Source organism: Calonectris borealis, chromosome 8, assembly GCF_964195595.1.
Source record: "Calonectris borealis chromosome 8, bCalBor7.hap1.2, whole genome shotgun sequence".
Lineage (NCBI taxonomy): Eukaryota > Metazoa > Chordata > Aves > Procellariiformes > Procellariidae > Calonectris > Calonectris borealis.
In genome coordinates, this window is record NC_134319.1 from 7,117,996 (window position 1) to 7,244,079 (window position 126,084).

The following is a 126,084-nucleotide window of genomic DNA, read 5'->3' on the forward strand; positions in this document are numbered from 1 at the left end:
GAGGGTACCAACAGCTGGAGATGTAGGGATGGAGCAAGCCACTGAAGACAAAGCAGACAGGTCTGCAGGTACCCACAACATCTGTGACTCACTGGCGACACCTTCACAGCTAATTCTTGGCTGCCTCTCACTCACTGAAAACTATTGGAACAGACTATGCAGTTAATGGAACAACTCTTTTCCTTCTCCTATTTGTGATACGATGAAAACTTACTTGTACTCCCACAAAGACTTTTGGTGGTAGGGCATGCTGTCCTTCCTTCCAGACTAGCATGGAGTATTCAGTCCAGCACAAGAACAAGCAAATACTGTTGCTGAAGTGTTTTCAATTAAGTCATTATAAAAACCTAGACTTCTCATGCTACTGGGAATTACAGATGTGCTGAGGGTAGGTCACAGTTCTGCTTTTCAGGTTCCATCACAGGAGTTTTTCTTCTGTAAGGTACAGTTCTGCATCTGTTTCTTTAAAAGCAGTCATCTTTCATCACAAAGAGGTATCTGCATTTCATTTAGGAATTAAACGTATGTTTGTATGTGTCTGCACACAACGCTAGCTGAAAGCCAGGATTTGACCCACCACATGAACTTACTGTAGTTAATTGTTGCTTTTGAACTTTCCTAATAAGGTTATAGTATCTCTAGCTCCCCCCCGTTCCTCTCCCCCCGCACCAAAGGGTATTTTAATAAGATGGAAAAAGCAGGGGAAGCAAAACAAAAAGTGTTTTATGTTCACAGATATCTCACATTACATCCGCTACAAATACTGTACGGGCTAGATGGCAAAACCAAAAGAAAAACAAGACTGACCTTGAGATGTTTCATTATGATTTCATTGCTTCTAGTGGTTTTATTGGGTTTTACCACTAGGCTATTAAAAACACGTGGAAATTATACAGAACTAAGTCAAACTGAGTATTTTCAACCCTAATCTTCCATCTTCTTTTCCATTTAAATACTTTAAATAGTTCTTTTATATTTCATGAGTTTTCTTGAAAACAAACTCAAAGTACAGAGATTTGGGTAGTCTATATTTTATTGATGGTTTAATCAGTAAATATATGTTCTTTATTTTAGAATGAATCATCCAATCGATGGGTTTTTTAAATAGAAGAAAGCATTTCTTACATGAAACCCTTCCTTACCAAATATCTGGGGAGGGAGGAATCAGAATGGACAGAAGGGTATCAGTCCAGCACTGTGGTTGGAGCTAGCTCTAGCAGAAAGTTCGGAAAGGAAGTCTCAAAGCTTCCTTTGAGAGAAGGAAGAGAATTTCCACTGTGACTGCTCATTCTCAGTTGTTTTCTCACTGGTGCTGTGCACAGGACTAATGTACAGCTCCATACTGTACTTTTTGCGCAAGTAATCTGCAGCTCTCCAGAGTAAATTCCACAAAAGGTATTACAGATTATCTGCATCCCAGACGTTTTGCTTGTCCCGTCTCTCTAAAGTGGGTGAGAACAACATGGAAGACTCACTTCGGCTGTTCCTGCTTGATTTGGCATCGGAAGATTCACTTTGATTCTTCCTACCTGCTTTACAGAGAGTAGGAACAACCAAAGTGAGTCTTCCAGTGTCAAATCTTTTAAGCTGGGGATGATGAGGATGCAGCAACTCTACTGACTCTAGCACATCAGTAAAGTGCTTTGGTTTTTATCCCACTGCTGCATTTGAATTAAACCTGACCTGAAACAGAGGTCCACCACAAAGAAGGGGAGAGATCTTGAGTGCTATATAAGTAATCAAAGTTAATTTTAATCCTGTATAAAAGATATATCCTAAGTGAAGATTTTTTAAAGCTAATTTCTTTGATGAAAGATGATGCGTGTCAACAAACACGCAATTATATCCCAAGTAATAAAAGCATGACACTCATTTATTTCTCGTCTGCAACTGGAGCTGAGAATACTGCAAATCAATCTGAATTTTTATGGGAAGCAACGTTCTCGATAGTAACATAATCATATGCTAAAAACAGATTCTGGAACTACCATGGGGAAAACTTGAGATAGCCTGTACAACTGTGCATTAAAACAGCCTTTGCCTGATTCAAAACCATTTAAAGAAGGACTTTATTGATGGGCTGTTTAACGTCCTTGGATACTACCGAAGAATTTTTATGGAAACACTTTGTATACTGGATTATTAGAACACATTTATCATCCATTGCCTCCACATATATCGCACAGCTGGCTGACTTTACAATAGCAGTATGAATCAGAGCTACAGGGCATACCAATATTTTCCTCACTAAAGGAAATGGGGTTCTTTAGGGAATTTACTCACTGTTCTTATATTAGCAACATAATAAAGCAATTACAATGATCTCCATAAATTAATCCCATTAGAGAAGGAAATATCTTGAAAAAACAAGGTTAAATTCATATTCTATAAAACTATATAGATGTTTAAGTTTTTAGGACAACTATTCCCAAATCCAGGGAGAAAGACTCACCAATATTACAGTATAGAGTGAAATCAATTAATAGGATATTGGACTAGATCATAGAAGCTTTCCAAGAGACTGCTTCCCATCAAAAATATTATTTGTAAAATATGTCTTTATTCTTATTACTTTTTTGTAAGCAAAATTTGTAAAAATGTTAGTGAGCCCTGCCAACATGGTGACAAACAGCATCATAAACTAAACTCTTAATGACCATCAGGAACCAGTGTCAAAAGAGAACAATTGTGACCTTTCGATCAGACGCCTCCTGCCTCCCCTCTCTGCATGGACCAACGAGGAGCAGAAGAAATGGCAGTTGGGTCCCAGGGAGGAGGACACTTCCCATTCTCATCCACTTGGTTAATGCAGGTCTGTAGCCTCACTCCTGCACCTACCCAACTTGTGCTACTCCAGATCCTCAGCCTTTTCAGGAAAAAGTCCCCCCTATCCCTCTTGCAAAGCAGCAGAAGAGGAGGAGGGGGTTTGTACCACAGATGCCTTAGGAGCAAGCCTGCCAGCCCAGCTCTTCCACACCTGCAGAAGTTGGAGGATCCTTTCCCCAACAGCCCTTTTAATGGACAATCCTGTAGTATTTATGAGAGGGAGCTAATGAAAATAATCTCCAACTCCCCAAAGCTCAGAAGATACAGCAGATCTTCACCCCGGCATGGCTGTCTGACCCAGAGCCGGCTGCGAGGAGGGTGGCAACTCTCAGAGGAAGCAGCCCCACAGAGATGCTGTGCCGCTGCCAGAGGTCTGCAGTTGGCGGTTCATTAGGAGCTGCCGCCGCTCCCCCAAGGGAGTCGTTTGCAGCCTTCCTCCTGCCCCACCACATCCCCGTTCAAATTTGGTCAAAAGTTTTCTTTTGGAGGGTTTTTTTTTCTTTCTTAACTCATTTTTCCTTAGAAGAGTATCTATTTACTGTGTAAAGCACTTCGTTCTCATTAAACATAACACCTAAGCCCCAAACACTACAGAACAGTATGGCGAGGCCCTTGAGGCAGAGCAGGAGCCCCTTCACCACACCACAAATGTGCTTTGCCCCCCAGCCCCCTCAGCCCCTCACCTTGCCTCCCTCCCTGGAGGCACGGCTGCTGGTGTCCCCCACAACTCACCCCTCCTGCCAGCCAAGGCTGCGGACATCCAGTCACCCACAAGGTCCTGTTGTTCCTCGCAGAGGGGCTCCCAGGGTGCCATCTTGGAGGAGGGAAGGCCTCGGCCTCGTGCCACCTCCCTTCCCACAGAGGAGCCGCCTCGGCTGGGGCCTTTCCTCTCCTCACAGCAGGCAGGATGGCACCAGCTCCTTTGTGGGGCCTTTTTGCCCGTTTGGGGCAGGAGAAGCCCTCCACTTCTGTGAACCTGGGGAGCAGAGGGAAACAGGCTCCCCGGATCCAGCCTGACCCCTGGCACCTCAGCGTGGGCCCTGCGGCCCCTCCCGGCACCCAGGGAGGGAAAAGGGGCCATAACCCCCTTGTGGGGAGACAAAACCTCTGGGGAATATACAACTATCCTTGGCCTTTTTTCCCCAGAAGCCCCCAAATAACAAGCCCCTGTTACCCGGAGGGGAGCGGTGCAGGGCAGGAGTGCGGGGAGGGCATGAGGAGGCGGGAGCGGGAAGGGAGCGGGCGCTGGGTGCCCCAGTCCTCGGGAGGGGACACACGTGGGGGTGAGGCGCCTGAAGGAACGGGAGCGAGGAGGAGAACAGCTGCAGAGCGGCCTGTCCACATTGCAGACGCAGCCGGGCTACGTGCCCACCGTCTGAAATAAAAGCTCATTATGCAGGGGCTATTTTCGGCACCCGTTGAGTTCTTGATAGCTCACGTGCTGCATTTGTACTCCTGTTGCTGTGAAAAATCATATGCAATCTCAGAAAAATACCATTCCCCCCCCACCGTTTTGTGCAGTCTCCTCTGTAATGAGGAAATACGGCCTTTAAAACAGCAAATAAACTCAGACCTCAGTTTGCCTACAGACTACCCATGCATACCAAGCATGTGCAAATACATACTTAGCAATAAAGTTGCCAACTGAACATTTTAGACTTCAAGTTTTCACTATCCATACGTCTATCTCAGCCTCAAAAACTTTCTATTCTTCTCTTTCCCAAATCCAAGCAATTCACAGAAAGAAAGTTACATGAAAACAACAGTTGCGTTGTCCCTTTCTGGTCCAACTTTGGGGCCTAAGGAGAGGCCAACTTCCCAATTCTCTTAATTTTCACCAAAGGAAATAATAAAGTTAGACTCTATTCCTGGGTCCTGCTCCACCCAAGGTCTGGGTTGGACCTTTGATTACAGGTACCACACACAGCCAAAAAAATGTGTGCGCTTAGCCCCGTGGACTTCTGACTCTTCCTCATCATCTCTCATGGAGCCTCTTATTCCTTTGAAAGAAACAAACAAACTACCATTTTGGTTTGACAGCTTTATGTCCAATGTCATAGGTGCTGATGATACCCGATAAGTGAGGAATCAAGCCTGTGATTCTGCCTCATCAATCTTTTACATGACAATCAAAAGACATTCCTCTTGGGGGGTTTTGAGGCTTTTATTGGGGGGAAGGGGTGTTGGTTTTTTTTTTTTTGCTGCTGGGAAACATTGGCCCCTTTAAAGGACAGATTCAGTGTGCAATTATTTTGAAATAAACTTGAGAAAGGGTTTCCTAACTCTACTTGGTCTATGGGATATGCTCCTTCAACTGCAGGTGGGTCTCCTTTGGCAAAGGCTAAGGCTTGATTAAGTCTATGTATCATCCTGAAATTTTGCGCCTGATTCTACAAGGAGCTAAAATGTACCTTCACCCCCGCATTCACCACATCAGACTCTCAAGGGATTCAAAGGGAATCTGGGGCACCTGACTTCTCACAGAATCACAGTATAAGGGACTGAAGTTTAAAGATAATCAAAACTTCTCCAAAAAACTGTATAGATCTGCATATTCTCAGCTTGTTCAGGAGTATAATAAATTGGTCTGTTTTACCAAAGACCAGCAAAACTTCCACTGGGGTTTGCTGGAGATAGCGAATTGTTTTTAACTATATTCTGTAGACATTTTACATAGAAATTTATCCCAAAAGTCAGTTGGAAGGCTATTTTATTGCTCAGCTGTGTAGCTGATATTCAAAAAAGTGTTTTTTCTGCAATTTTTAGGGCCAAGCTTTTATTTTTTTCAGGAAGCAATCTTTCCTTCTATGATTCATGATCGTGTTGAATTGTCTAAGGTAGGAAATATCAGCTTGAAATTACTGTCATGTGCTACAGGAACCCAAAGGGAGAGTGTGGAACTAGATCTTCTCCAGCAGGAAAAACAGATGGTAAAAAATTAAGCCAACTGTGTTTCCAAGTAAATCCTGGAATGCAGTATGCAAAACAACACGTGTTCAATCAGAAATCCTCAAAAGAAAAGACCATTTCCTCAAGCAGATTAGCTACCTCAGATGAAGGACATTATAATCAAATAAGCAGCTTGCCATCCAGGTACCTCTGTAAGTCTTCTTTTCCTTGGTTTCCTTATTTTCCGTGATTTCAACAGGAGCTGAGAATACTCAACACCATAAAACAGGCTTTAAGAGAGTATGACAACCGGCACTGTCCCCAGACTTGAACTAAACAAAGAAATTTCTCTTGATGCTTAACAGTTTTCTCTGAAGACACCCCACACTCACTTCTCTCTTTTGCTTCGTTAGTCTCACTTCTGACTCTTAATGTGAATGATACGCAATATGTGAAAAATTCTACCACAGATATTAAATTGTATACTGTTACTCAGTCTTCTGGACATACCTTCAGCGACATTCACACAACTGCCACATGGGCAAACAACAGCAAGACAGAAACTTTACCAAAGCTCTGGAAGGCAGACATACAGTTTTTTTATATATATTCACAAGAGCAATTGTTTTATCTTAAAACCTTTCTAAAACAGGCATATACTGCAGGCTTTGGCAGTAGAGATAAAATATTATGGGATCCAGCCTTACTTTGTTTTTCTCATCCAAATATACACATTGTTATAACGGAGGAATAGTTGCATCCAGAATTATTACTGCTGCTTGATGACCAAAATGCCTCATAATACTGCTCCACACATGAAACTACTGCAAATATCCATTTGATATTTGATCAACAACAGCTTCTTTGGGGTAGAGGAAAAGAAAAGAAGCATATACATGGTTCACTTATAATGCAGTGACAAAAACAGCATTTGAAGGCATGTGTTCAAAACAGTCCCATATTGTTATTACAGATGGAAACAGTGAAGGAAGAGAAACAGAAGAAACAAAAGCCAGCTTTTGTGAGTTCCAGAGCAATCCCTTATGATCCTGGGTCTTGTGTAAGATGATTTGGAAGCTTTGGAAAGGCATTCAGGGTCTCTCCCTGAATAAGGCACTGTAACACACTGTCTTCCATGAGCCTGGCCCAGTGCCATGACAGTTTCTGCGTAATTCATTGCACGTTTTGCTAAGTGTTCTCCGTATATCTATATAGATATATACACATAGACATATATGTAATTTTCCATATGTTTTCCTGCAAAACATTAGAAAAACAAAATCAATTACATAATGGAATACAGAATTCAGAATATGCTAAACTTAGTACCTGCTGACATGTCGCACGTGCCCCAAACTAAACCAGAGATGTGCTGATTCGGAAGTCATATGTACTCTAAGTCTGTAGCTATAAATTATTTCTTCTCCCACAAAATCTTCATATAGCCAGGAGGCCTAATGTTTGACGTTCCAAGTAGCTTCTGCCCTTTTCAAGCCCCATCATCTTTTCAGCATATTAGCACTATTCCTAGCACTTCCTTGTGTCTTTCTCCATGACAAAATGTTGATTTGGGACAAAACTAAACATTTTTTTTCAAGTCTTAGAGTTTAGATTTCCAAGAGTAGAGGGTAATGTCTTGAACCTCATCATCTTTCAACATAAAACGCTTAAGAGATGCATAAAGCAGATTCCTATTCTTCTTACGGAAAAATGCATATTCTTCAAACATCATTCTCCCTTCATCTTTTCTTCTGCAGTTGAAAAGAAAAGAGGTTCAACTGGAATACTGAGGTCTTAATTTCAAGATTACCAGTCTGGAATCAAAGTCAGCAGCAATCAAAACCTATAACTGGCCAGAGGCCTTTCAGCAGATCTGGGTGAAGTGAGCAATGAACACTCACCAAGACTTATCAGTAGCAAAAGCACAGGCTGTTGTGAGAACTGGCTATCCTGGACCAGGCATCAATCCAGTCCTGCATACCATCTCCAAAAGTGACCTGAAGTAGATATTCTTTCCATAAGAAATATGCCAAGTATAGTATTATCTTCCCACTCCGAGTGGTCACTGACTTAAGGACTGCTTGAGATAGAGGACATAATCTTAATGCCATGTTTAACAGAGACTGATGGGTCTATCTTCCTTTAATTTGTCTGATTTTTTAAATCCATTTTCAGGTCACATGGTCTTCTGCATCAGTAAGCTTCACAGTTTGTTCTTTGTTTTCCTTTTGAACTGGTTGCTTAAAAATATCATTAAATACCTTTTCTTTTTCTGTTATCAGAACTAGTAAATAATGGCCTTCATATTTACCTATTGTGTCTGCTGTGGTCATAAGCAGAAGCCACTATGAACAGTCCACTGCCTCTGATAAAACACAGATATATACTGACTCTTTCATTTTACAAAATAATGTATTTTTAACTCTTTTTGATTTTGCAATTCCCAGTGTTTCAGTGAAAGTCTTTGAGTCTAGGGCTCAGACACCCACTTGTTATGTTTCAACCATAAATTCCACGTAAATTGGAATTATTTACACAAGAGTCTGAGAACGGGGTCCTTGATTTAACTAAACTACAGTTGTTACCTCCCACATGATGTGCTTGTGTGAGTTCACATTTTATCTTAGTTCTTCTTCCTCTTCCTCATATTCCATTTCCTCTTCTGAGTCATCCTTATCCTTTGAACTGTTGCTGAATTCAAGGTTTCCTTCAATATCCAGTACTTGTAAGTGCTGTAGGTTTTGGAAGGTACTTTCTTTCAGTGCTCCAATGGCAATCTTATTAGACCTTTAAACAAACAAACAAAAAGGCCTTCCTATTAAAATAAGCCCATCTTTATATCCAACACAGAAATGAGGAGAGTAGGAGTAACTCAACCATTCTGTTGAGTTACTCTAACTTACCCTGGCCCAAGTTACTCTAACTTTAGACTGACCCACAACAGCACTCTAAGAGTACTGACTCCTCTGGATTGAAAAAAAGGAAGGGAAAACAGGTACTGATTAGCAAGCAGGCAAATGCAGTGACTGAACAAAGTTTGCTCACAGCACTCTGTATCATCACAAAGGATCTTGCAGGAAAATACTGGGAAATATTAAGTATCTCCCATTGGTTTCAAGTTCACTGACGAAGCTTTCAAAAAAACTCCTACTTTTCTCTGCCCCGGCCCCTCTTCTCCTTTCTATAATTGTATTCTGCAAGGAAAAAAATCATAATATTGGAATTCCTCCCCCACAAATTCTTTCTCTTGGTATTCTGCTTTCTCCTTCCCGGAGAGGAAAGGCGTCTGCTCCATAGCCCACATTTCAAATTGTAACTTGCTTTTTCATGAGATTCTGTGTCATCCCTTGATAGTTTAAGTCTTCTCCCACAAAACTCAAAATACTAGTATGAAGTATCTCTTTAGAAACAAAGCAACATGCAATAATTTTTCATCTATTATTTGGGTTTGTGAGAATATAAACAAACTAATCTGCAATTTAAGAACCTCTCACATATACTGCTTGGTCCGTTACTCATGAACATGCTTAAAATCGTATTCTGTCTAATATTCCAGATGTATATTATTGTTTCACAGCATTGCAGTGATTAATAGCCTCCCATTAAGAAATACAATTTAGCTTGGGTGGAGTTGCAAAACAGTTTTGCAAATTCCTTTTTTCTCTTTATATAGAAATATAGAATGTGGTATGTGGTTTCTGGTTTGCATCCAAGCATTCACTCAAATCTCATAAATGTGAGCAGCTGAATAGACAGACTGCTCTAATTTACACCAGACTTTGTAATTTTATTTGCTTGGTATGGAATAATTCATCCAAAAAGGTATGATTCAGAACTATTCAGAACTACAGAACAGTTTATTTGCATACAGACAAAATAAGGCCTTATTTAGTCTTGTGCAGCAGGCAGCCTAGGCTTTTTTGAACACATCCATGGGATCAGCTTAATCAAATATTCTGTAGGGTTTCATAAATTACTTCTAAGCAATATTTTCAATAATGTTCCATCAGATTAAAATTTAATATATTACTGGGCCAGATTCTTGCTTCACTTCTTGTGGTATAAATCTTTGCTTAAATCCGTTACAATACTGTGACTTTACATTATATGTAAAAAAGGTCAGTATCTGTCACCTACAAAAACAAGGTCCTCATCCAACTGACAGAGTAGAAAAAAAAACAGAAAAGCTTTCTCAAGTTAGCTACATAACTGTCACAGTTGTAACTTGTCATCTGTTTCTGCCAAAACTATCAAGGGAATACGCCCAACTTCAAGATTATTCATACAGGCCTTACTAGAGGGGGATTTTGTCAAAATCCAGGGCTAACAGACACAGGCGAAGCTGTAGTCCTACAAGTGGACTGTAAACTTTTAGTTCACAGCTGAATATTGGAATATGCCATTATGTTAAAAATTAATTTCCCAGAATTTCTAACATGCCTAATCCATTCTAATAAGCACAGAAAGGACAAACTGCAAACAGAAAGCGCATATTATGTGTATCCGTGTCTTTTCTGAGCAGGTGAACATAGTTTCATCATACATCACTACAAAACAAAGTTGCTTGTTTAGGAAGTTAGGAATTTAAATACTTTCTAAAAAGTAAGCAATTATAAAGTAGATGAAGAAGAAAAAATCCTGTGTATTCAAGCGGAAGCTTGACCTTACCTGAGGTAAATCCCCTTTATTTTGGGTGTGGATTCAAAAGCATTCTCTGAAACCGTTGTGATCTTGTTGTTCTGAAGATACAGATATTCTAGAGATTCTGGCAGGCCTGATGGGATAGAAGTCAGCTGGTTGCCAGCCATGTCTAGTGACTGCAAGGAAGAGACAACAAGGAGTCAGGTAAATAATTGAATTTAAATATTAGCAGTACTCAAAAAAAAGATTTAAGTTCAACAACAAATGACCTTCCAAAGGCTGGCTCTATACACACACCCCCCTCCTTTGGAAGTTTATCTATTGTTTTTTATATATATATACACATACACGTAAGTCTATAAAAAAATATAAATATATATATATGCGCACACTTATAAAAAACTTAGTATGGTAACAGTGCAGAAGTGAGATGTTTATGCAAAGCTTATCCAGGATTTGTTGTGTTTGAAAATCATCTGGGAACGGGCTTTATTTTTCAGATGGTACTTTGGGGAGTCTGCTTCAGAACCTCTCCCTTCTGTGAGATCAGGAAAATGACAAACACCATGTGTACAGTGGAAATTGTAAATTGTCCGTCATGCAGAAAGTTCAGTTTGAGTTCATGGTGGAAAACTGGAGTGATATTTTTTGTAGCATAAGCTAATTTAATCTACCTCTTATTTGCATCAAGGTTAAGCGTGGCCATGATAAATCTGCTGTCTTACACTACCATTTAGCATCATGATTTCACAGGAGACATCACGCTGTTTTGTTTAGGAGTCCCAACATTTCTTTATCTCTGTCCCCAGGCTTTAGCTCATGCCTGCTTAAAGTAAATTAAAAGCAGACTGAGTTTCAGACATGCATGAGAATTCCTTGGAAGCTGCTACTGCAAACACTTCACTAGCTAAGGTTACATTACTTAGAGTTACACATAAAAACACCTGGAAATATTCTAACGTAGCCCAATGTATGAAGACTTCAGGACTAAAGGGCATGATAATTTCTCAGATGAATTTTAAGCAAGCAAATGGATCAAAATAAATGTTTTGTTATCCTGTATTGTAGCACTTTCATAGCACCAAGCTGACATACTAGTTACATGTTATTCAAAGCTACACTTCTGCAAACGATTGTCATGATTTCAGTGTTTTTATTCTCCACATAATCCCAGTCTGGCAAACAATTATGTGAATGTCTAGCTTTGCAATTGCAGATAGTCTTCAGTGATTTCCATGGAAACAGTGTGGACTGCGGCATATGCTAAGTACATGCACGATCAGGATCTTGTGTGATGGTTATTTCTCAAATCCACTCCAGTGCACCAACTCATAAACCAATTGCACAGTTAAGCCCTTAATGATGAAAAAGATTCATATATGCTATCATGGAAATAACTAACAAGTAGTAAAGCTGTTCCAGAAAAAAGCAACAGCCAAAAATGCACCGTTAGTCTAACAGAATTTTAAGTTTCTGCTATTATCTTAACCTTGTTTAATATGAACAGGTTTTACTGTGGGGTAGGTACAACTGAAGGGCCAATGTTTGATTCAGCAACGCCTTACTCTGGCTTGACACTGACTACAAGGGAGTGACAGTAGAATAAAAGTATTGTGAAGTAGCTGTGAATCAGTAGCTATGAGAAGGAAAGCTTGTCATTCCAACCAACAACTAAAGCTGCCTAACGGGTCTCATGACCTGTTTTTGTTTGAAAAAAAACCAACTGAGGTGACAGTGCCTACATTTCATTAAGCTACTGCAGTGAAACAATTCCAGCAACTGTAATTCTCAACAGCATCTTCCTTCCAGACTACTTTTCATCTTAGATGTATTTGCACGCACATGCACGCACGCACACACATATATATCACTGAGGCACCAAACAAATGCAAAATGTAATAATAAAGCCATGGACCAAATTTGCAGCTGATGCAAACCAACAATTCTACAGATACTGTTGCTGCATTACTGATTTACATTAACTGAGAAACAAGCTATTCCCAGAAACACCAGAAAGAGAAATGTTTGCATAGATAAGCGTTTGGATTGTCTGAAAACACACTGGGGGCCAGTGTGACATATGCTCCATGACCCTTATCCCTGATCTGCTCCGAGATGTACAAACTTCGCCTGTACAGTGACCTAACCATATGCACCCTAGATGGTTGCCATATGACATAGGTAATACCTTTTACTGCAGGAAACAGGCTGTTGCCTAAAAGGAAATGCAGTCAAATCCTTCTGCCAGTGCAACAATTTTGAAAGGTCATTTTGCACAGCACAAATGTGATTGTTCCTGCCTGCCTTATGGTTTGTGTTTAATTTTCTCCAACAATTAAGCAAATGAGAAGACTGCTGATTGAATCCAGACCTCCTAGCTGCTATCCAGGTGCCTTAGCCAGCTGAGCTGCTAAATCCTACAGCTTGGCCTGTCTGACTATAAGCTGATGTGGCAGCTTTGAGAATTAAGAGTGGTTTTGTTTATGCATTCCTTCCTCCTGCTGTCTCTCTTCAGAGCTGATTTTAAATCTTTTGGGAGACAAGCTATTTGAAAGGCATAATTTCAGTTTTAATTACAACATTCACTAATGTTTATCTGAAAATATAGGACACCGTTAGGGTTCAGAAACAAAGATGTCTTTACACTTCCCAGAATTAGCAGTACATGGTGGACCACCACGCTGGTCAGCAGTGGGAAGTACCCTCCTCTGGCACAACAGCACATGATTTCTACTGTAGAAACAGAAGGTGTAGCACTTACAATGCAAGCCCAAAACATGAGGACCAAGTGCATCTAGTATTGGTGCTACACAAATTGGCTTAGGCAGACAGACAAGGACATCAGCATTACTAAAACAATTAGAGAAGGTGATGTTTCTACCTGGAGACTGCTGAGTTCTCTCCACGCTCTTGAATAAATGGAATTTACTTTCAGTTTATTGTTGCTCAAATATAGTTCCCGCAGCTTTGTCATCCCGGACAAAGTCCCTTTTGGGATGATGCTTATCTCATTCTCCTTCAGCTTCAGAATCTGCAAGTTCTTTGGAAAGCCAAAAGGCACTGTGTGGAGATTGTTTCCAGAAAGATCCAAGGACTTCAGTTGCCTCAGTTTACGGAAGGCCTCCCGATGGATCTGGGGACTTCTGAGCTTATTGTAGCTCAGGTTCAGCTCTTCAAGGAAGTAAGTGGTAGCAAAGTCATTCCTGTTAATCTCAGAGATCTGGTTATGAAGGATCATAAGTGTTTTCACTCGCCGGGGCAGGCCACTGGGAATCCTTTCCAGCATGTTGTTGTACAGGTGGACAGTGTGCAGCTTCTTTAAGCCCTGGAAGGCTAACGGGTGAATACCTCGGGCTTTTAATTTGTTATTGTGGAGCAGAAGGTATTCCAGGTTCTTAATTTGGGTCAAGACATCTCTGCCAATCACCTTAATTGCATTCTTCTCCAGGTGGAGGAGGACGATGTTTCGAGGTAAACCACTTGGGATTTGTGAGAGGTTATTGCTGGACAAATCCAGATATTCAAGACTAGACAATTTCCTTGGGAAAGCAGGAAAGAAAACACTCTCCATTTAGATTCTGCAAGGTGAAACGATAACCAACTTCCCTTATGATTTTACAGTCTTTGCTTTAGAGTCTTTCTCCCCGGCACAGCTCCTGTTACTGCCCTTTTTTGTCTCGTGATATGACTGATGTGGACAGCAAAACAGAGAGCTCCCATACTACCATTAGGTATTAGGACTAGGCGCTGCCATTGCTCCCCAGCCACTCTAGCAAGAGAACCCACCAGAGACCTCAGACATCCAAACTGCCACCAGGCTGAGACCTGAGATCAGTTTTACAGTCTACTGTTCTCTCATTTGACATTACAGACAGCAACATATGAGCAATTTCAGTGAACAAATACCACAAGAAAGATGGCATGGGAGCACCATGAGAACACAGAATTCAGCTCTCGGTTTTACAGAAACGTAGCCTAAGCATGAGTAATTTCTGTCTCTCTGAAAGCGTATATTGAAACTGAAAAGCAGGCCTGCTTTTTAGATGATGAAATATTACTCTTATGAAAAGCAGAAATGCTAATTCAGTGTCCTAGGCTAAGGTAGTGAACTCCTCCTGACCCTCCAGCATTATGGAAGTGAGTCAGGGCTAGAGCTGCTTTGTGTAAGCTACTGAATCTGGATTCCACGGACTCAGTTGAAGCTAAAATAAATCCTCAGACCAGCCACTTACACCAACTGGATGTGGATCAATGGTATTATATGCCAGGACTGAGGAGTCCTCTATTCCCTTGTATTTCCAGTCAGTTTCTCAGTTCAAATGAGACTGTAATCTGCATGGCACTACATAACCCACTGCAGATGACTAGAAAGTTTTCAGGAAATGCGAGAACTAATGCCTTACAGACATTACTTACTGGTTACTACGCTGCTATTCACAGCTATCCAAGCACGCTCTGAATGAGCAAATATACTCTCTGGGTAAAGCACTTCCTTGCAGCAAGTTGTAACACTTCCCCAGCTTGGGTACATCTCAATAGCTCTATGCTGTGCTGTACAGACAGTAACATGAGAGCAAGGAGCAATATCCACCCCCTCTGCTGACTTGACTGGTGCCATAGCTATAGCCACTGTACTCTGTTCATCAAAATCGTAACAGAAATGATATGTCCAACATGACCTGGAGGTGGACACAACACAGCTATGGTAAATTACTAAGGGAGCTTTCTAGGAGTGGGATGTGGAAAAGGAAAGCACAGTTTGATACATTTTCATGTCTGGAGATCAGAAAAGTTTACAGAATTAAGTTATGGACAGGACAGATTATGTGATCTGGATTTTCAGGTAGAACAAGGCCAGCACTCAGTGCCAGCAGAGACACAAACGTTAACTTTTTGAAGTGTTAAGCCACAGGCTAAATTTAGGACAGCGAAAGGCTATTTCTGTTGCACCAGTTTGTAGCAAAGCTTTTGCAGCCATCTGCCTATTGAGTAGCACCATTGCATCCCCTCCTACTCCAGCAATCCATCTGCACTGGGGTACAACTATGCCAGATGAATTCACAACGTGTATCTGTGGCTGCTTTCAAGTCACCTTCACAGAAACACAGAAGTGGTTTTAGTGAAGATGAAGGTCTGGCCTGAACTTCCAGTGAACTGTCCTTGAAACTGGGAAGTCCTAAGTAACCTCACTTTTGACTGGTTTGAAAGAACAGAGACCAGCTTTCAACATCGTTCTAGGTGGCCTTTTCCCGGAAGGCACTTAGTACCTGGTGTGATTGGGTCTGTGGCAATCAGGGAGTGATGCAGTCTGATGTTCAGTGTTGTGTCTTTAGTATGAAACTCTTCTGCAGTGTGAATTCAAACCACTCACCCAGACCTTTGCTTTTGAATGGCAGAATCTGAATCTAAGTCTTTTCACATAGACTTAGCAGAGAAATGCATAACGTCGTGCAGCTTTTAATAAATGTACTTTTTAAGATGTACTTTTTTCAGTAGATATACTACTGTACTAGAAGAGATAGACAGACACAAACAGAGGTGCAAACTACAGATCTCAGTCTCACCAGAAAGTTTCGTTGTCCATTCCTTCATTAGTCAAGTAGTTATTCTGCAAATACAGCTCACGCAGACCTGTAAGTTCACTGAAGGCTCCTTTGGGAATCTTCTCTAGCTTGTTATTCTAGAGTCACCAGAAGCACAAAGGACAATATTTGGCATGAAACAACATAGGACATTCAGGTTCTACTCAACTAACACTAGGCAACTAAACTTTGAAAGGGCTAGACATAAGATATTTCAGGGGGCACTATAATTCTGCTTAAGAAATAAATACAAATGCTAGACTGAAATTTTACAACCTATTTTTATTGATTCCCCAAGGAATCCTTGGGCTAAGGAGTCAGAATTTGCCCCCATGCTGGACGGTTTTATTTTGTATTCTTAGTCCTTCCACCTATGTGCAAATGTATAACGTAATTTAGGCAACTACCTCTGGAGTTTGCTCAAAATTTCTGCATTTTGTAAGACAGATTTCACCATAAAGAAGAATTAGGTTGGAAGCTGGGAACCAGCTATCCTTCCAGCATTAATGGCATTCCAAAAGGTACAGTTCCTGCAATGTAGATTCCAAAATAATTACTCCTGTTGCCTTAGTGTGGCTTTGGAGTAGCCAGCAGGCAGACACGAACAAAATATAAAACTGAATTCCACTTAGAAATTCCATACAGAAACTGTAGGAACTAGAAAAGGATATATAAAACACTAGGAATTATAAAAGGATATACAAAACACTGACACTGAATTTGTTAAACTTCCCACAATCCACATATACACAATAATGTGATGGACAGACTGGAATAGATTCATGTGCCAACTGATATAAAGTGGACACCACCACAGACAGATTTGGCTGAGTGTCACAATGAATAGTAAAAAAAAAAAAAAAAGATTTGTCATTATTAAAGTACACCGTTTGGACACTTTTGGTCCACTATTGGCTGCCTCTCATTTGTCATTGTCCTGTTTTTTTTCCCAGTCAAAATATCAAGGTAAATGTTACTACTGACAGGCAGTGCACTTGAAAACAAAATGCTAATTTCTCTCTTTAGCTCCTCTGCCCTTAATATAACTGGTGACAGCAGGGAAGGATACGAGTTCCAAGTGTAGTCCTCAAAGTCTGAGACCCCTTTGGGAGATAATGATTACCTACAAATGGCAATAAAATGCAGGGTACTAGTAACTTCACACTTCGCAGAGAAATCCCAGCAATTTAAAGGATCAGACTGTTTGCCTTTACTTTTCTTCAAGCTGGAGAAGCCTGTTTTCTAGAAGACTTTAATGGGAATTAGCGGTGAAATCTTCAAGGGAAAAGAAAGCTGGGAGGCAATACAGAATCCCTAAGTCCAGGGGCTGATAACAGACTCCAGTCTACACACGTCCAAGGAGCTGTCAACACTAGGAGCAAGCGGAACCAGGATTCCCCACCGCTGCAGCTCTCCCATTGTTAACAAGGCTGAGATCTCTAGCACAGACATGATGAAGTGTTTTTATCGAAATCAGATGACATGAAATTAAAAATGCTGGAGACTAGTTAATACCACAACTTCTGCTATTGCACTATTGCTGGAGAAGTTGTAGCCATCAAGATGATCCAAACTTTCTCTGTGTTGTCTGAATTGCCAGTTCAGTAGCAAACAAAAATCACTGATGCTAGGAAACAGTAGTCTATGTGAAATGAGTTAGTGAGCAAAGCCAGTACCTAGCGGGTAAGCAGCTGTCAGGAAAAACAGCATCATCAGTGGCAAACTTAACTGGGAAGCCAGTCACTGAATGGCCATGGAGAATGATCTACCTTCTTGTACTAATATGTATTAATATCATTAAATGCAAGGAAGAGAGCAACAATGCTACCACACAGGCATTTGCAATACATTCCCCTGAAAAGAGAGAAAAGCATTTTTGTCCCCTGTGAGCATTTTGGTGTTTTGCAAAAACACGCTGTTACTTATGAACAAAAAAGTAAGGACATGGGAGACTGCTACTGCTGAGGATATAGCAGACGAGACTTACAATGGGCCTGGGAATGTTTCCAAGTGCACTGAAATGGCTTGGCTGTGTAGCTTGAATCCCATACAAATACAGTACTTGGTCACAATCATAATGGAATACAAAAAACCTTGCTGTCGTTACCTTTAAGTGTAATTTATATAGAGCTGGAGGGAGATTCTTTGGAACATACTTCAAGAAATTGCTGGACATGATAAGTATCTCCACATTAGCAGAGCCATTGAACATATTATCAGGTAACCCAGCATCTGAAAGTTTGTTGTTATGAAGATACACAGACCTGTTGGAAGGAGAAAAAAGATGAAGTTAAACAGATAGCGAGATCTGCATTTTTTTGTTTACCAAGAGAAAGCTGTTTAAAAACTATATTTCAGTCTTTTCTTCTTTGCTTGACATAATTAGATTTGTTTTTAAAATGTGCCCTTTAATTTAGGAAGGGATATAGATGCAAAATGAAATGGTTGGTCCAAATACTCTCTCAAATTTAGGTCTATTCAAACCTGTGTTTGAATACAAATTTCACAAGTAACCTTATCTTCTTAACAAGAAACTGAGTGCAAGTCTGGGATTGTGCAGTGCTTTCAAACAAAGAATGTCGGTGTGGTGGTCTGACTTGACAGGGTTAGAACTCATATCTGATTAATAGATATGCCCCCAATTTTAACTTCTATTTGGAATCAAATCTGGGCTTCTTGGGCTTGCAAAATCAACCTGTAGATCTCTTAAGAAAGAGTCATCTCACCCCTCCATTCTTCCTGCTCCCATGAAGGCTGGAAATACCCCAGGAAACAGTTTCTCTCCTACTCCTAGAACTCAGAAAGGCATAGAGTACTGACAGAAAGACAGGGCAGATTTACTCAATCTGGAAGAATTTTGGTTTTTAATGAACCTTTGGGATTGAGAGAAAGAGGCTTTCTTACTTTCCCTTTGCCCTTCTTACTTCTAACCTTTAATATTCACAGAAGAGTTTTTCCAATCAGATTTTTAAGAATTGATTCATTCTTTCTTACACAGGTTTTAATTCTGTATAAAACAATTGACCCCTATGCAGTTATTCCTGCTTTTCACTGGCTTAACTCCTAAATGAATTCATTTGACTTCTTTTTAACAAAAGACATTATAGGCTTTTACTGACTTTGATTACCCCTTCCTTTCCTGTGTTTACCCCAAGATGCAGCAGGCAGCTAAAATTGTAGAGACAGGTTAAAACTGCAAAAGAGCACAGTGTCAAAGTGTGCTTTTTTAACTTGTTCTTGGATTCTCTACCAGTTGCAGAGAACTTGGCAACGTCTTTCTGGAAGGAAGGAAAGGCTCAGTATGGAAACACAATCATGTGATCACAGACTCCAGAGAGTTAAGAGCCAGACTGAAAATGATGTTCACCCTGCATGGTCAGCTGTACTTTTAACTCACAAATATTTGCCTTCTGAAAACCTTCCTTTCCAAATAATCAGTCTCAGACCATGAACTCTACTGGGGGCAAATAAACCAACTGAAACAACAGTGTTAGGATTTTATATCAGCAATCTTGGAAATCAATGAATTACTATTCTGATTAAAATTAGCGTTGGTATAGGAGAGTGTGAAAATCACTTCAGAAGAGTGCAAGAATTTTAATATGAAATCAAAACACAGCAGCTTCTGCGACTCAGATTAAGGAATAACACATGTATAAATCTAGCTTCTTTCATGATGAGATATTACCAGAAATCAGTGAGTGATTCAGCTTTTTCAGCTACCAAGAGCCTATGAGACTAAAGGCCTAGTAAGTACACAGTAGCTTCAGCTCTCAACGAATTCAGTGGGAACAGAGAGTTCTTCAGTTCATCACAAGACTGGGCTCTAGGAGCTCAACTGGGTCAGCTATTATTAACTGCTTCCAAACTTGGATGCGTAAATTGCTACCAACAGAGTCTGTGATGTCTTTGCAGGATTTAGATGCTGCAGTGTCCATATAGATTACTCAAAATGCCTTTGGAAAAGACCACATCTCACAGGAGGTGGTCTATGTGCATCTGAATTTGAGATGGGCCAATGTGCTCCACTGGATCCAGCTGAGAAAATCACAATCTGGAACTCGCAAAGAGACCTTTGAAACCTGATCTGAGGGTATGAATCACTTCTGAAGGTGCTAAAGTGCTTAGCTTTAATATAGTTAAGTTATACTCAACTGCATTGAGTACTGTACTTTCAACCTGATTCTATTTTTTTAAATGAATGGACTATAATAAAACTAGGGATTTCTACACAGTTAATCTCCATTTTGAGAAACCAAAGCTGTTCCTTTCAACTCATAACTGATACACAAGTAAAATGGAGACAATTTATTTTTTATCTACGCAGAAGAGTCTGGCAGCTAGTAAAAGCGCTTGGAATGTGTTTGTCTGAGAGATCATTTGATCTTTCATGCTGAGAATAACAAACAGTCAGTTTCTTTCCAAAAAACATAAGTAGGCAATAACATGGTTTAGCCAGATAGTTTCTTATCACTCACCAACTGCCTCCAAGCAGTGGCAGAACACTATTATTGTTTTACTTCTCAATCCCTTACCTCAAGTTTGGTTTCTGTCCAAATGTAAGCCCATATATCTTAGTGAGATAATTGGCTGCAAAATCTGCACTGATCAAGGTATTTGGCAGGAATCTTGGAGCCACAGTTAGCTGTAAAAGAAATATACAGGGGAATTCCAATTTAATGCAACGAATGTTTTAACCAAGTAATAGACCAGCAACGAAACACTTGCAACTTTATTTTCTCTAAACAGGCAAAAATAAATGAAACTGAACGCAGATTGCATGAATAAAAACAAATTGTCCTCACTCACTAATCTCTCCAGGAAGGAGACAGACTTTTGCTCCAAGATATCTGAATGTTTGTTTTGGTTGGAAGAGTCCTGCCTCTTTTTGGTGGAAGAAATCAAGAAATTGTTATTCAGAGAGCAAACACGTTGCTTATTATTGTTCCTAATTCCTCAGTCTGCTGTGCCAAAAAAATCTGACCTACCTCACAGTGGCCTACTACTTACTCCCATATGAAAGTGTATGGGGAGGAGGGGAAGCGTCACTTTGTATGCCTGTTCCAATTTGCATCCATTTACAACGATCTTTTCAACAGAGGATTCGGGTTCCCAAGAGACAGGGATTCTTCTGAACCAAATGATGGAATATCAAATGGGACTCCAAAGCAAAAACCTACTGTACAGTGATACTTTGTTCATTAAACAAGTGATGTATCAGAAACAAAATACAGAAAGGTCCTGTCTCCAAAACTTTATTGTTGACAACACATATAGGATGTGATGTGTTTGCTCTTGGCCTATTCCTATTTTTATCAGGGATTTGAAAAAATAATGCTAGGAACATCTGCATCTGAACAAAAATTGGTGAAATTTTTCTGAAATCCTTAGTGAAAACTAATGATTAAAAAACCTCAGTTTTACAGAGCATCCAGATATTACCATAGCTAGGTTTACTGAGTGGCTGCTAATAGCCAAGTCATTCATCCAGAAGTCAAGAATACAGGTTACAATACAGGCTGGAGGACAGTTTTCTGGAAAGCGTAAACCCAGAAGGTGTATGCATCAAGATTAAGCCCTTGGGAAACAAATTCTTAACACGGTGCTGTAATAGATATGACCCTTGAGTACATAAGCAGAAGACTACTGAATTGCAGCAGGCAGGTGCAATCACCGTGGTTACAGATGTTAACTATAGTACTAATGAGACCACTCTCACAATATTTTATGTACACTCTGAAAGGCTCTGGAGAGAACATCTTTTCTAGGGAGATACTGAAGTCTTTGCCATCTCAAGCTTTGAGATCAGGATGGGAAACTCTGGGCAATGGAAGAGATCTGCCTTCTAGCTTGAAATTCTTTGAATCTGTAAAGCTTCTTCCTCACAGCACTGTTGTGCAAAAGAGGACCTAGTCCTTACAGCCAGCTAGGCACAGCAAGACTCACATGATGAGAAAACACATTTTTCAAGTTTTTATTACAATAAAACTGCAATTGGCTATCAATAATAATGTAAAACCAAAAATACTTAAAAGATTAACGATGTGTGAGAGAAGAGACACTTTACTGGAGCACTGCCTAACCCAAGCCTTAAACTATGTATTTACCTAAAGGGTGCCTAGATCTCTCTCTACTAGTTTATCAAGTGTGCATTGATGGACTATATCCATGAACTTGCAATTTACTGGACTCACAATACAGTCCTATTTTTTAAAAAATGAAAGTACATTATTTACTGTTTTTCATTTTCACCTGGGCCAAAACCTCCACATTTAAGCTGTCTTAAATTTTTAATGGTCACAAACACAAGAAAGATCACGCTCCTATCGGTATTTGCAGATAGTACATAAGCAGTGGAAATGGGCATTTCACATATTACTACAGTTGCCACAGTACTGCTCTTGGCTTTGCCGGTAATCTCTCACCTCCTGACCTGGGAGATACGATTTCAGGCAAGTGGATAAAGGCACTCATCTCTCACTAGGAAGGTCTGACAGTGCCTCAGAAAGAAGTAAGTCTCTACCCCAACATAATATTGAGAATTCAGACACAGGAAATAGACTTAATCACTTTCATACACTATGGCACATTAAAGCTTTTCTCCTGAAACGTGGTCTGTTAGGTCATAACTTTTATACAAAACAAAGGGCATGGCTCAGATATGTGAAATGCAAGCTATCAGAACCACAAGAAAGAGGAAAGAGAAAGAGAAGTTTCATCCAAAAAGAGTTTTCTCTTGCTCAGAACTTTGCTGTGGCATTTCTGCAGTCATGAGCCTAATTGATCTCCACTGGTTGACTGCTTGAAGGATTAATGCTGGATTGTTGTAACGGTTAGCAAAAATAAAGTTGACTGAGTAGCTTTGTGTAGTATATTACCTAATAAGTAGCAATCTGCATTTCTCCAGCTGCAATTTTCTTGCAGCTTTACTGCTGGATCTTCCTTTCCATATGGCAGAAAGTGTTTCTCCACTGTTAACTAATGAACTCAGAAGGATTATACAAAAGTTCTTACCAGTTTTGGAACAAGTTTTCTTGTTTGTAACAAGCTTTGATATAAACAGAAGTACTGGATCCAGGTGAATCCCATATCACTTCGGGGATATGGGGAAATGTAAAACCTTCTGTCACCAAAATTACCAGCTTATAGTAAATAATAATGACAGCTGAGGACCTGGTCTACAGTTTGGTGGAAGATATTTCTGTTATTAACAAGGCTTACTGTGGATACTATGTGATAGATAAAAATTATGAGAGTGGGGTGAAAAATTAAAAAGGAAACTACAGCATCCGTTCTTTACTTGAAGTACTTGTTACTCATAAGCGACAGAAGACTTTTAGTCTATTATGATATTTCTTTTCTCCGAGCAACTATGCTAGTTTAACGAAAGATAATTTAGCTACATCTGATGGGATCACAACTGAAGATAAAGCAGCATTAAGATAATCCATAAAACAAGGAGCAAACTACCAGCAAATCCCTGCTCTCCTCCAGACACCACAGTTACTTGATCTGCAGTGTTTCCTGCTGCAGAGTGGATGCAGTTTGAAGCCAATCTGGTTTGTCCTGGCTTGTGATTCATAAAGAAATGCGTTATTTTTGTGGGTCCACAACTTCTCACCGTAACTAGTTCTGACATTCGCTGATGTTTGCATTTTCTTTTGGGATCTTTTTCTCTCTGCAGTAAAGCCAGAAAAACCAAACACTTTGTTTTGTCACACAGGGAAAATTGGAGTGCAAAGTTCTGGAATATTAGTCACAGTCTGGCTTGTTCCTTTTTATGGAGTTATTAACTGCCAAGATTGTTATATGGAAATGGTGCTTGAAAGAGAGAAAAGAACACAATGTTACTGTACTCAGGAATGGGTTCTATTCTCAATCACTCCATACAGAAATCTATGGAGTGATTCTGGATATGTCTTGGCCTGACTGAAACCTGAATGTGACCACATGGATATAAACAAAACATCAAAAGGTCAGAGATTTTAAGAGGATAATAAAATATATATATATAGACAGGCATATAAATATATATATAGAGAGAGAGAGAGGGAGGGAGGGAGAGAGGGATGGAAGGGCAGGGGTTTTGTAGAAAAAAGAAGCTCTGCCTGATGTTTTAACTTGTATTTTTCTGTGGCATCCCAGTTCCATCTGTAGCAACTATTTGTGGACAATCACTGGGGAAAAAGAAAACCATAATGGGAACCACCCAGATATAAGGGTATATGAGAAGTTATTTCATTTCCTAGTCTTGGCAGGAAAGATGTGCTTCTGTCATGACATCCAACTTGGGTCATTAATAGGAAAGCACCTAGGATCCTCTCCGTTAAAAAAGAAATTCAGCTCCTATCACTGCAGCTAAAAGAATAAATTCGTTACTTGCTCAGTCTCACTGTGTGTGGGTATCTCCCCACTCAAACCTAGTAAGAATGGGAGTCAGGGAAAACTGGATAGCTTTTTACAGATCTTGATGGCTCAAACACAGGTATTAGGATGTGTTTGTTCACAAATTTTTCAACCAGCCTCATGTGATGAGATTTCCAGCATTTCACATCAGCACCCCACAGCTTATTTGTGGGGTACAGGCACCTACCACCTCTGTGTGCAGCTGATCGAAAGCCTACTGAAGACAGTGGTAATCTATAAATGCAGGGGCTCTCTGTACCCCCCTACACACACAAGGGAAAACCTTTCACCAGTTGCAGAAATAAATAAGCGTTCAAAATAGACTGGCTTGTGTACTCTCTATTTTTTTAGCATACTAACTGATTGTCTTGACCTTAGATGAACCTGCATTAGAATATCACTTTAGCACAATTTTACTTATGTAGGATATATATTTTAAAAGAATTGAAGACTTGCTTGTTTAACTTTCAGAACCCGATTAGAAAAGAACTCTGAAAGCCTTGTGAGCCTCTTACCTTATTGTTTGCCAGGTACAGGTAATTCAGGTTCTCCAGATGCTCAAATGCTTCCTCTGGCAATCCTTAAAAACCAGAATAACTAATCAGTGACATTGGCACTCTGAGTAAAAAAAACCAGAGGATAGCTTTCTCTTTCACATAATATCTTTAATGTGAGATTTAAATATTTTTCACTGCCACTGAAACAATCTGACTCAGACCTATTGTTGTCTTTGGGTTTTTTTAAATTAAAAAAAAAAAACAAACAACACAGACCGGTAAGAGCAATGGAAGACCACTAAAAATCCTAAGCACAAAAGGCCTGTGGCCAACCCCACTGGCAAGGGTCAGGTACAGAGCTGTGTAGACTTGCTGTATGGCTGATTATCAGTGCTCGCAGCAACCATGCTATCTGAGAAGTTTCTTTTGTCATTTGCTCGTGAATCTGCAAATCATTTTTCTTGGAAGGACATAATCTGAGGTTGTTTAATGATCAGATCAATCTGATCTATGACCATGATGTTGCCAAAATAACACCAGTATCTGCATGTCATAACCCTTCCCTTGTTCTGCTCTCCCACAATCCAGATAGCCATGCAGTAACCAGCTGAGAGAGCAGCTCCAACTTGGAGCTTACCCTCCCCCAATAATTACTAATTTTCAGCTGAATCACTCCACATCCAGCTGATCACACAAGCACAATTGCTGTCACAATGGAAAGGCTGCAAATAACATTTTCACCTGGCACTTAGATAACCATAAGTCAAAGGTGAAGCTATTTCCCACGGCAAAACATATTAGAAACTCAGGGCTGCGCTGAAGCTTGTGAAAGAAACATCAAGCCCCAAATGTAATAATGTCAAAGTCTGAATCTATAAAGCACAGCCTTCCTTGTGCTATGTAAGAGTGCTATGTTTTGGGTCCTGTACATAATATGCCCACATTCTCAATAAAGGCTGTTTTCTATCATTGGAATAAGGATAGCAACAGCGTTAAGAGCAACTGGGTGACATACAAGTTAGTAACAATTATATCCTTTGTATTGCATATCTTCCTTTCCTACTATTTACTCCAATTCCTCTGTTTCTTTTGCTTTTCTTATTATCACCTTGTCAAGTTTTTCTAATAAGCCTATGACTTAGCAAGCAAAACCTGCCTATAAAAATCAAAATGGTTTAGAAGGGCAGAAGTTGCCTTATTTGTAATATATATTATTTATATTAAATTCAACAAGCAGTGAACTACTGCACTAACTGCACTAACCGACTGACTAGACTGAACTAAACAAGTGGATTAAGAAACAAGGTCAATCAGAAGGAAATCATTCAGCATGTAGACATTTCTGGTTCTCAAGCGCGTTGCATTGATGTGCCTGTGGGACTGGAGGGAGTTTCCTGGACGAGAAGATCTCACGCCACAGTACACAGTGCTGCTGCCAGGTCTCCTCCACTGGTTCAGTAAGCTGCATTTTTATACACTGAGTATTATGTTTCGGATGATAAAGTGCCTCCATGATCTGTGTGATGGCCAAAGGAGCGAGGCTTATAGCTAGCCACTCCAACCAAGTCAATCCATCACTCTGTGGCTTTCCTTATCAGCTGTCACTGGTCTCACTGCATAAGCTGGTGTTGGGGAGGCACAGGCTCTGTCCACGGCTCTGCCGGCTTACCTTTTGAAGTTAGCCTGTTGTTTTGCAGATTGAGAGTTTCCAGTCTGTAAAGACGAGCAAGTTCTTCTGGAAAGATTTCTTCTATCTGGTTATTCTAAGAAAATGGAGAGTATTAATCATCAGCAAAGTAATTCAAAAAGGAGCCAAATTAACCCAGACAGTGAACTCCAATAAAATTTGGAAATGAACCCACCATGTCAAATCATTGTCAACAGACTTCTCTCTGTAATGAGCCAAACTCAGATCTCAAAACCAAGACATCCAAACCCAGCAGCATTTGAAGGCCTGAACCAAGTGCTGTAGCTTGTGCTCATCTCCAGAAATATCTGGCTTATGCACTGGTAGCACACAAAGAGTGTGATTATGCCTGGCAAGGCCTATAATCCATCCGCCACAGCCAAACCTCGTAGCTGTAGCAAAGCATTTGCTACAAGGTTGGCACTGCAGATTTCCAAGTTTATTTCTTCTGTTATTTATGTGTTGTTTTAAAAACAACTCATCATGGGCAAGGAGAGTCAAACTGGGCTCACTTCCTCTGGTTTCACTGTCAGGGGTGACTGACATCAGACTCTCATTAACATGCTGACTAACATTTAGACCATTAATGATTCTAGTGTTTTAGCATGTAGGGGACCCGTCAAGGACCCACTGTGCTGGAAGCCAGGCCAATACACAGAAAGTGACAGCTGCTGCTCCAAAAAGCTTCTTTGCTTTTGGCAGTGGAGGCGGGAGCCATGGCTAGCACACGCCTGGGACAGATCTGCTGAGAAAGGTGCCAGCTTACATTACAATTTTTTCTAACTATGCTGCGCTTGGATGGAAAGCTCTGAACAAAATCTGCAATTTATCCATTGAATAGAATTGGCAAATGGGAGCAATAAGCAAAAAAGCAGTTGATTAAGGGCCAAAGAAGCATTATGGAGAAGCCTGGAACCACTGCCACCCCTCAGAGGAGGAACGGCCACGGGGCTGCCACGCTCCAGCCCTGCCCACGTCCTCATCCATCAGGGAAAGGATGCCTGCCCAAATGCTGGTCATAGGGATCAATTAACTAAGAGCAGAGCACAGAAACCTGCTGACAGTCCAAGATGGACTGCTGCTTCCACCTGAAGTTTGAATCTCGTATCGTTACACGCTCTTGTCCTGACAAGACATGACGTCTCTGCAGCGCAACCATTTGCTGCAGGCATGGCATTAGTTTCCCGGGTAAAATGACCCAAGAGTCTCGTGGCCGCAGGCAGCCCAGCAAGCGCAGCACCAGCTGTCTGGATGTCACAGGCAAGGCCACTCAGCGTGATGGATGGCTTCAGCCGTGTTACGGCTGCTCCTTGCTGAGCCCACGCGCTGCAGGGAGAGGGCTTGAGGGAGACAGGATTCTGGGGGACACCGGTTGGGCCTGTGTCTGGACTGCTACACCATGTTTACAACACTTCAGCTAACATGCATTGCTGCCAGAAAATGTCTCATTAATGAAGTAATTTAGCCCATGCTCTTCAAAGATACCTCAAAATGAAGAGCCTTCACCAGAAACTGTAATTATTACTTTGGACAAAAATTCTTCTCTTGGAGCTGGGGAGAGAATAAGGAGGAACATTTCCTAGCTTGTTTCCTCCCCGGATCTCTGGGGAAGAGGACTGCTGCCGATAACCGGGCACGTTTGTCGAGGGCGAGGGCCGGGCCAGCTGCACCTCCTGCTTCCGACGCCAAGCCGAGGAGCCGCTGAAGGAAGCGGGAAGGAGCCGGGTCCAGGCGAAGGCAGGGGCACGGGCCTGCGCGGCCCAGGGAGACCCCGGAGGTGGCCGGGGGCGCGTGTGGGAGCTGGGTGCTCCGCGCCGGCCCGGGCACCCGCGGCCGGGGCTCGGCTCCCTTACCTGCAGGGAGAGGTGGTTGGTCAGCTCCGGCAGCAGGAGCGGGAACTCCTTCAGGTCGATGCCGCCGCAGTCCACGACGCCCTCCTGGGTGCAGCCGCAGTCGCGGGGGCAGGCGGGGGCCGGGCCGGGCGGCCGCCGCCGCTCGGGGGCGCCCTCGGGGAAGTCGTTGTCGGCGGGCGCCGGCGGGCGGGCGGCGGCGCAGCCCAGGGCCAGGAGCCCCAGCGCCAGCAGCGCCCGGCCGCCGGCGGGCATCGCCCCTGCAAGCCGAGAGCAGGCCGCGGGGTCAGGCCCCGGCGGGAGGGGGCGGCAGCGCCAGGGCCCGGCCCGGCCGAGCCCCCCGCACCTCCCGCCCCGGGGCCGCGGGAGCCCGGGGCGCCAGCCCCGCTGCCGCCCTGCGCTCCCGCTTTTCCCTGGGTGCTTTCACGGGCTCTCAAGGCGGTTTGGGGTCCGGAATGAGACCGAGCAGCGCTGCCCGGCTCCGGGCTGCCGGCCTGGCGCGGCCCCGCCGGCCTGCCCCGCCAGCGGGTCCCAGCTGCAGCCGGCGGCCTGGCAGCATCCCCCGCACCGTCCCTGACTCCTCAAGTTATTTATTGCTTTTTTCATATTGAGAAACGCCAGATGATCCCGGAGATTTATAGAGGAGGTTATGCAACGTTACTTCTATGTAACTGTTGGTCGTACTGTTCCTCACAGTTTTGCAGGGGGAAGAAACTCTTCTCGTTAATGTAAACAAGGTATGCTGGAAAAGAGTGACTCACGCTGTCAGGATGCCTCTCGGAGGGGCTGCTTCACGTGCATCGAACGATAACAAAATCTCATGGCTACTGAAAACAAAATGGGCTTCCTATTGATTTTGGACAGTGCTGATCTGAACCTTAGAGACCTGGCTAATGTTCAGCTTTTATCTTTCTGGCAGCAGGTTAAAATAATTCAAACAGAAGTTGAATATCTACTGGACCAGCCAGCTGGCCCTAATCCAGCCCCCTCGGTCTCATTTGTTGCCCTTCTCAGGTTTCATACATAATGATTTGCCGTAAGGGCTGGTAATGGCTTGTTTTTTATCCTTTTGGCTATTCTTTGCAAATTTGACAGCAATGAGAAATTCTTATTTAGGCTGATCTTTTAAGGTAAAAAAGCACAATGGATTCATGACCTTAATATGAAATAAATACCCTGTTCACCTCTGCCAGCCCAGGTTCCTTCTTTGGATCGGAAACATGAACCTCCCAGAGCCAGACTGGCAGCTGTCAGAACTGGCACATCTCTGTTTACATCCACAGGGCTTTGCTGCTTTGCACCAGCTGGGGCTCTCATAGACTTTGGGTGCTTGGGAAGCATTGGAGAGATCCTACTCTCAGTGACAGTCATGAAAATCTTAAATAATTTCTTTAAACACTGACTTATACTTGAAGAAATGGGAGAAGGTGGGACTATAGGACAGAGCATCCTGAGACATGGATGGTTTTGCTTTGGTCCTGGTCTTTGCTGCCAACATGCTGGGTGATTTTAAGGATTTAACATTGTTTGCTTGATCCCTCTTCCCCTTGCTCCACTATTCCACAGCTTCCATATCTGTAAAAGCTGAATATAATGATATTAATCTCCCTTATAAAACATTCCAGAGATCAGATGGTGTTCCTTCTATGGCAGCTAGATATTAATAGGGAGATCAAAATTGGCCATATGAGTATGCCAACAGTGGATTAGTAAAATCCTTAGTATTTGGTGATCTAATTTCAAAAAATATTTCAGAAATCTTAGAGAAAATAATCTTAGAAAATAATCTCAGAAAGTATGATATATCAGATCTTTAACCAAGTATTATTCCTATATATCAGCTTCCCCTTATAGATACTTACAAAAGAAACTAAAGAAAAAAAAAACTTCTTATATGCAGGTCACAACCAGCCCTGCTGTAACAATACCAACACTGTTCCCATAGCACACAGTTACATCATGGTTGGTATTAAGCTCTATAGATTTGCAACATGGTGACTTTTCCACATATATAGCTGAAAAGATGTTAAAAAATTAACATGAAATATTGTATCTATCGCACACTAAAATTTCTCAGGCAATTTCACCCTGTTGTCATCAATATGCATGCTTCTGCTACAATGCCTTTGAAGTGAATGCTGCTGTGGTGCCACAGGGAGACACTTTGGATACAGAAAAATCTGCTTGCATCTGGAGTGCAGGCAGTAAAACCAGGCATGATTTTGATTTTCTTTTAGTTCAAAGAAGTCTGAAGTAACTCACTTCATTTAAACTCATTCCCAAGGGCCTGATCCAAAGCCTTACTAAGAAACCTTATTAAAGGAGTAGCTCAAAACCCACTAGAAAGAGTCCTCTTCCCTTGCTATCAGTGGGCTTTGGATCAGGTCCTTCCACCCAAAGACTGAAGTTACACTGAAACCAGTTCAGGGGTTTCTGTGGTTGCATCTTTCTGAGTCCGGACAGAACCACCGCTGATTTCTGCACTTTGCTGCCACACAGCACCAGAGGCAGAGTGCTACAAAAGGCACAGTCTCAAGAAGCAGCTGAAGTTTCAGGAGTTATTGTATGCTTCTCAGTGATTACAGTTACCTCAATAAACAACAGAATCATATTCAAAACATCTCATCTCTGTATCTATTATTCTCCACACACATTCTCCCAGGACATACACACAGAGATGGAAAAACATCCTGTCCTTCAGTATCAACAGGTTCACTGAGTTTGCTACTTACTTTTAATATCCTTCCTAAAAGCTGCAGCTGAAAGGCAGGCTGCTGGGTGTTGTCTGACAACCCAGCATTTAAAAAAAATAAAGTGCTGAAAAACTCACCTTTGCTGTCAGAAATCAGATGAATGGAGAAGAACATTTCTCTTGCCCCCACAGGCTCCCTCGGCTCATGCCATGTCAGTTACATGCCGTGAGCTCAGAGCAAGTCTCCCCTTTCCAAGCCAGATCCTTTCCAGATGTGAGCGGCAGAATTAGAGAGAGTAATAGGCAACCCTCTACCAACGAGAGTTTCCTGCACTTCCCAACAAAATCGGAGAGGAATTTTCCTAAGTCACCATATGGGAAAATGTGAGTAGGAAAGAGGAAGCAGCTATAGTCTGAATATAAAGACTTGGGCAAGAAACAATCTCCCATTGCTTTTTGTCAACACAGTTTGCAAGATCCATGAGAGATGCCAAAAGAAAGCGTGCTGGAATTGACAGAAGAGAAGCAGAGACGGTGTGTGCTTTAGCATTTCATTGCAGGATACCGGAGCTGCACTATCTGTTACTAGATCTTTAATTTTAGCTGCATTCAACACAAAATCTGAATTCCAGGTGGGAATGTCCTCCCATTCCCTGGGGGTCTGGTTCAAATTAGCCAGGAACAGACAGAGCAGCAGTTTTTCCTGCATTTCATCTCCCTCCCCTTTAACTCCCGCTGGTTTTCAACCCATCAACTGATCTTCAGGGACCCGGGGTAGATAGGCTGAAATGACAAATGTCTTAGAAGCAAAGTCCCCGAATTTGATACAACACCCCATCTACCCAATCTCTTTTTTATCTTCTAAGTCCCATATTACAGCACTAAACATCAAAACAACCCTCCACCACACACACACACACACTCCAGCCCTGGTCATCTTTAGTCCAGAAGCCTTCCATTTCTTGTATCTCCCCTCTCACTAAAAAAGAGAGGAACATGCTGTCTGTAACACAGAATGCTCCGGTGCAGCAATACTTCCAAGACAGCAACACAGCTTTTTGTGTGTTGACTGCAGTTACTATTTTAAATAAAAAGCCACCTGCTTTGTGAATGCCCAGCCGCGCTCCGTACAGTACCTCCACAAAATCTGCAGAAGATCTGTCCTCACCACGAACACGACCTTCTTGCTGAATTCCAAAAAAGGGACACTGATTCTTTCCTCTCGACTCCAGCTGAACTAAAGTCTAAAGCAATTAGGTTATTTCCTCCCTCTCTTCTTCCAGGCTCATATCAACTGGAACAGATCCCCCTCTGTGCCACGTGTAAGTTTCGAAAGTTGGTGTGGGAAGTGTGTTTTTACTAAAACAAAAATAAAAACAAACCAAAACTGGCTGCTTTCTCTTAGTGATTCAGAGATCCAGGATGCATTTGCCTGCTACCCTTTCTATATTACAGTGCCCTGAGTCCATAGAACAAAATTTACACAAGTGTTTTCAGGGAAGAGAAAAAAAGTGTGCTTATGTTGGGGGACCACCCCATCTTACCCCAGCAGACAGAGAGAAGGAGGAGTAGAGTGATTACCTGGCTCACTATTGATGCCAGAGCAGCCCACAAGGGAGAGGAGGAGAGCAGGATTCACCCTTCCCAAAAAGTGCATTTTTTTCTGTTTTTGTTGTATAAGCATAGTACTTAGCTGTCACATAGCATCTAGAGGTACTACAGGACATTATAAAAAGAGGGGCATTATGCCTCCTTTAGTGGGGAAACAGAGGCACACAAGTGTCATAACCATCCCAGTATTACCCAGCAGGACAGAGCCAGTACCAGAAACCAGATATCCCATGTGCCAAGGTAACACTTACAGCCTTACACTATGCTACAAATTACCTATATAGGCTGGTTTTTTCCAAGCTTTCACTTCCTCCACATCTTATCCTCTTACATCAACATATCCCAAACTTGCAATCTCCTATCCCCAGGCCCAGTGCTGCATTTCCATCATCAGAACCCACAAAACCCACAGGAAAACTAGAGCTGGAGTCAAACCTATCTAAAGGCATTCTGACCCACCACCAAGCCAAAGGCTATGCCCTAGCATGGTATATGGACTCAGGCAACCACTGAACTTCCACTGCGAGACTCAGAACCTAGAATTAGTTGCAGGAAACGCTTCCAGTCAAACTTGAGTCTTTGTACTCTTGCATGTTCCCTACTGATGGGTGACAGTGTGGTTGCAGCCTAAATGAAGAAACATTTTCAGGTTTAAAAACTGAAGCTGAAGACTTAGTTTAAACTTTGGTACAATCACTTCTTCAGATCACATAGATGGCAGAGAAACAGGTCCTTGGGCAAACAACTGCTAGGGTACTTCACTGAACAACTGGCAGCTATCACAGACCACATGTGCCACAGCATGCCATAGTGCTTTTGCAATGGGCCTGGCACACAGTGCACTGTGCAAGACCCAACCTTCTGCACTGGCTCCAGCAGAAAAAAAGCTCCAATACTGGTCAAGGACAGACTTTGCTAACTTGAGCTCTTATTTTTCAAAGATACTCTTGCAGACCTCAGCATAAAGACACATCCAGGGCCAAGCTGCAGTATGCAGTACACTATATTCCAATACTATAACTGAGAAAGCCGGACAACTTACCTAAGTTACACCAAGGCTGCACTTGCCTCGTGGAACCACAGAAGATCAGGACAGCACAGAGGTAGCTCAAAACCCATGAGACCTGCTCAGCTCTGACTTTGCAACTATTGCCACTGTCCTAAAGAGATTATAGGCTAAATTTAGATGTAATATGATAAACTCAAGTAACACACACCCCAGTCAAGCAACAACATGGCAGAGAACAAAAGGTATAAGGAAATCCACTGAAGCATGAGCTCCAAGAACAGTGGTTCTACAGGCAGCTATATATCAGCTCACTTGTGATCAGCATGGAGTGAGCCATAAGGCATTCAGGAGATTTAAGTTTTAATTGTATCTTAAAAGGTAATAAAACGTTCTTTAGTCTCACCTCTATTTATCTGATTTAAATAAGATTCTACAGAAATAGTGGCATTCCTGAAGTGTCCACTGCTATATGCTGATACTGTGCCTTTATTTGAAATGAGAGAAAAAAGCCCATTAAAATTCTTTTAAGTAACTTGCCGTCATTTGCTTTAAAAAATGAATAATCAAAACACAAAGAGTAAAAGGGGGGTTTGTCTCCAAAGCAGGAAGGGAAGTATTTTTCAAACCTAAGTATGCACAACAGAGCCTGGCCATGAGCCTATTGGCATCTGTGTGTTGATCCGAATGAACTTTAAGATGTCTGTTCTCCCAGAGGACATGTACTGTTTAAAAAAAAAGAAAAAAAATCCATGACTGCTTTTAATCTACCTGAAATATGGGATACAGACACAGCATATTTTGTACTTGTTTTATACTACCCATGTTCCTTTTAGCCTGCTGCAGCATTATTAGGATATTTCTGTTCCTGTATCACAGTATATAACTAACGTTTCCCAGAGAACCCACCCAGGGCCATATAAAGCCATCTGCTTCTAAGTTAGCAATGAATTCTTCTTACAGAACAGCTCACACTGTCACTCCAACAAATTACACTGCTGTTTATTTAAGTAATAAAGGAATTTGTTCCAAACAGTTGGTTTTTTCCCCAGCATTTGTTCTCCACATGTGGTTTGCTTCCTCAAGTGTTGATTTTTCATAGTTAAGAGACTTTTTCCTGCCTTTTATCCACCAGGCTAATTGCATTCTTATTCTTTTCTGTTTAACGAGAGCTGACATCCAGCTCCGTGCTCTGTAAAACAGGAAGTGATGTAGTTCCTGTTCCAAGGAGGTAACAGTTTAAACTGACCTCAGATGAAATGGACATATGGAAAATGGACAAATCCAGCCTTGTGACTACTTGAAATTTTTTCTATTGTGAGAGGGAAGATGTAGTCAAGTCCCTTTATCCCATCCTCCCGCATCCTGAAATGATCTATCCCCCAAAAGAATAGCTCCTTAACCCAGCTTCCACAAACCATGCTCAGCTGTTCACAACCTCCTCAGCGAACTAATCTCTTTCTCCTGCTTAGCAAAGGGATCCCAGATTACCTGGTACTAGGAGGACTTGTTTTACACAAAGAAAGCCACGATGAGCCACCTGCTAGATTCTCCCTTGTAATACCTGCAGTTATGAACACCTGCACTAGGCACTCTGTGTCACACACCCACATGAAGTTATTCAAGAGGTAAGGTCAGTCCCACACAACAACATACACCTGCAGTAACTGCCTTCCCCCTAGACTGCCTCATCTGACCATGGATATGCCCTCATTTATCCACAGAAAGCTGTCTTGCAAATATCCCAAATTCAGAATTTCACAATAAATTCCTATTTGTTATCCTGATCAACATAGGAATTGAGATTTCTTGAAGTAGCACATTTTCTTAAGGAAACGAGCCATGTTCTGACCATCAGCTTATCTTCTAATGACTCAAATTTATTATAAGAAAAGCAGCAATCACTTCTGAGAATGCATATGGTATAAAGTGTATAAGTGTAATGTACTGCATTTTACCTATTTCTGACTAAACAAAGCAGCAGGACTGAAATACAAAATTCAAGTAAAAGTTTAAAAAGAAAATCTGTGCTCCAAATCCAAAGCATTCACTCCAATTCCTGCAAGCCAGATCTGCTGAGTCAGGCATCGCTCTGCTCACTGGCTCAACTCTGACAAATCTATTTGCTTCTCTTATAGCAATGAAACATGTTTAACTTTTTTTCTTTATTATGAAAATTTGTACCTGAAAGAATTACATTAATTTTACAAAAGAAAGTAAAGATAAGATATACCTGCCAACCTGACAGCATCTCTGGCAGTCAGATGATTAACACGTTTATCACAGCTGGTAAAAAAAAAAAAAACAATAGCTGCAAAGGGTATTCACTGGAGTCCACAAAGGAAAAACAACCCTCCCGAGCATTTTAATGTCTAAAGCTGAAATTTCCCCTCATGTGAACTGGGAGTCTGGGAACACTGAACCCTCTGCCTAGAGGATTAGTATTTTTTTTTCTTTACGTGGTCTTTGAAACCAAAAATTTAAACTTTGCTATGTTCAGTGACTAGCCACCTCTTGGTATCTCTAGCTACCTTTCTGCCCTCAAGGAATCAAGTTAACATAACAGAATTGCAGTAATACATAAACTTCAAAGGAAAGGCTGATCTAAAGTTAGAGGATTTTAGCTGGAGAAGAGGTGCTTAATGCTGCTTGGTCAAGAGAGCATTATGGAGTGAGAAAGAAAACCTTGGTAAAGAGATTTCTAAAATGGTACAAACTTAGGTAATGCTTTGAGTTATGCCAAAAATAAGTAACAGAACTTAAAGATTATGTCAAAATCTACTCTGTATCACAAAGCTTTGCCTACTTCCTCATCATGATGAACAGGGCAAATGATTTCTGTCCACTGTGGAATTTATTTCTTCACAGTTATCAGATTCTAAGACTGCAGAATGTAAATGGGGGATCTGGGATTTTTAGACAAGATGCCCCACACATACCTCACTCTCAGAAAAAGGAAAATTAGAAAAAGTATTATATCATATTTTAAAAATCCTTGGCAAGTTAGGACACAAAGAAGGTGCTGAAAGTGAAGGAGTAACACAAGACAGATGTCTAAATAAGACATGTACTGATAGATGGGGTAAATATATGGCTTTGTCCTTTACTCCATCTTCTTAAATACTGCAAAAGGAAAAATACAAAATTGACTAGTTCTCTTACTTCCAAGCATCACTCCTTTCTGTGATAAATGTGTTGATCATTTGACAGCCAGAGATGCTGTTAGGTTGGCAGGTATATCTTTTCTTTACTTTCTTTTGTAAAGTAGGCTGTGCTAACCTCTGCATTACTCCCTCTAGCTACAATCGATGAGTGAACTAAATATCTACGTTTAATCTGGGATCTTTCTGTTATAATGACATCATACCTGCAAGTGCCCAAACCCAAAAGTCCTGGGCCTGTACAAATCTAGAGGTTTCTCTGAAGTCTCAGACTTGGATATTCTTTCTCTTGGTAGCAAACAAACTCCAAAGTTATTTTTGCACTGTTTTGGGAGTTTGTTTTTGTATATTCCTGTGCTTTTTTCACCACTTAAAAAGTGATCTCAATCTGCAGGTGAGCACATTTTAGCCAAACTTTTACTGGTATGGACTACTATGATCCATTTTAGCTTGTTTACACTTCAAAATTCATTTGCTTCTTTAATTAAACAGTGGCCAAAAATACATTCTGTCTGCTCAAAATTCTTGGAAAAGGCAGGTTCTTAGCTTGCAAACAGACATCTCTCCAAAGCTCTTCTGGTGGTATCAGTGATTCAACAGGAGGACAAAGCTTCCTAATGAACGGGTGTATATGCAACTGTGTAGCGGAACAAATTGTTTTCAGTACAGAATTACTGCTGCAATCCTGTAATTCTCCTTTATTTTAACCCACAAGCCAAATGGCAAGAATTTAGGAAAAAGCAGTGGATACATTAGCAAACGTTATTTTGTAGAGAGCTAACCCTGCTTTCATTTGAGACACATGGCTCCTATCTGCCACAATCCTTTGGGTAAGTCAATAAACAAGTACACAAGAGGAAACCTGATTCATGTGACCAGATCGTATTTTAAGAAGTCTTCAGTGGAGCAAGGCCGTACCTGTCCTATTCAAGACTAAACTAATGCCTTGGAAAAGAAGATGAACAGTGGGATGATAAAAGTTGATTCATCCAGATTTTAAAGACGAGAGCCGAGTACAAAAGCTGCAGGCAGGTCTGAACACTGAGTGCCTGGACAGTAAAACAGACAGTTGAAATTCAGTATAAATAAAGGAATGAATATGGAATAATAAAAAAAAAAAGTTTCAGCTTCACAGTGCAGAAATAAACACTGAGTTAATAGGAAAGAAATGAGACCCCAGTTTTAAGAGATCTAAGAAAACAGCTCAAAACTAGTAGTGGTCAGAAACTGGGGAAAGAAAAATAAAAGCAGCAAATGCTCTTGTAGCTTGAAAGCTTTTTAACAGGACAATCAGAATGCAGCATACAGGAAGGATACATGGATGGCCAAAAGGTTACAAGGGCCTCTCCATGTGACACAGTTAAATTGAATGTCCTCTTTTTTAAGCTGTGAAGCCTGAAGGTAATAGAGCAAGACTGTAAATACCAGGAGTGCTTCAAAGCTGTTCCCTGTTTCTTCCAGTTAAAAAAAAAAACAACAACCCAAACAAAAAACCACAACAACAAAAAAGCAACTAAGCAGTATAAAACAAAACTGCAATATACAAAATAAAAAGGAATGAATTTAATTCCACATGACGTGTAGGTAAGCTACAGAAATTCTTGACCCATGCTAAAAAGCCATCAAGAATTCAAAAAGGGACCAAACAAATTCATGAAAGACTATCCACCAAGATAGACTTTAGGTATAGACCTAAAACCACTGGCAGCTAGGAAAGTATTCTGGGTAAACAGATGTTTGGGCCACCTTAATATTCCTTCCACGGTATCAACGGTCAGAAAATACAGTGCACTAGATCAATTTTTGTTCTGATTCAGTACAGCTATTCTTACTGCTCAGCAATCTGCTAACCACGCACACCAGATAAGGAGAATGATTGGCTTGTATTAGCTAATTTTTATTATGATTTTAGTTAAACCAGGGAAGTGAAAGTTTATGCATAAGTTCCTCAGTCGTGGCCCACATATGTGAGGATGTGAGGTGTATATACTGGACTGAGATGTAGTTTACGGAGTATCTACTGACAATGCCCGAGGAGCAAAAAATGAATGACTGCAGGAGCCCTTCATGACAATCTGTATAAAACAGTCAATTCAGAGCATTAACATGAAATCCATGTTTACAAATCCGAAGAAGCAACACACAGAAGAACAGGAAAAGTATATTTAATTTTCTATTAAACTTCCAACCAGAATACATTTTCCCAAAACAGAAGTTAAAGCTTTTATATTACTGATAAGAATTTCATAATGATCAACACCAGATTTTCTCAGGAGAAAACAGGTAAAATGTTGGTCATACTCCCTCTCTGCTCTCCTGGCAAACCTAATCTTTTTTCAAGGTGAAGTATTATCAAATCCTGTGAATTTCAAAGCAACGTTTCTAGATCCTACTTACTTCTGGATGTTTTGTTTATTTTTTAATTCCAAAGTAGTAATAAGAAAAGTATTTTATAGCAAATTCCTAAAGCCTATTCTAAAAAAAAAAATGTTGTTAGAGATCCCCTTTATAAGACCATTTTAATTTAAGCAGCAGCAAATTTGTTAGAATGGAAGTCTGAAAGCATTTTTATGACCTGCTATTACACCTTTTAAAAAAATGCAACTAATTTAATTGATATGTCAAATATTTATAACCCTCCTCACTCTCTTCCCAACTAACCTGAACAGTAAGCAGCCTCATTCAACTCTAAGTTTTATAAAATTTTTCATATTGATTAAAACAAAAATTGTAACAAATACCCACCATACACCATTTGCAAGAGTTAGTGCCTCAAGCTTAGCCTAAAAATCTTTGCCACAGTCAAACCGATGGAATTTATTAAGAAAATTAAGGTCTCTAACCACAGAATTTAGGTGAGAGAGGTCCAATCAAACCCAGCCTGCGCCATATTATTGGTAACGTCTAGTTTCATTCTACTTTTTTGTCAAGAATATCAAGTACTGACTGTTTATTCTAATGAGCTCAAAGTTTAGCTTTGCCTGGCTGAAGCTGTAGATTCTGGAGTTTCATTGCCATGCCCATGTTCCCAGAAATCTTCAATTTGCCTTGAAAGAATGCCTAAAAAGAAAGAAAGATGATATAAAATGCAATACAACATATTAGCCCAAATGCACCCCTCTCAAAAGTTATGGACTATTATGTATGTGCAGGTTCTGGCCTGCAGTTTTATATTTCCAACAGTTCTAGCAGATATCTCACATTCATCAACAAATGTGTTTTCTGACACTAGAAGGTAGAATAGTAAACTGAGGAAGTTGTATGCTTATTATATTTGTGATACCTAAAGAGAATAAATTTGATATTGCATGTTTCTTGCATTATCATAACGATGGATCTGTATCAAAGCAGGGCAGAATACTCAATGTTTTGGTAACGCCAGTTCGTAGAATAAAAGTTCACTATTTCAATTGAAGATGATAAAGCAATAGTGTACAGTAGATGCCACAACTGATTTCTTACTCAAATCCCCCCCCGCCATTACTGATTTTGTTACTGATTAATTTAGTTTTACAAATCTAGTTTGTGAAGCAGACATGCTAAAGATTTGGGTTTTTCCTCCGGACCTTGTAAAAAGATGAACTGCATGCACTAAAATATTCGACTTGTAGATGTAAAATTGTAATTGCTTTTGAATTTCCTACATGTACATTACAACATTTCTATAATGTATTTTACCTTCAAACTTCTCTTAGACACACTTTAGTTTGTGAAAACTCTTATTTACCCTGTGATTACCAGACCAAAAATCTAAAAGAATGTTACCCAGAGCATTTCAAATTTAGAAGTACGGAACAGCAACTTAAAATTAACTTAAAAGTCTGGTTTACTTGTACACTATGGCTGCTTTTGACACACTGAGGAATAAAAAAACTCAAATAATCATAGGCATTTAGTGGATGCTCACCTCAATTTCCATTTTTCAGCATCAACATTACTCCTTACACCAATGCCAGCTATGAGTGTAAAGCCCTCCAAACAGAGGGCCAACATTCCTCCTTAAGTCACACTGCAAACACTAGTTTCCCCGTCTTCTCTGCAAACCAAGCACTATTATATCCCTTCTGGATTACCTACAGGATGTCTGAGATAATATGTACCTGTTCAGAAGAGTAGATACTGTCTTTCCTGATTAATCTTACTTGGCCAATTTGTTCAGAGAAAGTCAAGAACTGTCATTTTTCAGAACAGCCATGGCAGTTTTGGAGGAGGGGATTTATTTACATTATTTCCACTTAAACATGCTCAAAACAAACGAACAAGTCAGTCCTCTTACCATCTCATCTTTGCCATACTTACTGTCTGAGGATTCATTTTGCCAGTCATGAGAGCTAACAGATCAGTGTCAGCCATTGTAATTGTACAATCCGCCTTCTTATCTGCAAGATAAGAGTTGACTATGAAGATTCAGACTGACAGATGAAACAGTAATAGAAGCTGCAACTCCATGAAGAATCTGTTGATACTACAGGTTAGCAAAATGGTACCTGAAGTACATACAAATAAGGGCCATTATAAAAATATCACCAAGAGATCATCCAATAGCCAACAGGCATCTGTGCCACCTTGTAGCACAGACCACCCCAACACTGAAGAAAGATGGACCTTTCTGAAAGGTGCTAAGCAAATTCATTCCTTGAAAAGAAAAAATAATCTGCTTGTAATCAGATAGAATGTTAAATGCCATTGAGACGACTGACAACCGTCTTAAGTTTTATAAAGCTTAAATTTGCTAGTATTAAGATCAACTCAGAATAAATGTGTTTTCCCCTGTGACACTCTCTGAAGATACTCATCACTGAAATTTCAGGCATTTCCTGCCTTCTCCTTCAATGGGAACAACATGTGCATTCTAAAAGCACTCATTTGAATTAATTCAAATCTAGAAGTTTTTAGAAACTTCTTACCAAAAATAAGCTGAAAAGTTATTTTAATAAGCTCTGATAGAAATATAATGTATATACCAAAGGGGTGAAAACTGCACACATCTTTTCCTAGAGTCATCTTATTATTAAACTTAACTTTTTGAAAAAATGTTGTTCATACAACAGAAAACAGTACTTTTCTTTTTGTAATAACTTGGGATCAATGAATTTCAAATCAACCCCCTGTCATGTTTTTAATTAAAAGTTTTATGATGCAGGTTCATAGATATATGAGATTCTGAGAATAGACTTGTCTTTGGCTTTTTATTTACATTACTAGGATGCCTGACTTCAGATACACGACAAGACATTTTCATGGCAAGGGTACAAATCCTTTGCTTCCAATGCTTTTATGGGGTTGCCCACCACCACCCAGTCTGTGTTTTATTTATGTCTGCCCTTTTTAAAAATGGAACTTGAAGGTTATGTCAGCTGGTACAGTATTGAAATCAGTCAAGTTTTATTGCTTAACTAGCTGCAGACGAGAAGTAACTTGACAAGATAGACCAGCTTACCACCTACCCAAGAAAGTGTCTCCCAAGAAAACAACAGCTACAAATTGTATTTCTGGGCCAAATTTTAAGAGGTAAGAACAACAAAACCCCTGAAGTTTGAATTTTTTTTTTTTAAATTCTGATTCCTGTAAAAGTCATATGACAGATCTGTCTGGAGCCTCTAAGAAAACACACAATTATCTAGACAGAACTCAGAGTAGAAGATGTTTAATTCTTGGTCTGAAAAATCATGGATTAAAAGTGTCAGTAATAAGAAAAGTTTAAAATTAAGGTAGGTCTACACCACTGTTGCTCAAGGTCACTATAGCTTAAACAGAATACGAATTTATATTCTTTTCATTCGTTTTATGTGTTTTCTGCAATAATATAATAAAGTAGCACTGACCTGAATTAACTGCTACAGAGCCTTTACCATTTTTCACATCCACTATCCAAGTTGCTTCTTTCCCATCAGGACCATCTTTTATTTTGAAGGCAAAGACTCCACCAATTTTCTTGACAAATTGTTCTCCTTCCTGTAATGAACATGTAATGTGTAAATTATTCATTTACTTCAAAATAATTTTAAAATAGTTTGAATTAAACAGAAAGTAATTTAAAAACCTTTACCCTTTCTACTAACATAGAAATATCTACTTCCCTCTATTAGGATTTGTTTAAACAACCATTAAAAAAAAAAACAAAAACCACAACAACAAAACCACCCCAAACACAAACTATGACTATCTATATTAAAATCTATCAATTAAAAAAAATGACCACTGTCCTAACAGTCTTCTCTTGCTGCAAGTCTGACAAAATGTGATTTCTTCTTCCAATCACACTTACAAAGCAAGCAACAAACACCAACACAAACTTAAAGTTTATTGTGTTAGTTAGCAAGCTCCTCACATACAATCTAAACCTGCCTTTACTGAAATACCCTTATGGAGGTAGGAACTGTCTGAAAAAAAAAGGATTTAAAATCATGTCACAGGATAGAAAGATTTCTGACACAGTGAAATTCAAAGCTGTAACATTTGTTTCAATGAGCAGTACTGAGGAAGTGACTGATGCTACTATACTCCCATCAGATTTCACACATGTTCTGTCATAAATTAAAATCTTGTTGTAGGTAAAAGAAGTAGTCAAATACCTCTTGGAGCTTCTTTTCAATCTCTTTGAAGACCAAATGTGACTTAAATCCATCAACAGCTGCACTGAGAGGCACAGCCGCAATACGGCCGGTGCTGAAATTAAAAACCCATTCATTTACATATCGTTAATCACATTTTCAACATCTTCAGATTATCATGAATAGGCCTAACACTAGCAAGAACAGCCATACTGAAACACTTTAGCAGTATAAAGCAACTATATGATATCAAAGTGAAGCTGGCTCTCTGATGGGCTTGACAGCTTGAATTACAGTCACTTCAAGTATTCAGATGTTTTTGCATGTATGGACAGGATACTAATTTTATAATCAAAGTAAATCATTAATCTTGTTAAGGCAAATCAGCAAACACTACTGCCACACCTTGTGTGAAGAGACAGCAGCACATGCACCATCTCAGAGAACTACCTTCTTTTTTTTTTTTTTTTTTTTTGGCAAAACAAATCCCTTTTTCCCTCCCAATTCATGGGGGTCTCTTAACAGTCACAAGAGGCACTAAGCACTATTCCTGATTCTCTGGAGCAGTCATCCTGCATGGCCTGACAGTAGCATGAAACCTAATGCTTCATTTCTGCAGAGGCACCCAGAGCCGAAGTAAGTACAGAGATGTCCAAAGAAATGGCAATTCAAGCAGCAGGAAAAACAAGTTTACAATTATTACCATCTCTTGGCAGCAGAGTTCAAAATTATGGTCAGGTTTGATATTGTTAAAGTGACAGAATCACTTAAGAAATGTTGCTAGAACTACCCCATAGATATATGCTAGGGTAGCAATAGCAGGGACTCTCTCATCTGAAGAAGACACATCGATTTTGCTAATAAACCAAGGCTGTACTAACAGGATGTAAAACTGTAAAGTGTCAAAAAAAAGCAAAACTGCCTCAAAGACTAATCCAAAATGGATCAAGTCCTGCTGTCATTTACCTTGATGTACATTCTTGGCAGCTATTATTAAAGCCACTAATTACAGGCTATATCTGAATCCAATGATTAAGTCTATGTGCATTGCTATAGAAAAAATGGTATAAAGTATCTTCATAAACATGAAATGCCACCACGTTTCCCTTAATTACACAACACACAACATCATTCAATTACATAAGGGGTGTCTGAACCGATTAGCCGCACTGTTTCGTTCTAAAGTCTGATATACATTGGTGCAACTCCTTGTGTCAGGCATCTTCCGCACACAAAGCCTTTCGGAGAACTAAGGGTTTTTAAGCTTCTCTAATGTAAGATGAAACTAGTATTGCTAAGATTACTCTGTTTTGAGTTGTATCTAAGAAAGAATTTTAAAAATTCTCAATACCAAAGAAGGTGAAGTGAGCTGTAGTAAGTTAGACTTAATTTCTTCAGGAGAAATATTATCTATACATGCAAAGCTTTTCCTGACAGGAAGGCACTACTTCCAGCAGTACCTCAAGGTTAACAGTATACACAGAGCAACAGATTCCATTCCATGAAATTACAATATTTTTAAAGACAAAGCTTAAAGGAATGGAAAATAGTATATTCCCTGTAACAGTCTTTTCCCCTCTGATTTAAAACTGTGTACCAACACCCATTGCCAAGTTTTGTGAGCATGTTTGAAGAGAATGAAAAGACATGATTTTTCCTGTATCAGGATTACCTATTTTCTCATATGGTCTAACCTCTTACAGATTACAGAAGTGATAATCCTATCACTTCTGACACTGTACTATAAAAAGTTACTGCTGCAGCCCTTCAAAGTTCAATTGCTTCTCTCATTACCTCTTCCACAGATTATATTGTCACCTCCCAGGAATTGTACAGGTCTAGCTAAAACAAACATTAGATATATGAGTTGGGAGGGTAATACTTCTTTCTGGAAGTCCAGTACATGATTAATTTTACTGTTCGCAGGTTTTTAGAGCAAATATAAAGTATTGGCATCAAGCTTTAAAACCAAAACCATAACACCCACAGAGAGTAGCTCAATCTTTCTAAGCAAAGTTGAAAGTGAAAACGTAAAGGGAACTGTGTAGTAAAAAGGTCTCTCCTGAAATTCTGGTATATTTACAAATTTTCAGTATTTTCTCTCAGTTCCTGTCCATCCTAGCATAGAACTATAGCAGATTGCAAGACAGCTTCATTGCAGTGTTCTCTCGCTCTGAAGTATACTACAATTGCAAGTGCAAATTCTTTAGCCAGGACTGGATGAGTAACATGCCTGAATTTTAATAAGTACTTAGAATACCACATGTAACACATACAGCTGAAAGCAATTCTTCATGAAACCAAACTAGCAACAATTTCAGCAGTGAAAACCGTGGGTATCTTTATTCCCACGGATGTCTTGCTTTTGTTGGCAAGTCCCTAGTTTCAATTAATTCATTTTAACGTGGCCTGTTTTGTTCTTGCAAGGTTTGTTTTGTTTTGTTTTGTTGGCTTTTTTTCCTCCAAATGTTAGACTTTTCCTAGAAATCATGCCAGCCATTTTTATGGGCCAGTCTGTGCTCTTCAATAACTTATAGCTCAGACTGCATGTTGTTTATCGGGAATAAGACACTGTGTAAGTTATAATCTCCGTATACACCTGCAGTGCTGTAGGTACACAACAGGTCCAACTGCTGAGCAAATTTTAGTTTACAGTGCAATTTCTTCCTTGCACACAGGCAAACAATAATACTAAAAAAAAACAAATTTTGAAACACAAAGATACGGGAGCACAGTCAACACAAAGCGAGCTTAGTTTACACCACTACTGAACCACAGCGAACGTCTCCAATGACAGTATAACCAAGACCTGTACACGAATGCTGAACGTGCATTTTCATTCCGCAGTGCATTTTCTTGCTCTATAGAGACACAGCCTGAAAGGTGACTATTTTGTAAGGTCCGTCAGCACACACAGTGCCGTTTTCTCCTCAGGAAGTCGGCTACACGCAGAGGGCAGACCCTCAGCTGCCCCACCACTTCTTCTCCCAGGGCATTACGCCGTGGACTCGGACCGCCTCGTCTCGAGTAGGCGCTGTGGGCAGCCACAGCCCCGCGGGGCTCTCACCTGGCGGCTCCGGGGAAGCCCATGCCGTAGAGGGTCACCACCACGGCCCCGCCGAGGCCCAGGTTGTGCTGCAGCGCGACCTTTGCCCCGGGAACCTGCCTCCTCCCGGCCAGACCGCGCAGCTGCCAGCAGAGTTCGGCGCACTGCGCCAGACCTGAAAAATCGAGCACAGAGCGCGTGGGCACCGGTGCCTCGGCAGCGGGGCGCGGGGCCTGCGGGAACCGCCGCGCGTGCCTCCACTGACCGCATCCCCCGCACCCTGCCCTCCTGCAACATGGGAGGAGATAACAGGAGGGGATTTAAAAACAAACGAGCAAGCTTTGCTCTCCCCGCCAGCTGTAAAGATGGCCGGTTTAGCGCCGCTCCAGCTGAGACGCTTTGGGAAGCTGCAGGAAAACTGGTCGTTACAGAGGCGACGCACGCTCCTGAGTACGCGCAAGTTTGAAACTCAGAGTTACCCATTTTTCACATTTCTACAAGACCGCGTAGAGAGAAGCTAGATAAAGCTATTGCCGAAGAGGTCACATGCCTGGACGGGCAGCGTGAGCTAGCTTAAAAACCCCCAATTCTCCAAAGGCCCCTTCTCAAACAGACAACTCGGCATCGACTTTTGGATCTCCAAGACACAAATACATGACAACATTTTAAAGTAGTTTTATGTGCTGTGGCATCTTGATAGCAATGCTGTAACAGCTACTAACGACACCTCAGAAGCATTAGTAGAGCTCACCTCACCATCTTGGCACCTACCTCAAAGTGGAAATCGGAATTCAACATTAGTTTGCTGCATCAAACAAACATAAAAATGCAACCAAAGATCTTCTGGAAAACTGTTTTTTTTTCTTTGCAATACAAATGCCTACTATTAAAAATGCCCGGAATAAGTACGTATTATACTACGAGATAAGAAAAAGCCCTAGAATACACAACTGAATTAAAATGATTAAAATTAGTGCTGGGCGTAGCTAGTTAAATGAAATAAGGAATATACTACAGGCATATTCCGTAAACTTCCTTCCCTAATAAGATCTTAAGTGAATACATGCAATAGGATTTGAGAAAGTTAATTCTTGACAGCTCAGATACCTAGAAATATATTTTCTTGGGAGGCCCAAAATGAAGGTGAACCCCTTTTCATTATAGCCCTGATTTTCAAACTACATTTACCCTCTGTCTCCCCCTAATATTCTATCAGCTATTTCTGCAATTATGATCCAGTTCCACCGCATGCACATTTCTTCTTCCCTCCACCATCCACAGACCTCCATCCCTTCCTCTCCCTTCCCCTAGACAACTGTGTGGGCCTTGGGCAAGGCAGAGGAGGAATCTGCATTTTATGCACCGAATTTTACGCGTTGCCAAGTGAAACATTACAAAGACAATGAGTAAGAAGTTTTCTAATTCCAGACATAGACGAGAATTAACAGATTTCATTTACGCTCTCAGCCTCAAGGAGAGAATGTGTGCCGTGGTACATTCTGCCCTGGAATGGTTTGGAAACTTAAGACGACTGATATGACCTCTGATTAGCACATAGGTAGCCTCAAGACTGTTTTATAGTGAAATTAAGCTGACAGTCTGTAGACATGTCATTTTCTGCATTTTAATGACTCTTCCCCGCCATCCCTTGGCAATAGAGAGGCATGAATACCAGTAATTGCCTCTACATTTATCACTGTGTAACTGACAAAAATTTAACACATACCTAGAAATGTAATACTCTCATCCTGTTACAGATACCCACAGTCTCATTTACCCGGAATGTTTTTCTTCAAAGTTTCCTAATACTTTCCCCCCCCTACACTAACTGCAGATTATCTAGCTGTTACAGCTGTTTAGATTAAGGTTTGTTGTTTTACAACGTTTCTTCTTCTCCAGTTTTCTGACAACTTCTCATTTCCAAATAAGGAAGGTGAATTATCTTCACAAATCCAAACACATTTTATCCAAGAGCCATCTCGTTTGGAAGCAAGCGCAGCAGTTTAAAGAAAACAAAAAACAAAACAAAAAAGAGGAAAACCTATGTTGCTGGGAAACGGTGACTAACTGAGCTCCTGTTGTAAACATTAGATAAATATTTTGACATCCAAGGCTTAACAGAAATAGCTTTTATTACAGCTAACAAGGTACAGGCTATTCAGACGCAGTAAAAATCTCCAAAATCTGAATTCTAAAGGATGACAACATATGAAAATGGTTATTCAAACTACATTCATCAGAAGTTGTACTACCAAGCAATTATTTAGAGAAAAAAGTTAAGCTGTCTCGTAGGTTGCTTTAACAACAGAAAAAGTAGCACCATAAAATTAAATAAGTGCTAAGGATCAAATTCACACTCCAACTCTTTTGGTTTGAGCAATCCTCCATGGTCAACCTGCCCTAATGCTTGCATTAGCTGGAAATGAGAATCAACTCCAGAGCTTCCTTCTAGTCTTAGGAAGCCCTCGTGTTTCATACAGACAAATACAAGTGGGAAGCACCTGCCTCTCAAGAGCTGTATCTCCTATCTAACTGCCATGACTAAATGAAATGGTTTTTTGCATACCTGTAGCACCAAGTGGATGTCCCTTTGAAATCAAGCCACCACTAGGATTAATAACCCATTTTCCTCCGTAAGTGTTGTCTCCTCTGTCGATCAGGTCACATGCTCTTCCTATAAAACAGTATTTAGAAAAGAAAAATGTTCCTTTTTTGGTTTTAAATGATTTTTTGATTCTACTGTCACTTACCAAAGACGCTGCATGTCAGTCAAAACCCAGGAAATACTACACCACAGATTTTACAAAGAGCAGATTGAAATTAGCCAAACTACATTCATGAGACTTGCTTATACTACTGGAGAAAGTATAACATGGAAAAGAAGGAAAAGGGCTAGTGTTTAATACAAAAGCTTTTTTTAAATTTGCTGTTTTGTCGATATACAGCATTATGATATAATCGATATAATGAAGCTGTTCATTATTTTATTAATGAAATCGCAGTGATAATTATGGTTTTTGTAAAAGAGGGGTTAGTCGTAATTTGTGACTCCCAGGACATGGGGGTCCTGGTGAACACCAAGTTGAACATGAGCCCTTGCCACAAAGAAGGCTAACGGTACCCTGGGCTGCATTAAGACATTAAGATAGTAAATAAAACCACTCATAAGACTAATGCTTAGAATTGCTTAGCTCTCCAGATTATTAGTTCCCATGCCTTCAGCAGACAGTTCTCCCCTTTAACCAGTCCCTTACTCCTCTATTCCTGTACCAGATTCTTCAGCCTACGTTATTAACGTCGAAGTTTAAAAAAGATCTGCCACATTTCCTGTATTTATAACTTACTTCTGCAATTAAATGAGAATAGCAGGTTAGTCTTGCACACCTAAATCCACAATGTGGTTTATGCCATTTCACTAATCTCTGTCTAATTAGTCTACCGTTCCAAGATAAGTTTCAAATACTATTAAGGTCAGACTGACTGAGAGGTGATGAGAATTGCACTATTAAATTACCATACACAAGACTTATTGGTCAAACAGACAAGTACCATCAGGATTCTTCTATATCTTCGATTAAAGGAATGAAGCTAAAAAGCTTAATGTACCTATTTAAATAATGTCAAACATTTACCATTTTTACTGCAGATACCATAAAAACACAGCAAAGAAGAGAGTAAAAAGGAAGCATTCAAAGGCAAATATTTGAAGACCTACAAACACATAAAAAGTCTTCCTGAAGATCTATGAACTTCTCTGTTTCAGTGAGAAAGCTTAGACTTAACACAGTACACCATCTAGTGATAGAGTATGATATTTTCTCAAAATTAGTTAAAAACAAATTAGAGAAAGATTACATCAGATGAATATTTATGCAAAGCAAGAATACATTTAGAGTTTAAATATATCAAATACTGAAGTAGCAGTTCAATACATTATTTATTTGAAATCAAACAAAAACCTCTTCAGTAGAAAATTTTAATGGTTTGACTTACATACATAGAACTAAACTCCACTGCCATTTAACCTGTTGTAAATCTACTCACTTCAATGAAATTAAACTAATCTGGACAGATTGTGCATTGTCATACAGTTGACTTTAGAGGCATGTTCACAACTTGCCAACAACTCTGTATTTTCAAAGGCAAAGATGTTTCAAGTTTTTAAAAAAAGTCCTATCAAAGATAAGTAACTTGGTAAGGCCCTCTATAGGTAATTCTTGTCCGATTTTTATCTTCTTAAAAGGAAATACAAAGACGGAGGGAAATCTTGGGGTAGGTAAGTATATAGCCCTGAAAAAGGGGCATAATACTGAGAAAGATCACAAGAGTCCTTAATTTCCTTGCTCTGCATACAGTTAGCCATCCCTGCACAAGCTAGCTGTATGATTTCTCGTAGTTGTCCAAAGACTTTAATTTGCCTTGTATATTTCTTCAGAAATCACAGTAACATGCTCATTTGTTAAACTAATTCTAGAGTTCGCAGGTCTTCCTTATGTTACTACAGTGGTAACTCGCTTTTCCCTCTTATGAGGTTGGCTAATAAGACCTTCAAATATAGAAGATCTGTCCAGTAGACAACTCAAAGTTCTAATTATATGAACAGATAAGAAGATATTTTTAATGCTTTGCATTTTAATAAAACAATGATCTCCATTGACGCTATTACCTTCTGGACAGAGTCCCAGAGCTTCGTAGGTAATGAACTCATTAACTGAGAAACAGTCATGAAGTTCAATCACATCAACATCTGTAGGTTTTAGACCTGCTTTTTCAAAACATTTTTCTGCAGCTTTTTTAGTCATATCATAGCCAACCTGCAACAAGAAGAAATTGTATGTTAAATATCATTAAAGAAACATAGCTAGCAATTTCATTTCTACACTTAATTTTAAACGTGCTTCTATATATCCTGTGAGTGAAAGTAACCTGTAAGAGGTGGCATTCTAATTTATTTTAATGCATTACATATCACAGCATTTAATATTCATACAGTATGAATTGTATAGAAAGAAATAATACATTCTAGGTCTCACTGTTGGCATGTGGAAACTTTTCTGGGGAATATCCTCTGTTTTCTCAACCTTGCTCACAAGCCAAATTGCTCCTTTGCATGACTCAGATCAACAGCCTTGAAACAAATCCTCAAACTGTCTTGCTACCTTTTTCTATCAGCCATCTGACTAGAATTGTATTTGAAACCCAAACAGAACATGACTAGAATAGAAACTATTGGGTATTCTAATGGTTTGATTTATATCCAATTATTTTAGTCAATTTGCAGTGGGATACAAATTTTGCAGTTCAGGTCTTTCCCTTCATTCTACTTAAGCAAGTAATTTTACTTAAGCAAGTAATCATGACTATACCCAACAGGTTATTTCAGCTTCAGTGTTACACAGACATAAGTAAAATTGTTTTAAGTTTCATTACTCTTATAACAGAAAAACTAAAGAAATGTGTTTCTTACTGTTCAAATTGTTTAAAAAGTAGCCTTTAAATAATTTGTTATAAACTAGGTTTTTGATAGCCTGTTTATAAATTTCTTACTGTTATTCCACAACCATACTCTTTGCTTACTCCACCTGCCCAAATGAAATTACTTTTACATTCACCACAAAGTATAATTTGTTTACTTATTGACATGGAAATGTCTACAGTATCATTAGGACTTGCAGGTATTAAAAAAAAAACACCAACCCTGAGGAGTATCAGGGAATACAGAATTGTAAACCTACCATCTTCATACAACTGTTTTCTTCAAATGTGCTTGGATAATCAGTAGCCATCACCTGGGCTAGAATTTCCACAGCTTTTAACTGCAACTTATGCCTTTTCACGAACTCCTCACTAGCCAAAATTGCAGCTGCAGCACCATTTGATGTTGGACTGATTGAAAGAAAAATAATGATGTTATCATTCTAAATTAGTAATGTCAATCTTTCATAGAATTATCTTTTAATATAAACCAAAAAAACCCCAAAAACAACAAATGAAAAAACATTTTCTTTGGCTGATGCCACTGAAATTATAAATGCCAGTGTTTGCTGGACACTTTCAGGAATATTTGGAACAGACCTTTGAAAAGCATGACATCAAAATAGAAACGTATCGTTAAGGTTTTTCAATTTAGAAAAAAATCAAAGCTTCTACTTGGCCATAAACATTGTTAACAACAAGCCTTTCAGGAGTGTATAGGAAAGGCTGAAGAGAAGAATTAACACTTAATAGCAACAGATGCACATTGGTAAAAGATACAGAATGACGCAAGAGCCCCAAAGTACAAAATGTATTTCAGCTTACTGTATTATACTGTGAATAAGTATCTGGATAGTGTTTGAATCTCAAGACAGAGATTCCACGCTTGTTTTATTTATAAGAAGTTTTACTTAAAATAATCTGTAAATTTTAATTTACACACAGACTTTTATTTAAATGGATGTCCTACCATATTTATCTTAACATCAAGATTTATTTCACAATGCTAAGTCCTCTCCTTACCAACACTGTAAGACAGTCAAGAAATCAAAAATTTTGCGAGAATGCAGAACTTCATCTAATGTGTACTCCTGTTGGAACTGGGAATACCTAAGAAAAACATACAGATGCCATCTTAGTTTTAGCACAGCCCTTAGCAGTAGACATACTAATATCCCATTATTAGGCAGGCAGTTTTACAAAGTATAAAGCACTGGATATAGAATTTATGCTGGGTATAATTTGCATTCCATAATAAAGAATATACTCTGCAAAGTATTTCTAAAAATAATACTCAGTTTTGCATGAATTTTTTAACAGCAGCGTATGTTCAATATAGAGGTAGAGTACATTACTCACGGGTTGTTAGTTGAATGGCTATGATTCTTCCACGCAATTTTTGCAAAGTATTCTGGATTTGTCCCTGGAAGGGGAAAGCAAGCTGTGTTGAAATACTTTGTTTACCCAAACAGTGCTAACATAGTATTTTAAATATTGTGTCATAAGAATTTGACCAAGAGACTCATTGTTACCAAAACTTTCTTTAGAACACAACTTAGGTCTAAAAATTAGATAAAGACGACTAAAACTGGTTGAGGTTTTGCTAACAGGACATCCTATTTGCATATTTAACACTAACATAAAAATAAAGACAGTAAGTGCATTTTATTTGAGATATTACTAAATTGCTGAAACTTGAACACTCATTTTCGTATCAGTACAAAACAGCTGCAGTGAAATATTGGAGTCTAAAATTTTTCTATATGCTAGTCTAGAACCATAAAAGATGCCCAACAGGCCGGCGTGCTATCTTGGAGGCAATTCCCTTGCCTGGTGAGAGGGTAAGAAACAGCAGTGGCAGCAGCCTAGTACTATACATTGAATCAAATACCTGAAAGCTTTTGTCAAACAATTCAGTCCCAAGTCTATCAACCCATCCTAAGACACAAGGAATAAATGCAGGAAATTATACAACCTTATCGCCCAGACCTTACAGAAGCACAAACCGTACCATTAGCATGATTACCAGACACTCTGTATTACAGCCTTAATTTTGTCTCCTGTGGTTTTGTTTGCCTACACATCACCAACTGTTCTGTAGATAACTCTTTATCCAAATGTATTCCTGTATGTGTTAGCTATAGATGTTGCAGTTGTAGTACTTAGGTAAAAGAAAAGACACTGAATGCTAATATTTTTTAAAAATGAAATCCTAATACATATTTTTTAAAATCACTTCATTAAAAGAGGACAATGAAAAAATGTATTTTAACATACCATATTTCTCCATATGTTCTTTGCCAGCATTTGCAAACATCTGAGGTGCTACTGGAGCACTTGCTAAGCCATATTTATTTATCATAATTTCCAAATGTTTGTCCATTGGATTAGTTCTGTCTGAAAACTAAAAAGAAGAGAAAGAGTTATAAAGCAAGTCATAATTTACTTTTCTTTACAACATCGCCACAAAAATGCCACGGATTTCAAGCAAAATAGAGGTTTTTCTGATATTTTAACAATTGCACTCGACAGTATGTTGGACTTCAGTGGCATGTTTTGACGCATTCATAATTTCCCAACTATAAGAAAGAGTAAATAAACAGAAAATGCTTAACATTATAATCACCGCACTGATTCATGGCAAAGACCACCCCTATGCAATTTCTATCAGAGGCACTATTTTCAGCAGAGGACTTCAGGTATTTTCCACCTCAGCTTAAAATCCTATAGTTAATATAGTTCCAAGCTATAAAATTAATACCGTATTAGTATTTTCAGTGAAGCTTAGATAAAATATCGTAAAGCATATAAGATATGCTTTAAAGATAACTAAAAAGATAACTCTTACTCATTTCAATCAGTTGTTAAATTTAACATTTCTCACCCAAACTTCTGCATATGTTATCAAATTTGGCAGTTCTGTAGTTAAACGACATATGGGCTCTAATATTGCTTGCCATAAGGCAAAATACAAACAAAAACCCCACACTTCTCCAGTAAAAACACAGAAGAGACAAGAAAGAAAGGTTTACAGAAGCCCTTAGTTTTTGGGAAAGTGCGTTAACTGGTCAACTGCGTAAGCATCAAGCCAAAAGCCAGAAGACCCAGACTCTTTCTTTGATTTGCTGTGTCATTTTGAGAAAGACACTTCAATTGCTCAATGCTTCAGTATTCTTTCCAGTATTTTCATTATTCCCTATTAACCCTGCCTTTAACTTATTCTTGGCAAAATACTAAAAGCATGACATACTACATAAAATTAATTCTAAAACATTCCATACGAAATTTGTACATCATAGCTGCAATCAGAATCATAAAACTCATTAAAAGTTTCCGTTGATCAAAAGAATGGTTTATTTTGTAATCATCTACAGCAACATCTTAAAGCATTTATGGTATTTATGAGAATATGTCTCAGAGAATGAGGAGGTATATTTCATCTACGAATACATGAAACATATAAAATGTTTCAGACACTTACACCTGAAGCAAGGGATCCTTTTGCCATCCTCTCAAAGCCAAGTGCCAGAACACAATCTGCCAAACCTTAAAATAAAATTTGTGACTATTTAAAACACTATGTAATTATAAATGACAGTATGTATTAACAACTATTCAATTACAAGAAATATACATAAACACCTACCAGCTGCTCTTCCTCCTTTCTTCATTTTTGAGAGAGTGTCAAATTGGGGTGGGAATGGTATTGATGCAAACATATTGATACTGAGGAATGAGAGATCACTACAGGGTTTGGGTTTATTTTTAAACTGTTTGACAGCAATTATCTTAGACGACCAAGCACTAGACTGATCATACAGAATGTTACTATAGTTTTCATTACAGAAACATCAGCATTTAAGTGCAAGAAAGTATCAAAGTCCATAAAGGAACTGCAGAAGCAAAAGGAAACGCTCATCTGTCAGTTCAAAGCATAGTCTGCCACAAAGCATTGCTCTCTTCCCCTCTCTTCCAAAAATGCGTTAGTCAAACACTTGTGTTAACGTAAAGTTAAAAAAAAAAAAAAAAAGGCAAAACAAAAAAGCTAAGCTTTTTAGCAGATTCTTCTCTCCTTTTCATCCTGCGGAGTCTAGTGCCTTGCAGTACTATAATGCAACTTGTTCTGCACTACTCCAAACAATTCTTCCAGAAAAAACTTAACTGCCTTACTACTAACCAGGTTCATACAGCTTATGACACAGGAAAGGACATTTATATCCATATACGCTACCTTACTGCATCACAGACGTAGTCTCTTAGGTGCACACATAATGCTCTAGTTCATAGCGATAGTCTTTCTCTTTTAAGTGCTTGGTCTTATATTTGTATATACAACTGACCAACCTTTTCAGCTGAGTGAGGCAGAAAACACAATTTTGCCTATAAGGATAGGACATTTACAACTCAGAGTACTCACACATTCACTAGTTCCATTCTTCATTCAAGTTATATTTATAGACATAGCGAATATGTATTAGCCAGCCCCAGAGCAAAACAACTCACCTCCTTCTACTAGTTGTCTGGCCATGAACAAAGCAGTTGATCCAGTAGCACAGTTGTTGTTAACATTAACGATAGGAATGCCAGTTAAGCCCAAACCATGATAGATAGCTCGTTGTCCACAGGTTGAGTCACCTTTATACAGAGACACAACATTAAAATAAGGTACATACTCAAACTTCACTAGCAAAAAGAAATCCCACCATGTATGTGCAATGCTACCACTTAAACTGTAAACTTGAACTTCTGAGCTGTCATCTTGAGTATGTCTTTCAAGTATCCACAGTACAAGAACCTTAGAAACAAGATGAAAATCATCAGATTTTAAAAACAGAAGTTTGTCCTGCTTCTGTGATAACAGGCCGTGAATCAACGGAAGGTAACTGGACTGGAAGCAACATCTTAGAGGTGTGGCTACAGGTATCACAGCTGACTGACCGTACTTCAGTTGCCATAATACAGTCACTAATAGAGAAACAGGAAGAAAATAAATGGAAAACTCTCTTTGGAATGGAAACAGATTTCCCCGTAATAGAAATCTGATTTTGACTACTTTGAGAAATACATCAGGCATCTGTGAATTGGAGCAACAGGAAAAGGTTCAAACCAGTCATTTAACACCATCTCCTCTCAGTACAATAAGCAGTGACTGCAAGTTAAAAGCTTCTGCTAAGAGTGTCTACTAGAAGTCTGTTTGAAGGTTGTGCCGGTTTTGTCTGGAATAGAGTTAATTTTCTTCGTAGTAGCTAGTATGGGGCGATGGTTTGGATTTGTGCTGGAAACAGTGTTGATAAAACAGGAATGTTTTAGTTCCTGCTAAGCAGTGCTTACACAGAGTCAAGGTCTTTTCTGCTTCTCACCCCACCCCACCAGTGAGTTGGCTGGGGGACACAGGGAGCTCGGAGAGGACACAGCTGGGACAGCTGACCCCAACTGACCAAAGGGATACTCCACACCATATGACGTCATGCTCAGCATATAAAGCTGGGGGAAGAAGGAAGGAAGGGGGGACGTTCAGAATTATGGCATTTGTCTTCCCAAGTAATTGTTACGCGTGATGGAGCCCTGCTTTCCTGGAGATGGCTGAACACCTGCCTGCCGATGGGAAGTAGTGAACGAATTCCTTGTTTTGGTTTGCTTGCATGTGCGGCTTTTGCTTTACCTATTAAACTGTCTTTATCTCAACACTTTTTTTCTCACTTTTACCCTTCCAATTCTCTCCCCCATCCCACCAGGGGGGAGTGAGTGAGCAGCTGTGTGGTGCTTCACCGCTGGCTGGGGTTAAACTACGACAAGGGTCCTGCTGGCAATGAAGGCAGGGCAGCACTGTGTTGGTATGTGAACAACTCAGTTTTGCCTACATAAGCTGTGAAGCATTATTCTGGAGCCATACTAATGCACGTACTCTCAATAATATTACGCAGTACATTAAACCATGGTTATATGTCTGTAGGATTAAAATACTTATGAACCTCTCACAGAGTAGATCTCATCTATCACTTGGAGTTGAGTCCAAGCAGATATCTCTTACGTGCTCTTGGGCTGAAAGTGCAAGGACACAGTATATGTTTGATCCCCAAAATAGCCCTAGCAAGTGTCTTCAACTCAAGAGCAATGGATAAAAAAGCATATCCATTCTAGTGTACACACAACATCACACAAAAAATAAAAGGATTTTCAAGTCTATTGCCGTAAACATTATAATACATAAGTTTTGCACCACTTGAATAAATATACCACCTGATCTTGCTCAAAGAGTTACTTGTATAAAACACATTTGCAAGACACAATTTTATGGAAGTCTTTCCATACCCGTGACTAGAACTGTAAACTCCACAAATAAACAGACATAGATCTGTGATCACTAAAAATAATAATTTTTAAAAAGTTTGAGACAGTTCTACAAACTGACACGATTAAATATTATAACCTGAAATCGATGGGAACCCCCATACTTTATCCACACAGATGTGGATAAACTTTATCCACACAGATGTCTGCAAATGTCACAGATGTCACATCCCAATCACATGGCATTACTTACCGTAAACATAACCCACACATGCCTGCTTCACTGCTGAATAAGGAATCCCAGCATCAGCTAAAGCCTTCTGTCCTAAAAAAAGTTTAAAAGTTGAAAAAAGTTTATAAGTTGAAGGAAAAAAAAAGTAGTTCTTACAACCATAACAAGCAAACCTAGAGTAGTATGTATGATTCATGCATTCACAAACAAGAAGAGCGAGCTGTAAAAATCCCTTATTATATGATGCGAATGGTTAATATAGTCCTGCATCTTAATTCTCATGAGGACAATTTTGCAGTGTTTTGAGTTCTGAATAAGCTCCTTTATTAGAAAATTTCATGCAATCAATTCTGTGTTCATGCACAAAGAAAGTACCCAATGAAAGTATGTTTGAATAATATAGGTAGGTATGAAATTATTGAAGCGTCAATTTTAAGCTATCCTTTTGACTTCAGCACTGGAAGGCAGTGAGTTGAACAGGTCCATTATGGATTTTGTTAAAGTGTTCTTTTTTTATCAGTTTTAGATTTGCTTTTTGTATGTATCTATTTACCGAACAGTAGCTGTTCCTTCATATGTATAATAAAAAGATTAACTGTAAGACTTAAAATAAGGGTTAGCAATCAAACTAAATGCTTTCTTTATCATTAAATTACCTGCCTCCTTAGCCATGTCAGGATAATCAACGCTCTTCTCATTAGGCTTTGCGAACTGGCAAGAAAAAAAGAAAAAGAAAAAAAAAAATCACAGTGAGATTTAATATATCTTTTGCTCAAGTTGGTATATTTAAAAGCTTTATATTTAACTCAGAAACAGGTTTGTGAACTATCAGTTTTAAATAATGCAAACAATTTAATTTAATTGACCCAACAGTGCATGCACAAAATTTGCACAATTCCCAAGTGCTACCGCCAGACCCTGTGATGGCTAAAAATAGTGCAATTTTAGGAAAGCTGAGGACCATTTCTGCTTAGTCTTAAAGAAGATCCATGACTTGTATGGAGATGGACAATAACCCTGTCCAAAGCCTGTGGGTGGGACAGAGAATAACTGTCATCTTCACTGATTTATTATAATACATGACATAATCTTCACTAAGGCTTTGAGGCTTTGATAAATACTTCCCTCCCACTTTATTTTATTTCATTATACTCCTGTTTGTAACAAAAAAATGCTTGTTCTTTCTATGGAGCTTAATTCTAAATAAGCCTCCCTTTCCCAAGCCTTATTCCACTTTGTAACAAATCATATCGTACCTTAGCCCTCACCATTGGAGCAGAGCTGGTATTTCTATTTTCTATTTTCTTTGTAGTATGAGTCCACCAACAAATACGTTTTCTGCATTTTTACATTAACAGAAAGTGTCACTGCTAAAAGAAAGCCTCTTACTAACTACTTATAGTTCTACAAATTATTTGACTTTCACTGTTAGTATATATAAGTTAATTCGCTACCTCCTTATGCTTACCTCCCCAACTCCAGCCTTTCGCAACACTTAGCTGTAATTTCTCTAGTGCCTTCTTTCCTTAATTTAGACAGAGAACCTTCATACTGAAGGTCATAAGAAAAATCAGTCAGTGAATTGATCATTGTAAAAGTCTGTAAGAGCAATTGACGTTACCTGGGCTAACAAAGAGGGAAAAAGAGTATTGACAATTTCTCAAATCACACTAAACTGGTAACTGAAATGATCCACTTCTGAAAGTGAAAGGCATGGTCTGTGGAACTGACAGGAAACACGGACTGTTGTTTTGAGAAGGTATCCCAATTTTTAGCAGACATTACATGTTTAAGATTAAAAAAAGGGGGAAGTATACAACCCTAAAAGACTTCATAATAAAATGCTTAAGACGCAATATGGTGTCTGACAAGTTTTAGTTGTCTCTTTCAGGCTATTGTTCTTTCCTTGAGCACATCACAAATGAGTTTAAGGTGAGGTCCAATAACTTCCAAAACTACATTCTGTGATCCAGTCCAATAAACACAATTAACAGAATGAAGTCTTTTACTTTTTATTTCCTCCCCTACCACATCACATGCTGGAGAAATACCCATGCAGCAGCAAAAATGTTATTTTAAAAGTGGGGTTTTTTTCTGACTGCTCTGGCAAATGTCAAAGTTGTCTTAAGTTTCACGCACCAAAATAAAAAAGGTTCCTTTAGCTTTTGCTCCTCTTTGAAAGTGTGCCATGCTGTGTGAACTCTGTGTTGGCAACCGAATGACCAGCTACAGAAACGCATCGGGAGAGTATCTGTAGGGCACCTGCTCTGCTGTCTCCAGTTCTCCCTGGGCCCATCAGCTCCCCGGCCCTTCAGAGCGAGGGGGCGAGCCCTTGACCAGAGCCTGCAGTTACGGGGTGACACGCTCGGGCCGCTCTCAGTCTGTTAGGATCCGTCCTCCCCGACATACCAACCAAAGGTGAACTTTCAGCTGAGGGCGGCGGAGCCGCTATCACCCGGGCCTGACGCGCAGGCCCAGGCTGGGAGCGCACGGCTCTCCTGTCTGCCAATGCGCTCCTCAGACAGCACCCGTATTTTGTGAGGGGCCTTCTCCCCACCTGGGGAGGAAGCGCACGGCTCCCACAAGGCCGCCGTCCCCCGGCGCCCCCCGAGCCGCCGGCGGGGCGCCAACAGGGTCTCCCAAAGGGGAGACGCCTCAGAAGCGCCGCCGCGACAAGACCCGCTCGGGCCGACCCCCCCCCCACGGGGGCCGAGTTTCCCTCTGCCTTCCCGCACGGCCTCAGCGCGCAGGCGGTGCCGGCGAGGGCACAGGTCGGCGGCGCGGAGCTGGGCCGGCGGGGCGGACAGCCCCGTACCTTGGTCATACCAACGCCCACCACGAACACCCGGCGCTGCATGATGGCGGCCGGCGCCTGCGCACCCCCTCCTCGGGCTTCCCTCCGGCCGTGGCGCCGCCGAGACCCCTCGCGCGGGCAGCGGCGCGCGACAGCCGAGCGAGGGGCGGGGCGGACGGCCGGGGGGTGGGGGACGGCCACCGCCCCCTCCGCCACCGCCCCTTCCTCCACCCCTCTTTCTTAAAGGCGCAGCGCCGCTCTCGCCGGCCCCGGAGGCCCGGCCCCTCGCTGCCCGTGCCCGGAGGCAGCGGAGCCCGGGGAGCGGCGCCATGATGCGGCTGGGGCGGGCGGGGCGCGAGCTGCTGCGCTGGGGTCGCGGCGGGCCCCCCGCGGCCGCCCCGCGGCGGGGCGCGGAGGTGCTGGTGGGCGCGGCCGGCGGGGAGAGCAGCGGTGAGTGCGGCGGCCCCCGCCTGCAGGCCGGGGAGCGTGGGGAGCGCAGCGGGCCGGGGTGAGGCCCCGGCCCTCATTCGACGCCAGTTCCGGGGCTCCGTGGAGCTGACCTGCTGCCAGAGCCGGTTTTGTGGTGCTGCAAGGAGGGGGCGTACTTAGTTTTACCAATTCCTGGGAAAAACAGAGCAGCTCCCGACCTGACGTGAGTGGGACCGCGTGTGCTCCCAGCCCCGCCCGGGACCTCTGCTCCGCCAGGCCTTGCTGTCCCCCAGACAGGCCCTGGAAACACTCGAGCCCTCCCCACAGCACTGCCCGGACAACTTGTGCTGGGCCCCGCGGCACAGGGGTCCCGGGGCCGCCGAGCCTTCCCTTGCTCTAACGCCCTCGTAGCCCGGAAGGTGACCGACTGCCTTGCGGAGTCCATAGCAGGCAGGTTGCTTATAGTCTCTTTGCTTTAAGTTATGCCTTGATACTTTTCTCAAGAGCACAGCTGCCAAATAAACACCTAGATGCCTTTTTTTTTTTCTTTTTTTTTTTTTTGTTTTTAAAGTTATGTATGCAGGAGATCTGGATACCAGAAGTTCTGGTTTGCATACCTTAGATTTTTCTGCTATCAGTAATGTACAGGGCTAAAGGTAGGGTACGACCAGGGCATGTCTGTGCATATTTATGTCTGAGAGTCACTAAGCAATTTGAGTTTTGGTTCAGATTTGCCATGGAGTTACTTTCTGGTAAAGAGCTGCAAGAGCTTCTAAGCTCTTTCTGCAAGAGCTTATAAGTTCTTGGTGGTTTTGCTAGTTACATATACATAGATGTAGTTACCAGAATTGTGAATTTCCATTGTTTGCTGGTGCCTGCTCTTACCTGTGTCTTTCTTCCTGTGTGACACATCTCTACTAACTGGCCACTGGCATAGGCAGATAAAGACACAGATCTAGCAGAGCAGAAGGTCCAGGTGTGACAGATGCAAGGTGCATCCATCCACCTACAGCAGCAGCAACAGCATCTTACAATGTTAAGGCCTGGGAAGGGAGCAGAAGTCCAGCCAAGGAAACTGGAGATGTTTTTTCTCTCCAAACCATACAGAAACCATTGGATAACAATTTACAAAACCTGAGTGCAAGGAAGAAGTAGGTAGATGTTGTAGTCTTATTTTTCTGCTTGAACTTAGGAACTTTGAGTAAAGTCCTTTCCACTGATGAGCTTATTGACTTTAAATTAAATGGAGCTGCAATTTCAAAACAATTCCTGAACACAAACTGAGAGTGACCAGTTTGTGCTATTCTTATGCAAACAGCAATCCCAAAAGGATGGTTTTCTTCATTAAGGAATATACTTGAACACAGTGTGACTGTACAATAAAAACTGAATTAAGTAACATTCGAAACAGAAACCTAAGACGAATCATTTGGGTTTGGGTTTTTTTTTTCCATTCCTGCAGTGATTCTAAGACATATATTCTTAGATGTAATGTTCATTTTTTAAAAGTCTGTTTATTTATATTGTTCGCAGTGCTACCAAATTTTACAGTTGTCCTGCATAACTGGGTTTTGTAGACATGGTCTACCACCTCCACTTTTAAAATAACTGATTGTTCTAGAATATACTTTATATGCATTTTCAGGAAAGACAAGATGCAGCATATGCAGATATTGTTCCCAGTTGAATTACTGTGTCAGAGAATTAAATGAAGTATAACTGAAATTGTCTCCTATTACTAAGGTATTGCTGAAATCCTAATGAACCGACCCCACGCGAGAAATTCATTGGGAAAAGTATTTGTAAATGAAGTGAGTATGGGCCTGGCCTGCAAACGTGTTTGGAATCATGATCAATAACTAAATGCAATAAGAATAGTTGTGGGAAATCTGAAACAAAAACTTAATCTCTTGCTGAAGGTCAGTGGGACACTGCATTGGGGCAAGACAGGGTAGCCTGAAGAAAAAGAGACCGTGATATGTCTATACTGCAGTAACTTCAGATGCGGACTGAATAGAGATATTGGAGTTATTTAAGTTAGCTAACCGGGATACAAGTTAATGTCCTCACTTGCATAATTACGACAAAAATATACTCACTGTCCGACCTTAGCAGATGATCTGTTCAAGGTTGATACATTCTAGAGAAAGTCTGGGTCATGCCTGGACAGAAAGGGGAATTTAAGGTATAGCAAAGGTTCATCTCTGAATGGAATAAAAAAAAGAGATGGGGAAACGTGTCATTCTGAGGCTGTTATGGAAGGATCCTGCTGGCTCCACATACATGTTTTCCAGGAAATTCCTGGCACCTGCAGGGAAAAAAAAAAAAAAAAGAAACTTTTATCATAGATTAGGAGCTTGCTATAATTTAGGTACGTACATCCGTATGCTTAAAGTTTTTCTTCTCTTGTTTGTACTCCCTCTCTCATAGCTGTTCAGCGCTCTGGAACAACTCCGCTTTGATGAGAAGGTTCGGGTGGTGGTGTTCAGGAGTGAGGTGAAGGGTGTATTTTGTGCTGGTAAGTAACAAAGGCTCTGCAAACTTTTTAAAAAATTTGATGGCTCTTAGGGCTGTGTGCTGATCAGATTGTGCAGAAAAGCAGTTGGAAATGCTTGCTAAAAGAAAAACGGGCTGACTTTTGTGTAGCAAGTAACGAACACATTGTTATCGCTTTTGCCTGTCTGCCTCTCGGCTTCAGTGATGAAGACGTGTGTGATGGAGTGAGCTGCACAGGCTGCGTAGTGCTACTATTTGTTTTCCATTTATAACCATCTTCAAGCACAGGTGCCTCTGGTATTGGAGTCCTTGTTTTCCAGTTTTTATGGATTATCCATACATACAATGATTGGTGCTCCTCTGTGAAATCTGTTCGAAGGGCACAGAGGAACATCCTAGCCACTGCTCCAGCCCAAATGTCCACACTCCAACTTCCACTGACCTTACTTAACCAGAACACTGTATTTCAAGACTTCTGAAATGGTCTGTCCTCTGGAGGGAGCACAGTTCAGATGTCTTTTCCCTGTTACTGGATTCTAACCTTTTACCCCTCTATTTAGGTGCAGACTTAAAGGAACGTGCAAAAATGGATGATGCAGAAGTTGGACACTTTGTTAAAAGGCTGAGAAATCTCATGGACGAAATAGGTAAATGATTATCTCAGTTGGGAAATTTGTCTTAGACTGCCCGTACTGAGACATTTAGAAATGCTGCAGGAGGGGAAGGATGCTAGCCCCAGCAGGTTATCCATTTAGGAGGAGCTTCCCAAATGGCTCCAGCTTATGCCTGAAACAAAGATCTGATTAGAATTAAATACCGACTATCCTGCTGCCACTCCAAGGACAAGATGCATTTCAGTACTGCCTTTTCCATGTTGAAGAGCAGCACATACACATGCATATAATAAGTACCTGCTATAACAAAGCATTCTATATACAGTTCTGTGTAGTCCTTGGGAGACAGTGCTAGAAAAAATGCACAATGTTGGTTATCCCACTTTTGATACACGCTCTGTAGCACTCATGATATGGCGATGACCTAAGAACATGGATTTCGATCTCTGAATGGATTTGTTGAATGTCAGGGGCTTTGTAGCTACAACTCGCCCCCCTCCCCCCTTTTTTTTTTCCCCAAAAGGAATATGGGGACTGATTTTCTTTCCCTATTTATGAATTATTCTGCTCTCACTAGAGAGGAATACCAAAGTGAAATCTGACTAAAATACCAATCAGAATTGCAGTAATTAAAAAACAAACAACAATGTAGAGAGGATGACCCTGTCTCACAAACCACAGAAGCAGTTGCGGGGTGGGCTAGTTACAGCACAGAACTAGCACGTCTGAAGTCTGCTTCCAGCTCCCTGAGTATTTAAAAAGGTATCTGATCAAGCAGCTAATCCCCAGGTACTTCAGGTTCCTCAACTATGAGGTGGCAACAGTGTTTACCAAGTTTAGGAGCCTTGGCTAACAAAAGCACCAGAAAAGCTAATCCTTGTAATAGTGACTAGGGTTGGTGTCTTTGTTTTGACTGTTTAACTGCAACAGCTGGATATTCACGTCAGAAATTTGCAAGGAGACAATTCATCCTGCTTTGTGTTGCAGTACTTTGTATTTGCATGCAAGAAGAATGTTTGCATTCTTCTTACAAAGAAGGGAAAAGTGCAGAAAGACAATTTCTACTGTTTAGAGACAGTCAGAAAGTTTGTGGCAGAAGAAAATGAATTATTGAACAATTTTGAATTGGAGAACTACTAAAAGCTTTAGAATTTAAGCATTTAAATTCCAGAAGTGAGCGGAATGGAACTTCTGGAAAAAACCTATATAATCTGTATTGTCTTCTCCAGCTGCCCTGCCTGTACCCACAATTGCTGCAATAGATGGCCACGCATTGGGTGGTGGACTAGAACTGGCGTTGGCTTGTGACCTTCGAGTAGCAGGTTTGTGTGTTGCTTAATATAGGATTCTTCTTGTAATTGGTGACTATATTTACATACATGATAGCTGACTGTTAATGGAATCCAGTAGGCTAAGAGGGGAACTTACACAGGTCAGGAAATGAGCAGGCCTTTGTCCAGAAATTGTGACATTTAGTTACTATTGGGAAAGCAGTTTCCTTCCTTAAAAAGTAAAGCCTATTTTTAGACAAGAATAGGATTCCTTCAGAAAACTATTTATTGGTAGAATTAAATAGTTATTATCATGTAATATTGGATCAGCACTCTGGCTAGATCTAACCTTCCCTACCTAAATCAGTTTGGACTGGAAGACTTCCTTCTTCTGCTTCCATTCTTCCATCCATTACATTTCATCTAGTATGGACGCAAGGTTAATTTTTCTAGATAAAATTGCTACATTAGAGGTAAGCAGCTGTACTACACATCCCTCATCTGACTTGAGACGGACATTTATTAAGCACTGTAGTACTCAGACTTTCTAGCTACCTGGAGAAATGGAGTTCCAGTTCAGTATTGACAGTTTGTAGTTTTATTATCAGTTCAGTATGGAAAATCTGTAGTTATACAGATCAAAAAGTAACTAAACCCCATATTTGTTTCTTGTAATAGCTTCATCAGCTAAAATGGGCCTTATTGAGACCACAAGAGGGCTTCTTCCAGGAGCAGGTAACCTTCATTAAATATTCAGTCTCTCACTTTCTCAGCTGTATAGTAGTATTTTGCCATTAGAGCACTTGAAGTGTTTTGAATGTAAATTAGAAGTAGCTTCTTACAGTGACCCAAGAGATCTATGAATCAAGAGTTCTGTTCCAAGCCCTGTCTCGGACTTGCTGTGAATTTAGGAAAGTCCCTTTACACCTTTTCCTGTTTATCAAAGTACTCAAAAGGATGCTGAAGCCTTTCAGATGCCTTGCAAAATGTTGACATATTCAGCTAGTAGTTATTGAAAGAAACACATGAGTCCTTTATTTTTCAAACCTCCTTGTTACATAAGGAGACAAAATGCTCTTGGTTTTTTGGGCGCTTCTCAGAATGGTGTTTTTGCTGTTGTCATAAGGTGGAACCCAGCGCCTGCCTAGATGTGTTGGAATAGGTCTTGCAAAGGAACTCATTTTCACTGGTAGACAGATTGATGGACAACAAGCCTTCTCAATGGGATTAGTAAATCACGCAGTGCCACAAAACAATGAGGGAGATGCAGCTTACCAGAGAGCATTAACTTTGGCTAAAGAAATCCTTCCTCAGGTAAGTGTATTATTCACGTGGTCAATGTAGAGAAGCCATTTCTGCTTCCCTTAAGAGAGAGAAAACAAACAACTGAAATTTCTTTCTATGAAATATTAAAGTCTTGGTTCCTGATGTTTAAGTCTCTTAGCTCTGTCCTTTTTTGTAATGCAATTTCTGTAGGAACAAGTGTTAACATCCAGCTGCTTAACCCATAGGACAGTTTTGCCTCCCAGCTGCAGTTATGCAGACCTACAGGACACATTGAAACCTTGCACCAAGTGCATCTATTAAGTGTAGATAATGCCAAATTGTTTTTTAAAAACACTTACTAACTTACTCAAATTTTTATAAACTAAAAGGTCATTTGGAGGTAGGATAATGATCTAACAAGTACACTATTATGAACTGATGTGGCTTTAATTACTTCTAAATGTTTGTTGTGGTTCTGTTTTTTTTTAATATAGGCTCCATTTGCTGTGAAAATGGGAAAACTGGCAATAAACAGAGGAATGGAGGTAATTTTAAAAAAAAAAAATACTGAGGTAAATGAAGCAGATGGGCAGCTCTTACAAATTACTACAGTAAAAACATTTAGATGGATGAGTTATAATCCTTGTACAGACAAGGCATTTAAAACCATTTCAGGGGTTTTAAAGATTAAGAAATTAATACGGCAGGATTTTTTTTTCTACAGAAAAAAATGTAGTTCTAATACAGGAGTGAAGGTCACCCACTACAAGTGAATGTTTATTGATTTGAGGGATATTAAGTAGTTTTGAGGGCTATACTTCAGACAAATCTCACTCCTTCCCTTTCATCCCCAGGTTGACATTGCGTCAGGGATGGCCATTGAGGGGATGTGTTATGCCCAGGTAGGTTACCTTCAGAATACATTCCTGAGAGGAACAACAGCTAAATCTAAAGCTTTGAGAACATACTTGAGTGCAGTTCCAGATACCTATTTCAGAATATTATTTGTTGTGTCGTGCATAGCTGCCTCTCTTAGGCTGCCTGAGACCAAAGTCCTTCCTTAAATACCCTTCTGTCTAAAGTAATTGTATATTCTTAGTTTCAACAGTATGTTCATTACAGGATGAGGTTTATGAATGGTTTTAGTTTTAACAAATTAAAAAAAGAGATTCCTCCTGTAGTCATTCTTTCTGACAAGTTTTGAGAGCATGCACCTTTCTCAGCTAACGGAACAATGTAACTGCTGTGCCTCTCTGTATTTTAAGATGGTAAAGTATTAAATTTATGGAAAATTGTTTTCCTATATAGTTCTCTGGCCTATGGTCTTTGTTTTAGATGCTTTGCTTGTGATTTACACTACAACCCAGTCTCTTTATTTTCCTAATTGCAAAATGTGGAAGGTGGGACTTAATGTATCATGGAAAGAAAAGCAATCTTAGTCTTAGACCACTACTGCCAAATTAGTCAGTACTTAAAAACAGATCAGACTTGTCAATGAAAAACATACCACTTTTTTTTGTTGTTTTAAAATGTAGAATATTCCAACAAGAGACCGTCAGGAAGGGATGGCTGCTTTCAGGGAGAAACGACCACCTCAGTTTATCGGCAAATAATGCTTCCTAGCTTCCCCTTGATTTTTCAAGGTAAAGGAGGACTGAAGAGGACCCACTGATTTCTTGGGATTATTTTTATGACTGCATTTTGTGTACTTAGCTCCTTGCCTTGGACTGCATTTCTGAATACTTCACTAGATCATTTTGCTCTAAGAATTCACAAATAAAGATTTAACTTTGTACAGCTGATCTTTTTAAAGAGCATGCATCTTAAGTCAGTGGTTATGGCTCTCAAACAGATGTCAAGTTAGGAGTATGGAGAACTTTGGCTCACCATAAGCAAATTTAAAAAAAAAAAAAGCAGAAAACATGCTACATCTAAATATTGATAGGAAAAAGAAAAAAAAAAATCACTCTGAGGAGAAAGTCAACTTACAAAAAAAGAAAACCTTCCTAAGCTTACTTCCCATTATCAGCGCTCTTCCAACTAATCATTCAGAACTGGCAGTATTAACACAGAGCAATGGCGTTTCACCCCAGATCTGTTGTGAATAGTGCAAAACACTGAGCTGTTGCTCCAGCCGGCTGAACTTATGTCTCTTTGGTATCAGTGCTTGAGAAAATGCATGGCCTGTATGTGCACATATATATGGCCACCGTATCAATCTATGCCACACATCTCAAGCATGTCACCTCTCTCTGATCTCCTCTTTTCCTCTGTTGCCTGACTGGAAGTTATTTTCTCCCTCTGCTTAGAGGTTTTCCAGCACTGAGACGTGCCACACAATTTAGCTCTATGGCTTCTTACTTCCCTAGACTGGGGCTTTCAAGCAAAAGTGAATTAGTATAGTTAGAGAAATGTATTTTTAGTAAATATTTTATAGGTTATCAAAACATACTTAGAAAATGTGGCCTATCACATTGGAACTGGGCATCACTTCATGCTATGATAGTCTCAAAGCACACCACAATTTCACTTGTGCCAAAAGTTAACCGAACAATTCTGTGGGTGAGGTAACCTTACCAGATTATACAGGTACAAGTTTCCTATGTAAAGATCTGCAAAGGTAAAGCAGTCATGATCTTCGCCTTCACAAAACAGATGGCAAATGCCACAGGTGAAATACAAGAGTTTAAAAGTTGCTTCCAGAATTATTTTACCCTGGTAGGAACGCCTGAAGCTGCACAGGAATGTGAAGAGACCTTTCTGTAACTGGCACATGCAAGTAAATTTAGTGGACTTGCAGGCATTCATACTTTCCAGCTTAAAGGAATTCTGCTCACTGTTTGTTTGCCTGAAGCTTGTGGGAACAAAACAAGAAGGGTATGGAAAATCATGTACAATCTCTGTGCTTGCTGGTTGCAGAACTTCATGAAGTGACATCTTCACCATCTGGACTGATGCCAGTATCACATTCATTTTGTGCTGCATGTAGTAGTAGAGGTTTTTTTTTCCACAGTTTTAGTTAAGATGCTTCAGCAAGTTCTGCTGTTACTAGGAAAAACCAGTTCTGTAAGGAGAGTTGTCATCTTTATTTTAAAATCTTAGCAATTGATTTATATTCATTTTATTAACACCAATTTTGACAAGTTTTGTGTTCCATTTCATGTAACGGAAATTTCATAGCCAAAGTACCATAGCAGATATCTCAGAAGGGTGGTGGGTAAAGGCTTGCAGGGCGTTTTTCATTTTTTAAACCACCTTCATAATTCAAAGCTACAACCAATTTAATTTCTTTCCACATCAAGAAAACTTGATATAACCAGATACACACATGAAAATGATGCTAGCCAAATTATACCTTTGTCCAAAAAGCAATTACACAGCATTGATTAAATTACTGGATCAGTACCTTTTGAAGTTGCTGAAATACACAATAAGTAGATTATTGAAGATTAGAGGTGATGTTTTTATTTGAAGGATGGGAGTTGGGAAAGGGAAGGAGTTAAAAATAGTAAAATATGGTCATCATGAAGAAGCCATCCCTGCTAGTAAGCTACCAAACGTAAGTTTTCTTTTTAAACTCAATTACCGATATATTTACAGAAGATTCTCTGAATCTCGATCAGTTGCCATGGAAATACGGAGACTAACCAGATAAACAAAACCAATACCTGAAATAAAACTGAATTTGAACATGCAGTTTGCTTCCATCACTTGTATTTTATCAGGCATCTGTATGCTGTGCAATATGTTTCATTCAACACATCATTGAAACCCATAGGTAACCAAGAAAGAAGTAAGTCGTTACAATTAGCATCTTTATGTAAAATTTCACACTCCACAAAACAATGCAATTGACACAGGGCTTACATAGAACATTGGGTGATATTTTGCATTGTGATGACTTGGAAATATAATTAACTGCACAATACTGACAGAATATTTACAGAAAACAACAGAGCAATCATTAGTCTCTTATAAATAAGGTGACCAAATAGCCTGGGCCTCCTATCAAGACATGCAATCCCCTCCATGATGAAGACAAGTCAGTATTTTGCTCTAATGAGCCTTCTCCTTTCCCTATCAGTATTCTAAAAACAAAAGAAAGATACCCCACACAATCAAAAGTAGTCAAACAACAACAAAACCCCCTTCTTGTTATCAAGTTTAAAATCTCAAGCTTAATTCATCCTTTTAGTATTGTGTCTCCTTTTAATCCTGTTTCTATTGCTTTACTTTCCCCTTTTCCCTGATGCAATGCCGATCCCCACCTTAAGAGCAGGGAGGACTCAGGAGAGCTGAACTGCAAAAAGGCATTGTTCTAGCAATAAGGAAAACAAAAGAACACAGCTTGCAGGCAAAAGGAAAAGGAAGTTGAAGATCCCATTTGTGTTCAGAAGGGTTATGAGAACGGACATTTTGGTCGCCTTAGTTACAAGTCTCATCGTAACCTGCATGCATGTACTTTTGTTTTAATCTGTAAAAGCGTTGAATCTCACAACCACACACAGTTCTATTCAAACACCAAATGGGTAAACAGTGTTATGAACAGCAATCATAGGGATGAAAAAACTTTCTCTCCCAGAAGTCACAAACCAAGATATTCCTAGAAGTCTTTTTTTCAGATGTGCATATTGATCTGTACAAGTCCCATCTCTTTGTAGCCAGCAGTAATCCTACAGGTATGACCAGCCCAAGCAGTGACCTTTTACAAGTTGCATATGCGGTTGCCATTAAAGTTGACATTCACCAAAGGTTACTGTACATGGTTCTGGGTACCACAATTATCGGCAAATCACTTTAATGGTGACCACTATATTACAAGTTACTCCAACTACACACACATCAGAAAGGATTATTACAGAGACAATACTTTACACTCTTATACCTGCAGCTTTCAGTTTGGTTTACTTTGTTGTTGTTTTCTACATGGAGGTGGTCTCCCATGACGCATAATGTGTTTTTCCAAACTATCCAGGATGGCAATAGCAATCCTTTGGACATGTGGATCAGTCTGGACATTTTCCTTGATGTTGTATAAGTGCTGTAAACCACCTTCTTCAATTAACATGCTGCAGTACCTGGCAGCTGTAATAAGATTACAAAAAGGGAATTAAAAAAAAAAAAGTATCTAGGGTAAATGTAGCAGATACTGTAAACACCAATTCAAATCCACTTTCGTCTCCTAGACCAGGCAGCATTTAGGACACTCCCTAAAGTGTCTACAGAAGTGCATTTGTGCTTTAACAAGTGACAACAGAACAACAGAGTTGTTTGGACAGGACTACAATTGTAATCAGGTCTGTTTCCATGCCTGCCTTAGCTGACTGGGAAGTGCCTTGTAATATGCACAGCATTCTCTCTCTCCCCCGCCTCCTCTACAGGCATTTTAAGTGCACATATATAAATTTTAAGAAATGGGAATCAGAAGTGCTGTAGTATCTATGACTATCCAAGTAAAAATACCACCTTTACCAAAAATCTCGGTACAGAACAGTTACCAAAAAATGGTATCAGATACACCACATCATTTGTACAGGCTTGTAGAGTGAATAGGAACTAGTTCCTTCAGAAACAGTTTGCCAAATACTATTGATGGTGGCCTTTAACTAGTTGTAAGTTGCTATGAATGCCTCTTCAGGGATAAAATTATACTTTCCACTTTCATTATCGATTTTAAAAAGTTGAAAGTGCACCTACATCAGCTCCAGTGTTATTACGTGCAGGGACCAGCTATAAAAAGAGCCATATGTTTAAAGTAACATGCAAGCTTCAGAAGTTGTTACAAAAAGCTCAGGATGATTGCAATGCAATCCACCTCACATGTGCCCAATTTCACCATTCGTCTCAGTGAAGCAACACCAGAGTTGTTTAAATGCTGACATTAAGCATTTCACTGGGGATGATATTTACCGCAGTGCTACTAACTGCTAGTTATGTTAGCTCATTGTGGTCGATATGATATAGAGAAACAGCAAAAGGAGAAAAAAATAAACAAGAAAACAAATCAAACCCATTAATTCCAGACTACTTTTCACCCTCATCTAAAAGAGGAGATCAAAATAAAGTCCAGGGAAAAAAGCCTTCTTGGTGCCAAGCACCAAAAGCTTAAGATTTTCCCCCCAAATAAATCTCCATATTTCAGAATTAAACACATGTTCCTCTCAGAGTAGGCTATTACATTTGCTACCGAACATTTGGTTTCTCTGCAACTTTGTCCAGAAGCTTCTGGCACCAACTACTATCAGAACTAAACTTCAGGAATACTGTCTTGATCTCAAATCAGGAGTACGCCATCCAAGTATTTTCAGCCTCTCCGTTCTACAGAGCAGTTACTCACTGTCAATACAAACCTCTGCAGCATGTTGAAAGCCCAGAGGTTAGGGCAGCACAAAATAAACACTAAAAATAAATAGAACAAATAGGACCATACTAAGTTAACAGGGCTGAGGCACAAAGAATGCTTTGATTTCATTAATACAGAATTACAGGGTCTTAATCAAAAACTGTTATCCAGAGTCTGACCAGTAAAACAACTTTGTCAGAAGAGTCCTACTTCAACACAGGAAAAGTCTTCACAGATCTCTGGACAGTGTACCCTGGGAGGAGTGTCTCATTACAGTTACGAGCTCTATAAAGAGTAGGAAAACAGTATTTATGTGCAATTATATATTATGCCATGTTATTGTTTGGTCCTGAACAGATGTCTTTTCACTGTAGAAATAGTCATTTATGGGACAGGGATAAACATAGATATGCCACTGTCAAGAAGATTAAAAAACTGGCACAGAAAATACTTTAAATACTTTAAAGGAAAGCTGCTTTATATCTGGTACAAGTGAATGACAATACACACATTCACATCATACAAATTTATGTCAAAAAATAAAGGCATTAAAAACCAGGAAGGTTTGTCCAGTCTTACATTTAGATATGCTCAGGGGATTTATCTCCTTTCCCAACACTTGTGCATTTCATCACATGATCTCAAATCATTTTACAAACAAGAGGTTGGTGTTCTCATTTTGCAGATGGGAAAGATAGATTAAGAAACTGACCTTCATGTCACAGCAAGTTATTGCAAAAAGGCAATTAGAGACTAGCATTACCTAAAACTTCTGTTCTGATAGTAAGAGAGAGCTATCTGCTATCATTGTTCTTAATTTAGAAGAAATTTGCTGCCCATTATTAATATTTACATTTCTGAATAAAAACACTTGTGCAAGCCAAAAATGTAGTTAATCTTAACACATGTCCACATTTTGGAATTAATACGGTGCATTTAACAGTAAAATTCCAGTAAATAAAAAGGACATAAAGAACTTTTATTACTCTCTTTTCCTGCCCCATTTAGTCAAAACCTAAATGTAGTTTCTCCAGAGGATTAGGAGGTGAATACTCTAGGAATTCTTATTTTTCCCACCTGATGCTAGTGAATAACATGGTAAGAAATAAGAATTTTAAGGGTAATATTATCTTAATACATACGATTTTTGCTGCAGACGTGCTGCATGGCCCACACTGCCCATAACTGGACACCAGGTGTCATGAAACAGCCAAGTAGCGGAAAAAATGGATTGAAAGACCTATAAAAAAGGAAAGGAACAGCAAGTCGCTTTACTATAGATATTATGACTTCAGAGGTCACATGTTGTCTACTTTTTCAGCTACAGGTTTAGCTAGGAGAGACACTTGATAAACTAGAGTTTTAGATGCAGCAGGCAAGCCTTTTAATGTTTAAGACAATTTCTAGCAAAAATCACATATAGTGGGTATGTGGTATGCCTTTACCATAGCAGTTGGATGCCTCCTGCTCCTTAAAAACAGGAGTAAAACCAGTGGAAATTACAAGGATTATCTGGACGGTAATTATCTAATTGTACTTTTTGGCCTCAAGCTTCTTTATCTAGGACAGATAGAGCTAGCCTAGTACTAGCCAATATAACCTTACTGGTCAATCTTTGTGTCTAAGTCTTTTAGACATGCAGCTGAATACCTTTAATAGAAAAGCAGGCAGAACAACATTGTATCTTTCTTTTACAGGAGTCCCTAACCTACTTCAGTCACAAAGGGAAATTAACACGCTGTATATTTTAAGCCAATAGGTGTTTTTCCACTAAACAAAACCATGTCTGGCTAGCAGCTCACTCTGCTTTGGGAACAAGTTTTAAATTTAGTTCAGTTTATTTTCCAAACTCCAAATCAAGACAATAGTTACCTGTAAGCCACCATCTCACATTCTGGGGTTGGCCAATTCAAAATGGCAGAATGCTGCAAAATACAGAACCAAGAACACTCATTGTTAAATACAAACATTGAAAAAATATTAAAGAGTATGATAAAATTCACCATCATTTCTGTACCAGCTGTTCCAGGAGAGATGTCCTCTGGCTGCGACTTAATGTCCAGGCTTGCTCTCCTCGAGATATCAAATGAGCAATAATCCCTGCTGCAAAGTAGCTAACTTCCACCTCCACACTGTGCAATAATTTACTGATGTGGTCTATAAAGTCCTTCCACATTAATTCAGAATGGAGTTCTTTAACTTCAGCTATGTTATTCTGGAGGGGGGAGAAAAAAAGAAAAGAGAAAATATCAACAGAAAGAATAGGATATGAGGGAGATAAACATATAAACTTGAACTACATTGTGTAAGTAAACACATATAAACACAAGGATGAGATCTTCATACAGCCAGGTGACCACCAGATGCCAAAATACTACTTTTGCTTTTGAAAACTTTTCGAGTCTAATGCAGAAATTTGCCTCAAAACAAAGAGTTTTTCTCGTAAGTAATTTTAGGTCATTAGCATGCAGATTACAGTAAATTAAAGGCTAGTTTTAACATTCTCAAATACACTCAATTTCAGTAAACTTCAGCAGTGCACAATTCTGCATTCCATTGATTTTCAACCTACTTTTTGCATTTGGACTCATCTGAAGCCATGCACTGCACTTTCTTAAAAGCTCTTTTTGTTTACTGAAACCATCAATTTCAATATAACTAGTGCTTTTGGAGAATTGGTAAAACAGTCCAAAACAATGTCAGTTGTGAATAATGCACACTATAAAGATTAAAGAAGAACATAAAAATATTAAGCAAGTTTTCAGATTAACATGGGGTTAAAAAAAAAAATATCAATTTAAAAAAATTATATATTTCAGGCTTTTTTTTTTTGTTTGGTTGGGGGTTTTTTTTGTTCATCTCACCAGCAGTCCAAGAACTTTCTGTTGAATGGATGATTCAGATGGAAAAGACTGTGGAAAAAAGAAACAAACTATAGGTAACCATTTATGCTTATTATTAAACAATGTTAATTATAAACCTATGTTGATAATCCACCACGAAAACTGTACTCCTCACCTCTAAGACTCTCATGAAAAGTTCTAGCCCTTGATTCTCAATGAAGTGCCGACATGTTGTTGGAGATTCATCAGTGAGGTTCCAAAGTGCACTCAATGTGAACTTGAGGGTAGTATCTACAAGATTCTGATTTGTTTTCTGTTTAACTATTTGTAGAAGTTGCTGGGAAAAAAAAAATCCAAAAATCCCAGTTATGATTGCCTATCAAAAAATGTATTAGCTCCTCTGCTTCTTTCTGCATCGACTGGGGTAATGCAGAGCTATCATTTGTATGCAGAGTAAAGATCTACATCCTTAGGGTAAAACCAGACAAAATAAAACAGCTATTAAACTTTTTACCTCCCCTCTGAACATGGTGGCCTGCTAGAGGAATTCCTTTGTTTTCACTGTAATTACATGTGTAGTACTATTACAGATGTCACAAAGCCATCCACAGAACTCTGGACCCCACATGAACATTGAAAGCATTAACCATTTACTTCAAATATTCTCTTTTTGAGCATCTTTCATCTTATACAATGGACTTCAAATCAAGACATGTCTTGCAATTTTACTTTGTATTAATTGTGTCAAGTGTTTCCACTTGGCTTCTTTTCATCTTTGCTAATATGTCTCATTGCCACTGATATTGTCTCTATATTATGTCTCTCATACTATGTCTAACAAATTCTCCCGGTTTTTCTCTTCTAAAGAACCTTCAAATGAATACAGGTTAACGTGTTCTTCAAATTGTATCTACTTATGTTTATTTTGTATCTTTAGGAATACTGTTAGTGTGAATAGATGGAGAGGCTGGTATTCTTGACTGTCAGGAAAGTATCTGACTTACCCTAACAATGAAGAGCTCTGCGCCAAGTTGAGCTGTTTGCTCTGTTGAAAGCTGTAAACAAACAAAACCATATCAAGAATTTTTTAGACTTTAGAAATATTATCCTCTCACCTCAAAGCTTAAATTTCGTACCTTTGCAGCAAGAATGGAAATTATGGCTACAGCCATCCTTTGCATGTTTTGATCTTCGTGATTACACAGCCACTGCATAACAAGTTTGGCTGCTTCAAACCTGGAAGTTAAAAATAAATTTAATTTTCAAAAGTCTTATAAGTCTTAGTAAAAGAAAGATGTACACAGACAGAGACACAGATAGAAATGCATGCAAGACAAAATAAACTGGAAGAAGTATGCCTCGTACCAAAAAAATGTAGAAATATACAGTGAAATTACAGGTATTGCAAAGCTCAGTCAGCTTTGAGTTGTTTGCTTAGGGTCTCTTACTTCTAATCATATATCAAAGTGCACAGGAATTGCTTCCAAAGAAGGAAGAAAAATTTGGCACAATCTTCTGAAACATCAGACCAACACATTCCAAAGCATTTGGGCAAAACATTTAAGTAGAAAAATCTCTGCAAAAAGCAATCCCATAGTTCCCCAGAGAAATTCTGACTTCTGTTACATGCAATTAGTGATAGACCCATCCAGGTGAAGTAAAAAATACCTGTATACCAAAGGATTTTCAAATATATATTCAGTTGTGAATTACAGGCCCAAAATAATACAGGCCAGTCAAATTCAGCACACTGGAATGATTTAAACTGAGCAAAACTGAGACTAGAAACACTAGAAACCTCCTGCTGAAGGAACAGACCACAAAGAAAAATATTCTGCAATGCTACAACTCATTTTAACTGACATATAAAACTTGCCTGTTAAATGGAACATCCTGAAGGATTCTGTCGCTGCATAGTGAAAGAAGGCAATTCTTTTGCAGCTGTGAGAAATGAAAAAGAGTTACTTCATCAGACACGTATTTTGGAATACTTTCTTGCTATGAATCATTAAACATATTTCCATGAGGTCATGAGATGTGGAGAAACTTTTTGTAAGATCCACAAGACAGGGAATCCTACAGAAAATAAAGAAATTTCATCTTTTACCTGTTGATGATTTGGGAAGTGTTCCATGGCCTTCAAGAGCAAGTGAGTGACATCGGCCAGAAGCCGCACAGGCATGCCTGCTGCTAAATCTTGCTTGGTTAGGTTAAAGACACACGCGCTTGCTGCTAACTGCACGGGCAAGTTCAGGGGGTGATTTCTCATTCCAATAACCACAAGCTGAAATGCAAGAGTTTTGCCCACGTTAGTTAGTTACATGTTTGCGCGCACACCCCAAGAGCAATCCACTGTTGCTTGAGGCCACAACAATGACTCACAGCACCCAATTTCTGCCTCCCTTTTACCTAAGTGAAAAATCCATCTGGTGTGATTTTAATTCTCAGGAAGAACATTTCCTTCTGCTCAGTGATTCAAAGCTGACAACTTCTATTTCTCCAAGTCCTTTTGCACTGGCTGCAGCAGCCTCTCAAAGGAGATGCTGCATGGAATACAAGGGATTCCTAGAAAGATCCAAGGTTTGCTCTACACACTGGGATAAAAACCACCGAACCCTTTCAGAGATGAATGACACAGTTTCTGCAGTGTAATGGTAATGATATAGTGGCTTGTTGTTTGGTGACTAGCCATTTCAGATCACATTTTAAGCTGCTAGGTCATGATGTATTTTTTGCATCTTCTTCCTGAATTATGTTTTTGGTTATGTATGTTGATTGTGATCTCACCTAAGAAAATATTTTTCTTGTTGATTATTGATTGCCAAAGTCTTTTTGGTACTGAAGCCAACAAAATCAAGGTCACTTGTTCAACTTCAAAGAGGATAGGAAAAACAAAAATTATCTGTCCTACTGATGCCTCTTTTTATTATCACAGTAAAAATTAAACCATTTCTGGTGTTCTAAACATGGAAAGCCAATGCCTAAAATAGATTTCTAAGAAAGTTTCTAGGATTTTCCAAGTTAGAGCCCAATATAGAACACTAATGATATTTATTCACTTGCTATCATACTGGAAGGTGACAGTGGAGAGAAGTATCTCGGAATGCCTTCCTTATTATTACTGCTTTGTAAGCATCAGCAGAAGGCACTGTTGCACCTGGGGAATAAGACTAGACAGACTTTTGATTTGACCCAGTACAGATATGTTCTAATGACAGAATTCAGCATCTGAAGAAAATTTCATATCATATTTAAAATTACATGAAAAAATTAATTTAGATGCTACTAAATTTAGATACTATCCATCAGTCCAGATCAATTTTACCTAACATAAAATGCTAAAGGGCATCTTCTATATCACTATTGTTTAAATAGTTGTTAATTTTTATCCAACATTAAAATTTTAATCTTAAAAATCACAACCAAAAAATGTAAAAGCCTGTAAAATAATTAATACTAGGATTTGGGGAATGGGCTCAGTTTAAGGAACAATGCATGAAAATAATCAAAACTATATTGGTTTACCTTTAAAATTTCAGGCTTTGTTTTCTCCATTACATGCGTCAGGCTGAATAAATGAAAGAGTGCTTCTCTCACAAAAAAGGCCCGTTCACTGTAACGCTTCAGTGCTTCAGAAATCTGAGTTTCATTTGCTTCTCCTGACACCTATGAACAGAGAAATAACTGTTAGTTCAAGATGTCATCATTTTACTTTAAAAATTTTGTTCTTAAACAGTGCAAAGCTGCAGTTTCAAAGGTGGTGATATTTTTAGCCAAATCCTTCAGTAAGCAAGTGATTACTTTATCTGGCCATATTAATCCAGAGCTACACAATCTTCAAACATTCTTCATAAACAAGAATCCACATTATAAGCCAAAATTAGGCTTCAGTCACGTCTTTAAGCAGAACTGTATGAAACCACTAAGTAAAAGTAGCACTTCATAACTAACAAAAGCTGCTTATGATGCACCAAATGCCTAATGGCACTATTTGTAACTGAGTGCTCTGTCAAATGCAGCTGATAACCTGGTGAAGATGGTATTTTGGCTGTAATTTTTTGGCTCTGGTTCTAGCTCTGCCTATAAAAAAAGATTTCCATTCTTTGCCTACATCAAGTTTCCTATAACCTATATCTGTAGCAATGGCTTTCCAGTACCATATTAAAGAAGTAATTCATGCTCTCTGCAAAAGAATTAATTCTTACAATCAGATTTTAAATACATGTGAAAACTAAACAATGAGTTAACTTAGGTGAAGACTGCATTAGAAGCTATGAGCCGTTGACCAATATGAGCTTAAGTTCAGAATACTAAATCAGCAACTAGTTGCAAATTTTTCCACTTCCTAATCTGCTATATTTTCCATTTAACTATATTTTATCTACTTTATAACTGTAAGTTGTATATCTGTAGATGGTTTGTTCCTCAATCCTACTATTTAATGAATCTTTTCTGCAATCGCTGTTTTTTAAAATTCTTAGGGAAATATGCAGAACTTGTTCTACTTAATGTGTGACATAAGGGAACGCAAATGTTCATAGATTGAAGTGTTACATTCTGTGCATCCTGTATTGTATATAGCCAAATTTTTCGAAACTTGCTCGATCAGGAATATATGACAGCCTTGAGAGAACTGATACCATCTTGGATTTTGTTTTACATTCTCTACTGATTAGAACAGGGCAATCATATTTACTGACACATTTTGCAGCCAGTTATACACTATATGAAGAATTTCCACTTGGCTTCATGTTCTCAATTATAATGTCTGCCTAGTGTTCAATCTTTCAAGAATTTTCTATAATCAGATTTCACAAGACTGCTGTAAAGACAGTAATAATTTACTTCTGCTGTCTCCATGAGTGCTGTGTCCTGTTTATTCTTTAGCAGTATCTAGACTAAGCAGCTTAATATTTCAGTATAGTCACTAATGAATTTCAGGTCGCACAAAAAAAAAAACAAACCCCGCCCAAAAAACCCAATCGCTGCCTACAGTCTCTTCTTGACAACTATGCCTTAAAAAAAAAAAAAAAAAGGAAAGAAATGCAAGTGCTTTTGCTAACTACACTGCTACAGGTCCATCATGATTTTCACATTACTAGAACCTTCTTCCTTCCTGCTTTTTCACAGCACAGTCACTTGTATGAAGCACGTATTCTAAATAGCAAGAATTATATTGAATTATTTTATGCCAAATATGAGATATAATTTCCTGATGCTGTACATCATCACACCAAATGGGAACTTGCTTTCTCCAACAAAGCATTTCAACATTCATACACATCGCTATCAGCTGTGACAACTAAGTACTCAAGAGACTCAGCCATTAACAACTGTCAAAAGTTCCAGGGAAAAAAAATTATAAAATTGTGTAGCTGTGTTACCTCACTTGCCTATAAGAAGAGCATTCTGAATGTTAAAACTGAAGTGCAAAACTCAACTTGCACGGGACACAGACTAAACTATGGACACACTATGCAAACTCTTCCCCGTTCCCTCCGCAGTTTCCATCATCCTCATGACACAGTAGAAAACAAAACTCGGAGTCAAAGATGATATATCACTGACGTCTAAAACATATTTTTTTCTTCTTTAATTCTGACCCCTTTCATAGCAGGGACAGGATAGGCTCATTCTCCAGTAAGTGCATGCATATTCTACAGTACAGGGAACAACGTCTTGTTGCCTGGCACTAAAAGATAAATAAATGCACCTCAGCAAACATCATCTCATCCTAAGGGGCTAAGTAATTTAGGATTTGTTCAAGAAGAGGAAGTTTTTCATCCTAAGTAATTGCTTCTTACATGTTCATCAAAAGACCTTTCAAGGTGGGTAGAAATATTGTAATAGGAAATAGAAGTGGTGATGGAGTACAACAGCAGCTCAGTTATTAAGTTTTATTATATCTGCTGTGTTAATCATGAACTGCTCAAAGCTTATGCAAACTGTACCTCCACCTCTTACATACTGCTGACTTGTGCTAGATACTATGCTGGAATCCGGAGATTATTGCAGTAAATTACTTCAGACTAGACAAAGTTCAGCTCTCTTAGATCTGATATGTTAAATCAGGATCTAAGGCTCACTGAAAAGGCACAGAAAATAGATGCTTCTCACAATAGTATTATGTAAATTTAGCAGTTTCTGTGCCAGATTTAAGTAAGAATTTGACATAAAGTCAGTAATTACAATTAACAGTTACAAAAATTAACCTACAGCCTCCTTCTGAAACACCCACATACATTTGTTACAGATGATTAGTTCTATTTTTCCTTGTAATTTTTCAGTAAAATTAATTCCCCCACTTAACCTTTAGGTTTCCTTCTCCTGTTAGGAATTCCGAGTAGCCAGCGTCAGTAGCTAGCAGTCCTACAAACTGCATTGTGGGCCGTTGCTGAATAAATGCTTCTACAGCTTTATCCGTAACATGTTTTCTTCCAGAAATGTCCAAAGACACAAGATTAGGCAAGATATCTTTCTGTTCCAGTAAACGAAGTGCTATGTCTGATGTGAACTGTTTGTCGTCTGAAATATCAAGGTGATTCAGGTACTTTAGTTCTCTTATAACATCCAGAATCTGGGTTGTGGTCATTTTCAAGCATTTCAGGTGGTGCATGGTCAAAGACTTGAGTCGGTCTTTGCAGGTGAGGAGTGCTGTTATGTCAGTGACAGAGGTGTTAGATATATCCAGACTTTCTAATCTAGGAAGTGAAGCAACATCTGCCAAGTCCTCATTATAGAACAGAACATTGGTAATACTCAATGCACGAAGCCCAGACAACTGACTGAAGCATCTCTCGTATGGGTCTTCCAAAGAAAGAGTTAGTGAGTTCAGCACAAGGCATTGCAGATTTTGTTGGATCCATTTATTGCTGCCAAGTCCACTTATAATGTCTGTGATTGTTATATCAGCATTCACCCCAGTAGCATCAAGTTCTACCAGCTTGTGATGGCAGAATGCTTTCTGGAAAGCCACAGCAGAGATTTTTGCTTTCCGGATACAAGCTCGTTTCAAACGCATCTGGTTGCCTCGGAAGATGCCCACAGTTCCATCATTCAGAAGCCCTATTGGAAAACAGCATTAGTGTTTGACTCCGGTGTTATAGAACACCACTTTTATTTTAAGAACCCAAAGGGTACAAAGTGTTAACAAAGAAAGTTAATTGCAAAGTAGTTTGTCTTGGATCGTTATGCCATGATCCCAAAATTTTATATTTGAGATTCCACTTTTAAGATTACGATCTCACTTTCAGAAAATGACAGGTTTAAGAATAGGATGGATAAATTAAGATGTAGTATATACACATTACCTGTTTGGTTCAGAACATGGAACATGCAATAAATAAAATGTGATATGATTCAAAAACATTCAGACTGCTGCCTGCATCTTCTGGATTTTCTCACTGAACTGGCTAGAAACGTGCTAAAAACAGAATTCAAAATTTCTGAAAGTTATTCTTCCCTGGTCACAGTTCCATTAACCTCAAGATAGTATCAGCAATCAATGACCAATTCTCATCTTGCTTTAACTCAATTGAATAATTTAGCATTTGATTGATTTCATAAGTAGGATCAATACAGTAAACTAAGCTAATTAAGTTGTTCTATATATCCCTCGTGAAGAAAGTAGGAGTGTTGCTCAGAAACAAGCTGAATGTGAGAAAGAAACCTAAAAAGTGATTCAAAGAGGAGAAAGAGGACGACAAGGAAAGGGTGGGAAGGAGAGAAAGACAGCAATGAAAAAAGGAAATGCAACAATCTTGTTTGAGATTATTATCTTTTTGCTCTGTAGCAAGAAGACTGCATAAGTAGTCTTCTCTTGCAACATACTGGCAACATCGTAACTGAAATAATACATTTATTTCCATGCACAGGATCATCCAAAACGTATTGAAAACACCAAGTTTCTTATTTGTATCTTATCAACAGAAGGATTACGGCTTTACAGAAAGCCATATGAGAAGGGTATTGTGTGCATGCTTATGCAACCAAAGGAGTAGGAAGAACATGTCCTTCTAGTTTCACTCTAGAGGGTTATAAATGTCAACACTCCCATTTTTTATCTCCTATCTTCAAGCATACTGAACATAGAAAAGAAACTGAAAATGCAATATATTTGAATAAAAACATCATTGCCACTACAGTTTGGATTTAAGTCATGAGCTAGTAATTGCCTCTGTAACAAAGTCAAATTAATATTAAATTTGCAGACCTTTCTAAAGGACAAACGGTTTGGGCATTTCTGACCAAGTAGTCAGGGCATTCCTCTTTTGCAGAGAAAGCAAAAATATGGGGTGAAACAATTGGTACCCAGCAGAAAAAATAAGTGTGATAAATAATTATAATTTGGTTAAAGTATTGCTAAATTGCTTATTGATTTTTGCTAATCTTTTAATTTAAGGATCAAGGTAGGCTTTCTCACTGGCCTACTTTAGCCACACCCTGTTTACCTGGCATGCACTTTTTTGACATCCTGCACTCTGACACAGTATTTGTGATGTTTCGGTGTCTGGAACTGCCTTCATCACTACTAGCACTGGTAGAAAGTTTCTGGTAATTCAGTTTCCTTGAATCTGATTTCTTGGGACTACTCTAAATAATTACTTATCAGAAAGTAATGTATGTTGAAGATGAAAAGGTTTTTTGGGTTTGGGTTTTTTTTTTTAGGACCATTCCTTCTGTTATATCCGACTAGAACAACTTGAGAAAACTAGAACACCAGTGTTTGCACAGTAAGACCCAATACAAATCTGCACCTATAGGATAGGGTGCTTGGTCTGTTTAAAGTAATTTTTCTAGTGTAATGTCTAAACTCAAAGTAAAATTCTCCAGGATCTCCAGGAATGGGTCTCCTGCCTCTTCTCTAGGGTAATCTATACATTCACCTTTTTCATACTAAGAAGCATTTATTGACACAACATTTTCCTCTGCCATGCTTAAAGTAAAGAAAGGAGAGGGAAGCACTCTCCTCAAAGATGTGCTGACAGAGAACATGATAGGCCAGTACCTAAAATGTAAGAACACCACAATGTGGTTTTCAGAGATGTTTATACTACTCTTGAAACTGACTGCTTTTGAGCAAATAATTCCACTTCAACAAAAGTGCCAAAAGAGATGAGAAACTATTTTAATGAAAATTGTAAGATTATTTCCTAGTTTAATCACAAGGACACAAAGGAAAGAAAATTCAGTTAATTGCTATGCGGGAGATATTGAAATATTTGAGTGCTGCTAGAAGTAGTAGAATCAAACAAATCTTTTTTTAAAAGTGATTGAAAGAAGATCTATTAAAGAATATTCAATTAAAAGAATATTAAATTAAAATCATAAACCCAAGACAAAGGACTTTCTATTTAGAACTATCTATATATCAATGCAACATTCAGCTGAAGCTGTGGAAAAGCCAAAATAACAGAAATTCTCTATTGAGAGATTAAGGAACACAGTTGTAACAGCTACAACAGCAGATCCTGTTAGAAAATACACCAGAACTGCAGTGTCATATTCCAGTAAAATACTTTCACTGATGACCCACAAATAATTGTTTTTACCATGAAATGCCATTGTCTGCAGCAATCGATCAGCCACTTCTTGAGGAAACATTCCTGGCTCCTGCAAGCATAGCGTTCCATCTTGCCTTTCTGTGCAAAACTTCTCCAGGTTGGCAGTCAGGAAATTCAAACAGATATCAAGTAAAGAATAAGGAGAAGCTTCCTCCTGACATATACAAAACACAATGAAACAAAGGAGATTTAGTCAAATCATCCTCTCTGTCTATGAATCTTCCATTCCTCTATAATGTTGTTTTTAGGCAAATGATTCTTTTTTGTTAGTCTAATTCTCTTTGGAACAGGCAAATACTACAAAAGGAGACGTCCCCCTTAGAGCCTGTGTAAGTCAGGTCACACAATAAATGACTGGCCAAACTGATGGGCAGCCTCCTCCCCCAGTCACCCCCAGAACCACATCCAGTCTGGTCTGTTGTGCTTGAGCCCTGCTTGCATTCAGAGGGAAAGAAAAGTAATTGCTGACAAGATTATTTGAATTTATGAAGTCTACTGGGAATTAATCAATCAAGACAGACTGAAAGAAGATTTAAATCAAATTTTACTTCTTTATTTAAACTATTTATTTTAATCTTCCATTTAGGTCAACGCACATTTGAAGTCTACTGCCAACCTACATGTGAAATGGAGATAGATGTCATATATTGTTCGGAACAATTTTTGATACTGAAAAGGGCAGCTAGAGCTTCAGATCAAAAAAGGAAACTCAAAAAGAACTATTATATTGCTGCACAAAGTTTGGAATTAAAGTAACAACTATTACAGTATTCCTTCTGATTATAGATACCAATTTCCTCCTTTTTATGCTAAGCACCTGGAATCATTTGTAGTAGAACCCTGGGTACAAAGGACAAGGCAGAATATAAACTCGCACTTTTCCTTCAGAGTTTGAGATTGTACATTGATATATGAAAATCTCAAAGGTTTTTTTATTCAATGTCTAATAATAGCCTACTGTTTTCAGTCACACAGATTAATCAACATAAAGAATGACTCGCAGCACTGTGAATCATCCCCAGCACTACACAAAAGAAGGCCGAGTGACTGGTACATACTCCCCCAGACAATTTTGAAAATAACAGCATCAACTGTTGCCAGATCTCATCTGTAGGAAAAATTATAGCTTGCCTTTTATATTGAAAGTTCTGGATAATTTCACCTTTCTTTCCTAGCTCATTTAACTTCTCTTCTTTGCTTCATTTGCCTAATATGTTCATCACAGAAGTACAGAAATATATGAAAGGTTATATAGAAGAAATACAAAGAAAATAACAGAAATAAGTCCTCTAAAATAAGGTGCATATACTTGAAGACTGGGAGGTACAACACTGGGGCAGAGGTGGAATGGAACTTATCTTTAATGAATCATGTATTGACAACAATGAGAGACTGCAGTTTAATAGCTCCTGAAGACTTAAGTACAGGTTTGGGAACCAGAAACTCCAAATTATTCAAATACAAGCTCTTTCTGCAGCTTTTGACATGCAACTTTCAACTCCTTTGACTCGATTTTGCTAAGTGCTTAATTTTTTTTTTTAAATTACATTTTATTGTTGAAGAAACAGGAGTTATTTTGTGACACAACTTGCTCACGTTACCAGAAAACAGCAATTTTGCCTGCCTCTAATCTTAAGCTGATATGAAAAGGAAGGACAGAATTTGGAACTGTTAACATCTTTTGTTTCTTTATAATGTGCAACAATGCCTGAAATACTTTTAAAGAGAAAAAACAACTAATTATTTTAAAATAGTACATTTTTTTTGAAGGAAAGGGGATATGACAGCTGCTGATTCAAACAAAAAATCAGAATCCTTACTCAAAAGCATACGAAATTTATTCCCACTGAAGGAAAGACATCCTCATCTCCCATTAGATCTTGTGCTTCTAATTTGATGCTTAAATATGACAAAAATGGAATACTGGCTCTCTTCATTCCTTCTGGCACTGTTCCATAATTTCTGCCAGAAAAGCTAAAACACTTTTATATATCAGTGAGCAAACTCCAATGAGAATTTTTTGCTTTGCAGATCGGCCGCTAGCATATGATTCAGAAAACTATTTTTTCAACCAGTACCTCTAACTGGCCAATCTATAACTTGGAGATACTGTTTGAATTTTTGTATAAAATAATCACTTTAGAAGTCCACACAGGACATCTCCATACAATAAAGGAACAAAATCCACAAGCAGGGATCAATTACACTTGCAAACAACACAGTATCATTTTTATTAACTCCACTTATACCAGTTATAGGAGACATCTGTAATGTTTCTTCAACTTGCTGCAAAAAGGCTTAAGAAACACACCTAATGAAGGCTCCCGAGGTAACCTGGGCAGATAGGTGAAACATTTTTATCTACATCTAATAAAGCCCCTTGACAAGCATCATAAAACCAATTTCCTAGACTGTCTGCTACTGAAATAGAACAGCTTGAATGCAGCCTGTAAACCTTTTATGTGAGCCAGCGGCATTCCTTTTTCTTAACGTCTCTTTACTCAAGGAGACTATTGCCCAGTTAAAGACCTCATAGTAAAAGTCTTCAGTTGTATTTAAGCTCTTACAAGGTTAGGATTTAAGTGGTTCCTTTCTCTAGCTGTGCTTTTGAATGTCAACTTGAAAACAAACCTGGCATTTGTTTTCAGCTCATCTCACTTTCTGGTTCTAATACTCCCAATGAGACACTGTAAATGTGTGCCAACTACAGCGCAGGATTTTTTTTTTTTTTTAATAAAGATCTTTCAGCAATATTTCAGTAGAACTTTTATTATGTATATTTGACCTTTTCATAGCCATCTTAACTATCTGATACTTCCATGTAACTTCATGGTTTCTTTCATTCTATCAAATTAATTCAGTGGCCATAAAATAAGTATAAAAATAAATTCCTCAAAACACAGAATTATGCATTACATGATGCAAGTCCGGGTGTCTTCATTAGCTAAAACACATATCAGTAAGAGTCATGTGACACATCTGAAGTCAACTAGCTTATGGAATAGTAAAAAAAGTAGAATAATTTCATTTAGATGGGCTTTTCAAGGCTTATTTCAATTAATTCTTTAAAAAAATATAACTTTATAAGTGCTTAATATAACCAAGACAAACAAAAAAAAAGTGTCCAGGGGGGCGAGGGGAGAGTAAACTGCATGGCTACTGACAGTAATCCAATACACTAGCGGACTGAAATGCAATACCAACTTCAGTATGATGTTACCCAGTTCAGCTTATAGCTCACGCACTAGTGCGGTTGGAAAGGTTCTCACAAAGAACACCATCCCCGACATTTTCTTTTAAAAACTCCTTGAATCAACTTTAAATATTGCTAGAATATATTTACCCTATATTTCACAATGCAGTTAAAAAGAAAAAAGAGCTTAAGGGGACATCTTAAAGTACCTGGAATAAGTTAGAGAATCTTAAGCCCAACATTATGCCTAGATTAACTGCCTGAGTGTGAGTATAAAAACAAAATCCTATTCTGTTGGGGAAGCATCACCACGCAACCACCTGCTTATACAACAATAACTGAAAAAGAGACAGGTTTAATTGATGTTTTCCATCAGTAATTGCAATCTAACGTTGCACAAAAAGTAAACTCAACTGCTGTGTGGGCCTTTTTCACTATAGGTATTGTGATCCTACCAACTCCAGCCTGAAAGATTCAGTTCCTTCTGACTATGTCTCAGACTCACTAAAAAGCAAATCTTTTTTTCCATAGGTAGTTTTTAATTATTTTTTTTTCCCCTCAACAAACCAGTATAAAACACTGGAAGGAGTTGGACTCGATAATCCTTATGGATCCCTTCCAACTTGAAATATTCTATGATTCCAGGACAAATACCAATTTCAGCTCCAACAGAACCACTTCTATGATGTGCTCCCCAATTCTTATAGCCAATTGCAGGCTCAGTATGACAAAACCCAAGTGCGTAAGGTCTCTGTATGCCAGGCGCATCTGATTAAAGTTGCTAATGATACAAAGTTAGCAGAGATCACGAGAGATCTAAAATTAAATAATGCCACATTAAAACTACATAGTAAGGCCACGTATTTCAAGATTACTATCAAGAACTTCAGATATGAGTTCATCAATTAGAAATGACTGGAGAGAACCTGAATGGGTTGCTTAACCACAAGAAAACAATGTGAGGCAGCAAAAGAAGGTATCAGGAGAAGCATCAAGCAAAAATAAGGAAGTATTATGTCATTTTCAAGGAGCTATTTCATGGAGCTATTTATGTTGAGAGATACCTGCACCATTTCAGTTAAACATAGCAACTACTAGAATGCTCTGGCAAAAAAAAAGCATGTTGGGAGTAGGAAACAAAACCAGCTTTTCTTAGCCTAGCAGATCAAAAGGTGGGAGAGATGAATGCTGCCTATAAATACAGCACAGTGAATAAAAACTATAGAAGGCAAAAAGCTATTAAAGGTGAAGCACAGTGCCAGCACAGCAACAAAGGTGCACAGAAATGCCATGAATTAGAAATTTTGCCATAAATTTAGATGTCAGTACATAGCTCCAAAACATCAAACAATGAAGTTCTACCCTAGTCAACTGAATAGAACAGCAGGCGCAAAAGGTACCTACTTTTAAAATAAAGATCAAAAACTTTAGTAGGGAATTAAATGAAATTATGCTTTTAATAACAAGGGATGAGACTAGATAACCCAGGAAGTTCCTGCTAGTCCTTTAGAAGCAAATACGCACACTCATTTCTCAAACAGAGGAGCAATCAAAACAGCACGCATATGTTCTGCTCTGAGGCCTGTCTTTAATAGAGAAAGGCTGTTTCTCTGCCAGTTTTGGCCAGCTCCGTGCTGTAAGAGCACGCTACTATACATTACACAGATCAGCAAGGCCCACGTACCATGCATACCACAAAACCCGTGCTTTCGGTGGCACGGCTTTTTCCAGACAGCCCCAGTGGGAAAAGTGCCGTTTGAGGGTTGGACTGCACACAGATTGGGGGGGAGGCAGGAGATGGAGGAGACAGAGACGGCTGTCCTGCCCTGCCCTTCACGCCGGCTGGCTGAGGAGCTCTGCCCGCCGGGCTGCCCCCTGCTCCTGTATGGCGGGAAGCCGGCCGCAGCCGATGGTCCGCGGCCCCACAAGGTGCTGTGAGAGGAGCTGGTCAGCGGCAGCGAGGCCCGGCCGGCCATCACCCTCGCGGCCGCTGTGGAGATGCCGGGACGCATCGGGCAAGGCTGCCGCTGCCCCTTCGCATCGCGCCGGGCTCGAACCTCCCCTCTGCCGGGTCTCGATCGCCCTTTTATATAGCCGGTCGGGCGGCAGCCGCAGCGGTTACAGAACAGCGAGGGCTGCCGGCCCGGCTCGGGGTACGCCTGTGTGCGTGAGGGAAAGGAGCCGCCGCGGCCTCGCCGGGTCGCTCCCGCCTCTGCCCCTCAGCGGCAGCGTGTAAGGGGGGGGGGGTAGAGGCGCGCGCCCAGGGCCCGCCTCGCGCCCGCTCCGGCCAACGGCCTCACCTGCCCGGGCGCGCGGCAGCCACCCCCCCGCCTGACAGAGCGGAGCTCGCGGCGCCGCCATAACGGCCCCTTCCCCCGGGGCGGCGGCGGCGGCGCTTCACCTCAGCTCCCCTCCGCCGGGCTCTGTCACCCTGGGGCGGGGGGCAGCCTGTCCGCCCCCGCCGGCGCGACGGCGACCTCCACCCATCCCCTCAGCGGCTCCTCGGCCCGGCGCTGCCCGCGGCGCTCACTCACCATCGCGGCGCTGGGTGCCGGAGGCGAGCGCCCAGCGAGCCGGGTCCCGGAGCTTGGCTCCTTTTTTTTTTTTTTTTTTTTTCCCTTTTCCCTTCCCCCCGTTTTTTACCCCCCCGACCTGGAAGTGAATCTGCCTCAGCCGGCCGGGAAGCGGCGCCGAGCCCGCCTCCCTTAAAGGGGCCGCGCCAGGTACACGCTGCCGCTCTTTGGGTGAGTAGGGACCTTACAATCCGGGTGTAAGTATGCAAAGCGTAAATGTCAGGAGAAAGGTCTATTACACAGCAAAGCGCATTGGCCTCGCGTGTTATGGTGTGTGTGAGACCTTCCCTGACGCGTAGTTGTTTTCATTTCTGAGCAAGGATGAAGCAACACCGAAGCACCTCCAAGCAGAGGCTATTGAGGACTGAAGGAGTTGTACAGCAGTTCCTTGTCTTCGGGTAACCTCTCACAACCAGGAATTCAACCTCATCTTTATGCTTGTTGCTCACAGATCAACCTCTGTAATTTAAATCTGTTTCCTGCCCAAACTAGTTTCTTCTGGAAATATGAATAATAATCTCCAGTACAATGGGTTTTGCCACCTGATTCGAAGTTGGAGAGGAGCTTTGCCATAAGCTTTTATACAAAATAATTTCAGGCTTCAGATAAAATAGTAGCGATGAAAACCTGTCTCCCAACAAACACATACATTGTTCGTAAAGAGAATACAGTTGTTTTCTGTTTCGGGATACAAAGTAGAGAGTGATACAATTACCCTGTCCAAGTAAAATAAAATTATAAAGAGTTTACAGTTAAACCTTTTCAGGAATTGCTGATTTACGTACAGCAGCTTTAAATAATATTTGTTCACAAACTACCAAAACATAAACATTAAGGAACAGTTGCTAAAATAATTTATGTTTCCGCCATTAGAAGATGACAAAATATTCTACAAACATTACCAAACACAATTTTGCCTGTTTAAGGACTACATGGCAAAGGTCAGTTATAGTCCCAATTTTTTAGGACGTTGATGTAGAGAAAGTAAATTACGTGCTCGGGATCCAAAAAGAACAGAATCAAAAATCCTTGTGTTCTGAATTTAACCACTTAAAAATCTAATCTGCTTAGAAGAAATAATTTATATAATTATGAAAACAGAAATTAGCTTAGATAAGTAAAGGAAGGGACTAGTACTGTAATTCTTAGTCCATGACATGTTTCTTCCACCTCCTAATGTCTTTTGGAGCTTCCAGGCTGTTCTTTCCATTAACAAATTCACTCATTCACTCCAACCTGAGTATCACCAGATGTCTTGTCTTTACCTTCTTTTTCTCATTCCATCTGCATTTATGATAGGAACTGTCTTCCTTTCTCCTGTCTGGGCTCAGACAGTGAAAACTTTCAGGCAACAGACTGATCCCCTGCTCTCAGATCCCATTCTTGGCCTGCCCTGCTGTACTCAAGAGCCGCAGCCGCAAGGGAAGCCTCGCTGCGCCGCTTCGCTCCTAGTATGGAGAGGCCGGGTGGTTGAGTTGGCACTGACTCAACATTGGCATCAGAAACTGCAAAGACAAAATCCCAGCAAGAACAGACTCTTCAGGGATTTAAAGCAACAAACTCAAAGGGTTTCTACTGAGCCTGTGCAAACTGAAATTTTTCAAAGCTGGATTTTCAGAGAAATAGTATTGCTGGTACAAAAGCAGTTCATCTTCCAAAGGCCTTTTCCAGAACAGACGACCTGACACAAAAATCCTCAGGTAGCAGTCAGCATCGGCCACACCACGTGCATCTTCTTACTTGCACCCTCACAGACACGTCGTTTTGGTTGATACATTTTGAAAACAAGATTTTAGCTTCATGTGGACAACGTGTGTTAACTCCAACCCAAATACTAAAAAGTCTGAAAAGTTTTAACGAAATACTATAGCAATAATAAGAGAAGTTGTAACTGGCATTTGTACAGCACATCCCGCAGGTGGTGCCATCAGTCCGGCCAGCAATGGTTCTCGCAATTAGCTCCAGCCGTTAATAGACAATCTGGTTTCTTCCTATGGGAGCCTATGCACAGGATTTAACTGAGTTGTATTTATCCCAAGTGCTTGACAAGCCGGCATTATGTTACTGAAATCATTTGGGACAAAGCATTCACAAATATTCTTTTAAATTCATTTTGACTCAAATGTTCTTTGAAATTAATTTAAACCCTAAGCATTTTTTCATGTAAATTTCTAATGTGCTCAGAAAACTCAGTTTGTGCTCAAAACCGCTGGAATTGGATAGCGTGCATGTTTTGTATAAGTATCGTAATATCACGTCTGGCTTAAATTCATCCATAGAGAACTGGGGTTTGCCGCGTGTTGTTAATTGCTTACCAGTCTCCGTGTTTTCAACAACCCTGGCACTGTCTGCTGGGACACACCGGGATGCGGGTTCCGTCTCTTCAGAAAGCATCTGTGAGATCTCTTGTGTGCCACGAAAAAGAACGGTTGCTGGTAACGGTCACTAGCAGCAACCCCCCCGTTCTAAAATGGAGTTGGAAATTACTTAGCTGTTAATCCGAGATAAAAACACGCAGGCAACAAGGTGGGGAATTGGTAAAACAGCCCTGGCTTCTAGGCCATGCATTGTGTATTAATGTATACGGTAATGTCTCACCTTATGGATTTGATTGTCCTGAACAAGGCCTCAGAAATATGTATCCAATGGTGCAAAACTCTGAAAGTAAAATACTAAAAATGTGTTACTGCTTAAAGCTTGTGAATTGTCAGTCTCTGGTGATCCCGTGAGGGAGAGATGAGGCAGTGCAAGCGAACACGCGGACTTCCACCGCCGAGCGGCCTCAGAGCCGTGCCGGGGGCGGCGCTGGTCGGTACCTCGCGGGTGGCGGGGTCGGAGGAGGAGCCGGGCAATTGGCGGCCCCGCGGGCTCGGGCCCGGGGAGCGGGCTCGGCCCCGCCGGGCGGCGCCGCATCGACCACTCGGCGCTCGCGGAAGGGGCCGGTATCGATCGCTCGGCGCTCGCGGGCGGCCCTGTCAGCTCCGGCATGGCCGGGCTCATCAACTTCGAGGACGAGGAGGAGGTGAGGGGCTACTTGGAGACTTTGCACGTCGAGTACAGCTACCAGTGCTTCAAGGAGAAGGACCCGGACGGTAAGCGGCACCCCCGGGACCCCCTGCCCGCCGCCCGCGGGCCGGCGGGAGCCTCAAGCCCCTCACCGGTGCCTTGCAGGCTGCCAGCGCCTCGCCGACTATCTGGATGCCGTGAAGAAGGACTTCGTGGCGGCGGCGCGGGTGCTGCGCGACAACTGCGAGGCGCACGGGCACAGCGAGAGCTGCTACAAGCTGGGGGCCTACCAGGCCATCGGCAAAGGTGAGCCGGGGGGGGGCAGGCCTGGCGCTCGTGTCGCTGCCTCCGCTTCCCCGCCGTCTCGGTACCCCGCCGGGGACTCCCCTCCCTGCTCCCATGCCTTCAGTTGCCTCTAAACCCCCCCCGCGTGGCCCCGTCACACTCGTGCCTGAGGCACTGGTGGCTTGGCACAGTGGTGGGGGAGTTGCGGGTTCTTCACCCGCGCACAGAGGAGGCCGGTCTGTGGCGGCCCTGCCAGCAGCGTGAACTCCTCAGTGTACGGGCACCGGCGCGGCGAGGGTGCCTGGTGCCTGTGGGAATACAGCTCCTGCTTTTCCAAAGGTGCTGAACACCCGCATTTCCTCCTGACCTTGAAAACTACCTGTCCTGCCCCTTTTATGGTCACATAATGAAAGCTGGGGAAGGGTGGAAAACCTTTAATTGCTTCCTTCTGAAGAATCAACTTTAGGTTAACCACATGTATTTTTTTTTTATAATTATGTCTGTATAAGTGGTAAGTATATTCAGTACTGAATGTTGCTGTGTGTCCTGTTTTTAAAATTTGGATTTCTTCCTGTCTGGCTGTTCTTTTTTAGAGAAAGTAAGGAAGAAATAAACTTACAGACTGGTAACACTGCGTACAGTCACATAAGTAGGCCCCAAGTCTGCCCAACATGTATCTGCTGGTACAGTAACGGGAAGCAGTTAAACTAGCGAGTCTTCTTCCAAATGACAATGCTGGGAAGGAACATATTTTTACTGTAGTTCAAAACTAGTAACAATCTTAGTGTACCTGTAGGTATACTTGCAAAAGAATACTTTGCCTAGTGTAAGCTATTAAATCCATAGATGTAATAGTGGAAAGAATGTTTTGTGGGTTTGGTTCACCTTTTTTTTTTTTTGTCTGCATAAGTTGTGATTGCTGGGGAGTGGAGGAGGGCTTCCTAACTTGAAGACATTAGCAAAACCTTGTAATTGAGACAATGATAGTGTCTCTCAAGTCCTAAATTTTGTCTGTAGCATCTGAAGTGAGGGATGCTGTGTTTTCCAAAGAGCACTGGGAAGCATGCTGCAAAGCGGAGAGCTCCCATCTGTTTTAGCCTGTCCTTCCAGTAATCTTTTGGTTTCTTGGCTAACAGGTGGACTTGACCCAGATTTGAAAGCTGCCTACAACTCTTTTATGAAGTCATGTGCGAAAGGTGGGAAGAAGTCAGTAAATGCGTGTCATAACGTTGGGCTATTGGCCCATGATGGGAGAGTAAACGATGATAAATCTGACCCTGTTGTCGCTAGGGACTATTACACAAAAGCCTGTGATGGCAATTTTGCTCCTAGCTGCTTCAACCTCAGTGTAATATACCTCCAGGGAGCACCTGGGGTCCCTAAGGACATGAACCATGCTTTGAAGTACTCGCTGAAAGGGTGTGAGCTGGGTCACATATGGGCTTGTGCCAATGCCAGTCGAATGTACAAACTGGGAGATGGCATTGAGAAGAACGATGCTAAGGCAGAGGATTTGAAAAACAGGGCAAAACAGTTGCATAAAGAACAGAAGGAAGCCTCAAGTTCTTTAACATTTGGGCAGTAAAACTGTCAGTTGCAGTTATTAAGACTGCAGTTTTAAATGGCAAGTGAACTTGTTAGTTAAATTGTGAGCATACAGTTTTCACTTACAATAAATAAATATCCTGTAAGCATTTGCATATGCAAATAAACTTATATTTTTGTGGATGCAACAAACGACTAACTCTGCTGTGTCTTTCTACATTTTTGAACACACAAGTTCTTAAGTGTATTGCTTAGATGCCTCTCTTTCTTTAAGGAAGACAAAAACTTCTGGCCTTTTGGAAGTTTGTCCCCAGGTTTCAAGTATGAAAGGCTTTCTCTCATGTCTAGTGCTCCAGTATTGAGGCTTGTGCTAACACACACACACACAAAAAATCACAGTTGCAAGGTAATCCAAATGTGGACATTACAAGCAATTGTGGAACTTTGGCAGTGTGCACACTTGGGTGATCTGCTCTAAGGCTGCTTTGTACCAGGATGGCTTGAGAAACTTGAGAAGTTTATTTACTGAAGATAACGTTGTTATCCTAAGGCTGTATTCAGACTTGCTGATTTAGGTAGTTTGTCATCATACCATCAAAACGGCACTGTAACTAGGAGAAAAAACGAGATGACTTGTTACAGGGAGAAACAATAATTTGATAATCTTGCCAATGTTTAAATTATATGTTTAATGTCATAATTTCATCTGAGATTTCTCAATTCAGTCTGTAAGATTTACAGGCTGTTAGTATAATTATTTCATTTGTGCAAATGTTTATTTGATTATAAATCAATGTTACAGAATTATTGGATATACTTTGACTTCCTAAATAATTAAGCATTCAGTTGGAGCCAAGCCAAAAATTTCTTGTCCAAGAACATCTTCAATAAAAAACTGAGTTCAGGAAACAGGGCTATGTGGGAAAGCTGTGAAGAAACTGAGGGGTGTATCATTCCAGCATACAAGTAAAAGCTGTTCTGTGGAGTGCGCAGTCTTGGGATGGAGTTGTACTAAGTGTCTTCTTAAATGGAGATCTAGCCTACAAAATTGAAACAGATTTCTGTTGGGTGACAACTTCTGAATGCTGGTGCTTTGCCATTCACCATGTGAACTGCATCCATGTGTGCTCGTTGATTTGAAATGCCCGCCTGTGCAGGTCCCTGCTCGGTGTGTGTGCCTGGCTCCGTCACAGACCTCGCTTTACCAGGAGTGCCTATGCAAACCCCATTGTCACTAGTCTCCTTCCTGCTTAACTTCATGCTTTGGTGTATACTCAATCTGATGACTGCTTTTTGGTCCCATCTGCCTTTTTTATATATTCATTGACATTTCTAAACATTGTATATGAATCTTCTACAATACTCTGTTTTTTTTTTCTTATGGTAAAAAGCAGCTCACAGTTGCTTTGTATTATCTTTTAAATAAAAAGTAGTATCTCTCAATCTGAAAAGAAAGAAAGAAATGCCTTGGTAACTGAGAGTGAAAAATGACATTGAGAGTTCACGTACAACAGAGTTGTGCAAACATCGTGATGTGGGATGTGGCAGTCCTGTGCAAGTGCTGGAAGTTGCACTCAGTTGCTGGGTTTGTGCTATATACGTTCAGGACGCATGAAGAGGTTCTGTTAGAGCTGCTAACAATATGGGCTCTCCAATCCAAAATGAACATAACGCTTGAAGGACCAGAGGATAGTTCTGGATACGGGTTTATACTGCTGAAAGGATGTTGGCTCACTTGGCAAGTTAGCAAAGTACATGCATTCGTGTGCTTCTCAGCATGCCCAGCATTTCAACTTGCATACAGCCATTGCAACAGCTGAAATTAAAGAATGATTTCTAACTAATTTTAACTATTTTTTATTTCCTGCTACCTACTGCTTAAAAAACTCAGAACATGCCAGATTTGCACAAATAGCAGCTGGCTCTTTCTTCCTCCTCTTAGGCTGTGGCTTAAAAGTCAAGGTAAGTCCTCTCTTGGTTATCATAGCTGTTCTTAAACATCTCTGTCACTGAAGCTTCACTATACTGAGAAAGCTTCAAAGTGTGTTAATTGATTTATGCAACTCTACTGTCACTCTTAAAGGCAGCATCAACAAAGCTCAATACAAGTGTCTTGGAAGGAAATTTTTTTTTTTTAAACTGAGATGTTTTAATATTTCTAGATCCAAAATTTAAATTGTACATTTATAGTGGGTTTTGGATAAGTAAAGGTAATAAATCACCAAAAGATGCAAACTGAGGAGAAAACCGGAAGATTAATAAAGTGTACAAATAAATCTTGATACTGTGTGATTATCTTTTTTTTTGTTTTGCGTGTGACAATCTCGAGAGATACAAGTGAAAGAAGGTCCTTGCATATATTCTACTTCAAATGTATTGAACAATATCAGCAGCCAGTTTCAAGATGGCTGTACATAGTTTTTATTGTGGAATTACAGGGCCCCTAGATTTCCGTAGTACATGGAGTAAGAATATAGGAATAGTCTGTGGAATATAGGAATATAGCCTCTGTTTTGAATATAAAAATCCATGGTGACCAGTGGCAATAAGCTTCAGTGCATTACAGCATCAAACAGAACAAAGAGCAATTGTACACAGTGAGGGAGTTCTGAAAAATTAGTCCATAACATTCTTTTTTATCCAATGCAAATGTTTATAACCAGGGACTGTAATTCTGTACTGGGCTCAGGCTGAATAGCTTGCTGCCGTGTAAAGGTTTCTGCTCTTCAAAGACTGTCGTGAATCCCATATATTTTTTGAGCTAACATCCTGCTGGAACAAGCTCAGATTTCGAGCTGCTTTCACATGATGTTTAAGTCACCACTTCCACTTTAAAGCCAGGCTTATTTTGCTCTTTGGCCACAGAAATACTGTCCTCTGCTTGTACGGTCAACTTTGTTAACTGTGAGAAGTTCGTCCAGGCTGCATGTTGATCCTGGACAGTGCCTCTTGCTGTCTGTGACGTTTCCAGGTCCGGGGGGCATGCTGCTTTAGGTCCTGAGAGAGTGAAGCTTTTCACTGGTCAGCTTAGATCTAGAAACATTTAAGTCACGTTCAGATGATACCTAGCCCAAAACAGTAATGAGCCTCTATGGCAATATGTACATAGAGACATCTCTGCCTATAGATCTTGCAAATTAAATAGGTGGGAGAGACAGAGGCAGGAGAGAAAGGGCCTTAATTAGCTGTGCTGGGCAGATGAGCTACAGGGGCAGAGCTTAAGAGAGCTGCCCCAGATTGTAGAGGAAGTAAGTAAAAGAGCTAGGAATTGGCTGGGGCTACTGAATTACAGGTGAGTATCCAAGGCGGGAGATTCCCCTTCAGGCAAGGCATGCGCACAGGTTTTAAATACCTTTAGCCTGAATGTTGTTTTAGCATCTTGCCAACTGTGTATCTGAGAGCCATGTGTGCCTGACTGCTTTAGGATTGCTCTCCAACGCACGGTGATCACCCCTTATTTGATTACGCACAAATTGTTTTACTTTCCTGCCTTTCTGAAACATTATGTTCTATTTTATGTAATACAGATTTAGGGAACAAGGTGCTGACAGATCAGATTTTGGACTCAAATCCATAGCTTATATATATGCAAACCGTAACTAAACATACATATTCTAAAACAGCTGTCTAAATAAGTAGGGCAGTTTATGTAAAGGTATTCATGCATTGACACGATGCTTTATAATTTTGGTCTGTATAAATATATGCCAAGTTTGTGATATGTGTGTGTATGTTTTGCTGTAAATTTACTGCTTGTTTAGAACATGAATGCTCTGGCTGTGGTCTGAATAAAGATACATGGAGTAAATTAAGTGGGAGAAAAAACAACACTAATTTGGCTATTGCCACAATTGAAAGCGGAATTGTTAGAATCTCATTGCATGCTGTCTCAGGCGGAGCATGTATGAATTAAAGCAGTTCTTCCAACTTAACTGCACTTTTAACAGACTTTTTGGAAGGGATGTGCTTACTGCTGGAATAAAAACCCCATCGGCATAGTGTAGTGATGAAATGGGTACGCTAACAACAGATGGCAGCATATGAAAACCATTCGTGCATACTGTGGGTGTAAGGCCTATGGCTCTGTTTTCAGCAGCCTGAAAAAAAAAAGAGCAGTGACAAAAGTGAGATTAATTTTTCAGTTAACACAGTTAATATTTTATGGCAGTTCAAGAAGGTAAAGCTCTTATAGAGGAATGCGCTTTGCCGAAGTCTTTGTTAGGTACTATTCTGGGCATTTATTTCACTTGGGAAAGGTAAGTAAATGCCACCTCTGCGGAGGTAACAGTCTAGTAATAAAACAGTTTGGAAGCCAGTGTTCAGAAGTAAGCAATTACAGGTGCTGAAGGCGTTGGGAGAATTGGGTGACATTTTAAGCCCTGATCTTTTTTTGAGCTTGTAATTGCTCACTGCCTCCGAGTGGCTTGTTCAGATCCTCAGTCCAAGCGAACCTGCCGCACTAGAGCAGGCTTTCTTCCACCAGGACTAGTGATTGTTGGTGATCCACCCGGGGAACTTCCAGTCAACACAGCAGATGGGCACCTGGGAACATCCTCAATAAAAGCAGCACACATGGCAGATAATTAAAGCCACATATAAAGTGCACGTTGCGGGGAGTTTTTTTCATAGCACTTGAGAACTCAGAGACTTGCAGAGTTTAAATATTATAAAATGAACTATTTTCATAAAAGCTGTCAAATGTGTTAGTATGGATAAGTTTATGAGGTATCATCCAATTCTGTATCACCGGTTGAAAAGGCAAACCCAAGTTAAGGAAGGCTCTTTTGTTACACTAAAACACCATCAAAAACAGTTTAAAGTATTTTCAGGCTCTCTCTGAACAACTTGCTGCCTGTTCCAGACACACCTATATCTTTTTTACACAGATATCGATGATGCTGTAGCAGATGCATTGGATGGGTAAGGCCCTCTCCTATTTGACTATTTTCCCTTAAAAGTCACAAAGCATCAAAAAAAAAAAGATCAGCCAGTCTCATTTCAGTGTGTTGTAAATTATATGTAGTTAATGCAGTCTATAGCAGAGATTATAGACTCTACTAATAGCAGCCTATTCTCTGTTAAGAGGTGAAAATTGTACTGCAAATCTTGGCTTATAACCATCTTGCTCTGATATTATGAGGGTATTACCAAAAGGCTGCTATCTTCCTGCTCTTTCTTTTTACCTGATGTTACAAAGGCTAAATTTTATGTCCTCTTGGGGAGAAAATTGTTCCTCCAAAGTCTCTGAGGTCATAAAGAGAGTGATAGATATGTGATCATAATAGCATACTTGGAAATATGGAAGACCTGTTGATCTCTTCAGGATCAGTGGATTGTCTAAGGAACAAAGGAGTTTATCTCAGCTTCACAGCTCCTAAACCACTGTCTGCTTTCTCTTTCATGTGTTTGTATTGATCTAAGCATACAGACGAACTCCTTTAATAAAGCAGCAATATATGTTAGAAGGAATGGTGACCAACTCTAATTAATTAAATAGACTTATGAATACATGGCTTTAAATGATGAAAGCATTCACTGCAGGCTGGTTCCTGCAGCTGTGAAAAGATTGCCAGTGGAGTGCTGGTTTTGTACCGAGATGCATAAAACACTGGCGCCACATCATGTTATGTCATTAAGTGTCATTTGGATTAATTCTGGACAAAAGATGCTGCTGGGTAAAGAAGCCGCATGACGCTGTAGAAACAGAAAAACAGACTTGTTCTGGTGATTCTGTTTCTGTGTTATATTGTAATAAAAGCAGTTTTGCAGTTTGCTTACCTTTTATTCAGCTGTCAGTAACAAGTCCTCTCTGCAGTGTATTTGTGAAGGTAGTTCTTGTAGCTGTACACGCCCACCTAGATGGATGGTCTGGGAGACGTTCTATGTGTAATTGCCACACCAAGAAAGCAAAATAATAGTGTTGCCTGTTACAGTACAAACTTTTTGTTCAGTGAGGAAAGAAATTCACTCCGTTGGCAATTTTTCACTTCACCATGTGAGAGAGAGGAACTCTCCCAGGTAGCTCCTCGTTTTGGAAGGAAGAATTCCTCCTTCCCTTGTGCTTCCCAGCGTCTCATCCACTAGACCTCAGAATGATACAGTTCTGCTCAGGATTGGGCTTTTTTGGGGGAGAAGCAAGAAGGTAGAGGGAGGAAAAGGAGTCGTGGCACAGCAAGAAACAGATTAGAAAATGAGCAATACATCCAGTTGTGTTATTATTGCAATAATTTGTGCTGGGGTAACCCAGGCGTTCAATTCAGGTCCTGATATTAGGCCATTTGTGTGCACCCGTAATGACACCCCCGATCAAGAGACCCACAATCTAAGATTCAGGATTGTACAAAGTCCCTAGTACGTATTTCAGTATCAAACACTAGCATTCTGCTCTGATTTTCCAGACGTTGTATCAACAATATGGCCCAGAATCCACACAAAACAGATTTCTTCAAGACTCTTAAGAATTTAACGATCAATTCTGTGCCAAATTTTCAATGTCTAATTTCGTATGCCATATCTGTAGCCTCCCAGTGCTTTCATTTTTCAGCATCCACACTTGAAGCAAACACAGTAACCACTAATTACACTAATTTTGGACTATATCACATATTTCTAATTTGTTATTGCCTTGTACTGTAACACTAGTTACAATTACCAATGGTATATTCATTCCAAATATGGTGTTTTATACTTCTTACACATACACTTTGTTTTACAGTCTTGTTTGTAATATGGTAATATGGTTTTGTAATATAATCATCTTTTTTGTAATCCTTTTTTCCCCTAGATCAACTAGTAAGAAATTTGTGTTATATGGAATTATAAAATTAAGGCCACTTTGGAGTGGTGATTTCAGATGGGGATTTGTGAACAGCATAATCGTAATGCATACATGCGCTCCAATTCATGAGTAAGGTGGGAGTTCTCTATAAGATCTCATTCTGTCTATGCAAAACTGAAATACGGTGCTTTAAACATACTCTGGAGAGTTTTTCTTAGCAACTGAGAGGCTTCTGGTAAAACAGAAGAAAGAAAGAAGATGAAAACCTGGCATGTTTATACAGCAGTTGTCAGCCGCAGCATTCTAGTGCACTTCATCCAGTGAATCACAAGAAACAGAGAGTTGCTTTTCGGCTCAGAGCCATTGCATACGGAGTTGGGGTAAGAAAGCCATTGAAGAAAAATGTTAATTGTTTGGCCATGATGTAGTTTCATAACCTGAAGATGAGGCTCACCTGAATTTATGTCAGAAATTCCTTATTCTGACAGTCCTCGTTTGACACAAAGGCCTGGTCTGAGCATTTCATTGTCTCACAAAAAACTCTGAAAAGAAGTGCTTTCCTTCCAGCTCTCCTGCGCTGGAAGCACGCCATCTTCCTACAGAGCTTCCTGCCCAGCAAACTCTCATTGCTTTGCAACAACCTTTTCTGCAAACTCCTGAGAAGGAAACCTGTATTAGCTCTATAGTACAGGAAAGGAGGACAAGGCACTGAACGGCATTGACTTATTTCAGGTTACACGATGTCAGTAGAGGCCCGCACTGATTATTCTCCAAACAGGATTTAGCATGGCAAGGACTTGTCAATTCTTTACAAGCCAAGAAACGCTAAGATGGGAAAGTGGCCTTTGAATGTTATTCTGATAATATTTGTGGAGTATTATTCCAGAAAGATGCAATAGCCGCCTCAGCACAAGCATTATTAATAACTGCTGAAGAGAAAAGAAGAAGCTGTGACACTGTCAACACTGCAAGCAGTCTTGCCGTCTTACCTTCAGGGAAGTAATTTTGTGTGCCTTCTTCAGTGGAACCTTTTCTCTACAGCATTGTTTTGCTTATTTGTTCTGCAGTTGGTACAGAGGAAATATATAGTATCTCACTTGTCAGGTAGGCTGATAGAGTGACGTTAGCTGTCACAGGGACCCAAGCCGGCCGCAGACTGGCAGCTCACACACCATGGTATTTATGATGAACAGACACTGGCCCTCAGAGAGATCATATATAATTTGAGGTAAAAAACTTCAGATGTTTTGAAACTCCGAGCTTATTCTAAGTTCTTTTCTGCTGGGTTTTGTGAGTTTTACAAGTTCCTCAGAACCCAGGGGCTGATACCAGAGGATGCCAGGGGCTGACATAGTTACAAAAGCCACAGAATACGTGAACAAATTAAATGCAAGCAATGGTTTCTATAGAAGCAGCACAAAGGTTTTGTTACAGCAAACAGTAAAAACTTCCCAGACCATTTAACAGTTAACCAAAATGTCCCTGCAGTGTACTTGGCTTTGTAATTCCAGTTTTCTGTGTATTACAGCATGAAACACCTAAGTGTGATGTTTGCTGACTGTTCTGTTCATTGCTCCCACTGTTCTGTTCATTGCTCCCACATTGCTCTGTTGTGGACATTTCCAGCTCACGCTATCACAGCGTAGTGACAATGCTGATCCATTGATGGTTTAAACTGCAACAAAATTAAAAGATAGTTAATATAGTTCTATAAATCATAGGAGATAGGTGATCCCTAGTGATCAGTTCTAATTCTCTATGAACTTTCTTTCCTAATCTAATGCCATCCTAATATGTGTGTTAAACGAAAGCCTATGGTCAGAATGTATTTTCTTATGCAGTACCTGTTTGTGTCCCTAGTGATCTTTAGGTAAGAATGTAAAGCATTCAGTCCTTTCAAATGCAGGATGATTTTGCCTTAGACATTGTGCAGTTACAAGCTGCAACTTAAAGCTATATTTATACCACAGCAGAGCCCTGGAAACATTTTATATGTACTATTTTCCCCATTATAATCTTTGGGGAACAATTTCAAGAAAGGGTTTTGATCTATGATTTGAATAAATAAATAACCTCCACTCGATTTCCATGAATATTTTCCTTCAGCGTTTTGCAGTACCGAGCCAGAATACTTGCTGTCATCCCACAAGCAGATACATAGCAACAATCGATGAGAATTTCGAGCCAAACTGTGGAAAAGTTTTATATCTTAGAAGCACCAGTCAAAACATTGCCCTCTGGAGAGCCAAAGGTGAGGTCCTTTGCCAGAACGCAATGCCAGCACCGTGCGCACGCTACCCGGGAAAATGGAAGCAAAGACACCTGGTGCTCAGGAACCCACTGCTAACACTGCTGAAGAGCAGCAAGCGTCAGGCTGCTCACGCTTCGCTTAGTGCTCTTGAAAGGCATTAATGTTGCCTGGGGACATATATAAGGTGACAGAAGGAAAGTTAGTAACATCTTTTGATGTTTAAGTATGAAAGAACAAAGCTTTTTGATTCAGTTCCTGTTCACTAGGCTGAATCAGAGATATTGTGAGACTGGGAAACATAACCTTGAAAACTAATTGTATTGAACCTTAATACTGGAAAATTTTCTTTCAGAAAGGTCCTGTGCAATCTGGGATGTGGGATATTTCTCTGCTTTTGTCATGACACTGCAAATTGATCAGATGAATGTGTGGAGAGGAATTGATTGAGTACTCTCTGTGCTTGCAGGCTTGAACTAATAAGTGACAAACATAAATGCTGTTTCTTGTTAGAAATTGCTATGTGCAATACTGCTCAGCCTATGAATATAGTTAAAACCAAAGGGAGACTGCACACTTTCTGCAGCACATCAAGCATCAGCTTCCCTCAGCTGGGACCTATGTGATTGTTTTAAAGGGCTTGCTGGAGTGTAACTTAGCTTGGCCCAAACAGTCCAAGAAGATAGCTCATAGCAGAGCTGTTGAAGAAAAACGGGATCAAAATACTAGAGAGTCTGAAAAGAAGGGTGGGTTCACCATAAAAATGAGCCAGAATTTGCATAAATTGCATAGCAGAGGAATTATTTCTAGCTAGAATTTACCTGTCCTTACACAAAATGAGAGCAACTGATTAATTCAAAGTGAATTCTATTTTTTCTCATTGCTTAATCAGTAAAAGCAATTCAGTTTGGCCCTTGAAGTATCTCTTGATGCCAGGAAAGCATCATATCAAACTGCTTTCTTCCCTGACGTCTCCACAGAGCAGCAAGAGCTACAGTAACACTGTGTGCAACAGAAAGCCTGCTAGGACTCCTTATAGATGCTAGACTACCTTGTTTAGCTCTGGAGTTAAACAGATGATGATTTCCAGACCTTGGTCGCAGGTATGTGTGTTCCTAAAGGAAATCATCACAATTCAAAGCCTGTTTTGCTAATTTAACAAAGGAACCAGACCCAGATCATGGCATATTCAGATCAGGTCTTTCCTGGAATATAATCCCAAATCAGGTCAAATTAGCTCTCAGATATCTGCAAAGGGTCTGGACAACCTTAAACAGAAATCATTCACAAGTTCAAGATCTCCTCTCTTAATTCCTCTACAATCTGTACAGGGTGAAACTTCAAGCAGGAATATGCCCTTATGGCACCAACACACAGCTGTTAATATGCATTTATTAAATAAGGGCTTGCACAGAGTTTAAACCCCTGCGGGGCAGAAGAGGTGAGGGCTGGGACAGAAACGTAGTCTTTCATCATGGGCTTCTTCACTTTCTACCTGTAGTCAGGGCTGAACAAGTGGGTAGGTGCACACACACACAGAGGTCTGATTTTTGGTAACTGAGCAAGTTGTTTAGTTCAGACCCAGCTGTGCATTTGTTTGATGGGATTGCAATAGCTGTTTGAAGCATTCCCATAACCCATTAAAGGCTGAAGAGTGCCCCAGCACTTTAGATTGCAGGCAGTCTAAGCACTTGGAACGGATAAAAGATGAGAGCTAGCCATCTATATTTAGAAAAAAACCCTAGCCCCACAACAAAACCCAAATGTTCTCATGATCTGGCAGCCTTTTGTGTGCTGTCCTCTCTACATGCTGTTCAGCTGTGTTTTTCTTATTTTCCTGTGGGAGGACTGTTCCCTTGGCTACCAGTGCTGGCCTCTAATAGTTGGCATTTGGGCACTCAGAGCTAACAGGATGAAAACATTGCTCTGTTTTTCTTTCATTCCTGCGGGAGCACAGGGAACACAACTGGACAGGTTTCTGGTAGGCAACAACTCCAGGTAATACCACTGCATCGAGTTTCATGATTTTGCCCTGCTGCACCCTTCCCTTCCAGGTGCTGCTCCGGTAGATGTCTGTATTTCTGCTGGCCACTGCCTTGTCAGAGAAGAGCTAATGGGAGGTGAGGTTTGGGGCTTGTTTCTTTGCCGCCTGCACAGGAGATAGCACACGCTACCTTCAGCTGCTCCAGCCGGGTGTGTTTCTTTTTAGCCACATGCATCATCATCAGCAGTACATCATGAAGCATAACATGCACAGCCAGTCTCACGCTAACAGGAGGGGTAGGTCACAGCAGACACAGCTAATGCCTGGGAGCTATAATCAGTGTCTTTTCATCTTTCTGGCTTTCTATATTAAAGGCATTGTTGCTTTTGCATTAGAGGAATGAGAATAATCTTGTCTCCTCTCGAGCCCTCAAGGTCTTCATTTGCCATCTAGCGCTCCATGAAACTGTTTCGTTAAAGCTTCTGCACAGTGACCTTTGCACAATAACCTGCTCTCTGTAGTCCCTCCATAGTCTGAGGCTTCTCTCATTTAAATCACTGTTGTGCTGAGGGAATCGAATACATCTTTTTCTCTACTTAAGTGCCTGAGCAAACTAATGTCCTTCTGCAGTTGTGAAACGCAACAAAGGGACCCTGATTCGGAGGGTGAGATGAGGCTTCCTGTCTCTATGGAAACTGCAGACCAGTTTAATGACAGGGCAGATGAGGAAGCAGGAACACAAGTCCATCAGATGAACAGAAACCGTCGGATCTCAGACAACAGTTGAGAAAACGAAGCAATAAATGTGCTGAGTGTACGAAGAGTTGTATGCTAGGTAGCTGGGAACCTGGTAAGGACTCGTGGTGATTTGTAATCACCAAATCCTGTGGCACAGCAAAAGCAAATACTAACACCCCCAGTCTGTATTGGGAGAAAAAGAAGAAAAGTCACAAATACAGAAAGGCTATACTGCTTTTGTATTTTTTTCCCCATGTTTTCTGTTATGGCTATAGCAGATGACAATATGAGCAAATCTGATAATTCAGGGACATGCCTGGTGCGCATACTGAATGATCCCATCTTTGTAAGCAGGGCTGCTGGTTTTGTCCTCCAGAAAGGCTCACAGAATAGAGAAGGCAGCTTGGGGAAGGGGAATATGGGAGGCATTGGTGCAGGACCTGCATTCAGGGTTTAGCTGTTTTCCAGGAATTTGCAACGTTCCTGCCTAGTTCAAGAACAGAGGGAAGGTGATTAGCAGGTTGGTTTGCTGAGCCTGCGGGACCTGCTTTGCATTTTTTGCGGGGAAGATGTGAGTGGCCTCTATTTTCAGAGGCCAAAGAGGTTAAACTGTGGTGTCTTGCAGCACAAAAAGTGTTAGAGTTCACTTTGGCATCCAGGAGCCATAACCAAAGAACTGCCCTGAATCCAAGAGCATGGAAGTGCTGGGAGTCCAGTGAGTGGGTCCACCAAGTTAGGCAACCAGCCCAGACTGTGACAGCTCATATCTTCCTATTAAACAAATTGAACTCTCCATTTTATTTCTACAAAGCCTCTCTCTGTCTGTTTTGCAAATGTAGCTGTTTCCCAGTGGTCCAATCCTTTGTGATCACCCCATGTCCTGGGGCTCTGCTTTTCCCAGTTTGTTCAAGAGGCACCACTTTCAAGCATGCCCCAGCCTTGGTCAGGGCACAGCAACGCAAACTCACACCAGGCACTTACGCTCTTCAGCATATCGGCCACTGCTTACCAGTTTTCTGTCATGAAAACATCATTGTATTTAGATGCAAAAGTCATACTCTCTTCATTCTTGCAGATGGCACAAGGTAATTTTGTATGAATGTTCTCCTGGGGAAATCAAATTTTACTGCAGTATGACTGATATTAAAACGCATCACACTGTGACACTAATATGCATATTAATAACATATGTGCTATATAGAAACCTGGGCAGATTGATCTAGAAGGGGTCTTGCAGTTATGCAGTCTATTTCTTTGTCCCAAGCCAGAATTATATGTATTTATTGTGTCTGACAGCTATCTGCCCTGTCTAACCTCTGCTGGAGGCTTCACAATCATTGCAGCCAATTTTTTCCCGTGTTTACTGATCTTTCCAGCAGAAAGCTCATGATTCATCATGGTGGATGAAAAGCTGCTCATCAGCCGACAATGTGCGCTCGCAGCCCAGAAAGCCAACCATACCCTGGGCTGCATCAAAAGCAGCGTGGCCAGCAGGTCGAGGGAGGTGATTCTTCCCCTCTACTCCGCTCTCGTGAGACCCCGCCTGGAGGACTGCGTCCAGCTCTGGAGCCTCAGCACAGTGCGGCACTTTGTGCAGGTGTCCTTGTTAAAAAAAGAAAAAATCAAAAGTAACAGTGTGAGTCATTAACAGGCTCTTCATCTTGTGATTGCTTGTGGTTTATTTTACTGAAATGAAAATTTATTGGGACATCACTGCAAGTAATTTCACTGTTTTTCTTCTGGAACCAAAAAATACAAAGCATTAAACTGGTGTGAGCAAAAACTCCGTCAAAGAAGGCAGCAGACATCACACGCACTACCCTGGCTCTAGGAGGCCAGTGAGTGCAGATTTGCATGGTTGCAGTCCCCTCCCAAACTGCTGGTCATTATACAGCCTTTTTCTATGGCAAAATCCACTAAAAAAAGGGAACTGCAGCATTTGCTGCAACAGCTACATGAGAAAATGGTAAGTTTTTTTACTGAAAACAAGGAACTCTTAAAATGACTCTGCTGTCATACACTGCATTTTGCACCTTAAATGGCTGTGGTGTCAGGACTACAGGACTAATAGTAAGTGTGGAGAGAGGAACATCAACTGAGAGAAAGCACTTACCTAACACAGGCAGCAAAATCACCAGCAGAGACTCACTGCCAAGTTCACACTGAGCTGGAAGCCACAACTCCACAAAGGTGTAAGCACAACTGCTGTTTCTCATGGTGCATGAGCTATAAAGCGTCATGGCAGCCTTGATAATACAAGAAGTAGCAATGTGTTAACTAAGGTATACAAGGTGTACATTAAGGGAAGACTTGAAGAAGGCAGGTCTACCTATGATGTCAAAGTAATATTTGTACATTTGCTAATACCTCAGAGAAAAGACTCTGGGGAGGAAAATGTTCTGTACTCAGCTACTCCAACGAACCCGGAGTACAAACATGGATTGATGATCACAGCCGAGGGCAGGGTCCTCCACACCACTTTCAGCTTTGGAAATGGTTACTAGAATCTGCCCTCAACTCCAGGTTACATTATAGCTTGTGCTACTTTGGAAGAAAATCCTGAAAACTTGTTAAAACCAGAGGTAACTAACCACAGATAATGTACTTTGCTTTCTTTAATCTGTCTTTACCTTTGGTTCCTACATGCCAAAGAAATTTTTAACCCTTTATTTGACAAGACACACCAGACTCACCTTACACTGGTGTGCCCACAAAGCAGCTGGAGAACTGTGAAGTGTGCACTGGCTTGTCGTGCAAGGACTCACAAAGTTTCTCCTGCCTGGAAGATGCCGGGCAGCCCCTGAGAGCAGAGGCACAGGCTACCCAGGGTGCCCGCTGAAAGCACGCCAGGACCACGCGTAGTGTCCATATGGGGACACTCATGGTAAGCAGGAGGGAGGACTTGTACTTCTGAGAACTTACCTACCTCCATTGCCCTGCTGAAGCATTTTCAGTTTTAGCATTACTGCCTCAAAACTCTTATCGGAGTCTCTCCTCTCACCCACTAGTAAATGCTGTCTTGGCAAATCAGCCGTGGTGACATCTTTGCTGCGTGTTTGGCCCGAAGTGCAGCTGTGCTATCCACGAGCTAAACCACAAGATGCAGCACCACTCTTCATACAGAGAGGAGGCAAACTGACATGGTTACACTCATACCTCAACTCGCAGGGTAGACATCACTAAGTATATAAACACATTTTTCGTTATATACTCTGTATATAAAAACATTGCATCTAATTGAACATGCTCTGTCTAAAATCAATTTTCACTTACTCTCTGCAAACTTAATGGAAGTCAAGATAAGCCCATCTGTTTTAACCCCCGAGACTAATGTTGCTTCCCCTCTTTCATTAACATGAGTTTCTCTCATTCTCCCTTGAACAGGAAACACATCAACCCTGAAGTTTGATTAGCGGTAATCAGAAAACATCCACACCTGTATGTAAGCAGTGGGAGGCTTTTCAATTAAAAATGGATTTTAAGAACATAATGTCTCTGTTTTGAAAGGACAAATGCATCTTTCAAGGAATACGAGCTATAAAATTCATTTACGTATTGTGTTTCTTCAAGGATAGTAATGCTATCAGAGAATGAAGTATCTTAATTGTTGAAGGGGTTAATTTCTGCTCTTTGAAACTAAATATATTCAATGTCACTAAAGAAATACTGAAGAGTTTTTCAAAGGGAGGATGATAGAACAGCCAATGCTTATCATCTGTCCAAAAACAGGTCCCTTTTTTCTTGCTCAGTTTGGGTTTAAAACACAGGTCCAGGGACCGTGGTGTGGGGACCTGCACCTGGCACAAAAGCAGCCCAGAAAGTACCGAAGCAGGCTGTGCATGAAGGAGCAGGATGATTCCTTCTGAAGAAAGTAGAATGGTGAGGAAGCAGTGCCTAACTGGGATAAGTAATTTTTATTCATTCTGTTTCCAAGTCTTTACCATCTTTAATGCCTGTTGAAATAAAACATTTGGAAGATAAATCCTCTCTTATAGTTTAACTTTCTCACCTTCCAGTTAAATTCTAAGGATGTTTCTGCTCCTCATTTGTCAAGTTCCCAGTAAAGCCGGAGGAAGGCAAGATTTGATATTCCTGTTACACCTAAATGTAAACTGTAAGTAGAATTATAAACAACATCTACAGGCCTCTTTCATATGCTATAAAAAAGCTTAGAAAAGTACATCTGTGCACTTCTGTTTCCTTTTCATATTGTCTTTCACCTCTCTGCTTCTATTTCCCTAAATAGAGAGATAATAGTATTAATCTATTCCTTGAGGCTCTTGTGAAGATTCATCAGTTAGTATTTATGCAGCAAAATGGAATAAGTGCTGTGCAAGTGGTAAGCATCATTACTGTTCTCTCCCTCTTCATTACCACATCATGTACATCCCAAGTAGACCAGATAAACACAGAAATTAACTGTCCTCAATGTAAGGCAAGTGAGAAAGTTAACATGACTGCTAGAGAACCACTAATTAAAAATGTTTGCTGTGGGTGATGTCTGTGTCTAACAAAACAACTCAGTAAGTTTTGCAGAATGAAATATATTTCTCATTTGAGCAAGTCCTATCTGCAGCAAAGAAGCTCTGAGAATATGTCTAAGTTAAATATGCTTCATGTTTCCATGTGAGTTGTGCTTTGGAAACAACATATATAGTAATAAACACAGGAAACAAATGAGATCTGCAAAGAATCACTGAGGATGTTTCCAGATATTAGAGAGCAAAAACTACTTGCTGTTCAGTTGGATTCCTGCTGAAGAAGCAGCGACTGTGGGAGGGGACAGCCATGGAAGAGCAGAGGGACAGCTCTGCTCTAGAGCTCTGCCCTGGGAAACACCCTGTGCTGGAAGAGGAAAAACAGAAAGAAAAATTAAAATCAGAATAAGGGCAAATTCCAGAAAAGAAGCCCAGTGGACTGCATCGTGGCTGTGGATGGAAGAGCAGAGGTGAGCAGCGGCACACCCTGTTCGGTCGGGTGAGCCCTCCACCTCTCAGGCCCATGCCAGCACAGAGCCGAGGTGTGCAGCACCCACGGCACGCAGCACCCACGGCACATGGCTCCCCTCGCTTCATGGCAAAAGGGGAGGCCCTGGAGCCCCCTGCACCGGAAAAGCCACTCTCTGCTCTCTCTATCCCACCTTCACTTAAATGCTGAGTCCCTCCTCGCCTTTTTTTTCCCAGTACCAACAAAAATAACCATTCATTGCCCCAAGCTCTACCCACCATGTGTTCATTTACACCTTTACCACGGATCTGTAAAAGGCAGCATCCTGATCTGGCAATGTTTTACACTGGAGCACACAAAGATAAAGTACGTCTCTCAGCTTAAAGACATACTCTGACTCGGAGGAGTTTTATCCTGAGCTGCCATACTCTGAGCCCGATTTGCAAGCAGAAGCCCCTGCTCCCTGCAATGGCTGAGGGAGAGCCGTGCACTCTGCTGGAGCATGTTGCAGCAGTGGTAGGTGCTGCATAGCACTGCGGTTCGCAACTGGCTCCGTCTTTACAACTGCTATAGTGATTAATCCCCATTTCCACAGGTTTTTTGATGCAGGAATTTAGATGAGTCTCAATATCATTGGGACTTCTCACTTGTCCATCTCAAAGTCTTTTCATTTGGACCATCTCAAAGCGCAGCTGGTGGTTGTGTTTTTACACCTGTCCAGAATACCTTGGCTTTTGCTTTTGGAACAGCTTGCCTTCACTTAGAAATTTTTCATGATGCAGCACGGTGTTATTTTCTAGCTGAGGCTGGCAAGTACTTAAGCTGAAATAGTCTAACAGAAATAGGCTTTTTATACTGCATCACAGTCTGACATAGAAAATCGCCACACTTCTCTTATCAAAATGTTGCAGGGCCATAATCATAGCTGCTGTCTGCTCAACCGTGCATCAGCGCCCAGCTAGGTATGTCAACAAAGGTGCAAGGGGAAAAAGAGAACTTCATGCAGAGGTTCTTGCAATTGAAATCCCTAGTTTAGGAAAAAACCCACATATGGGACTAAAATCAGGCTATGAAACTTGATTTGCTGTTCTTTTCCAGAAATAACAACATCAGAATAGCATTCTGCAGGACACAGCCTTCAGTTGAGGGACCTTTATTCCTGCTTAAGCAGATGGGGAGTTGAAGCACTCTTCCATGGAAACCCCTCAGCCTTTAAGAGTGGGTTTACTCAAGGGACTAACCCCCCCATAACCGCTGGCTGGAGTGGCTGAGCCCTCTGCACAAGCAGCTCTTCCCTGCATCCCTCTACATCACAACAGCCTCCTGTCCCGCTCTTCCAACCTCCAGCTAAAGCTGCTTCCTCCTGGGATGAATCCATGGTGGATGACTTGCAAAATGGCAAACCTTATCACCTTTTAAGGATGTTAAGACGTGCCAGTTCTGTGGTGTTTTTTTCATCAAGGAGCATCTCCCAAACAAACTGATTCAAAGCCTGCAACCAGAGAAGGAATAAAGATTGCGGAAGAAAACTTCTCACAGCACCTGAATTTAGGGATTTGGCTTGCCAGTTCGCCAAACTGAGGTCCTGTTTTACTGAATTAAAGTATTTTAATTATTACTATAGTAAAGCCTAAGACTCCTTCTCACTCAACTTGAACCTGTGGTTCTGGGTACTGCAGAGACTCCGTGAAGAGCTTGTCATACATAAAATGTTTGTCCTTTGGGCATGCCAAGATGGGACAGCTCATGCACCATGGTTCATGCTGAGGAAGGACGTGTCAAGAAGAGAATGCTTGAAACGCAATGGGCCTGTACATGCATACAGCGGCTCTCCAGAAGGCTCTAAATAATACTGTTTGTCATGCGCAGCATTCACTAGCAAAAAGTCCCTTTTGTCCATGACCACAGACAATAAGAATGGTCACTACCTCAGGTAAGGGAAACATGAAAGGGATGCAAAAGACTGTGCTTCCTGGCATAAAACAGTTTCCAGAAGGTAGTAACTACCTCTGAGTCTCCCAGGACTGTCTTCTCTGAGGTAGTCCTTGTGAGATGGAGCTAATCCCACCTGCTTTCAGAGCCAGACCTTTGGAGCGTATGAAGTACTGATCTGAGAGAGCACAGCAACTCCTGTGTCCCTGCTGAGAAGAAATAATGGCAAGCTCTCTGCTACAGCACCACGGTATAGTAATTCTGCACTTTTTAAAAATTATGAAAATCTCTGTAATGAGATTAAGTTTGGAGAAGTTTGGCTTTGTCTCTCCTCAGAACGCTCTGCGGAGCTGCCAGATGGCAGCTGTGAGCAGCCAAACTGCTGAAAACCTGCCTGCTCCACGCCAGCACCGGCAGGTAAGCAGGCAACGTGCAAGTCACTGGAATCCTGGAGGAAGAAAAATACCCTTGAGAGTGTAAATTGTATTAAAGTGTACTGAGGGAAATACAGGCTTTTCACGTTTGCAGAGGCCTGACAGTCAGGAAATTTGGTTTTGTTTCCCACATCTGCTACAGATGTCTTACGTGATTCCTTTCTCTGTATCTCTGTTTTATCTCCTGCCCTACACGGAAAATGTACCTTCTTCTCTCACAGTGGAGAAAAGAAGGTTGAGAAGGGCTGAGAACTGCCAAGGTGCCTTCCCAGGTCTGCTCTTGCTTGAGTCCTTTGGGCAGCATCACATTAACCGCTCTCTGCCTCAAATTGACACCCCCGCTGCTTCCTCCTGCATGCAGTTGTCCTGTTACACAACAGCAGAATTTAGGATTATGATGGAATTGCACCATCTGGAAGGAGGAGATGTGGACTGCAAAGCAGAGGCGGACATGCCCTTCAGAGCAATAAGGTTTTACAGCGATAACCTGTTCCGCTAGCTCAGATTTCATTGCAACGCGATTACCCTTGTTCATGAAGTGCCGCCTGGTTTAGATTAGGCTTTATGTTAAACCCACGACCCATTTTCATTGTGGGATTTCAGAAAATAATTTGCATGCTTCAAATTTTGAATTATTGACAAATTGATAGTTTAAGTAAGGGTCCATAAACTGTATTTATACAGTGGATGCTGATCTCCCCCTTCTCTTTCAAATCCAGTCTCTGACCTAAGGGAAACTGGCCCACAGGTTGTGCTTGAAGACAGAATTCAGCCTTCAGTGAAGACAAACTCACTTAATGCATTTTAAATGCAAGAGTCAAATCTGGCTGGGAAGAAAGCCCACGTCAGCTACCAGCCTTTTATTCTGTCATATTACCAGACTGTGTGCTACAAAATCCAAGCCAGATGTGTTTATTAATAACAAAGATTTTCTCTCTAGGAATATCTGCCTACCTGATGGAGTTTAATTAACCCTGGCACAGACAGCTGTCATAAAGAGTATTGAACCATTTCTTGTTCTCATCATCTGCATTTCAGGAATGTCCTAAAGGAAAAGGAGGAAGGATTCATGGCGAATGCTGTCCATTCAAGAGGAATAATCACCAATGAGAAGCAGTGAAAACTGTAGATGGCATGTAAGAATAAGTGTAATGTGCATCTATAAAATAAAATGTCCATTTGCCTGGACAAGAGCTAGTAAAAGAAACTCAGTGAAGCAGGCCAGTTTTGCTCAAAAGTTTTGCTCTGATCAACATGGTCAGAATCTGACTGTCAGAAGACAAAATGTTCTTTCTTCAAGCAGACCATTACATTGCTTTTTACACGCTCTTTGCATTTCAGAACTACTCCTTAATGCAGCCTAAACTTCTGGGGTGTTCAAAACATTTCCAGATAAGCAGAGAGACACTTGGCAGGTAAAGGATAATAGCACTTCTTAAAAAGCAAGTTTGTCTTGACTTTTCATGTTCCTAGTAAATGAACTGGTTTTCTCTTTTCTTTTTGTTAATACATGTTTCAGTAATGAGTAAATGGTTTAGTGCATTTCTTTCATTCAGACTAGGCAAAAAAGCATTTAATCCATGCAATGTCTGGATCATATTCCACTAAAATAGCCTACAGTTTGTATAAACGTTTCAACTTTTCTGAGCCTGAGGCACCTCCTTATACAACAGATTTTCATTATACTGTAACATGCAGTGATGCCATCCCACAGCTCTGCTAGGATGTCACACACTGCTTGCAGTTTAAATGTTAAATACCTCCCCCCTGCTACTCTCAAAGGTGCACCCATGTACCCATGTACCACAAGCCACCTGCCTCCTGGCACTGTGCAAATGTTTGATGGCTTTCTTGGAGAGCATCATGAGGCAAAGTTACCAGCAGTTTTCATGATGAGTAGTTTTGGATCCTTGCTACTCGTATCAGTACCAATGGATGTTTGCTTGTTTGTTTTTCTGCTGATTTCAGTGATGTAGTATCAATAGAGTATATTTAACAAAGTGTGAGTTGATCTGCATTTGGTATCTTCCATAAACGTTTGTGGGAACTGTGAGAGATGGACAAAATCTTTACGCATCTCTGCTTTTCAGTGTTTACCTACCATTAATGGTAAGCACATTGCAGTCTTGCCATTTGGGATTCATCTTACCTGCCTATAAATATCTGAAAGGCAGGCCTCTGCTCCAAGACAGCCACCTGGGTCCCTTCCAACAGCAAATGGAGGAACACATGTTGCTACAGGGTGAAATATCTCTCCTGGGCCAGGATGAATTGCCAAGTGCTGGTTACTGTCAATTATTTCCATTGGCTACAGGAGAAGTGTGGACAAATAGGTGAAACCAGCTAATTTTTAGATAGTTAAAACAAGGTGAGACACATCTATCCTTTGCAGCTGTACCTGTTTTGCTTTGCTTTTAAAAGAGCTGCTTGGTTTTACAAAGCATAAGCAAGATTCTTGCTTTCAGGACAAAGCCAGGAAGATCAAAGAAGAAACTTCCTTCCCTCATTGGCACATTGTTATTCTTCCCTAGCCATCTACTACTGTTCTTTTTAACCCCCTTTCTGCAAAGCACCTGGTAATGGGCACTCTGAGATAGCTGCTGGACTGAAATGAACCTTCGCAGGGGTTCAAGATGGAAATTCAGCAATTCTGAATTCAGCAATTCTGATGTTTGAAATGAATACTGAATCATGCACAGGCACACTGCTGAAAAGTTTACATTAGTCTATTCTTTGCCCTTCCTGAAATACTAGTTTGAAAGAACATCTTATGTTCTATCCGTCTACCCCACAGGGAGTCAGTGTGAATCTCGTGTTGGGCTGTTTTTCCCTTGACTGGCTTTTGCTTTTAACAAGAGAAACATATGCAAACCCCTGCTCCTGTCTAGTGCTCTATTTATGCGACAGCCCATGACTAGAACTGCAAACTGAAAGGAGGCCCTATCAATTAACATCATTGCTACCAATTATGCAATGAAGGAGAAAACTGGTCTTTTAAAAATAAGAGACTAATTGTAGCAGTAGTTGTTAACTGCAATTAATTTGCAGGACTCTCAGAGGAATCCATAATGGAAAGCCATATGTTATAGTCCACATCTGATGCTGGGAGAGACATTGCCTTTTATACGTATTTGCTGAGTTGCAACTATTTTGCTTGTACAGCAAGGTTTGGGTTGGGGGGAATGGTTTGGGTGGGAGTTTTTTGCTAATGTACACTTAAAATTAGCCTAGTTCATATTTTTATTTTTTTTAACCTAGAACATTGTATGATTCTATCTTATTTTCTTACTTGTATTTATTTCTTTCTGGCTGAAGACGGGTGAAGGGAGCTGGGGAGCACACAGGGAGGGGGACAGCATCTGTGCGTGCCAGGGCTGTTCTCTGCTGCAGAGAAGTGACAGTCAAAACTGCTCAAGTGTTTTACTGGCTCCCCAGTGAACAGTGTGATTTAAAAAGTATTTCAAGAGGAACTACAGAGAATTAAAAGACCACTGAGGCTGACAGCTCCACCAGGCCAACTTGTAGAAATGATTACAAAAAAATGAATCAACAAGTCTATGGACAAACATGGTTGAGCAGGAGACTGTCAGTGTAGCTCATGTAGAGAGAAGTCTCCTCCCAGATCTGTGCAAGCTCCTGGGAGACAAACCATGGCAAAGCATTTAGTAACTACCTTACCCAACCTCGTTACTAACGTGAAAAGCAGTCAAATGTGCTTTAAGACCAGGGAGGAGCACAGCAGGTAAGTGGTGCTAGAAACCAATGGGCTGTGGTGGAAGGGAGGGAGGACACACTGCACAGGCTGCCTAGGGAAGTGGTTGAGTCACCATCCCTGGAGGTATTTATAAGACGTGTAGATGAGGCGCTTTGGGACATGGTTTAGTGGGCATGGTGGTGTTACGTTGACGGTTGGACTCGATGATCTTAGAGGTCTTTTCCAACCTTAATGATTCTATGATTCTAAGCACTGTGACGGTGCAAGTCTAGCGTCAAAAGCAAGAAGGTGGTAAGAGGAGGATTCCCAGAAGAGACTGGGAGCAGGATTGTATAACGAGATTACCACATGGACATGATGAAATAATTAAAAGTCACAGAGATCATGCTAAAGAAACTGGAATAGTGAACTCGGTTCTTAAGCTTCTTAACGTGATCTTAACTATCCCAGTATCACTGATGCTCATATGCATAAGAGGATGCTTTTATTTTATAACAATAAATGATTTGTTAGCTAGCCTCCTCATCTGCTCCCTGGTAATTTGGATTAATGGCATTTATGTCTTTTCTTTAAAGAAATGGTTATTGCAGCTTTCCCATGGTGCCAAAAGAAAGATGCCTGTTGTTCTTCATGCTAATACTATCATTTTTAAAAGTCTAAGATGTTTTTTTATTCATCTGAACAGGGGATATGAATAGCAAAAGTGAATTACATTTGCATTGCATAAAATAAAGATGAAATCACTTTTGTGGAGTCTTGATATACACTTAGCAAGCATTTTTAAAATTCCCATAGTCCCAAAGTGTAGATATACACATTGAGGATCAGTAGCTTGTTCAAAGGATAATTTACTTCATTATTATATATACTGTTTGGCTACTGAAAAGATACGCTTTCTTTTCCCTCCAGTAAGATTCTGGGTAATCTGAAAGGATCATAGTCAGATGTTAGTTCTTGTGGATGTAACTCGCTAGTCATCCAGTATTATACGCTTTCTTGTGCCTTTCCCGTAGAGGATAAGAATTTTATGCCCAGTGTTAAAGATGGTCACGTTTTTAGCATAACTTGCAACAGCTCAGTCTTCATCTTTGGAGGGTGCTGGTTCAGTCCCATAGGAGGACTGCACATGGTCCTTTACATAATCTGGCAGATGCATTAAAATCCTGATAATTAGAGCTAATTTTATGAATTCAGGAATAAAGTAGCCTACTCTCTGACTAGCCCTGCAATACTAGATACAGTATCTTACCCACCATTTGTGCTTCAAGTTCTTTATTTCGTTTTGGTGATGAAGTCCACAATGGTGACCAGAAATCCCAGCAAACCTAGAGAATTCAGGTACCAAGAGCCAGTGGCCTGGTGTATTCAGGGAGGTAACCGGAGAGCAGTTGTCAGTGGTAAGTGTGCATGAGGCAATGGCAGTACCCAGGCTCTACAACTGGACGCCTTCTCTTGCAATCCTTTGGCACATCAGAATGGGACTTTCTCAGCTTTTTCATCAGTGGTAAAATGGAGAGATGATCTGCTTTGTTAATTGTCTGGGAAGAGGAAAAAAACCAACATAGCTACAATTTTGTTGAACAATTCGGTTTTCACAATCTACATATCCATATCGCTAATTAATTCACATTCCCAGCTGTCCTTCACATTCCTTGTGAATTTACCTCACTCTAATAATTCAGTATCTTTTAAAATTTGACTTGAATGAAGCAATTTTTTTTCTCAACTAATTCTGATCGTTTCAAATTTGGGAGCCAGATATGACTTAGCACATCAGTAACACCCCTCAACACTGTTCAGTTTTCGTTTGGCCACTGGGGATTTCTTTAGTGGCTGAGTGTCAGGTTTTAATTACATGGCTTTGCTGGAAAGGCTGTTTTATTTCAGTCCTTTACCCTTCTGAGCCACATAAACAAAACCGGAAAACTGAATTGCTATTTGAAAAATGGGTATTGGAAGACAACATGCGTACAATGGCAGTTCACATACATTTTGTGTATCAGTTAAAAATCACATGATGCCCAAACTTGCAGCATTGTACTGTCCAAAACACCAAACCATTAGGATCATATTCTGGAATTGTGCTGAGGGAGTTATGATACAGTTTCTCTGATAATTTGTATGTATAATTAGGTTATATTTCATTTAAAGAAAGCACCTAGCAAGATGAATTCTGACTCCAATCACATTAATACACATTATGCAAGATTTTTAATTATATTCAGGTGTCCGGAGATGCAGCAAAGTGCTTAATTCACATGGTTTGGTGGAGAAGTAGGCTACAGTCTCTCCTATAAACCTCACTTCCTTAAGACTGGCCCATCTTCCCTTTCTCTTCTCCGGCTCTCTCCTCAGCTCTCCCAGCCTGTGTTTCAGGCTGGCTGTGAGCCATACGGCTGTGATAGCACAGTCCTAAGCTGAGCAAATGCAGATATCAGCACAGAGCCAGGGCTTTGCTAACCCATTGTTTGGAGATGATACTTTCCTACCAAGCACAGAGTGAGATCATGTCTGCTCATAAAAATATGTAGGCAGACCATTAGATATCAAGGTACCGTCAATTATTCCTCCAAATGGCTGGCACATAGAGCGAAGCAGAGATTGAAAACAAATCTGGTCTTAACACTCAGTGTGTGTGTTGTGCTGTTCAGGGCTTGGCAAATGTTCTCAGCCAGCAAACCCACGGGGAATCTACTTACTCTGGCTATCAGGCCCAGGACCATAAATCATTGTACTAGAAATAAGCAGCAGTAGCAGTGAAAAACATCAACGTCATTTAACATTGTAGAGTTCTTTCTCCAGAGAAAATACAGTTGCTACAGGGATGAAACGCAGCTTATGTATTTGGGATGTACTTGTGTCATGGCAAACAGAACCTGGGCTACCAAGTACATACGGAAGATTTTAGTGAGCCAGCTTAGTGGGAGCTCCCTGTCGTTTTCTTAGCCTGCTGTGCCGTCTCCAGCCTCCAGCTATGGATTGTACTTCTCTGGAGTCCTTGAAGAAAGCTTCTGAACGTGGAAGCTCGGTGGGAAATAGGGCATCAATTCTTATCGATCCTTCATCCTGGCTAAATGGAAGCATCCCTTGCTAGCAGTACCTCTGGGTATTTTCCAGTGCCGGTCTTGCACTGGAGAGCACAAACAGAGCAGAAAATGCCATCCATCTTTCCTGGTACAAAACAAGGACAAAATGTTTTCCAGTTCACCTATGTGAACAGCACAGCACCTTGGTAATTAGTAGTTTAGGGATTTCACATTCTGCCAGGTTTAATGAATATTAGCAGTGTTGAGGAATACTGCTGTGAATAGCCGAACACTGCTGTAGTTGTTTATCAACGAAAATTTTCAATCTAGGTCAGGCACAGTGGATTAAAAAGCAGTTTATCAAGCAGTACTGGGGAAAATACAAGTCTTGCTTAAAAAACAAAAGGAACACAGGGGAAAGCTATTGTACACAGTATTAACTTAAAGAATTTGATCTTTAGACATCATTTAATGTCTTTGTGAGGCATTCTATAACATTTTAGTACTGTTAATGCCACAGTATTTGATCAGTTTGCGTAGCAACAATCATGTGTTAACACACAGCAAAAAGTTTTGCCCTGTAATGTTTTCTCCTAAGATTTTCTCCTAAATCAATATTCACATAGGTACCTTCTTTAAAGTCCTCAGATAGGAAAAGTAACAGCAACACAGTGGATCATCTCAAGTGAAACGAAGCCAGTCCCAGTTTTTACATGGATTCAAGCCTTCTCCCAGCTCCTGGTATTTTGCATTTTTGTCTACACCAAGCTACCAATCACAAATAAAAAGCAGTTCTAAGCCACCCCTGACAATACAATGAGATGTTTACAAAAACTCATGAGATTTTTAAGTGACTGTTTATGTCCTTGGGGTTTGGCAGAGGAAAAGACCCAAGCATGCAGATTTGCAAGCCCTCCCCACCAAAGAGCAAGCAATATCTGTTCTTTTTTAGTTTCCAGAAAAATGTTTGTTATAAATCTGGGATTAAGGCCAGGTGTGGTCACAAACAAATTTGGGAAGGTGAAGTAATTGTTATTTGGTGAAAGTAATTGCTTCCTGTTATGATTACCATAGCAATTAATGTAATTCCCTATAATACTCTTGGGAACAATAAAGTTACTGGAGAAGAACAGCAAACAAATACCTTTGTCTGCTCTAGAAAACAGATTAGTACCAAACCTGGTTTGTTATATGGACAGCAGGAGAGCTGCATTGTCCTTAGCACTTCACCTTCTTGCTTTTAAATGCTTGGCTTAGTCAAAGTTATGAGAGGCAATTAAGCTGTTGTCACTTAGCAACCATAACTGAGTTCAGGAGCAAAGCACTTCGGAACAGACAGTACTTGACTACTAAAGATTACCTCTGCAGCATACCTAGGATCACTCACTTCTGTTTAGAAATGGGGAGACTGGGGCACAGAAAAACAATCAACACTTTGAAAAGCGTTCACATCCCATTTTTTAAGCTACTAGAGGAGCTTTATCTTCCCCTGATTTCCCACCATCCCGTCACCCATACAGGTGAGTTTTTGAAGAAAAGTTTGAGACAATTAAGGACACAGGTAAGCACCTAAGAGTGTCTCAAGGCATCTAGGTGTTAATGTCACCAAAGTCAACTGCAGTGAAACACCTACATACTGCGGATGTCCCAGTAGACCTCTCCTTCTGTATGTTCACATGGATCACTTAGGTGCTTTTGAGTTTCAAGTAGGTCCTTAGGATGTCCTTGGATGAATAGGAAGTTCTGAATGAAAAGTTTATTACTGTAATTCTATATTTCCTGTAAGTTATGGGACTTTGGTACTTCAAAAGTGGTAGACACATCAAATATTGGTGACAAAAATGTTATTCCTTTGTATAAAAGTACTTCAAGTAACTCCTTTTTCCCTCTCCCCAAAAAATTCTAACTCTGGATTTATAAAAACCCCACAGTCCTTTCTCTGTCTATTCTTGTGACATGCTGGAAGCGCTGAGGAAAGGAGTATGGGGAAAGGGACTATGTAGCACCAAGCACAATAGAGCAGACATTCTGGCCCAGATCTTATGCATACCCACAGTGCAAATAATTAAATATGTGCTAAGAGTTATTTGAGAAAACAAAGCTTAGAAGACAGAAAAGTGACTAATTTAGAAGGATCACAATACCTAGTTAAGACTCAAGGCCTAATTCTGATATTGTTTAGAACCATTAATACCAGGGTGTCTGAAAAAAACAAGGCCAATTTACACCGGTGCATACGAGGGCAGCATCAGGCCCCTTCTGCTTACAGCTGTGACCTGACAAAAGCACTCTTGAATCACAGATGCCGAGCGGGAGGCTCAGGGCCACGCAGCATCCTCCAAGAGTAAATCAAGTGTGTATTTTCCTAGGAGTTTAAACACAGACTTGAAAAATGTTTGACAGGAGCTCCCAAGTGGAAGCAGAAGCCCAGTATAGCTGGTCTCAGAGCACTAACGGGCGAGGAGGCTTTTGCTCTGATATTCTAGCATCTAGCTAAACCGTTCGGTTCTGGAAGACCGAATATATGTAGCTGAAAATACCAGTAGCCAAGTATTTCTCATTACTTTTTGCTGCTGAAAAATGCAATGGAAAACAGAGTAAATTAGTTTGGCTGGGGCATGCGATGCTTGCCTGGTAGTCCTTAAGTATTTTGTTCAGCTCCAGTACACAGAAAAGAAAAATGCCTGAATACATTCAGTGAGGGTCCAATTCTCTGCACTAGGCAGCAAAGCTGTGACTGGCTGGAGCGTGCTGCTGCTGTCTGGGGAAGAGCAGCTCTGTCTTGCTACGCCACCTTGCCTAATCTCTGGCACTAGTGACCTGCTTATTGATCATTCCCCAGAGGTTCAGCTTTATAAACATCATCTGCCAGGATACAGATATGCAGCAGAAAGGGAGTCAACAGATACGAAGTGGAACCTGCAGCTATGGGGCCTTGGCAGCTGAACAGCAATTGCCTCCCCTCAAAGCACCTCAAAGCAGTAAGCAGAAGCGATCCACAGGAAAAGCCAGATTCCTTCCATTGTGATAGCAATATCACAAAAGTCTATATTTACCTGAATGCCTCATTGCACACCCTCTGTCCAGTCAAGTTCCTGGTTACATACCAGCTACGTGCATCTTGTGTGTATTTTTCTTCTTTACTACACATCCACAGCTCTTATACCAAGCTGCCCTGTGCTGCTGGGGATCCTTCTCCAAGCTGTGCACTTCCATTAGCATGAAGCTCAGTGTCTCCTTATGGAGCAAAGGATTTTGAAGTGTGGGAAAGGGCATAGAATCAATATAGACAGCAGAAGTCTAAGAAATGCTTACAGTCCTGTCTAATGGCACTCTTAGGCTTTAGAATATGATGTTCAGAGCTCCTGGGAACTGCAGTCACAGCAGAAACAGTGAGGTGAGAAGTTATGACTTCAATGTAAACAAGCAATATTCTGTAAAACTGCTAACACTGAGAGCTAGTGGCTACTTAGGGTTTCAAGGTTTCTATTTCTAAAGTTCTTGTGTTTTGAAAATGAAATTAGTACAAGATCCAACAACATTCTTGGTATATTAGACATGTATTAATTATGTTCTATAGAGAAATAAGATGACATTTAAATTGTTTCTAATAAT

The 126,084-nt window shown here is 40.4% G+C and overlaps 5 protein-coding genes and 3 long non-coding RNA genes across 16 annotated transcripts; 4 read left to right on the plus strand and 4 right to left on the minus strand.

The window, feature by feature from the left end:
- Positions 1-6,292: 6,292 nt before the first annotated feature.
- PODN (podocan) lies at positions 6,293-37,531 on the minus strand. Of its 2 annotated transcripts, XM_075155744.1 has the most exons (12): positions 34,094-37,531; positions 33,724-33,841; positions 28,382-28,638; positions 26,511-26,604; positions 24,860-24,924; positions 20,474-20,583; positions 18,046-18,202; positions 15,921-16,036; positions 13,238-13,895; positions 10,384-10,532; positions 8,301-8,502; positions 6,293-6,972 (listed from the first exon to the last, which is right to left on the minus strand). In XM_075155744.1, exons 3-11 carry the CDS (start codon positions 28,631-28,633, stop codon positions 8,334-8,336), a joined length of 1,770 nt encoding a protein of 589 aa, XP_075011845.1. In that variant the 5' UTR covers positions 28,634-28,638; positions 33,724-33,841; positions 34,094-37,531; the 3' UTR covers positions 6,293-6,972; positions 8,301-8,333. The 2 variants fall into 2 exon arrangements, with proteins under 2 accessions (XP_075011845.1, XP_075011844.1); XM_075155743.1 differs by having other exon boundaries at positions 32,207-37,531.
- Positions 37,532-38,997: 1,466 nt separating this feature from the next.
- On the minus strand, positions 38,998-61,416 carry SCP2 (sterol carrier protein 2). Its single transcript, XM_075155745.1, has 16 exons — positions 61,262-61,416; positions 59,103-59,157; positions 58,468-58,539; positions 56,427-56,558; positions 55,405-55,469; positions 54,201-54,327; positions 53,283-53,346; positions 52,947-53,033; positions 52,184-52,334; positions 51,115-51,262; positions 49,015-49,122; positions 46,470-46,623; positions 43,424-43,517; positions 42,674-42,803; positions 41,148-41,227; positions 38,998-39,908 (listed from the first exon to the last, which is right to left on the minus strand). The coding sequence occupies exons 1-16, from the start codon at positions 61,301-61,303 to the stop codon at positions 39,813-39,815; spliced, it is 1,605 nt and encodes a 534-aa protein (XP_075011846.1). The 5' UTR covers positions 61,304-61,416; the 3' UTR covers positions 38,998-39,812.
- Positions 61,417-61,516: 100 nt separating this feature from the next.
- ECHDC2 (enoyl-CoA hydratase domain containing 2) lies at positions 61,517-69,118 on the plus strand. Of its 5 annotated transcripts, none has more exons than XM_075155748.1 (10): positions 61,517-61,690; positions 63,413-63,480; positions 64,100-64,187; positions 64,726-64,812; positions 66,009-66,101; positions 66,729-66,785; positions 67,177-67,364; positions 67,811-67,861; positions 68,171-68,218; positions 68,852-69,118. In XM_075155748.1, the coding sequence occupies exons 1-10, from the start codon at positions 61,570-61,572 to the stop codon at positions 68,927-68,929; spliced, it is 879 nt and encodes a 292-aa protein (XP_075011849.1). In that variant the 5' UTR covers positions 61,517-61,569; the 3' UTR covers positions 68,930-69,118. The 5 variants fall into 5 exon arrangements, with proteins under 5 accessions (XP_075011849.1, XP_075011853.1, XP_075011850.1 ...); XM_075155749.1 differs by lacking the exon at positions 61,517-61,690 and adding an exon at positions 61,723-62,119; XM_075155751.1 differs by lacking the exon at positions 61,517-61,690 and adding an exon at positions 61,723-61,892.
- LOC142084777 (uncharacterized) lies at positions 62,041-63,380 on the plus strand. The gene is made up of 3 exons (XR_012674438.1): positions 62,041-62,123; positions 62,611-62,824; positions 63,315-63,380. It is a non-coding gene; the product is annotated as an uncharacterized LOC142084777 (long non-coding RNA).
- A 1,269-nt stretch (positions 69,119-70,387) lies between the features above and the next one.
- On the minus strand, positions 70,388-91,897 carry LOC142084770 (protein zyg-11 homolog B). Of its 4 annotated transcripts, none has more exons than XM_075155739.1 (14): positions 91,793-91,897; positions 86,054-86,219; positions 82,813-83,567; positions 80,028-80,168; positions 78,610-78,786; positions 78,379-78,443; positions 77,639-77,738; positions 77,507-77,557; positions 76,678-76,839; positions 76,524-76,571; positions 75,677-75,874; positions 75,532-75,584; positions 74,802-74,899; positions 70,388-72,401 (listed from the first exon to the last, which is right to left on the minus strand). In XM_075155739.1, exons 1-14 carry the CDS (start codon positions 91,793-91,795, stop codon positions 72,211-72,213), a joined length of 2,208 nt encoding a protein of 735 aa, XP_075011840.1. In that variant the 5' UTR covers positions 91,796-91,897; the 3' UTR covers positions 70,388-72,210. The 4 variants fall into 4 exon arrangements, with proteins under 4 accessions (XP_075011840.1, XP_075011841.1, XP_075011843.1 ...); XM_075155740.1 differs by lacking the exon at positions 91,793-91,897 and adding an exon at positions 90,943-91,358; XM_075155742.1 differs by lacking the exon at positions 76,678-76,839.
- Positions 91,898-91,915: 18 nt separating this feature from the next.
- On the plus strand, positions 91,916-94,526 carry LOC142084779 (uncharacterized). Its single transcript, XR_012674440.1, has 2 exons — positions 91,916-92,002; positions 92,152-94,526. It is a non-coding gene; the product is annotated as an uncharacterized LOC142084779 (long non-coding RNA).
- Positions 92,770-94,699, minus strand: LOC142084778 (uncharacterized). Its single transcript, XR_012674439.1, has 3 exons — positions 94,430-94,699; positions 94,147-94,296; positions 92,770-93,336 (listed from the first exon to the last, which is right to left on the minus strand). It is a non-coding gene; the product is annotated as an uncharacterized LOC142084778 (long non-coding RNA).
- COA7 (cytochrome c oxidase assembly factor 7) lies at positions 94,672-96,792 on the plus strand. Its single transcript, XM_075155753.1, has 3 exons — positions 94,672-94,923; positions 95,003-95,143; positions 96,259-96,792. Exons 1-3 carry the CDS (start codon positions 94,818-94,820, stop codon positions 96,705-96,707), a joined length of 696 nt encoding a protein of 231 aa, XP_075011854.1. The 5' UTR covers positions 94,672-94,817; the 3' UTR covers positions 96,708-96,792.
- Positions 96,793-126,084: the final 29,292 nt, after the last annotated feature.

What these genes read in the sequence shown, in the direction of transcription:
- PODN (XM_075155744.1), bottom strand. Translation starts at nt 28,633, where the DNA reads ATGCCCGCCGGCGGCCGGGCGCTGCTGGCGCTGGGGCTCCTGGCCCTG. An exon ending in GGACAGAAACCAAACTTGAG is followed by an intron (nt 18,203 to 20,473) that starts GTAAGGGATTGA and finishes TCCTTCCAACAG; the next exon opens with GTCTGTGTATCTTCATAACA. An exon ending in TATATAAATTACACTTAAAG is followed by an intron (nt 16,037 to 18,045) that starts GTAACGACAGCA and finishes TGGTGACTCTAG; the next exon opens with AATAACAAGCTAGAGAAGAT.
- SCP2 (XM_075155745.1), bottom strand. Translation starts at nt 61,303, where the DNA reads ATGCAGCGCCGGGTGTTCGTGGTGGGCGTTGGTATGACCAAG. An exon ending in TTGAAAAGAAGCTCCAAGAG is followed by an intron (nt 42,804 to 43,423) that starts GTATTTGACTAC and finishes TGTTCATTACAG; the next exon opens with GAAGGAGAACAATTTGTCAA. An exon ending in CTCTGTAGCAGTTAATTCAG is followed by an intron (nt 41,228 to 42,673) that starts GTCAGTGCTACT and finishes CTTATCTTGCAG; the next exon opens with ATAAGAAGGCGGATTGTACA.
- LOC142084770 (XM_075155739.1), bottom strand. An exon ending in CAAAGCCTGAAATTTTAAAG is followed by an intron (nt 78,787 to 80,027) that starts GTAAACCAATAT and finishes CTTGCATTTCAG; the next exon opens with CTTGTGGTTATTGGAATGAG. An exon ending in AGAAAGTTCTTGGACTGCTG is followed by an intron (nt 75,875 to 76,523) that starts GTGAGATGAACA and finishes TCCCCCCTCCAG; the next exon opens with AATAACATAGCTGAAGTTAA.
- COA7 (XM_075155753.1), top strand. Translation starts at nt 94,818, where the DNA reads ATGGCCGGGCTCATCAACTTCGAGGACGAGGAGGAGGTGAGGGGCTAC. An exon ending in CAAGGAGAAGGACCCGGACG is followed by an intron (nt 94,924 to 95,002) that starts GTAAGCGGCACC and finishes GGTGCCTTGCAG; the next exon opens with GCTGCCAGCGCCTCGCCGAC. An exon ending in CTACCAGGCCATCGGCAAAG is followed by an intron (nt 95,144 to 96,258) that starts GTGAGCCGGGGG and finishes CTTGGCTAACAG; the next exon opens with GTGGACTTGACCCAGATTTG.
- ECHDC2 (XM_075155748.1), top strand. Translation starts at nt 61,570, where the DNA reads ATGATGCGGCTGGGGCGGGCGGGGCGCGAGCTGCTGCGCTGGGGTCGC. An exon ending in GGCCGGCGGGGAGAGCAGCG is followed by an intron (nt 61,691 to 63,412) that starts GTGAGTGCGGCG and finishes CCTATTACTAAG; the next exon opens with GTATTGCTGAAATCCTAATG. An exon ending in GAAAAGTATTTGTAAATGAA is followed by an intron (nt 63,481 to 64,099) that starts GTGAGTATGGGC and finishes CCTCTCTCATAG; the next exon opens with CTGTTCAGCGCTCTGGAACA.